Source organism: Ahaetulla prasina, chromosome 1, assembly GCF_028640845.1.
Source record: "Ahaetulla prasina isolate Xishuangbanna chromosome 1, ASM2864084v1, whole genome shotgun sequence".
Classification (NCBI taxonomy): domain Eukaryota; kingdom Metazoa; phylum Chordata; class Lepidosauria; order Squamata; family Colubridae; genus Ahaetulla; species Ahaetulla prasina.
This window is the reverse complement of record NC_080539.1, coordinates 117,585,210-117,729,388: the sequence shown is the minus strand read 5'-3', so window position 1 is coordinate 117,729,388 and position 144,179 is coordinate 117,585,210. Positions and strand designations below refer to the sequence as shown.

The 144,179-nt window shown below is 38.8% G+C and overlaps 2 protein-coding genes and 1 long non-coding RNA gene across 4 annotated transcripts; 1 reads left to right on the top strand and 2 right to left on the bottom strand.

Annotated features, from left to right (window-relative positions):
• Positions 1-29,462: 29,462 nt before the first annotated feature.
• On the bottom strand, positions 29,463-81,564 carry WASF1 (WASP family member 1). Of its 2 annotated transcripts, none has more exons than XM_058174067.1 (9): positions 80,741-81,564; positions 53,903-54,061; positions 48,575-48,709; positions 42,055-42,208; positions 40,450-40,567; positions 37,934-38,103; positions 37,154-37,333; positions 32,549-33,144; positions 29,463-30,356 (listed from the first exon to the last, which is right to left on the bottom strand). In XM_058174067.1, the coding sequence occupies exons 2-9, from the start codon at positions 54,033-54,035 to the stop codon at positions 30,199-30,201; spliced, it is 1,644 nt and encodes a 547-aa protein (XP_058030050.1). In that variant the 5' UTR covers positions 54,036-54,061; positions 80,741-81,564; the 3' UTR covers positions 29,463-30,198. The 2 variants fall into 2 exon arrangements, with proteins under 2 accessions (XP_058030050.1, XP_058030042.1); XM_058174059.1 differs by having other exon boundaries at positions 37,934-38,106; positions 80,741-81,563.
• A 1,430-nt stretch (positions 81,565-82,994) lies between these two features.
• CDC40 (cell division cycle 40) lies at positions 82,995-123,873 on the top strand. The gene is made up of 15 exons (XM_058174079.1): positions 82,995-83,307; positions 95,817-95,903; positions 100,302-100,431; positions 105,387-105,470; positions 106,117-106,256; positions 107,411-107,507; positions 109,566-109,705; positions 110,940-111,014; positions 112,714-112,759; positions 113,898-113,999; positions 115,048-115,163; positions 115,410-115,543; positions 118,736-118,812; positions 119,791-119,935; positions 121,841-123,873. Exons 1-15 carry the CDS (start codon positions 83,107-83,109, stop codon positions 122,016-122,018), a joined length of 1,752 nt encoding a protein of 583 aa, XP_058030062.1. The 5' UTR covers positions 82,995-83,106; the 3' UTR covers positions 122,019-123,873.
• Positions 118,823-137,091, bottom strand: LOC131193652 (uncharacterized). Its single transcript, XR_009153975.1, has 4 exons — positions 136,933-137,091; positions 135,311-135,423; positions 125,068-125,217; positions 118,823-119,267 (listed from the first exon to the last, which is right to left on the bottom strand). It is a non-coding gene; the product is annotated as an uncharacterized LOC131193652 (long non-coding RNA).
• Positions 137,092-144,179: the final 7,088 nt, after the last annotated feature.

The following is a 144,179-nucleotide window of genomic DNA, read 5'->3' as shown; positions in this document are numbered from 1 at the left end:
CTATATTAACTGAAAAGGAGACTTCCACAGGACTTGGCTATTTTCCAAATTGTCTGCTGAATGAAGGAATCTCCATTTCTTTTTAGAGTTCTGATCCACTTGTTTTCTTTCCTTTCCCCCCCTTTTTTTAAATGCTTGAGACAGTCTGGTAATGTAAGGAGGTGCCTGGCTGTGTATGAGATGCTGTGGAGCATTACATATGCCAGCACACATGACAATTGAAAATAATGTCCTACTGCACCAGTTGCCAAGTAAGACAATTTGTATGGTTGCTATTTCTCCTAGCTCTGTTTACTTTCTTCAGAAGATGGCTTAGCCATAAGGACATTTTGAATCATTTGCCTACCAATAACATTATTGATGTTGTACTCCCAATTTAGTGTTCCAATGAAAGTGCCTAAGGAAGCGAGATGTGGTTCAATCCTTTGGTGTTTATTAAAAAAGAAAGAAAGAATGCCTTGATCATGCCAAAATATGATGCAATCACATAGTCACATTGACAAACAACTGCCCAGAGAATAATTGAGTATAAAATTAAATCAACTTTAATGTGGCAAAAAAAGAAAAAAGAAAAAAAGAAAAATGGCTGGGATGGGATGGGATGGAGAGTTCTGTGGAGCAAACAGCTTTAGTTACTCACATTTCATCTACATAGCAGTGTTATTATTTTAACTGAAAGTTTTGAACTCACTCACCCTGCCAGCTACACTGATCTGTATTGACTGCCTTACCTTGTTTGACCTGGAGTCACCTCCACTCACGTTGCCACACTGCACAAACAGCAGATATTTTAGCCAGTCGCTTTAAGAGAGCCTTTGCTACTTGAGAACAACTTCATTTTGTTCTCAAGTAGCAGGGTTCATACAATTCATTCAGCCAAACCCTTTGCTCAATGTTAGAACAAAGGTAGGTTGGTAGGTAGGTAGGTAGGTAGGTAGGTAGGTAGATAGATAGATAGATAGATAGATAGATAGATAGATAGATAGATGATAGATAGATAGATAGATAGATAGATAGATAGATAGATAGATAGATAGATAGATGCAATCACACATTGCTCCCAGAAGCACGAAGCTAAAGCCTGAAGATGACGAATGAGACTTCGTCAAAACGTCGCCAAGACACTTCCAATTTTACGCGGGAGAAAACCCGAATAACCAAAGACCTACATAGATAGATAGATAGATAGATAGATAGGAGAGAGGGGGGAGGGAGACGAAGGGAGGGAGAGAGAGCACGAGAAGATGCCACAGATACACCTTTCCAGGATGGTCTGTACCCAAATTGGCCCATCATGAATCCCAATGGGTAAATTTATCACTATTGTAACTGAGTCCATCCACCTTCCTGCTGGTTGACCTTTCCCCTCTTTCCATCCATTATTTCCAACATTATGAACTTCATAAGGGAAGTGGATTTTCACATAATGTGCCAATTTGTGTCCAGTCATTTGTGCCTCAGATGAAAACTCTGGATTGATCTGTACTTTGGTCCATGTGTACTTGTTATCTTGATTCTCTGTCGCGTTTCTAAGATTGTCTCCACCACCGAAGGGCAGAAGTGTCGATCCTCTTTCTACCCTGCTTTTTCAAAGTCCAACATTCACTCCTATAGACTATATTATATGCAAACCCACTGCCTGCATGATTTTGGTTTGACTGTATATGTTTGTGACCTGCAGTCTGAGCCTCAAGTTCTTCAGTTAAGTCGATGATAGAAATGGATAGCTAGTTGCGGGGCAGGGGGGCGGGGGGGGGCGGGTGTCATTCTAGATGATTGTCACTGTTTCCTTCAGTCTAGAATCCATGAGGACAAGCCAAGGAGACTATTAGCAAAGACAAACATTTTGAAATATATGGTGGGCCAGAAATTTGACTATTGATACCTAGACTATTGATTAATAGACTATAGACTATTGTAATTTAACTAAATTGACTCATTTGACTATTGATAAGGGATGAGATATGGAAGAAGAGCTTTTTGGTGTTTTTTTAAATTGAAATACCAGAGGAGGTGTCAAGTCAGCCAAATTGTTTATACTTGTCTGGTGGGTGGAGGGAGTCATCTCTGACATATCTTTTTCTTTTCTCTTTTCTGCTCTTTTTTCTTGCTCTTTTCTTTACTTTTCATTTTTTTCTCATTTTCATTTTATCTTTGTATTTGTAAGGCTTGATAAAATTATTTTTAAAAAGGGGGGGGGGAGAAAGATCACCATTATGCAGAAACTCTTTCCCTTTCTTATGCAGATTTACCTATCTTGCGTGTGCATGTGCACACACACACACATACAGAGAAAGGGAGGGAGCCAGGGGGAGGGAGGGAGAGGGAGAGGGAGAGGGAGAGGGAGAGAGAGAGAAGGAGGGTCCAAAGGAGGGGTGTGAGGGGTTCGTTCCAGGCGTAGAGGTTGGTTCCATCTGTACGGTGAGTGGGAGGGGCAGATATGGCGGAAGCAAGGGGCCGTATCATTTTCTGGGAGCACGGGCTTGCTGTTTAAAAGCGATCACGTGCTCCGGCCCCTCAATCCTTACCCGTTCCCCGGAAGGTCAGGATCCCCAGGGCCCGGGCCTCCGGTTGATGTTGTGTAATGCCCGGTCCGTGGTTAATAAGGCCCCCCTGATCTGTGATCTTATTCAGGGGGAGTCCGCGGACTTTATGGGCATTACGGAGACCTGGTTGGGCACAGAAGGGGGTGTGCCCCTGGTTGAAATGTGCCCTCCGGGTTTCCGAGCATTCCATCAATCGAGGGCCCAGGGTAGGGGTGGAGGGGTGGCGGTTGTGATGAGAGAAGGTCTAGAGTTGAGAGAGTCCACTGTGCCTCAGATAGCCGGTTGCGAATCCCTTCTTGTGAAGTGGGGCCATAAGAATCAGATGGGTCTGTTGATCGCGTACCTGGCTCCTTGCTGCATGACTACAGCCCTGCCTGAGCTGCTTGAGGTGCTTGCCGGGGTGGCGGTTGAGATCCCCAGACTTTTGGTCATGGGGGACTTCAACCTGCCATCGGCCGGCTTGTCATCGACAGTGGTTCAGGAGTTCCAGGCTTCCATGACGGCCTTGGACCTGATTCAAGTAACTGATGGCCCTACACACACGGGGGGGTCCACACTGGACTTGATTTATATCTCTGGACAGTGGGTTAATGATCTGGTATTAGGGGATTTAGTGACGATACCGGTGTCATGGTCAGATCATTTTCTCCTCCGCCTAGACTTTCAGACCGCCACTCACCACCGCAGGGAGACGGAACCAATGCGCTGGTTCCGTCCCAGGCGCCTGATGGACCCCGAAAGGTTCCTGACGGAGCTTGGGCCGTTTCCTGAGGATCTTGCCCACGGCATGACCGAAGAACTAGTTGCGGCCTGGGAACAGGCCGCGGCTGGGGCTTTGGACCGTGTCGTGCCTTTGTGGCCTCTGACCCGGCGCAGATCTCAATTGGCTCCTTGGTTCTCTGAGGAGCTGAGAGAGATGAAACGCCGGAGAAGACGCCTAGAGAGTACCTGGAGGTCCAGCTGTTCCGAGGCTGATCGGACACTAGTTAGGTCTTTTTCGAAGACCTACCTAGTGGCACTGAGGGTGGCGAAACGTTCCTATGTTTCCACCCTCATTGCGTCAGCAGATAACCGCCCGGCCACCCTGTTTCAGGTGACCCGATCCCTCCTACACCGGGGGGGGGGGCGGGATGACCCCTTGCAGGGACGTCCTGAGGAGTTTAGTGGTTATCTATATGATAAAATCGCTCAGCTCCGGGATAGTTTGGACCAAGATTGCGATGATCTGGGTGAGATGACTGAGACGCGTCTTGTTGATGTTGTTTGGGATGAGTTTGATTCTGTGGCTCCCGAGGACGTGGACAGGCTACTGGGGAGGTTACATGCCACTACATGTTTACTGGACCCGTGTCCCTCCTGGCTGGTGCTGGCCACTCAGGAGGTGACACGAGGCTGGCTCCGGGGAATTATAAATGCTTCTTTGTTGGAAGGGGTCTTTCCCGCCGCCTTGAAAGAGGCGATGGTGAGACCCCTCCTCAAGAAGCCTTCCCTGGACCCAGCTATTTTGGGTAATTACCGTCCAGTCTCCAACCTTCGCTTTGTGGCGAAGGTTGTAGAGAGTGTGGTGGCGTGGCAGCTCCCCTAGTACCTGGATGAAGTTGTCTGTCTAGACCCGTTCCAGTCTGGCTTCCGGTCCGGGTATAGCACAGAGACAGCTTTGGTCGCGTTGGTGGATGACCTCTGGAGGGCCAGGGATAGGGGTTGTTCCTCTGCCCTGGTCCTGTTAGATCTCTCATCGGCTTTCGATACCATCGACCATGGTATCCTGCTGCACCGGTTGGGGAGTTTGGGAGTGGGAGGCACCGTTTACCGGTGGTTCTCCTCCTATCTCTCCGACCGGTCACAGACGGTGTTGACAGGGGGGCAGAGATCGACCGCGAGGCGCCTTACTTGTGGGGTGCCTCAGGGGTCGATTCTCTCGCCTCTCCTGTTCAACATCTATATGAAGCCATTGTGCGAGGTCATCAGTGGCTTCGGGGTAAGTTACCAGCTGTACGCTGATGACACTCAGCTGTACTTTTCCACCCCGGGCCACCCCAACGAAGCTGTCGAAGTGTTGTCCCATTGCCTGGAGGCCGTACGGGTCTGGATGGGGAGAAACAGACTCAGACTCAATCCATCCAAGATGGAGTGGTTGTGGATGCTGGCACCCCAGTACAGTCAGCTGCAACCACGGCTGACTGTTGGGGGCGAGTCACTGGCCCCAACTGAAAGGGTACGCAACTTGGGTGTTCTCTTGGATGGACGGCTGTCATTTGAAGACCATCTGGTGGCCGTCTCCAGGAGAGCCTTCTACCAGGTTTGCCTGGTTCGCCAGTTGCGCCCCTTTCTTGACTGGGATGCCTTATGCACGGTCACTCATGCTCTTGTCACTTCTCGCCTGGATTATTGCAATGCTCTCTACATGGGGCTACCCCTGAAGTGCACTCGGAGACTCCAGTTAGTCCAGAATGCAGCTGTGTGGGTGATTGAGGGAGCTTCACGTTGCTCCCGGGTAACATCACTCCTACGTAGTCTGCACTGGCTACCTGTGGACTTTCGGGTGCGCTTCAAGGTGCTGGTTACCACCTTTAAAGCGCTCCATGGCTTAGGGCCCGGGTACTTACGGGACCGCCTGCTGTTACCTCATGCCTCCCACCGACCCATACGCTCTCACAGAGAGGGTCTTCTCAGGGTGCCGTCCGCCAAGCAATGTCGGCTGGCGGCCCCCAGGGGAAGGGCCTTCTCTGTTGGAGCACCTACCCTCTGGAATGAACTTCCCCCCGGTTTGCGCCAACTACCTGACCTTCGGACCTTTCACCGTGAATTGAAAACTTATCTATTTATCCAAGCGGGACTGGCCTGATTTTTAAATTTTCAAATTTTGAATTTTTAATAATTTTATATGGGGTATTTTAGTCTGGATCAATTTGACGGTTTTAATTCGGCCATTTATTGAATATGTATTTTAATTGCTATTTTAATTTTGTATATTTAAATTGTTTTAATCTTGGCTGTACACCACCCTGAGTCCTTCGGGAGAAGGGCGGTATAAAAATTTAAATAATAAATAAATAAATAAATAAGAATAACCACTCAGTTTCTTTGGAGCATTTTTTCTGTTTGGTCTTTTTGTGCAGGGGCATTTTGCAAAGCAAAGGGCTTCTTTTAATTATTGAAATTATAATCCCACCATTTTACCTTATATAAGCACTCAAGATAACTGGCAAAAATAATATGAAAGGCAAGGTACAAAAATGACAGTAACATTAGTACAACAAAAGTGAGAATTAATATCAGTATCATTCAAATCAATTTACAGTTAAAGGCTTGGGAGAAGAGAGGTATTTTTTTTTGCTGTTTTCCTCAAACCTGTGAAAGTGGAGGATGTTCACATTTTCTTAAAAAGACTCTTCCATAGCTGGGAGTAAGAAGGCCTTGTTCTCTGAACCAGCTAACTTCTAGTACTAGAGACATCTTTAAAAGGACATCTCCTGGTGGTTGAACCAACTGGCCAGATTCCTTGTGGTGCAGGGGTAAAGATATACAGTGGGGAGAGAGACCCAGGTCTGGCCATTCTCAGCCACAGAAACACTCTGGATCTGTGGCATTCACTCAAGCCAACCTACCTCATAAAGCTATGGTTTGTGGAGAAAAATGGGAGGAGATTAGGAAGAAATGCTGTGCATTTCACTTTGAGCTTCTGAATGAAAGTGGGAAATTGATCTAATAAACAAAGAGAGGAGGTGGGTTCCTCTGAGAGCCAGGACCTAAACCATTTCTGATTTTAAAGTTCAACTGTGATCATTAGACCAGTAGCATCCAGTGTCAATCTTTCAATTGATCCCTCTATCTTGCACCAACTTGGCTAAGATAGTTTACACCCATTTCAGTTTCCAGACTCCATTCAAATATTGGTAACTCTTCTCCAACTGGACTAGTTTAGGGTGACCAGGCTTGTGCCTGGTGAGGGGTGGTGACACTGGTAGGCAGGAGATAATTATAAGATAGTTTCAGTTGCAAGTATTATAGTTTGAATAGAATAGAATAGAATAGAATAGAATAGAATAGAATAGAATAGAATAGAATAGAATAGAATTCTTTATTGGCTAAGTGTGATTGGGCAAACAAGGAATTTGTCTTGGTGCATACGCTCTCAGTGTACCTAAAAGAAAATATACATTCATCAAGAATCATAAGGTACACACTTAATAATAGTCATAGGGAATAAATAAGCAATCAAATTATATTAGGAAACAGTCAATATCAATTGTAAGGATACCAGCAACAAGGTTACAGTCATACAGTCATAAGTGGGAGGAGATGGGTGATAGGAACGATGAGAAGATTATTAGTAATGGAGACTTGATAACTAGTTTGACAGTGTTAAGGGGATTATTTGTTTAGTAGAGTGATGACGTTCAGGGAAAAACTGTTCTTCTGCCTAGTTGTTCTGGTGTACAGTGCTCTATAGAGACGTTTTGAGGGTAGGAGTTGAAACAGTTTATGTCCAGGATGTGAGGGGTCTGGGACAGCAATAGCACTCAGGGATAGCAATAGCACTTGGATTTATATATCACTTCACAGTGCTTTTACAGAGTCAGCATATTGCCCCCAACAATCTGGGTCCTCATTTTATTCACCTCAGAAAGATGGAAGACTGAGTCAACCTTGAGCCTGGTGAGATTCGATCTGCCAAATTGCAAGCAGCCAGCAGTCAGCAGAAGTAGCTTGCAGTACTGCACTCTAACCACTGTGCCACTGCTTCTGCTCTGGGAACAGGAAATTTTATCAAAAGTTCAAGGAAAACATTGCTTTTGAGAGGGACTTCAAAGAAAAGATCACAAGTGGTAGTGCTTATTCCAACTAGTCCTGAAAGATAAGCAATATACAATTACTGGACTTACAAACATAAACAAATTTCCATGACAGGGACTTCTATGAGGGTGCAAGGAAGATATATAGGGAAAATACAAGCCCACCAGAGGATGGTTAGGCTGACAATGAGATTCTGCAAGGATTAAAGTAACTAAAAATTATATTTGCATACCTGCTAGCACTGTGAACTGGGACAAAGTAGGTGACATATTTATGTAACTGTTATATGTGTGTGTGTGTGCCTTTGACTCAGTATTGACTCCTGGTAACTGCCTGGACTAGTCCCTGCAGCTTTTTTGGGTGCAAGATTTCAGAAGTGGTTTGCCATTACCTCCTTCCTAGGGCTGAGAGAGTGACTGGCCCAAGATCAGCCAGATGGCTTCATGCCATGGCTTCATGAGCCGTGGTGGAACAGTGATTAGAGAGCAGTACTGCAGACTACTTCTGCTGATGCCTGGCTGCCTGCAATTTGGCAGATCGAATCTCACCAGGCTCAAGGTTGATTCAGCCTTCCATCCTTCCGAGGTGGCTAAAATGAGGACCCAGATTGTTGTGGGCAATAGGCTGATTCTGTAAACCACTTAGAGAGGGCTGTAAAGCACTGTAAAGCCTAAGCCTATAGCCTATAAGTCTAAGTGCTATTGCTATTGCTAAAGTGGGACTAGAATTCAGAGTGTCCCAGTTTCTAACCCAGTGCTTTAACAACCTGAATATTACAGAGGAGTTGCCATATTGTTCCAAAGCGTCGCCGGTAATATTACACTACTAACCAGCGCATACAAAACATTTGTTAGACCAATTCTTGAATACAGCTCATCTGTCTGAAATCCACACTGCATATCGGACATTAATACAATTGAGCGCTGTTATGTCCTCGGAGTTACGACCCGAGGAAAAGTATGCCTGTTGCTAGCCGACTGTGATTTGTTTAGACGCGGCTAGCCAAAGAGCGGGAAACCTGCTCCCTTTCTGATTGGCCCATCAGGCTCGGCAGCTAGTTTTTAAGGAGCTGTCAAGCTAGAGGCAGAGTTGTTGTTCTTACTAGATTCGTTCTGGTTGTTCCTGTTCCTAATCTGTGCTAATAAAAGAGTTGTTAATGACCAAGCCTCGGACCCTCCTTAATTGTTCTGAGTATTGAACACTGGCGATGAAGGTGGGATTCCCTTTCTGAGGCAACGGTCAGCTTAATTGCCGGACAACCCCCTCACGCTGCGATGGCAACACCACTGCCAACATTCTTGCCATTTGAGCCGGCTAACGAACCTTGGGAGGAGTATTTAGAGCGTTTCGACTGTTTCCTGCAGGCAAATGATCTCTCTGATCTCTCAAGCGCCAGAAAGCGGGGCTATTTTCTGAGCTCCTGTGGTAGGGTAGTTTTTGCCACGGCTAGAGCTCTTACTGCCCCACAACCAGTATCGTCTGTTCCATGGGAGACTCTACTGGAGAAGCTAAAGGGCCATTACTCTCCAGCACCTTCTCGCATCGCAAGGCAACACGCCTTCAGACAAAGGTATCAGAAGGAGGGGGAATCGATTAACGAGTATATGGCTTCCCTGCGTGTCGCCGCACTGCAGTGCGAGTTTCTCGATTTAGACGAGATGCTGTTAGATCAATTGGTCACCGGAGTTCGAGACCTGCGATTACAGCACCGATTGCTAGCCCGCACTGATGTGACGCTGCAAGTGGCCATGGACGAGGCGCGAGCCTCTGAGATGTCGGAGAGATCGGCACTGGAAATCCAGCGGTTCCACACAGGGACCGCTGCCGAGGGCAAAACGCAGACAGTCCACCACGAAGAGGAGGATGAAGATGTGCCGTCCAACAAAGACGACGAGGTGAGCCGCCTCAAAATGACCCAAAAAAAGAGGTGGGACAATGATTCAAAGAGCCCTCAAGGGAATTGTCTCGGATCGGTGGAAATCACCACCGTTCAGACTGCCGTTTTAAAACAGCCATTTGCCGCCGCTGCGGCTGGAAGGGCCACCTCTCGAGGGTCTGCCGGGCATCCCTCCCTGCCTACCAAGGAAACCAGGACCAAGTCAAGCCCAAGGTGGGTGCCAAGAAATTGCCACGCCGTCGCGATGAGTGCCATGCCGTCGACCGGGAGGAGAGCGTTGCAACTGTCACCGTCAGCCACGCATTCACTGGAGTTCCCGCCAACAAGATTTACCTCAGAGTAAAACTCGAAGGTGTCCCTCTCAAAATGGAGGTGGACACCGGCTCTTCTAAGTCACTCATTGCTTGGCCTACCCTGCAACGCCTCTGCCTAGATTCACCAAGCGTCGCCTCCAGCCCTGCCCTATCAATTTGAGAGATTATCAGGGTAACCCAATTCCAATCGTGGGTTGCACCTCCATTCATGTCACGTATGGGTCCCTTACGGGTCGTCTGCCCATCGTGGTTGTCAGGGACAACCTTCCGAGTCTCCTGGGTTTGGACTGGTTTGCTGCCCTGCACCTTGATGTATTGGGGGTCCATACTACCGAGCACGATGTTCCAGCCCACCTCTTCTCCGAATTTGCTGATGTTTTTGACAGCCGTCTAGGCAAATATACAGGTCGACCAATTAATTTCAATTTGGATCCCCAGGTATCCCCAATTCGCCTTAAGCCGCGGAGGGTGCCGCTAGCGCTCCGTCCCAAAGTGGATAAGGAGCTTGATAAACTCACTGCCCAGGGAGTCCTTGAACCGATTGAGTATTCAAATTGGGAAACCCCCCATCGTGATCCCCATGAAACCGGACGGATCCATTAGGATCTGTGCCGATTACAAATGCACTATCAATAAAGCCCTGCAGGCAAACCCGTACCCCGTTCCAGTAGTACAACATCTCCTTCACTCGTTAGGGAGGGGCAGGGTGTTTGCTAAGCTGGATCTAGCCCAGGCGTATCAGCAGCTCCCGGTGGATGACTCGACTGCCATGGCGCAGGCGATCGTCACCCACTGGGGCGCTTTTAAGTGCAACCACCTGCAGTTTGGGGTCAGTATAGCCCCTGGGCTTTTCCAGGGCCTGATGGAGCAGTTGCTCCAGGGCCTCCCGGGAGTTGTGCCCTATTTCAATGACGTTCTGATCTCAGCCATTGACCGATCAGAACTCGTCGAACGTCTGCGGGCCGTTCTTGGCCGGTTCCGGGCTGCCGGATTAAAACTAAAGAAGGACAAATGCCACATAGGGGTGCCACGGGTAGAGTTTTTAGGATTTTTGGTGGATTCCCAAGGAATCCACCCGTCCCCATCTAAAGTTGAGGCTATCAGGAACGCTCTGCCGCCAACTAACAAGGCGGAATTACAAGCGTTCCTGGGGCCTCTTAATTTTTATTCCGTATTCCTGCCCCATAAAGCCTCCTTAGCTGAGCCCCTCCACCGGCTTTTGGCATCCAAAACCCCGTGGCATTGGGACTATGCAGCCGCCGCTTCATTCCAGGCTGTCAAAGACACCCTTTCATCTGCGGCTGTGCTGGTACAGTACGACCCATGTTTGCCGCTGTCCTTGACATGCGACGCATCTCCCTATGGCGTGGGCACCGTTTTAAGCCACCTCCTTCCTGATGGTTCAGAAGCCCCTATTGCTTTTTACTCTCGCACCGAGCGAAATTACAGCCAGCTCGATCGTGAAGCCCTAGAGATTCCACGACTACCTTTATGGTCGGTTTTTTACTCTTATCACCGACCATAAGCCATTATTGGGGTTGCTGGCCGGGGACCGACAGACCCCCCAAATCTTATCCCTGCACATGTCTCGCTGGGTGGAGTTCCTAGCTGCCTACTCCTACCAACTATTGTACAAGCCTGGAAAGTTTATAGGGCACGCTGACGCGCTCAGCCGCTGCCCCCTTCCTATCGCTGAATCTGACCCGGCCCCGTCATCCACTGTCCTTCTTATTGAGGACTGGGATGTTCCCATCTCTGCACCCGATATAGCAGTCCTTTCTGCAAAAGATCCAGTCCTCTCTTCAGTCCTGGACTGGGTGCACAGGGGGTGGCCACGGGGCCCTGTGGGCCCCGAATTCCAGCCATTTATCCACCGGCAGCATGAATTGTCCGTTCTCAGGGGTTGCCTTTTATGGGGGAATCGAGTGGTAGTTCCCCCCGATCTTAGACACCGCATTCTGACTTGCCTGCATGATGCCCACCCCGGCATTGTGCGAATGAAGGCCCTGGGGCATAGTTATGTCTGGTGGCCGGGCATGGATCAGGAGATCGAGGCCTGGGTTGCAAAGTGCCCCCAATGCCAGACTTCCAGATCCGCACCGGCCGCCGCACCCGTTAGGGAGTGGGAGATGCCCAGGAACCCTTGGGCTCGAGTCCATGTGGACTTCGCGGGGCCCTTCTTAGACCAGACTTTCTTAATTCTGGTTGATGCGTACTCCAAGTGGGTGGACATCGCTTTAACGCCCTCCCCCACGGCGGGGGCCGTCATCCGTATTTTGGATAGCCTGTTCGCTACCCATGGGCTACCTGACATCATCGTTACCGATAACGGAGCCCAGTTCACCTCGTCACCTTTCCAGCGGTTTTTGGCACGACTTGGCATCCGCCACGCCCCCATGGCTCCTTTCCATCCGGCCAGGAACGGCCGGGCGGAAAGGGCCGTCAGGTCCGCCAAAGAAGTTTTGAGCTGCCTGGGTTCCTCAAATTGGCACCAAAAGGTATGTCAATACCTATTGACGCAGCATACCACCCCTTGCCCAGTGACCAACCGCAGCCCAGCCGAGATGTTAATGGGTCGGCGCTTGCGGACCACCCTAGATCGCCTACACCCAAATTATGCACCCGAGACGCCCAGAACTATAGATCCTCGCCACAGAACCTTTCAGGTAGGGGATCCAATCTATGCAGAGAATTTCGGAACCGACAACAGGTGGCTTCCAGGGTATATCACACATCTAACAGGACCCTATTCTTATAGGGTCCACTGGAAGACGGTCGTCACTGGCGCCGCCATGTGAATCAGCTGCGCCGAAGAGTCGTTGGGGTGGCCAATCCAACCCCTGGCCGAAATGTGTCAAGTTCAACAAATGGCAGGGTGGCCCATCCAACCCCTGACCGAGATTCCGCCACTTCAACAGATGGCGCCCTTTCCGGAGGCTCGAGGGCCCAGCCGGGGCACACAAAAACTTCTACACCCGAAGCGATCTCGTCGGCTACCTTACCTGCAGTCATGAGCACTCCAGCGATGTTCCGGCTTCCTTCGAGTCCACTTGCGCAGTCCCCTGCGGCACACATGGAGGACGGCCCTGCTCCTCCTACTCCTATGGTGTCCGCCCCTGAACTGAGAAGATTGGGGTGGAGTCGGCGGCGTCCGGCGTATTTGGCCGACTACACTTGCGCTGTCTGGGGGGTGAAGGGTGTTATGTCCTCAGAGTTACGACCCGAGGAAAAGTATGCCTGTTGCTAGCCGACTGTGATTGGTTTAGACGTGGCTAGCCAAAGAGCGGGAAACCTGCTCCCTTTCTAATTGGCCCACCAGGCTCAGCAGCTAGTTTTTAAGGAGCTGTCAAGCTAGGGGCAGAGTTGTTGTTCTTACTAGACTCGTTCTGGTTGTTCCTGTTCCTAATCTGTGCTAATAAAAGTGTTGTTAATGACCAAGCCTCGGACCCTCCTTAATTGTTCTGAGTATTGAACAAGCGCATCCAGAAATATTTCACAAGGAGGGTCCTCCACTCCTCTGCTTGCAACAAAATACCTTATGCCACCAGGCTTGAAATTTTGGGTTTAGAAAATTTAGAACTACGCCGCCTTTGGTATGACCTGAGCATAGTTCATAAAATTATCTGCCACAATGTCCTACCTGTCAATGACTACCGTACTTCAGCTTCAACCACAACAATACACGAGAACACAGTAGATACAAACTTAAAATGAACTGCTCCAAACTCGATTGCAGAAAATATGACTTCAGTAACAGAGTTGTTAATGCCTGGAATGCACTACCTGACTCTGTGGTCTCATCCCAAAACCCCCAAAACTTTAACCTAAGACTGTCTACTGTTGACCTCATCCAGGGGTGATATCTACATTTTTTGCTATTGGATCTGTGGGCGTGGCTTGGGGGGGTCATGTGACTGGGTGGGCGTGGCTATGTGACTGGGGGATCAAAAGACAGAAACTCACTAACAATGTCCTGCTGGAGCAGGGTTGGACTAGATCAAAGGTCTCCAACCTTGGCCACTTTAAGACTTGCGGACTTCAATTTTGGAAATTGAAGTCCACAAGTCTTAAAGTGACCAAGGTTGGAGACCCCTGGACTAGATAACCTCCAGGACCCTTCCAGCCCTGGATTATCTTCTGAAGTTGCAACTAGTCCTTCCTTCCTTCCTTCCTTCCTTCCTTCCTTCCTTCCTTCCTTCCTTCCTTCCTTCCTTCCTTCCTTCCTCCCTCCTTTCTTTCTCTCTCTCTCTGACCCCCCACAAACCCCATTTTCTCTCTCTCTCTGACCCCCCACAAACCCCATTTTTCTTCCCAGCCTATATGAAGCCTGCTAGCCACACCCAAAAATGGGGGGGGGAGTCTGTTTTTCCTCCCAGCAGGCTTCAGGTTTCAGGGAGCCTGCTTGGAGGAAAAACAGACTCCCATTCCCATTTTTTGGCTAGCACCCAGCTGAGCCGCACTATCATCAGAGGTGGGGTTTTTTTACTTTTAAAAGCTTTTTTTGGCACAACAAAAATACTTTTAAAAGTAAAAAAAAACCCTCACGCTGCTCAGCTGGGGCGGGGGGGAGGGATTTTTGCTACCGGTTCTCCGAACCACCCGCCGCCATTGCTACCGGATCAGGTGATCCGGTGCAAACTGGGAGCATTTCATCCCTGACCTCATCCCTTTCCTAAGAGGCCTGTAAGGGACATGCATAAGTGCACCAGCGTGCCTACCGTCCCTGTCATAATGTTCCCTTTAATTGTATTTATTTTATGTATTCAATTTATGCTTAAATGAGGCAGAACAATCAGAATCTGCAAAAACTAATGCAAGGCGATATTTCAAAATTAATTCCAACTGGCATTGCTTTCTCTCTCGGCTCAAGCATGTATTTTATGACAGATACAAGTGTAAATATAATTAAAAATACATGAAAAGGATACAAATTAAAGAAAACATTAGGACAGGGATGGTAGGCACGCTGGTGCGCTTATGCACGCCCTTTACAGACCTCTTAGGAATAGGGTGAGGTCTACAGTAGACAGTCTAAGGTTAAAGTTTTGGGGATTCGGGGAAGAAACCACAGAGTCAGGTAGTGCATTCCAGGCATTGACAACTCTGTTACTGAAGTCGTATTTTTTGCAGCCTAGTTTGGATCAGTTTACCATGAGTTTGTATCTATTGTGCTCTTGTATTGTTTTGGTTGAAGCTGAAGTATTCATTGGCTGTGAGGACATTGTAGCAGATGATTTTATGTACTATGCTTAGGTCAGACAGAAGACAGCAAAGTTCTGAGTTGTCTAAGCCCAAAATTTCTCTCAATGATTGTCTCAGCAGAGAGCAGCATCTAGCTGAGTTTCTTGGGACTAGGAAACAAAGCAGTATGCAATAAACATTCAGCTGGAAGACCACAAAGAATGACCAGAGAAGGCAAAAACAGAGCTCTCTTATCATTTTGAATGTTTAGAGCATATGTGCAACCATAGAAATTTAAAGAGACAGGCTTCCCTACAAAGGTGGTGATGAGGTTCAGAGATAAATAGAAAAGAGAAGAGACATTTCTGTTTTGAAACTGTCTTTCAAAGGAGGTTTATGATTCCCTGTTTGTTTGTTTTTAAAAGCACGTCTTACATGCATTGTGAACACTTTCAGGTAAGGCTTTTGTGCACCGTCATCCTGCTTCATTCACAGAGGTAGTGTCATATGATCCTTGCCTATAGCTGCAGATGCTTACAGAGATCTTATAAAACAATCCTTCTTAAAATAATCTGAGATTCTTCAACAGGTCGATTGTGAAAAGCGTGGAAATGCTGCCCCCTCTTGGTAGACATTTTCAACTTTCAAAACCTCTAAATTCTGCTGTATTGGATTTTATCAAGCTACTAAATTCCTCAGTCAATTAGATTTATTAAACTTCAGTTGTATATTACAGCAAGGAGATTCAGCTGCTGTAGAAGGCAATTGCAATTGAAGCAGCTTCAGTCTGGAAAAGACATGATGCAAAAGGAGGAAGAAAATATTCCTGTGTGCTTATGTTTTATGCATCCAAGGTAAACTGGCGTTGCCTGACTTTCCATTTCCCAAATATTATAGGTAGAGTCACCCTACTACTGTATGCTTAAATCTGCTCACAAAGTATACCAAATCCAATGCTATGAAATCTGTATCTGAGCATGCAATAAGGATATAGGAAGGTGTCTAATATTGAGTCAAACCATTGAAAATTATTGGCTGTGGCTGGCCAGGATTTAATTAAACTTCCATCTAAACCAGCGGTTCTCAACCTGTGGGTCACGACCCCGTTGGGGATTGAATGACGATTTGCCAGGGGTCGCCTAAGACCATCGGAAATATGGGAAGTATACTTGTGAGTCAAAGAATCGCACTCCAATGGTTGACTCCACAAGCCAGCTGCAGGCTCTTCAAATCGCTAGCCGAATTCGGCTTCAGGCGCAATGAATTAAATAAAAGAGAAATCTTTGCTCTGATATCTCCCTCTCAAGCCAACTGCAATCACTCCCAATCGCTAGCCTAATCTGGCTTCAGGCACGATAAACTTAATAGGGAAGGAGTCTCCACTTTAATGCCTCTGTCGTCAAGGCAATCACAAGTAGTTCAGATTGCTAGCCAATACGGCTTCAGGTGCGATAAATTAAAATGAAAATAATTTACGGTTGGGGTCACCACATCGTGGGGAATTGTATTAAAGGGGTCGCAGCACTATAAAGGTTGAGAACCACTGATCTAAACTATGCCAGGCTAAAATGCTTCTAGAACAATCACAGAGGAAACATGACATGTGAACAAACCGAGCAAACTTTTCTCTTGCACACATGAATAGCTGTTCTTACTAATTTCTGTCCCCCTACAGCAGTGGTGAAATCTGAACTGGTTTACTACCAGTTTGCTGGTTGCACTGCATGCCAAATGCATGCTGTGCACGTGCATGTGCAGTGCGCACTAAGAGGAGGCTTGGGAAGGTAAGTAGAACAGTGTGGAGGGTGATCAGCTGTGGCACACGATTGTGGGAACCTTTTAAAAAACTTTTAAAAAGCATTTTTTACTACCGGGACGGGTGAATAGGTAGTAAAAAAATGCTTTAAAAAAGTAAAAAAAAAAAGCTCTGACGATCACAGCTGTGCCGCGTGATCATCAGAGCCTTTTTTTAACCTTTTAAAAGCATTTTTTTTACTATCGACTCAGGAAAATAGGTAGTTAAAAAATACTTTTAAAAATTAAAATAAAAAGGCTCCGATGATCGCATGGCATAGCTGTGATCATTAGAGCCTTTTTTTACTTTTTTAAAGCATTTTTTACTACCTACTCACCCGAACCGGTAGTAAAAAAATGCCTAAAATGTAAAAAAAAAAAAGTTCTGACAATCAGCTGAGCGACGCGCGATCGTCGTAGCTTTTTTTTTTTTTTTTTACTTTTTAAAGCATTTTTAACTACCGGTTCCTGAGTAAAAAAAATGCTAAAAAGGTTAAAAAAAAAAAGTTCCAGCAATCACGCATCACTTAGCTGATCGTTGGAACTTTTTTTTTTTTTACATTTTTTACTACCAGTTCAGTGAACCAGTAGCATTTTTTACTACCGGTTTGAGCGAACCGACCTGAACCAGTAGCATTTCACCCCTGCCCTGCAGCAACTGAAACTCAAAATCTCAGCTGTTTCCTTAAGCTTTCATGATACAAGCGTGTCCCTGAGATTCTCATTATATTCTGCCATTTTCATTCTGCTGAATAAAACGGACCATGGGAGACAGAAGCCCTTTCAGCATGAGAAGCAGATCTGTCTGTTTTTCCTGCTGAGTGAGACAGCTTAGAGGGAAGGGCTGCATTGCATTAACACTTCCAACACAAAGGCTTCTGTTTCTGGATTAGCCAAAGCATAACAGAACTGTTCGGGAGGCTTTGCATGCTGGGAACATGAGCAGTTTTTTCTCTGGGCAGAGCAAATGTGCAACATCAGATGTCCTCCAAAGTTATAACATGGCTTTTCCTATTTTGTTGTGGATGCAGACATTGTGGCTTATTCAACCAACTATGGCTAAGGTATAGGGATGACTTAGTGCAATGGGTAAACTTAATAGGTTTCCCAGAAAGGTGGACATCCTCATACCCAGATAAAGTTTTCCCAAACACCTTTTTTATCTTTGAAAAGCTGGAGGTATAATAAACACCAGAGGGCTCCAATTCCTTTCTAAAGCCACGTAGGATGCATTTCAGTGCAAAGCTTAGTTAACCACCCTATTAGAAATAAATGCCATTATATGTTCCTATCACTGAGTTTTGAGAAGGATTAAGGAACCATTTTGCCTTTAAACCCAAAACCTTATTCTGTAATGTTTAGCCATGCTGAAAGTTGAGATTTCACATTCATTTCAAAGGATAGCAGATGATGGAAGTTAACGTTCATATGGAACCCACACCTCATTTCTGACATAAATACAATTGAGTGTGTCCAGAAATATTTTACAAGAGTTCTCCACTCCTCTGAATACAACAAAATACCTTATGACTTGAAAACCTGGGCTTAGAAAATTTAGAACTCCGCCGCCTTTGACATGACTTGAGTTTAACTCATAGAATCATCTGTTACAATGTCCTTCCTGTTGAAGACTATTTCAGCTTCAATCGCAACAATACACGAGCACACAATAGATTTAAGCTTAATGTGAACCGCTCCAATCTTGATTGCAGAAAATATGATTTCAGTAACAGAGTTGTTAATATCTGGAATGCACTACCAGACTCTGTGGTCTCTTCCCAAAAGCTTTAACCAAAGCTTTAACCAAAGACTATCTACTATTGACCTCACCCCATTCTTAAGAGGTCTGTAAGGGGCGTGCATAAGAGCACCAACATGCCTACTGTTCCTGTCCTAATGTTCCCTTTGATTGTATCCTAATGTACCCTTTGATTGTACCTTGATGAACGTATCTTTTCTTTTATGTACACTGAGAGCATATGCACCAAGACAAATTCCTTGTGTGTCCAATTACACTTGGCCAATAAAATTCTAATCTAATCTATCCAATTTCATATAGTTATTACATACTTATGCTTATATATATATGCTTATATATCGTATAGTTATTTCATGCTTATGCTTATGCTTATATATACTGTTGTGACAAATAAATAAGTAAGTAAGTAAGTAAGTAAGTAAGTAAGTAAGTAAGTAAGTAAATAAATAAATAAATAAATAAATAAATAAATAAATAAATAAATAAATATTATAAGAAGAGACAAACATGCCCTCCCTTCCTCAAATGGCATAAAAGGATCTGCATAGATGGAGCGAAAGGATCCCTGAATGATCTGCTTTCACAAAGCAGCGTGCTTGTGCAAGTAACTTGACTTTTACGTATGTGGGTAGTTTTAAATCCCTGTTTGTGAAAGATAAAGGAAGACATATAATTCCTATTATAAATGTACAATGTGGGACCAAAGCAGCCGATTAGAATTATCTCTAGGAATTATAAAATTGCTGATTGAGGAAGGTAAACCCTTCTGGATCTTGGATTTTAGACTAATACTGCAATAGGGCACGGTTTCCCCTTAAATGAACCTTTTCTGTGCAATGTCAATTTATCCCTTATGACTCTTTGACTAGAGGTGTCTTTCCAGATCCCCCAGTCATTCTCAGCTTTGCTCCTTAAAGTACTTTTGCTTGACAGTGGCAGGGACCAGGGGTTGGTTCTACTTACCTTTACTACCAGTTTGCAATGGGAGCGCGCATGCTTCTGCCCATGCGCAGATCGTCCATTATGACATCCGGGCGGGTGGGCGGAGCCTCCCGCCACTTTTACTACCGGTTCACAAGAACCAGACAGAACCGGGAGTAACCCACCACTGGCAGGGACTGTATGTATAGCTTCCTGGATGCTGAGGCTCAGCTGTAACCCTTGCCCATATAGGTAGTCCTCGAGTTATAAATGTAATGGAGGTCTTTGGATGGCCAAACGGGGCTTCTGAGGGGTGGATTTGCTCAGAAGCTCCATTTCATCGGCCAGCGTGCAGGACAAATGTTCCAGAGCCTCTGCAATTGTTCATAAGGGTGAACAACTGCCATAGTGCTTCAAGATTCTTAGTTTTGGGCCTTGTTCGGAAACACTAGGGGGTGCTGATCGTGTAACTTCGAATGATCGCTAAGGGAACGCTCGTAACCTGCGGATTACCTGTATAAGCCTACATATGTGCATCAAAAGGATAAGAAAAATATCCTTCTAATACCAGATAACCCTCTTTTCATTACATATAATCCACTAATTCCAGTTCCAAGTATATATTAATAACTGTGTAGTATTGATTCTATTTTATCTACTGAAATATTATCGTTCTTCAGTATATATTAAGGGTTGGTATTTTGAGCCTAATCATAAATGGTTTCTGATGTACGCACATCAACAATTATATTTAGTGGGAGGTGTATTAGCATTAGATATATTTAAGGCCTTTGATTGTGTGGAATGGCCTACACTGAAGATATTAATAGAGAAGTTAGGTTTTGGGGGAAAAATTAGAAAAATGATAAATCAACTATATTCAGAGAATAAAGCAAGAATAGTTATAAATGATGGTGTTACAGAGACAATAACCTTAAGCTGGGGAATGAGACAGGGTTGCCCTTTATCCCCAGTTTTATTTGCATTATTAATGAAGGTTTTGGCAAATGCAATTAGGGAAGATTCATTGATTGAAGGAATTGGTGTATAAAATAAATTTATTTGCAGATGATACATTATTAACATTTCAAAATCCCATAGTTATTATAGAGAAAATATATTTACACCTGAATGAATTTGGAAAATATAGTGGATTACAAATAAACTGGAAAAATCAGAAATGATGTTATATAACCATAGTAAAGAAAAAGTAAAGAAAGGAAAATATAAATTAAAAATAGTAGATAATATTAAATATTTAGATATTGACATCCCCAAAAATATTCAAGAGTTAAAGAAAATAAATTATGAAAAGTTAATGGAAAATATAAAAGATAAAATAGATAAATATGAAAAACTAAAATTATCATGGTTTGGAAGAATTGCAATGTTAAAAATGAAAGTTTTACCAAAAATTAATGTTTTGTTTTGAATGATCCCAATTAAATTTTCGGTCAAGAATTAAAGCAAATACAGAGGTTACTGGAGGTGTATTGTAATGGAGGTAAGAGAGCAAGAATAATTAAAGTATTATGGTATGAACCATTTAAAAAGGGTGGGCTGGGTCTTCCAAATGTTAAAAATTATTGAGTAGCTAATCAATTAAAGGTGGTCCCAGATTCTATTGCATTAACTAGAGATTTCATATGGAGGGATATAGAGTTGAAAGAATTAAGGGAAATAGGTTATCATATAGAAACATATTTATTTTTATTTTATTTATTTATTTTGTCACAACAATATATATAGGTATCATACAAAAGATTATATAGTATATAAACATATATATTTACATATATAAGTAAATATTAGGAGGTATAAGCATATATATATATAAGAAGAAGAAAAAGAAAAAGAAAAAACAATAGGACAGGAACAATAGGCACGTTTGTGCTCTTATGCACGCCCCTTAAGGTCCTCTTAGGAATGGGGTGAGGTCAATATTAGAAAGTTTTTGGTTAAAGCTTTTGGGATTATGGGAAGAGACCACAGAGTCAGGTAAAGTGTTCCAAGCACTGATGATTCTGTTACAGAAGTCATATTTTCTGCAATCTAGATTAAAACGGTTAACATTAAGTTTAAATCTATTGGTTGCTCTTGTATTATTGCAATTAAAGCTGAAGTAGTCTTTAACAGGAAGGACATTACAATAGATGATTCTATGAGTTAAACTTAAGTCTTGTCAAAGGCGACGGAGTTCCAAGTTTTCTAAGCCTAGGATTTCAAATCTGGTGGGATAAGGTATTTTGTTGTTTTCAGAGGAATGGAGAACTCTTCTTGTAAAATATGTTCAATTGTATTGATGTCAGAAATGTGGTGAGGGTTTCAGCCAGGCGAGCTGTATTCTAGAATTGGTCTAGCAAATGTTTTATATGCTCTGGTTAGTAGTGTAGTGTTTTTGGAAAAGAAGCTACGCAAGATTAGGTTTACAACTCTTAGAGCCTTTTTTGCTATGTAGTTGCAGTGGGCTTTGGCACTTAGATCATTTGATATGAAAACTCCAAGGTCTGTAACAGGGTGGGTTATTGGTTTTATATATATTGGTTTAAAAAATATATTTAAAAAATTGGTAAGAGGATTAAAAATCCCTTTTTAAAAAATTTGATAGAACTGTGGAATAAATGGAGATACCAGTTAATGCCAGGAATTTCTCCTCTAACACTGGTGTTGGAAATGGAGAAATTCCCTAAGACTGAATAGAAAGAATGGATTAGTACACTAAAAGAAAATCAGTTATATAAATGGGAAGACTGGAAGAACAAGATAAAGAATATAACACAATTAAAGAACGTTTCATCCGATATTAAATTAAATTGGTTGAATTTAATACAATTAGAGAAATGGATAAAAGTAGAAGAAAGATTTGAGGAGAAAGATAGACAGTTAACAAAATTTGAAAGGATTATAAAAGAATGTGAGGTGACTGAAGAATGTATAAGTAAAGGAAGAATTGGGAAAATATATAGAATATTAACTGAATTAGTAGAGCAGGCAAAAGGTTTAAAATTAATTTGGGTATCAGATTTAGGAGAAATAAATGATAATGATTGGAAAAATATTTGGAATAGAAGAGCATATAAGAATATGTCAGTATAAACATATGTGGTAGGATTGTGATAGTGCACAAAAATATGGGACATGGTGTTTAGAGAAATTAGAGTACTTTTGAATCTAAATTTAGATGTGTCATTGAGGATTGCTTTACTGTTGCTGGTGGAAAAACAGGATATAAATGAAACAAAAAAGGAATTGATTGTAAATTTGATAATGGCAGCTAAATTAGTGATGGCTAAATATTGGAGATGAAATTGGGATATTCAAAGAAATGAGTGGTATAATGAAATTTGGAGTACGGCAACAACATACAGAATGTTCACGGGTAGGCAAAAAAGCAGTGGGAATGGGAACAACCGAGTTTCTTTATGGGAAGCTGGCAGACAGCATCAGAACCCCCCCCCTCTTCCTTCCCTCCCTCCCTCCCCTCAGTGGGGAAGTTGCAACAGGAAATTACAATCCAAGCCCAGCGCTGGGTAGGAGAGGAAATGCGGGTGGGTACGCGGTGAGGAATGGCAAATGGGTATATAAGATGTGCCATGTGGGTTAAGAAGACTATCTGGATGTACTGACTTCCCTTCTCTTTCCAGCAGGCAAGGTAAGTGGCTGCTGCTGGGTGGGGAAGGGAGTAAAGGATTGCGAGACTGGCTGGGAAACTGTCATAGAACATTGAACATGAAGATTATTGACTACAGCAGCAGCCAGTAGCACTGAAGCAGCCACAACTTTTTCAAATTTGTCTCAGGAGTCATGGATCCCAGATTTTGGGCACTTTCTATAAATTAGTCCATTTGAGTTACCTTGGTTCAAGATTTCAACTTCCCAGAGGCTGGTGGGAGGAGCTGCTGGTTGTGAGTAGGGAAGACTGAGAGGGAGTGCAGAGGACAAAGGTAGTGGCCAGCGCACATAACAGCGCATGAATTACATATTGCGAACATATTTTATTTCAGGATGACTGGCTTAGTTCAGTGCAATACTTGTCTTGCAGCTGTCTTTCGCAGTACTCTTTTCAAACTTGGATACTGTCCTATTTGTAAACAATTACAAGTCTACATGGACAGATTACCCATCTAATCTCTAATCTCTGTTCTCCAAGCAGAAATAAGGCATCCAATTCAGCCATTCTACTCTACAGAGCTGCTGCGCTTACAGCTCGCTCTACCACAAAGATCCTGCAGGAGAAGGGCAGTAGGGACAATCGTGGGATCTGGCAGGGTGAGAGGTGTGAACCATAAACCCAAAGCTTTTGCTGTGTCCTAGCATAACAGATATAGTGCCCTTGCTGACCGTAATAGGGACACTAGTGACAGGTCAAGGTTGTCGTGTTGATGATAAGTCAAATAAGAAGGGATCGTCGTCCAAGTTGAAGAACTTGCTTTGGATAGGGGAAAGTGTGAATCAGGTATTACACATCAATCATGCAAGAAGAACATGGTATCCAAAAAGAGAAGCCACCTTCTGGTTGGTGATTCAATTGTAAGGGATGTAAATTTAGGAAATGATACAGAAGTTTTGAAAGAGGTCAGGTGTCTGCCAGGTGTTACTGCCAGCAGAGACAAGAGGTGTATTCTTAAGATAGTCAAGAATGCCAATAAGAACTGTGATGTTGATGCTATTATACATCTTGGCACAAATGATCTGTCCCAAAAGGATGTACTTTCTGTGCAGAATGATTTCCAGAGCTTGGGGTATGAACTTAGTAGTATAGGCTGTAGGCTTACCTTTTCAGAGGTTTTACCAGTATATAAGGAACAAAAAGGAAAAGGCCAGGGTATAGCAGAGTTTAATGTATGGCTAAAGGAGTGGTGTAAAAGGGAAGGCTTTGATTATATTAGTCATGCTATCTGCCCCTGGTCCAATGAAAAAACGTACAAAAGAGATAGTTTGCATCCATCAAAGAAAGGAACTGTGTTACTTGGCATTAAATTCACAGATTTTCTAGATAAACATTTAAACTGAAAAGCGGGGACAGAGAATTAATTAATACAGAACATTTCTGTCCCCAGCAATCTAAAATTAATAGGGTTATCAGTGCATGTAACATAGATGTTAAGGCGGGTAAAATATCAACCTTGCTGTCAAGCAAAAACAAGCATTTAATAGTGAGTGCCATACCATGTGCAAGGCAGTAGTGGACAACATAGGTTATATAGAAAGAAAACAAAGGGTCAATCAAAATGGACTCAAATGTCTATACACCAATGCACAGAGTATGAGGAATAAACAGGGTGAATTAGAAATTCAAGTAAATGAGGGCAGATATGATATTGCTGCCATTACGGAAACTTGGTGGGATGAAACCCACAAATGGAACGTACAGCTAGAGAGATTTAAATTATTTAAAAGAAATAGACCAAATAAAAGAGGAGGTGGCGTTGCACTATATATAAGAAATAGCTACATCTCTACAGAAATAGAGCACAACAATGATGAAAACTGCCTGAAATGTATTTGGGTCAATATAAAAGGGGGAAAAATGACATTGCCATAGGTGTATACTATAGGCCACCCAAACAAACAGAGGAAATAGATTAACTTTTTGCTAATCAGTTAACTCAGATATGTACGAAGCATACCACAATAGTAATGGGGGATTTTAACTACCCTGACATCAACTGGGAGACAAACTCTGCACCAAGCGGAAGATCAAACAGGTTCCTGACAAACCTAGCAGACAACTTTTTTCCCAAAAGTAGAGAAAGGAAAAGGGGATCAGCCATATTGGACTTAATTCTCACTAACAGAGATGAAATGTTAGAAGGTGTTGAAGCTACAGGAACTTGGGGGCAAGTGATCATGCAATATTGGAATTCAACATTATGCAAGCACAAGCAATAGAACAAAGTCAAACTAGAGTCTTGGACTTTAAGAGAGCTAATATCAATAAACTTAGAGAGAGTTTGGGAAGTATTCCATGGATGAGAATCCTCAAGGGGGAAAACAACTCAAGAAGCTTGGGCAAGTTTGAAATGTGAGATTATAAAAGCCCAATCTAGCACAATACCAATGAAGAAGAAAAATAACAGCTCTCAAAAGAAACCAGCATGGCTGTATTAAGAATTCTCTGACAAATTGAAAGACAAAAAGGACAAGTATAAAAAATGGAAAGAGGGGCACATAATGAAGGCAGAATATCAGCAAATAGCCCGAGCCTGCAAAGATGAAGTGAGGAAAACTAAGGCTAACAACGAAAAAAGGCTTGCGACAAAAGTAAAAAATAACAAAAAAATCTTCTTCCAATATGTTAAAAACAAGAAAAAAGTCAAGGAAACAATTGGTCCATTGCTGGGAGAAAGTGGCAAGAAGATGACAAACAACAGGGAGAAAGCAGAACTACTTAACCCATTTTTTGCATTTGTCTTTACACAAAGTCCAACTTATCAAAAACAGCACCACAAAAACCAGATTAGGAACACAAGTTAAAATAGGGAAGAAAATGGTAGGTGAGCACCTGTCTAACCCTAGACGAGTTCAAATCACCAGGACCAGATGGATTACACCCCAAGGTTCTGAAGGAACTGGAGAAAAGATCTCAGAACCACTGAACTATATCTTTCAAAGATCCTAGAACACAGGGGAACTGCCAGAGGACTAGAAAAGAGCTGATGTAATTCCCTTCTTCAAAAAAGGGGGGAAAAATAGATACAGGAAACTACAGCTTTATCAGCCTGACCTCAATACCAGGGAAGATTCTGGAAAAGATAATCAAGCAACGAATCAGCAAACACCTAGAAGCAAACAAAGTAATAACCAAAAGCCAACATGGGTTAGTCAAAAACAGATCATGCAAGACTAATCTTATTGGATCTTTGACAAAGTGACAAAATTAGTGGACCAGAGGAATGCTGTCAATATAATTTACTTGGACTTCAGTAAAGCATTTGATAAAGTAGACTATAACCTACTACTAGATAAAGTAGAAAAATGTGGGTTAGACAGCATCAATACCAGATGGATTCGTAATTGGCTGACTAACCAAACTCAATGTGTAGTCCTCAATGGAACTGCATCTACATGGAGGGAGGTATGCAGTGGGGTACCCCAGGGCTCTGTTTTAGGCCCAGTACTCTTCAACATATTCATCAATGATTTCAACGAGGGGATAGATGGGGAACCCATCAAATTTGTAGATGACACCAAGCTAGCAGGAATAGCCAATACTCCAAAAGATAGGCTTAAGATACAGAAGAATTTTGACAGACTTGAACATTGGGCACTATTTAACAAAATGAAATTCAATGGTGAAAAAAGTAAGGTTCTACATTTAGGCAAGAAAAACAAAATGCACAGGTACAGTATATGTGGTACCTTGCTCAATAGTGGTGACTGTGAGAGGGATCTTGATGTCCTAGTGGACAATCACTTAAATATGAGCCAGCAGTATGCCGTAGCTGCCAAAAAAGTCAACACAGTTCTAGGTTCATAAACAGTGGGATAAAATCAAGATCATGTTTATTAAAGTGTTAATACCACTTTATAATGCCTTGGTAAGGCCACACTTGGAATATTGTATCCAATTTTGGTTGCCACGATGTAAAAAAGATGTTGAGACTCTAGAAAGAGTGCAGAGAAGAGCAACAAAGATGATTAGGGGACTGGAGGCTAAAACACATGAAGAACGGTTGCAAGAACTGGGTATGTCTAGTTTAATGAAAAGAAGGACATGGGGAGACATGATAGCAGTGTTCCAATATCTCAGGAGTTGCCACAAAGAAGAGGGAGTCAAACTATTTTCCAAAGCACCTGAGGATAGAATAAGAAGCAATGGGTGGAAACTAATCAAGGAGAGAAGCAACTTAGAACTAACTGTTGCCCTGTCATGCACTGTTTTGCCCAGGTAAGTCATGATAATGTGAGTGGTATATAGATTGGTTCTATCAAGCAATAATCTTCTATTAAAATGTCTACAGCTTCTGAGCCATTTTCAACAGCAAGCATTGTGCAACATATTTCAATAATCTAACAGTGGATAACTAATTATAGCATACCAGCATCTAAGTAGCATCTAGCTTAGCAGTTTCAGGTTAAGACTAGTAAAAGATACCCCCTGCCAAACTAAAATATGTTCTATGTTTTCTAGTGAAAAAAATGAATCAGAAAGTACTCTGACTATGCTATGTTCTCTTAGAACAGATGGAAAAACTTATTTCATGTCAAGATTCACATTCCCTTCAGCAATAATCTGCTAGAGACCACATAATGAATGAGACTGAAGCAATCAGTGGATAGAGAAGCAAAACATAAGGTCGGTGAAAACATCAATTTTCTCTCTAAAGAAACAATCTACCTCTGAGGAATCTTTTCCAGTAACCCTTGCAGACTGCAGGGAAGGGTCAGATAGTTCTTACAATGGATCTACAGGATCTCTTGAGCAGGAACTTTGAAATTAGCCTGACAATCACATTCTGGATTTAGGAATACAAGTTTCCTATGCTTGATTTAAATTTATCTGCCACTGATTTTTTAAAAATGGAGACTAAAATGGAGTCCCTTGATGTCATAATGTGTAAATATCAAAGGACCAAGAAACTTTCTGAAATCAGTCAATTGCAAGAGAGCAAAACCAATTAAAAACATCTCCCTGAATGTTTTTTTAGTAACAGAAATATATACTTATATAATACATATTTGTTAACTTACTAGTATTATCTTACTGTATTCAAAACTAGTACAGCTCCACTGCAAGCCAAAATAACAGTAAAGGCAGATACGTTGGCTTTTCAGGGGCATTATTTATGTTTACACTAATATTAAACTGAACACGTACACACATATATGAATTTAAAACATGAACTAAAACGTTTTCACTATGAAATGTCTGGAATCTTGAAGAACAGCTTAACACTAATATTACTTGCTGCAAGAAGGGTGTAGGCTTCTACTGAGGTATCAGATATATTGCATATCCTAAGGTTGATATATTGTAGCTTTCATTGGTTGTGATGTTTGGGACAGATGGTAAGCAGTATTTTGAGTGCAACAGCAGCTATAAGGTCACAGATTTCCCACCCCTTTTTCATCTATAGTCACCATGGGGAATTCTGGGAGTTGAAGTCCACGTTTTGTTGCTGAGGTTGAGAATCACTGGTATATAACAGAAATTTGCAACTTGTGGTTTGTGGATTGCAGGAGACTCTGAAGGACTTCTCTGTAGCTTTGAACATTGTTTCCCATGTCTCTTTAATGGTCACTGCCTTAATTATGCTGGGGAATAGGCTGTGCAAGGAGACCTTCACCACACTTCAATCAGACACTTCACAGTCCAGCAAGCAGCTACTTGGTGGGCTGTCAAGAATTCAGTTGTGTTGAAGATGGAATGCAAGAAAGTCATCTCAAAACAATCTTTATCAATGTGGGATAAATTTTACCATCCCCTTGATGGTGTGGGGAGAATGAAATGCAGTAAGAAATTCTGTCCCTTTCACTTAATAATTCTGATCGTTTCCTAGATGTCTGTTATAAACTCTGGTGACAAAGAATGATGGACTTATGCATTGTGATAGTGTAACATAAAAACTGGTCTTTGCATTTGTATTTGTATCTGGATGTGGTATGCAACATCAGATATATCACAGAGCTTTAAGTTTTGAAAACAATTAAAGTTTTTTTGTTCCTTTGTGTCAGCACAGACTCCTTGTAACTGCCTGAACAAGTCCCTGCAGTTTCTTGGTATGATTTTTCTGAAGTGGGTTGCTTTTGTTTGCTTCTGAGGGTGGAAAGAGAATGACTGCTCAGTTATCCAATGGGCTTTATGTCTAAGGCAAGAATAGAACTCATGATATCCGGGTTTCTAGCCTGTGACATTGACTAGTACACCAAACTGGCTCTCTGCCTATGAAAATAGTAATAGAGGAAAAAATCAGGTTCAGCTACCTATAGAATAGAAGAAGCCATTTTAATTTTGCTTCTCCAGTGTACTCTATGCAGAAGAGGGACAGTGTCTGCATCCCAAACATCACCAACTGCATATGTATTTTAAGGTCAAAAATGTTCCTGCTCCGATGTATCCTAGATGGCCAAGAAAAATATGTGACCTGTTAGAATTCTTCAAAGAGTTAAAATGCTTTCTACACATATAAAATCACTGAAAAGTTTAGACATTATTATTTAACATTCAATAAAGTCTTGAGTCTTCAGAGTTATTCTATGCCAAAAAGCAACAACCAGGAACATTTAAAACAAACCATTTATTTTAAACTGAACGGTTATTTTTAACAGTTACATAAATTACACAGAATGACTAAGTCCGATGGTTTCACGAGAAAAATTAAAATTTTAAGCAGGGAAAATATCACAACAGGTAAAAAGAAAGAAAATCGCCAAAGCATTCAAATAAGGCCATAATTCTTTAATTTAAAAAAACCAATAAAATTCCCCCAAGATCCGTATTCCCTTTTCTTTCAGTATTCCAGTGCTGCTAAAACTACATGTCCTGTACAGATGTAATCAAGGCAGTGGTTACACGGGTGTAAATCCTTCAAGTTCATCTCATATTCCAGGTCCATCGAAATGTTAGGATTGCAGTGCCGGATGGATGAACACCCTTTTTTTCCAAGTTTTTCAGCATTAGCAATGTAATATAATAAAGCTTATTAGTACATGCAGTTGCCCTTGAAACTTCAGACTTAATTGCCTTCATAACTTAAAATTCACAAAGTGCACAGTTAAATGCCAGAAAATGTAGTCTGCTACTCTATCAACAGCTGCCCATGCTTAATACTTAATGGTCTACTGGAGCAAAATGATGCTCTTTTAAAAGAACTGTCTCACTGTAAAACATTTAGTTCCAAAGATGTGCCAACGTTTTTTGAAATAAAAAGTAGAAAAACATAGATTATATAAAGAAAATACAAAAACACTAGAAATGACCAAACATTTTCAAAGAACAAGCACCACAATGGACACTAGCATTCAGTTTTGTAGCATATAATCGTTTTACTCCAACCAGTCAACTTCATCAAATTCTGAATCATCTTCTGAATCACTGTATTCCACAGCAATGCGGCGAGACAAAATGGTGGCAACGTCATTTTCAACACGCTCGTGTTTAGCTTCTTGTTCACGTTGTTCTTCAACCTTACGCAACTGAATACCTAGAATATCACCAAAAAATTATAAATAACTAACATGTATTTTGCAAGCCATCTATATTAGGCATAGCAACATGGATTAATTTGCTTTCCATAAGGATCTTTAATTAACAGCATGCACTTTTATTGCTTACTTAGGAGTATTTAATTTTTCGGGTCCAGGTAGTACAACTCAGAAGTCTGAGAAGACATCATAGGCACTTTCAACAAATGGCTACCAATGAGATAATCTCAGGCATAAAACATATGTTTACTAGAAGGCAAACTTTTAAAAACTGATCCTGTCATTTCCTCTAGTTTATCAAGATGCAGTCTATTACTTCACCTTAGCTCTCTCTCTTTTTTTTACAACAACAACAAAAGACAAAAATGGCAACTTTCGAACAACTGAGCCATTCATACAGTCGTTTTCTACAAATGCCTCTGGACAGTACAGTCTTCAAAAGCATTCTTGGAAATAGGTATTTTTTTTAGGCTTTCAAATAATTTTACATATTATCCAGTCTCTTGAGGGTGACCAAAACCATCTGTTATCTAAGGGATCCCCAACTTTTCAGCCTGTGTCAGCAGGCTTATGTGTAATTTTGACATCATATTGTAAGTCCTCTAAAAAACATGCCTGTCAGGGTTGGTATGGATGATCACAAAGCATTTTTTAGAAGAAAATTGGGTATGATTGTTCTCTATTATCCTTTTAGCTTTTTAGGATGTTTTCTAAACACTTCAACTATTCCTGTTTTTCTGAGTTGCTGGGCACATTCCCAAAGAAAATACTGAGTTTCAGCCCCTCAATATTTTATTTTCTGAGTCTGCCTCAAAGGTGCAACAGAGGTACTGTTCATAGTGCAGAAGTGCCTGAGGCTGGTGCTGTGCTTTGCAACATGCTAGCTTCCAAAATCTATTTCTTTATTTTAAATGGAAAGAATAAAAATAATCAGATCCAACTGCGTGAAGCATCGAGCTGGAGAGGGAACCAGCCTCAGGAGCTATGTTGTGTACCTTGTACCATTAGGCATCTTGTTTGGGACATACAAGCTAGTTTAATAAAGAAGGAAAGGGAAATTAAGAAAGGAAATTCTTCAGTTATTCTTTAACTAAGGACAGAATCACCAATTGATTATTAATGTAAACTGTTGATATACAAAGGACTAGCTGCTGCTGATTTAAAACTGAATTCATTAAAAGTGAATTCACAGTAGTATGGGAAGCAAATTATAGCGAACTGGTTAGATAAAGTAAGATAATGGATATAGATTCTTTTTATAGAAATTTAATAAGAAAAGATATTTCAGTAGCTTCTTTAATAAATAGTCATTTCTTTGCTGTAAAATTTACTGAAACAATGCTATATAAATTATAACCTTAGAACAGACTCAAACTTTCTGGTTCTTTCAAAACCAAAAATATACCATATTTATGAGAATAAACCAATGCTGACCAAGGCTCCTGAATTTCAAATAGTCTAAAACAGAAATCAGAATATACTTTTATCTAGTTGTCCAGTCTTTATCTCCCAATTATTTAGGTTAATAAAAATTAAGCTATTCTGTTACTTGTGCTAATAATTTCAACCGCATAGCAAAGCACAGTAATATAACTGGCTTTAATTTTTTTTAAAAAAAACTTGTGAACAACAGAATGAAAAATTGGAGAGCAGCTGTTTGGTATGTTAGAAAATGCATCAATTAGATACTGATTTTTGTTGTTGTTATAACAGAATACTATAAAATACACTTGTGGGACACTTTCACAGACTATGTTCTCAACACTATACTGTGTGGAAACCATTTTAGCTGCCATTTATGTAGACCTGTTATAAACTCCATCCAAGGATAAATGACTATCTAGCATCAAGTGAAGGTGTTGTTGTTTTAAAAAAATCCATATAGCAATTTGCTTAAGATGACATGCTTTCTCTATGCTAAGTATGCAATACTTTTAAAAAAAAACATTAAATCTGCAAAAAGAATATTTGCTTCATCAAGCGTGCAGCCCTGCTAATGGATTCACAGCAGTGGTGGGTTGCTCCCGTTTCTGTCCGGTTCTTGCGAACCGGTAGTAAAAGCTGCGGGCGCCCACCCACCTGGATGTCATAATGGACGATCTGCGAATGCGCAGAAGCGCTCCCGCCCTCCCGTTGCAAACCGGTAGTAAAGGTAAGTAGAACCCACCCCTGATCCACAGATAGCTAGTACCTTTTCGTATTGCTTCAAGGAGGACACTTCTGGCATCACTGATGACGGGTAGTGTTGATGGGTGCCGTTTGGGTTCAGGAACAGGACTGACTTGGGATGGTGGGGATGGAGGCATTATGGGAAGGTGAGGGCCTGGGACAGTAGAGCTGGGCGGGTGAGAAAGAGTCGAAACTGGTGATGAGGGACGAACACCAGGAGGGGGCAGTGGAGGAGGTGGAGGAGGTGGAGGGAGCCCTTGAATTTCACTTGGCGGAACTGGAACGGGTTCGCAGACTTGGGCAATTCTAGTGATGGGAGGAGAGGGTTGCGCTAAGGGAGGTGCTATAGGGGGTGGAGCTGGATGAAGAACTCCTGGAGCAATCTGTAGTGGTGCAGGGGGTGGAGGGACAGCTGGAGGTTGTAAAGCAGTGGTGGGAGGAGGGGGAGGGGGTGGCACTGGAGGGGGAGGTGTGGAAGTCATTGCAGATCTTAATGAAGAAGTAGATAGAGCAGACGGAAGAGGGGGAGGAGGCGGGGGAGGAGTGGGACTCACAAAGACTTGAGTTCTGCCAGCAGCAGGTGACTGAGGGCGATTTTCTGTTAAAGCTGCAGTAGAGCTGGGATAAAAGAAAATACTGAAAATGAGTACAACTAGAAGAACGGAAATTAGTTGTAGTCACATTCTAAGTATCAATAATAATTTCAGAACATACAAATATTTTGAATGTGTAATCAGTCATACTTGAGCCAGTTCCTAGCATTTCCATATCTAACACACATTACCATTTTATTTCTGAAATTGCATTACAAATAGTTAACTGCTCATTTGAAAATAAATGACAGAATAGAATAGAATAGAATAGAATAGAATAGAATAGAATAGAATAGAATAGAATAGAATAACAGAGTTGGAAGGGACCTTGGAGGTCTTCTAGTCCAACCTCCTGCTTAGGCAGGAAACCCTACACCACTTCAGACAAATGGTTATCCAACATCTTCTTAAAAATTTCCAGTGTTGGAGCATACACAACTTCTGCAGGCAAGTTGTTCCACTGATTAATTGTTATAATAGTCAGGAAATTTCTCCTTAGTTCTAAGTTGCTTCTCTTCTTGATTACTTTCCACCCATTGCTTCTTGTTCTACCCTCAGGTGCTCTGGAGAATAGTTTTGACTCCCTCTTCTTTGTTGCAACCCCTGAGATATTGGAACACTGCTATCATGTCTCCCCATGTCCTTCTTTTCATTAAACTATCAAATGCTTTACTGAAGTCCAAGTAAATTATATCGACAGTATTCCTCTGGTCCACTAATTTTGTCACTTTGTCAAAGAATGCAATAAGATTAGTCTGGCATGATCTGTTTTTGATCCATGTTGACTTTTGGTTATTACTTTGTTTGCATCTAGGTGTTCGGTGATTCCAGAATCTTCCCTGGTATTGAGGTCAGGCTGATAGGTCTGTAGTTTCCTGGATCTGTTTTTTTCTCTCCTTTTTTGAAGATGGGAACTACATCAGCTCTTTTCCAGTCCTCTGGCAGTTCCTCTGTGCGCCAGGATCCTTGAAAGATATAGTTCAATGGTTCTGAGATCTCGTCTGCCAGTTCCTTCAGAACCTTGGGGTGTAATCCATCCAGTCCTGGTGATTTGAACTCGTCTAGGGTAGTCAAGTGTTCACTTACCATTTTCTTCCCTATTTTAACTTGTGTTTCTAATCTGTTTTTTGTGGTGCTGTTTTTGACAGGTTGGACTGTTTTTTTCCTTTTGTGTAAAGGACAACATATTTAGTTATATTTTTTTCCTGAGTTATCACATAATTACAGTTTGGTTGGCAATATGGAATTTAATAAAGAAAAACAAGTGAAAATGAAAGTAAAGTTCAATCAGAATAACTATTATAACATAGCACTAAAAAGACAAATCTGTCAAAGTAGAGAACATTTTGTTACAATAATTAAATAACTGACAATGCATTCCTTAACATGATGATAAAATGTACTAAAACGTTTAAGAGCCTGGATGATGAATGTCCAGTATTAAGAATACATTAGTACTAGGGAGGTAAGCTTCTCTTTTGCGAGTACTCCACAAAAGTAGTGTCCTTTTTCTTTATGGTAACACACTCTGCACTTCAGAGTGAAGTAGAATTCTGTAGATTTTACAGCATGTATAAAAAATGGCTGCCCAACATTATTTTTGCAGGTCTTACGAGCTTCCTCCCAGAGATGGGGCCAAAAACATTGGCCCTTATTCTTGCATTTTTTTTAGAATTATACAGGGCTTGAAGTGTTCCTAGAGACATCATTACCACTGGAGATTAAACAATCTTTTTCATTTGTTTATTGCTAGCTTTATAGAATAACATCTTTCCTCCAGGAACTGAAGAAAATGTACATGGTACCCTTTCCTCTATATTTTCCCAAAAGCTGAAAGATAGTAATGGCTCAAAGTCAGCCAGTGAATTTCATGACTGAGAATAGTGTTGAATCTAGATCGTCTCTATCTTACTTTGATGCTTTGACTATGTCTAACACTGGTTACCAGTTGGTAACAATCTATAGTCAGTTGGTATGCCATCAGGGCTCTCTAACGCAACTTAGGCGTAACTGCGCAACTTAGGCGTTCTCCTGGACGATCGGCTGTCCTTAGAAGAACATTTGACAGCCGTCGCCAGGGGAGCTTTTTATCAGGTTCACCTGATCCGCCAGTTGCACCCCTTCCTTGACCGGGACGCCTTACGCACGGTCACTCACGCCCTCGTCACTTCCCGCCTGGACTATTGCAATGCTCTCTACATGGGGCTCCCCTTGAAGAGCACCCGGAGGCTCCAGTTAGTCCAGAATGCGGCCGCGCGGGTAATAGAGGGAGCACCGCGTTGCTCCCATATAACACCTATCCTGCGCGGCCTACACTGGCTGCTGGTAGTCTTCCGGGTGCAATTCAAGGTTTTGGTTACCATCTTTAAAGCGCTCCATGGCTTAGGACCGGGATACCTTCGAGACCGCCTTCTGCCGCCGATTGCCTCCCAACGACCTGTGCGCTCCCACAGAGTGGGCCTCCTCAGGGTGCCGTCGACCAAACAATGCAGGTTGGCGACCCCCAGGGGGAGGGCCTTCTCTGTGGCGGCACCAGCCCTGTGGAACGAGCTTCCTCCGGGATTACGACAACTCCCCGACCTCCGGACCTTCAGACGGGAACTGAAGACTTTATTATTCCAGCGTGCGGGACTAGCCTAAGAATAAAATGTTTTAGTTAAATTTTAATGGGGGTTTTATTGGTTTTTATTGTTTTAGTGATCAGGCCAGGATAATATTTAGTTTTAACTGGGTTTTAATGGTTATTTATTATATTGTTTTAATATGCCTGTGAACCGCCCTGAGTCCTACGGGAGATGGTGCGGTATATAAGTTTGATAAATAAATAAATAAATAAAATAAATAACAATTTAGATTCGAAAAATAAAAGGACACATGGATATTTCACTCCTCAGCAATTGTTTAAAAGGCTGCCATTTTTCTTTAGCTTGGGCAACAACTGAGCAATCCCAGGAAAAGGTGAATCTAATTTAAGGAGATGCTGACAATTGAAGTCTGCTACCTATGCATGGACCAAACCACTTTTACCTTTAGAATCTGGATCACTGCACAATTCTAGTAGGTATGTCTTTTTTAGGATAACCTAATTAAAGGGATTACATAATGGTAGCAAATTGTTCCAATTTCTATGATATGCTCTGTAGGTAATCCTTGTTTAGTGACAATAGGAACTGGCAATTTGCTGTGATATGAAGTGGTCCTTAAATGAAATTGTGACTGTGCTTACAATCTTGATTCAGCTTTCCTTTGCCCACAGACCTGCAAAGGACATAAATGCAAAGATTGGTTGCAAAGTTACTTCTTCATCACCACTGTAATTGCTAACAGTTCCTATATGAGACAATAAACTGTAGCTAAACAAGGACTACATGCATGTGAATTTCAGTTTTTCCCTTTCTTCTTAGTTTTAAGCTGAATATGTCACTTTGTAGAATTTTATATTATTTTAGTACTTCCATTTTGATGGATATAAGTGTTGAACTGGTTCATAAATAATGGCAATTCATCTATTTATTGAATAAATGCATAGGAAAACCTCTAAGAACAAAGCATATTAAAGAGCATCAAAGTACTCAGACTTATCAAGGAGAGAACAGGTATTTCATGGATTTTTGTTTCTGTACAGTTTTCTTTACTTTACAGCTCAGTGGTTCAAATCCCTAGTGCTACTGTGTAATGGGGTGAGCTCCCGTTACTTGTCCCAGCTTCTGCCAACCTAGCAGTTTCGAAAGCACGTAAAAAATGCAAGTAGAAAAAATAGGGACCACATTTGGTGGGAAGGTAACAGCGTTTCATGCGCCTTTGGCGTTGAGTCATGCCGGCCACATGACTACAGAGAGGTCTTCGGACAGTGCTGGCTCTTCGGCTTTGAAACGGAGATGAGCACCACCCCCTAGAGTCGGCAACGACTAGCATGTATGTGCAAGGGGAAGATTTACCTTTAAAGTTTTCTTACTTATTTATTTTGTACCTACAGTCTGTCAGTGTCGACTATTGCCAAGGCTCTCTGAACTTTCATTTTAAGTGCTTCTTACCTCACGCAGGGTGGAATGGGTTTCACATCTCCTCCTCCATGCATTGGTGGGGGCGGGGGAGGTTCATGTGGTCTTACTAAAACACGCTCTTCTGCCCTGTTAAGAAGTTCGTTCATTTGGCTGTATGGTAATGCAGAAAGAGAATAGGGTCCATCCATGTGTTCCACATACGCCTGCGGTCTAAACAGAAAAAAAATCCCATGCACATATGTTAAATTCATTTTAGTCTCTGATTTCACGGCCATTGGAAGAAAAAAATATTTCTCTCAAAAGGAAAATTAACCCACTATTTCAATTCTTATGGAGGAAGACGGCATCTAACAGTTAGTGATAGATGGCCAACTTAACACATGACAACAAAATATACACACCTAATACCTTGTTTTGTAACTGTCACAAACTGTGAACACTGAAGATGTGCACTGAGTGCAGGAACAGAAATTATAAATTCAGTTTTGCTAACGCCAAAGCAAATAGCAAATCATTATCATCACTGCTATTATACACATATCCACAGATAAGAACAGGAGGGGGCTGTCTGGAGAGTAAGGTATTCAAAAGCCCTCCCTGGAGAATATGGGAAGGAAAACTGCAAGTTCAATCATGAATATAAGGTGGCATGACAGACAGCAATGATCTATTACTGCAATATCAAATTATGGACCCTTCTAGAAAATTACCCCTAATTATAGAACGTACAGATGACAGCTAGCTTGAAATTCATAGAAACAATATAAATGGGCTAGGATCAAACTCTGAGTTTAAAAAAGAAAAACGAACCTGGTCTCAAAATGGGAGGCAGGGCCATTAGCAATTTCAATATGCTTATGTAAAAGGCTGGCATCATCATCCGCAAGTTCTGGTCCCTGGGCTAATTTCTGCCATTCTCTGCGCCTGTCATGAGGAGCCCGTGGCACTTTTTCTGGTTCATGAGGACGATCAAGATTCTTCTGCTATTAAAAAAACATAAAAAACCTGACACTGAAAGAGTTCTGCTCAGCACATAACAGAATGCGCCAGAAACATCCATTTTCTTTTAACTATAACAAGGATATAACATTTAAACTAGACTGTCAGTGATCATTCCTTCACATTTTCATCATTCATTCAGCAGTAGAAGATGTAAGTAATAAATAACATAAATCTGTAGTCACTGAGTTATTGTATGTAATACAGAGACAATTTCTCATATCTATTATATTTACTATAAAATACCTATAAGGCTAAACTGACTATAAATATATAGTGACTATAACTAAAAATTATGAACTAATGAGTTTAAGATCTATGAGTTGCTATAAGGTTTATGCCTTATTAAATGCTTACGAGAATAAAATATAAAAAGCTAGAAACTATAAATTTATAAACTTAGATGACCTAATGAGATAAAAACCTAATCCAATTAAAATATGCATTTCTACAAAAACTGAATCTTTATTAACAAGCAACTAAGATGAAAATACAGTGCGTTCAGAAAGTATTCAGACCCCCTTCACTTTTGTCAATTTTATTAACCTGCAGCCTGATTCTACAGTTACTGAAATTCATTTTTTTCTCATTAATTTATACTCAGTATCACCCATAAGGATAAAGTGAAAACAGAATTTAAAAAAAAAATCTATTCTATTCTATTTAAAAAGAAAAAACTGAAAACTCACATTGGCATAAGTATCAGAACCTTCACGCAGTACTTTTTTGAAGCACCTTTGGCAGCAATTACAGCCTTGAGTCTTTTGGGGTATGATGCGACAAACTTTGCACACCTGGATTGGGGGATTTTCTGCCATTTTTCCTTACAAATCCTCTCAAGCTCCGTCAGGTTGGATGGTGAACGTCAGTGGACAGTTATTTTCAGGTCCCTTCAGAGATGTTCAATAGGGTTCAAGTCAGGACTCTGGCTGGGCCATTCTAGGACATTCACAGTGTTGTCCCTAAGCCACTCCTGTGTTGACTGTGTGCTTAGGATCATTGTCATGTTGGAAAGTGAATCTTTGGCCCAGTTTGAGTTCCTGAGCACTGTGAAACAGGTTTTCATTGAGGATATCCCTGAACTTTGCTCCATTCATGGAGGCACCTGAGCTAAATTTCAAATGTTGTTGCAAAAGGCCTAAATACTTATGCCATAGTGATATTTCAAGTTTTATTTTATATAAATTTACAGACATTTCTAAAATTCTGTTTTTACTTTGTCATTATGGGGTACTGAGTATAGATTAATGAGAAAAAAATGATTTTCAATAACTATAGAATCAGGCTGCAGCATAACAAAATCGACAAAAGTGAAGGCGCTCTGAATACTTTCTGAATGCACTGTATATATATTAGATATTTTTATCAATTAACATCTCCTGGCTAAGGGGCCTGCCATATTTTATATGCTGTCACATAGAATTTATACTTTGAAAGCAATAATAGCTGTTTTCTGGAAGCAATAAATGGATGTAAAATTGATCTGAACAGGCTGGTAGTCATAAAAGTAATGGGTACATAAATGTAGTACAAATGTCTCGGCAATAATTACAGTACAAGATAATGTGTTCAATAGTTTTGACTTGGCCATCATCACAATGACACAAATATTCCATTAAGGAGATCTTCCTATGCTTTCCCTGTAATACAGCCAGATGAAGGATAGGGATAGGAGTTTAAGTGAAAACCCTTTTGTGTTTATGAATTTCTAACTACATAAAACATAAAAAAGCAATATCTTTTGCTTTTTACCATCTATTTCCATTATAAATTGACTTATAAGCAATCTAGACTTGGATATGCCACTTGAGAATAAATAGAAAGAGATAACCTAAAGCTAAGGAAGATAATTTATTCTTGTCCAAAAGAGTCGGTATCTCTACATACAAGCATTCATGAGCTATCAATATTTATTTTTACTACTTTGCAGAAAGACTTTTCTCATGATTATAAAAATATATTTTAAGCAACAGGGAAAATCCAAGCCAAAATCAGCAAGGATATAAGAAGTTTAATCCATTCTATTTCCAATTATAGAATTTATCATACAGGAAACAAACTTCTACCTGAGAGTTGAGAGAGAAGAAAATGTATCATAGGCCTGAACTGATGGAATGAAGATTCTTTTTTTTAATCTATTGTGCATATCTTCCTTTTTTTATATGAAACTTTTATTTTTCAGAAGGCATTTCTACTACTTTTGCCAGTTCTTAAGTTATTATTCAAATAGGTTTTATTATGTTTAGGAAACTACATGATTTTAATGGCTGCCTTAATGGGGCTACTTTTGTTTCATTGTGTCGTTGGTCAAAAGCAGTATCTTTTACCTTCTGTTTTCTCTTTTCCTTTCTTTTATCTTCTGTATCTTGTAACATCTTTTCTTTCCATAGATCAAAGAAATATGAAGGATTCGTGTAAAATTTTAAACCCTCTTTTCCATCATCTCTAAAGACAAAGCAACATCGTAAAATGTTATTAAATACAGATTGAATGATAACATCTGAGATTATAACACTCTCATCTCCAAATGAAAAATACATTTCTAGCAGGATGAAATCTTAAACAGAATATACCTACGTACACACACAGGGGAAAAGGTGACACTGAGCTATAGTTCTATAAAGCACACATTGAAGGAATATCAGAAATTAGAATTAGATGATGTTAATTCAATAGATAACCATATCTGGGGGCATAACAAGTGGAGCCAATTTTAAATTATTGAATACAAAAATCATGGCAAATGTTTCATCATATGTCTAAATATTTAAAGGCCCTGTAAAATTCATTATGTAATGCCCGTTTAAATTCTATTATTTCTTTCGTGGATTTTGAAAAGAGCTTGCGTGCTAAGCTCATTACAGAATTTTATGCACTGACTTAACAATCAGTTAATATATAAAATCATATATGAAAAATATAAGGAAAAGGTGAACTTAATAGAAATTAATGATCTAAATAATTTGAACGGTTATTTTGGTTGCAAAGTTCTAATCAGATGGGTTGAAAAAAGTTAGCACTTGAGAATGGAACCACATGCTTCATAATGAGGAAAATGCACTCAGCAGATGCTCGGGGGCAAATTAATCAAATATTTTTTGTCTTCTAATGCCAGAAACAGGTTCCTCTTCTTCAGCACATCACGAACAAAACACTTTAACAATAGTCTGGGCTAGACATGACTATAAGATTCTTTAGTTGATGAAAATAACATTCTGTGTACATAACAAGACAGTTTGGCCTATAGGTTAAGTGCTTTCCTAGAAAACAGGAGATGGTGAGTTCTAGTCTCGCCTCAGGCATGAAAATTGGCTGGGTAACTTTGGGCCAGTCACTTTCTCTGCCCAGCCCACCTCACAGAATTGTTGTTGTTAGGAAAATAGGAGGACAAAGTATTTGGTATGTTTGCTGCCTTGAGTTATTTATAAAGCAATAAAGGCAGGATAAAAATCAATCAAATACTTTGATTCAATCTCTAGTACAAGTTTAAGTATGACAAGGTGTTGTACATTACAGCTTGCTGTACATGCTTTCCTTGTAGAAAGTACCAAATTAAATCCTTAGCATTTCAAGACACGAAGAACTGGGGTGGGGTGGAGAAAGTTCCCTAAACATTGGCAGTATAGGATTAGCTAGGCCAGGAATAGATATAAATCATTTGCTTATGTATTATAAAAGAATATAATCATGGTGAACAACCAAATACAAGGCAGGTAATCTAGACAGTCAATTATGTAATCTTAGAATTATCAGTCGCTCTAATAATTTGTGAAATTTAAGTTGCATATAATCAGTTGTGTGACTTTTGATGAAAAAGGATTGGGATCTCAAATGAAACCCTTCAATTCAGTTACAGATTTTTGAAAATTATTATCTGAGTAAATAATAAATGCATAATATAAACATAGGGTATAGATTTTTGAAATGATAACCTGTAAGGGGTGAGGATGTTGAGTGGTGGGGGCTGTTCACATGTATCATAAGTCTCCTGCAAAGGGACTGGAAGACTCCTGCGGTCAAAGAGCTGTTGATCTTGAGTGGTGGAACTTCGGAAAGCTTTTCTCATTGTTATATCTTGCAGTGAAACTGAAGAGAAGATAATTATTTACATAGTTAGTGTGTTATTAATCTCTAGTATTCAGAGACGGTTATAATAAAGTTTGCACTTCATAAGAAAACAGGAATAGGAATTATTAGGAACTGCTCATTCAAAATGAAGGTTGTGGGAAAAAGGGGGGAAAATGTTTTTGCTTGTTAAAACTTTTTCAATAAAAAAAAAAGAAGGTTGTGGGAAAACTTCCCTCCTAAAAGTATTAAAGTGGCCACATACTTTGGAAGCTAACTATGCATATGCCAAAGGCTTTACCTAATTGCTATTATATGTTTCTCCATTTCCAATTGCTTCATTACATTGCAACTTTAACAGAAGTCTTGTGTGCATGTGTAGATATCTGGGAAAGCCTTCAAAGCAGTTATGCCAAGCCTTTTAGAATAGAATAGAATAGAATAGAATAGAATAGAATAGAATAGAATGGAATGGAATGGAATGGAATGGAATGGAATGGAATGGAATGGAATGGAATGGAATTTTTTATTGGCCAAGTGAGATTGGACACACAAAGAATTTGTCTTGGTGCATATGCTCTCAGTGTACATAAAAGAAAAGATACGTTATCAGAATCATAAGGCTCAACACTTAATTATAGTCATAGGGTACAAATAAGCAATCAGGAAACAAGCAATATAAATATAATTTGTAAGGATACAAGCAACAAAGTTACAGTCATACAGTCATAAATGGAAGGAGATGGCTGATGGGAATGATGAGAAGATTAACAGTAGTGCAGATTTAGTAACTAGTTTGACAGTGTTGAGGGAATTATTTGTTTAGCAGAGTGACGGCGTTCAGGAAAAATCTGTTCTTGTGTCTAGTTGTTCTGGTGTGCAGTGCTCTATAGCGTCATTTTGAGGGTCGGAGTTGAAACAGTTTATGTCCAGGATGTGAGGGGTCTGTAAATATTTTCACAGCCCTCTTTTTGACTCATGCTATACACAGGTCCTCAATGGAAGGCAGGTTAGTAGCAATTGCTTTTGTTTTTAGGAAGAAGTCTTCTTTAATGCTTGAAGGAGAAGATGTTAAACTCACAACAATAAGCTTTTCGGAGCAATGCTTTGAATGCTTCTACATAGTCAACTACAATGACAATTACGATTCTGTAAAGTGGAAGAAAAGAGCCAATTTGGTGTTGTGACTAAGTCATTGTGTTAGAAATCAGTATAAAACTATTTGGGTGACCTTGGGCCAGTCACTGTCTCTCAGCCCTAGGAAGGAGGCAACGGCAAACCACTTCTGAAAAACGTTGCCAAGAAAACTGTAAAAACTTGTCCAGGCTCTCTCTGAGAATCAGACATGATTGAACAAAAGAAAAAAAAGTGGAGGATTGTGTGCTCAATACACTAGACTAGTGGAAATGAGGCAATGATCATTCTGAAATTAGAACTAAAATTACTATGACAAGAAAATGTGAGCAATTGAAATTGGAAATTAACAGCTTAACAATGGTAGAATAAGCTGCTACAGATTCTTTGAATGTGGTTCTGAATTGGCTGAGTAGCTGTCACTACTTTTATTTTTATGCAACATGTTGTTAAAATTTAACATATGTTAGACTACTGGCATCAATGATTTTTCCCAAATTGTTTCCTCAAAGCTGATCAGAATTGATTCTTTATAATGGCGCACATTTTGCTAATGGAAGAAATCTTCCAAATGAATAATTAACTACAAGCAACAAAAGAATAATATAATGGAAAAATATGTTACAAGGTAACTTATCAATCATGCTCTTGTTTCTTGGATGTGGCTTGCATCTAATATTGACTATAAATTCAAGTAGTTAACAAAACTGAACATACATTTCTGTTGCCTATAATTTATTTAATTGAAATTAATTGGTAATGTGTGCATTAATCTATAACTGCATGTTTCATGAAACTGAATTAACTGATTAATTTCTGTGAAAGCAATTTTGTGCTGGGCACTTAGGTTTATCTGATGGGAACTAATAAACTGGAGTTCTTTAAACTGGTGTCCCCTAAGCAGACCATGTAGGTATGACAGAAGTTATAGTTCAACACATCCCAAAGAATATCATAGTGGAAATGCTATGATAGCTGGTAATGCTTTCCATCTCTGAATTTATTGATTCTAAAACTCTTAACTGAGTAAACCCATACATTCTAAGAGAGAAGATAAATTAAAACAGTCCTGGATTTGAATGAGGTTATGTAAGTTTGGTATTGAAAATCTTGGCACATTAATACTGCAAAATACTGTAAATGTTTTTTTTAGTAATTAAAATGATTGCAATTGTAATTCAAATGATAGAGTAATCATGCTAATTTGTTTCTTTTTTTTCAACCTTCTTTCCATGTTCAGGATGGATAAAATTTATAAAATTCAGGGGAAAATTTCCTTAAATTCTTTCTTTTTTATGGAATAGCTGAGATTTCACTAGTACGCTTCACTAGTCCCAACCGGCTCCTTGGTTCTCCGAGGAGCTGAGAGGGATGAAGCGCCGGAGAAGACGCCTAGAGAGTTCCTGGAGGTCTAGCCGTTCGGAAGCTGATCGGACACTAGTGAAGTCCTATAATAGGGCTTACCTAGTGGCATTGAAGGAAGCGAGGTGTAGCTACGCCTCCTCCCTCATTGCATCGGCAGATAACCGCCCAGCCGCCCTGTTTCGGGTGACTCGTTCCCTCCTTCACCAGGGGGAGCGGGATGACCCGCTGCAGGGACGTGCTGAGGAGTTTAACGGTTATCTATACGATAAAATCGTTCAGCTTCGGGATGGTCTGGACCAAAATTGCGGTGACTCGGGTGAGACGGCTGAGGGTGGTCTTGGTGACATTTTATGGGATGAATTTGACCCTGTGGCTCCCGAGGACATGGACAGGCTGTTGGGTAGGCTGAATGCCACCACGTGTTTACTGGACCCGTGCCCCTCCTGGTTGGTGCTGGCCACTCAGGAGGTGACACGAGGCTGGCTCCAGGCAATTACGAGCGCTTCCTTGGTGGAGGGAGTCTTCCCGGCCGCCTTGAAAGAGGCGGTGGTGAGACCCCTCGTCAAGAAGCCTTCCCTGGACCCGGCTGTTTTAGGTAATTATCGTCCGATCTCCAACCTTCGCTTGGCGAAGGTTGTAGAAATATGGTGGCATATCAGTTTCCCTTACACCTGGATGAAACTGTCTATCTAGACCCGTTCCAGTCCGATTTCCGGCCCGGTTACAGCACTGAGACGGCTTTGGTCGCGTTGGTGGATGATCTCTGGAGGGCCAGGGATAGGGGTTGTTCCTCTGCCCTGGTCCTATTAGACCTCTCAGCGGCTTTCGATACCATCGACCATGGTATCCTGCTGCGCCGGTTGGGGGGATTGGGAGTGGGAGGCACCGTTTTTCGGTAGTTCTCCTCCTATCTCTCCGATCGGTCGCAGACGGTGTTGACAGGGGGGCAGAGGTCGGCTCTGAGGCGCCTCACTTGTGGGGTGCCGCAGGGGTCGATCCTCTCGCCCCTTCTGTTCAACATCTATATGAAGCCGCTGGGTGAGATCATCAGTGGCTTCGGTGTGAGGTACCAGCTGTACGCTGTACGCTGTACGCTGATGATACCCAGCTGTACTTTTCCACACCGGGCCACCCCAACGAAGCTATCGAAGTGCTGTCCCGGTGCTTGGAAGCCGTACGGGTCTGGATGGGGAGAAACAGGCTCAAGCTCAATCCCTCCAAGACAGAGTGGCTGTGGAGTCCACGGCTGACTGTTGGGGGCGAGTCATTGGCCCCGATGGAGAGGGTGCGCAACTTGGGCGTCCTCCTGGATGAACGGCTGTCTTTTGAAGATCATTTGACGGCCGTTTCCAGGAGAGCTTTTTACCAGGTTCGCCTGGTGCGCCAGTTGCGCCCCTTTCTAGACCGGGATGCCCTATGCACGGTCACTCACGCCCTCGTGACGTCTCGCCTGGATTACTGCAATGCTCTCTACATGGGGCTCCCCTTGAAGGGCATTCGGAGACTGCAGTTAGTTCAGAATGCGGCTGCGCGGGTTATAGAGGGAGCCCCTCGTGGCTCCCGTATGACACCTATCCTGCGCAGTCTGCACTGGCTACCTGTGGCCTTCCGGGTGCGCTTCAAGGTTTTGGTGACCACCTTTAAAGCGCTCCATGGCATAGGGCCGGGTTACTTACGGGACCGCCTACTGCTACCGAATGCCTCTCACCGACCCGTGCGCTCTCACAGAGGGTGCCGTCAGCTAGGCAGTGCCGTCTGGCGGCGCCCAGGGGAAGGGCCTTCTCTGTGGGGGCTCCCACCCTCTGGAACGAACTCCCCCCAGGACTTCGTCAACTTCCGGACCTCCGAACCTTCCGTCGCGAGCTTAAAACACATTTATTCATCTGTGCAGGACTGGACTAGATTTTAAATTTATAGGGGTTTTAAACTGGTTTTAATATTTATATTATTTTTAATAATTTGGCTTTTAGAATAAGTTTTTTAATGGTTATCTTAATTTGTACATAAATGTTTTTTATTTGCCTGTGAACCGCCCTGAGTCCTTCGGGAGATAGGGCGGTATACAAATACGAATAAATAAATAAATAAATAAATAAATACGCTTTTGAGTAACCAGATCACAACGATATCTGGATAAGATTTCAGCTAAACCAAAGCAATATGTTTGAAAACACATTTGCAGAAACTATTTGCAGATATTTAGCACTGATTAACTTTCAATTTCAAGTTCCCATAGTTTCCTGCTGCAATTATGCCAATAGCCTAGTCTATTGTGTCCCACACTTTTTTGAAAAATATTTGGATAATATAATTTTTAAAACATTATTGTTTTAAAATATATAAAATATAACATAAAATTATTTTATACTTTAATAACATGTCTTTCCTCTGCAATCTCCAAATAACATGCATGGGCATCTATCTCCAGATTTTCTCTGCACAGTAACACTTTAAAGCGGCTATTTTGTGCTCCCCCTTCTTTTGCTGTGCAAACCTAGTCTCATACGGTTCAGGAGCATGGCACAAAGAGATGTTTGCCATGCTGTGGCTCCTTTAAGCTGCTTTGTGCATTTTTTTTAATTTTTGCCACTCAAAGCCAGCCCCATACAGCCCAGCAACCAGACCGAGTAAACTTCAGCAGCAGGAGCAAGAATATGGTAGCAAAGGTGAAATGGGATAGCAGAGCACAGAGTGGCAGGGGTCTCAAGGTACAGGGTGGTAAAGGCAATTGGGACTGGGCTGGGATAAGATGGCACTCTTACTTAGGCTTAAACCTGGGAGAGACAGACCTCAAAATGGTTTGAACTTGGGTGAGTATTCACTTAATGACCTGTGATTCTCAATTAATGAACACAATGAGAGTGCCAGGTTTTCCATTTTAAGTCAGTGCAGTTGTGTGATTTTTGCTTTATGACAGTACCAATTTCTGGTAGCAATCCCAATCCCAATTGTAAGGTGATTTCCTATATCCATATCCAAACAACTCCTACACTACTACTACTGCTGCTGCTATTACTACTACTACTACTTTTTCTTCTTCTCCTTCTCCTCCTCTGCCTATTATTTCAACAAGACTACATCCTTTCAAAATGTTACACATTTTTTCATAAACGTCATCACTGGTTCTTCATTATCATCATTCACTAGTATATTACTCACTAATATCATTGACTTACGATTTTCTATTGCACTACAATTACTGCTATCTTTATATTGTGCTTCTTGAAGGAGCCCAGAGCAGTATACAGAGGATCTAACTATCTTTCAATTGATAAGCTTCAAAATGTAGCAAAACTGTCTTTTCCAGGAATAGGCACACAGTGGCTACCAAGTCAAAGATGATCATAGGGCTTCCTAAATACCACTACCAGTTCAAGGATTATATCCAAGTCATGAACAGAATTTTATGGAAGAAATATATTCATATTCAACTCGTTTTGTGATCATGAAACAAAGAATCACCACTTATATTTTTGGATCATCTAACCAATTAACAACCTGAGGAGTTTTTACAAATCAATTATATCAGTATTTGTTAGCCTTGTGCAGGACTCTCAGCCTTGGCATGCATCAGCACGGCAATTACTTTATGGCAAATTTCTCCTGAAATCTGCTCTCAAACAGTCCTAACTGAAATTTGATCTCTCAGAACGCAGATTATTCAGTGGGATATTGAAAACAGCTTTTATGTGTTCTCAATCATGTATTTTATGTTCTCAATGGCATATTTTAAAGGCTGTTTATACTGATTTGCTTCAGATTTATAGTGCAACATCTGCTAACTGGAAATAATAGATAGAAATGTCTTCAGTACCAATATTTACAAATGATAACCACATCTGGTACAAGCCATAAAGTAATGCATCTATTATTTTTATAAAAACTCACGCTCTTCTTCTTTTGGATCAAGTTGTGTAACACTGACAGATAAACGATCCACACGTTCTTGTAAGGAATTCACTCGGAAAGAAAAACTATGTGCCTCATTGAAAAGTTCTCCAAAGATATCTTCTGCATATTTACCTGCAAAAGTAAGTTTTTAAAAATAAGGCTAAGAATATGAACATGCTCCAGAGGACTTGGATTGTTGTATCATACTTCCATTTTAAACATACATCATATAATATGGTTTTAATTTTAAACATACATCATATAATCCGGAGGCTTATATTTTAAACATACATCATATAATCCGGAGGCTTCAGTTAGTCCAGAATGCGGCTGCGCGGGTGATAGAGGGAGCCCCTCGTGGCTCCCGTATGACACCTATCCTGCGCAGACTGCACTGGCTACCTGTGGCTTTCCGGGTGCGCTTCAAGGTTCTGGTGAACGTCTTCAAAGCGCTCCATGGCATAGGGCCGGGCTATTTACGGGACCGCCTACTGCTACCGAATACCTCTCACCGACCCGTGCGCTCTCACAGAGAGGGACTCCTCAGGGTGCCGTCAGCGAGACAGTGTCGTCTGGCGACACCCAAAGGAAGGGCCTTCTCTGTGGGGGCTCCCGCCCTCTGGAACGAACTCCCCCCAGGACTTCGTCAACTCCCGGACCTCCGAACCTTCCGTCGCGAGCTTAAAACACACTTATTTATCTGCGCAGGACTGGATTAGTTTTTAAATTTGTGGGTTTTTTAATGGGTTTTTTATCATTTATTCTAAATTTTAATTTCGGCCAATTGAATAAGTTTTTTAATTGTATTTTAATGGTATTTATATTGTAATATTATTGTCTATTTTATCTGGCTGTGAACCGCCCTGAGTCCTTCGGGAGAAGGGCGGTATACAAATTTAAATAATAAATAAATAAATAAATAATAAAAATGAAAGCTTAAAAAAGTAAAGCCATTAATGATGCCTATATTGGTCCACTGCATTGAAAGCAACACTTTTGTGGCACTTAGACTAACACCCAGGAGAAACTTCAATAAGTATTTTTATTGGAGTCCTGTATATAGTCACACATGAAATGCCCATTAATACCAGCTTTCTCCAGTCCTTATGCTTTGTTTCGTGATCCAAGAAATACTCCATTTTTCTCAATAATTATCCCAGGTGTTTTTTCAGGTGTAACAGTTAAGCATCTGCTGTTTCTTTTCCCCATTGCTCAGAGTTCTAGATGTTTAGAATCTGAAAACTGCGTAACTGCTATGCATTATTAATGAAAGTCTGCAGAAATGTTATAAATGAAATAAATCGGATTCCAAAACTATTTTAATCAAGAAAAAGAATGAAATGTTCACGGTAAGATTAATGCAACTAGAAGTATAAGAATGTTACCAAAGTAATAAAATGACACTGAAGTATAGTGGTTACTTATTCATAATTTCATATACATATGTAAAAAAAAAACCCACAAATACCGAACATCTAGCTGCTTTAAATAAATTATTTTGACTAATCAGTTAAGTATTTTACTGAAGATAAAAAAGAATTGTGAATATTTGAAAACCTATTATAGTTTCTTCTATTTGGCATGCATAAATATTATTATTTTTTAATTATTGGCCCTTATATTTGGTTCTTTGTGTTTAACCCTTTCCTGGTAGAATCACTTTGTCGATAGAAAGTCATTTAATGATTTAGTTGGAAAGAAAGGAAAGATGCAAGAGAATATTTTATCAAAATTAAAATCTTAATTTTAAGAGGCATTTTTATTTATTTACCTGAAAAATGTCTTTTAACTATTGCAGATTTAACATATGCATATTAATGTGCATGCATGAATGCACACACACACACTCACACACACACACACACATATGCACACACACACGCGCGCACACACACACACAGATTTTTAAAGCCACTATCTCTGGGTTAAAACCCTGTAACTCTAGTCTACTCTCAAATTCTCAATAATCAATATTTTATAATAGATACATATATGGTACTTATCACTAGTATCCTCATAATACTGTTTCAAGAAATATTCACACTTTTCACTTTAAGAGTGCCCAGAGAGGCAAAATGGCCTACAGATAGAATAAATAATAGATAGAATAACTCATGAGGCAACTGTAGTTTCTGGACCATGTATGGGACAATCCACTTAAGGGCAGTTGACTCCAGAATTTGATATCTTCTCAGGATACTTGAAACGTCAAGAAATAATGTAGTCATGAGACTCAAGATGATTATGTTAAAAATTCAATGAATAATCCATGTGGTGATATATTTGTTTCACACATGCTGGTCCTTGTTTTAGTTTCTGCAGAGAAAGACTTGGATTAAATGTACAAATGTTGCTTAGAATCATACTTAGTGACATTTAGAAGCCCACACAAATTGGCAGAAAATGTCCAAAAATATTAATTCAACAGCAAAAGTGAAGAATGTTCAAGCTTTGCGTAAGACCATGCCCATTGATCTTAACAGCAGCAACAACAAAAACCCGCTAACTATATGCTTAAATTAGTGTAGGTCTCTTCACTAAAAGACAGCCCACCCAGCAGTATTTTCCAAAGTGCTATCAGGCTATAAGATTTTGCCTGCAGAGTCCAGCATCACTGTATATCTAACCATACAGATATTATGCATGTATAAAGTGTTCTAAGCTCAGAATATCAATTTCAGGTGTTTTGGGCTCAGAATAAAACACATTTTCTGCCTAAACCTCAATAGATTCCCTGGCACAAAACTGGAAATGCAAAAACAAATGAAATAGAAAGCTTACCCAAGCTAATAATAAATGTAATATCCACAGAACACTAACTTTGTTTAAGGACAACCGTGGGATCCTTTTTATTTCTCCTTTTCTCCTTCATTTACAAATTATTTTACCATTGACTTGATGAACAAAATCATGGCTCAGTATCAGATTATCATGAAGACCAGTTAACAAAGTGGGGGTGGGAGGGGTGGGGAAAGAGACAGAGAGAGAAGCTAGAGGAGCCTGAATTTTTTTTCGGGGGGGGGGAGGCTACTATTTTCTCTAATTTGGGAAACGGCTGCTGCAGTGCATCAAGCCATCAATGATCTGATCGATCTTAAATAACTTGCAATGTAAATTATTTAAAGCGCATGCAAGATAAGATAATCAACAGAAAAAATACAAGCTAACTAAAAGATGGAGAAAATTTTAAAAAATGCACTTAATCCTAAAATTAATCATTAAGGCAAGTACCAGGAAAACAGTCTTTGAAAATTAAACAGCCAAAATACAAAATTTTCAGTAAAAGAATTATATTATATCTTACATAGTAAGAGAGCCTTAGAAAGGTATTACCGTAATAACGATGCAATAGAGGGAGGATACTTTACTTTGGAAGAGCTTTACAGATTATAACCAACATCTTGAATTTAGCTCAGGAGGCCATCTGATACAGGTTTTTTTATATAGTACAACTAGACAACCCATGATCCAATGGGTCATCCTTTCAATGATATTCCCTTACCAATACAGAGAAACTTTTTTGGCACCAAACGATATTATTTGGAAGATGCACTTGAACAGACTTATGTTCTTCCTGAACTTGCTTGCAATAGATTCATCAATGCTATCTAAATTTGGCTGTTTATTAGATAGAGGTTGCAAACTGCCTATCCTGATCTTTCCCTTCATTCATCACTGGCATATAAATTTAGAAGTTTATTAGGTAGGGATTGCAAACTGCTTATCCTGATCTTTCCCTTCATATAGCAGAAATTGGCAGTTTCTCCAAGAACAGGTATGCATGACAGAGAGGGCAGATTTTGGCCATGGCATCGACATTAGCAGTAATATTACATTGTGCAAGGCAATGTGCCTCACTCTTTCTCTGTTGAGCAAAGATAAGCTATAGATATATGTCAGTGGTGAAATCCATTTTTTTTACCACCAGTTCTGTGGGCGTGGCAGGGGAAGGATACTGCAAAATCTCAATTCCCTACCTACTCCAGGGGAAGGATATTGCAAATCTCCATTCCCACCCCACTCTGGGGCCAGCCAGAGGTGGTATATGCCGGTTCTCTGAACTACACAAAATTTCCGCTACCGGTTCTCTGAACTGCTCAAAATTTCCGTTACCAGTTCCCCAGAACCTGCCAGAACCTGCTGGATTTCACCCCTGATATATGTGCATATTTGTGTGCCACAAGGGGGATATTAAAGCAATACAAACATGTTCTTTGCTGGGACTCTGTGTGTTTCCTAACTGTTTTAAAAGAAACGGATGAAATCATATCTGAATAAACTTACATTGACTAAAGATTATAATTGTAATTATTAGTCAGTTGCTAAGAATCTCTTCCTAGAAGAGAAGTTGTCTAAGCATGCATTATTTCCATTTTGAATTAACATTTAGAATAGAATAGAATAGAATAGAATAGAATAGAATAGAATAGAATAGAATAGAATAGAATAGAACAGAACCACTGAATTCTCCTAGAATATTTCCTCCATCATATTCCACCCATCAGAAAATCTAAGTAGTTTTAATTTTAAATCTAAATGAAGGAGACTATAATAAGTGTAGTAAATTAATCTGCAACTTAGAACTAAGGAGAAATTTCCTGACCATTAGAACAATTAATCAGTGGAACAACTTGCCTCCAGAAGTTGTGAATGCTCCAACACTGGAAGTTTTTAAGAAGATGTTGGATAATCATTTCTCTGAAGTGGTGTAGGATTTCCTGCCTAAGCAGAGGGTTGGACTAGAAGACCTCCAAGGTCCCTTCATTTCCGGCCTTAGTCAGTGCTGGGAGCCGGTGCAGGCCTTGCCCGGAAGTAACTCGCCCAGTTCCGCATGGCTGCACAGCTGATCGTCAGACATCCCAGTTGCACAGCTGATTGTCGGGCATCAAAGTTGCCTTGCGTTGGCCGCCTCCCAGGCACACAGTTGATTGGCGCTCAAATGGAGGTTTGCACTGGCTGCCTCCTTGTCATAGCTGATTGGTTCTCCAGCAGGGTTTCTCCAGTGCGTGGCTGCAGCTGCTGAAACTTCCCACCACCACCAGGACCTTCCCTCCCCACCAGTAAGGCAAACCCCTAGGTTTGCCATATGTATATGTATACACATATGTATATGTATACTTGGATTATGTGTATTCTCATACATAATATACATAAAGCAAACTATACATTGAACATTTTGTTAAATACACAGGGATGAGGGAATAATATTTTTAAAAAAATTAAAAATGAACATGATAAAAGAGGATTCAGGGTAAAGCCATGCAGACTCGGCCATATGAAATTTACCTTTAAAATAAAGTAATTCTTAATAAATAAAATACTTACTCAGACTGCTTAATTGTCTTATTATATTTGCCAAAGAAATATTAGTAACACATTCCAGTTCATTCTTGATGCCTCGTGGCAGAGCTGTATGGCAAAGGTATCTAGGGTCTATGTTTCTTTTTACCAGAGGCATTCTGAAATATCAGGCAGCTACCAGTCCTGTGAAGAAACAGAAGAGCAAACAAATTAAAATATAATTCAGTGTTGCTTATTTCCAAATAAGATGTACAAAGGATGACAAACATTTGAAAATACAATTAAGGCACCTGTGAAAAACAGGGTTATCAGATGGAAAATAGACAGAGCTCTTGCATTTTTCATACTTATTTGGAAATTTTGGTTAGTGCTTATATGATAATTTCCTCATAGAACTATTGAAACTATAGAAACTATAGAAATCTTGTACTGTTTTGCACTGAGCCTCTTTACTATTCATTCACTGTTTGTAAAGCTGTGAGTGCTTATATTTTACAGTTCTACCAATTGTGCCAGATGGTATAAACCAATTTTTCCAAATTTGGATTTCTCTAACTGCCTGCATTATGGCATCTTAACTAATCATATGGGATGACAGAAGATGTAGTCCAAAATTTCTTGGATGATCTAAGCTGAGAAATGTAAATGTATTCTACAAACGTGTTAAAAATGATGGAGAAAGTGAGTACTTGATTTTAAGGGAATATAAAACAGGATGTAGCAAATATATAGTTATCTGAAAAATAAAGTACACCTCTTTGATTTCTATGGTTTTTACTTGTCAGGATATAATAAAAACCATCTGGTCCTTAGCAGTTACTAAAAGTAGATACAATCTCACATGAACAACACCACATTGCCTATTATAACCATGTCAACATTTATTTTACAAAAAAAAAAAAAAAAGCCAAAATGGAGAAACCATGCGTGAAACCAGTATATCAGCTGTTCCATGAAGTTAGGACAATGCTAATAGATTACAAAGAAATTGTATATAATTCGTATTTTGTTCCAGTTTTTCCAAGCACAAGGTACATCAGTCAGTTGTGAAAGGGCAGGAGGGAAACTTAAGTTTGGGAACACACTGGTTCCCAATTCCAAAATTTATGCTACCATATATGCAGAATGAATGGCTATGTTCAAAATAAACAACTAAAGGAGGGAAAATAAGACCTCACAGCTCATGGCACTAGCCTATTTTGGCATTTAAATGGAAAACTAGAAGCTAATGAAATAAGAAGCTGCATACTTAAAATAGAATGAATGATATCATGAAGGTATTATACATTTTCTGATTATTCCAAGAATGATTCATAATTAATGCTATTTCAGACTTATTTAATAAATCAATATAAAATGGTGTAATTTACTATATTAAAGCTTTTCAGCCAATTTTTCCATTTCTTATTTATACAAAGTCAGAAGTGGTTAATCTCTTATTATATGACAAGAAAGCAGCTGCTCTGAAATTAGAATTATACTTCTTTATTCCTGCTTCCCCACTAGTTAATTTAATAAGCCAAATATTTTTAAATCTGACAACTAGCACATTTTTATGTAATGTGAATTATAAAATATTGATATAGTTATGTGTACCATCATCTTGTGACCATTTTTCAATGAAAGGTTATATGGCTTTAAAAAGCATTAAATGGCTTCATATGGCATGTTAGTACAAAAAAATTAGGAAATGTTTAGATGTCCTTGTTTTAGTTGTAGTATTGTGGTAAAGGTAGCTAATATGCAGAATAATTGATAGCCATTTTGCTTGTCATCACAAGCAAATATGTGCCTGCATATTTTCCAAGAAAAAACATCTGAAGATGATTTTATGCACCCAAATAAACAAAGAATAGTGATGTAGTTGACATTTTTAATTTAAACAAAATCAAGAGTGACATAATTGCTGTTTTTACAATTCTGTCATCTATTACTTTATTTCATGGAGAAACTGTAAAAATTTGTTATACTAGTAAATGAATAAAGGGATGGATATTGTATTATTCCTCAGCAAATTGGGAGTATTTGAGATGAATCCACCCATATATCCATCTTGGTGAAAACTGGGTATTCTTAAGTAAGCAAAGAATGTCAAGGACAGGCAGATTTTTTTTAAAAAAACTGCTCATTCATTTTGATGTGTAACTTTTGTTTATAATATTAACACTATTATCATAATAATAGATAAGAAACAGCATCAAGGCATTTTTTTCCAAAGTAATCCAAAATATGTTAAAACACTTAAGGTCTCAGTTGTAATCTCATACACATTTAAAGGGAAATGAGAATTATTGAACTCAGCATAGAGAAGCACACATTTGCAAAGAAAAATATTTTAACTGTATCTAATATGTAAAATGAAAACTAATTTTATTTCAACATGTTATAATGGCCATATCTATTAATCAATAGGCAAACTATTGTATAAATTAGAAATATAAACAGGTTTCACCGAATTAAATGCCTTGATTTAAATCAGCATATTCTTTTGTGTATTTTTGAAACAAAGCTACAATAACCTTATAGTTTTCTATTATTATTTTCAAAATCTGTGCCAGACTTTTTTTCCATAGTGGTTCCTTCCAGATGGATTGAATGGAAAGTTGACTTAAACTTCTACTTGGGACTCTGAATACATTTATAAACCAAAATGAAATTAGAGACTTCATGCTCTCTATAGAACTCAGTAAGGGATGGGAGAGAAGGGAAAAAAAACCCTTCACAATTTGAGAATATAAAGATTTTTATTTATTTATTTATTTAATATTTATTTATTTATTTTATTTCTATTTATGCACTGTGGGTTTTTGGGGGGTGGGTGGGATGGTTTTAAAATCCTAGGAAACCCTTCCTATGATTTTAAAATTACTTCAAGCTTACAGTATTGACCGTATAACATGACTGCAATTCAACAGCTCTACATTCAATAGCATCTCTTCAGTGATAACTGTTTCAGCACTCCTACATAGCAAATTGCATTTGGAGAGTCAATGATCACCATGTGCCTAGTGCCTATTTGTTGAAATAACAAGTATTTGGATTTCTTGGAATACAGGCAGCCAGTTTTGTTATACATACTAGTAGTTGGGTTCTATGGACTTCGGGGGATCAATACCGAGTTATTCTGCAGATGTTTCACTTATGCTTTTATAGTATATACTAGCTGAATACCCATGCTCCGCTACGAAACTATGTGATTGGGCTTGATAAATCGACACTTACAGCTTGAAAATGAATGAGAAGTTACGATCGGCCTCTCCTCTCTCCTTCTCTCCTTTAACCTTGCCCCACAGAAGCCTTCCCTATCCTATCCCCTTCTCTCCCTCAGCCTTGCCCCACAGAAAGGTCTCCTATCCTATCCCCTTCTCTCTCTTAGGGTTTCTAGCCCCTTTTCTCCCTCAGGCTTGCCCCACAGAAGCCTCTCCTATGCTCCCATTCTCTCCAGAGTTATTTTCAAGTTGGGAAGAGGAGTACATCTAATTAATTAGCATCAGAGCGTGTTAATAATAATATAAGAAATACTAATTATCTGATAGTCATTTCAAAAAATCCTTTCTTAACGAGCACCTAGAAGCCAAGAGGAACATACGGGTCAAATTTCAAGTATGTAGGCTTTACGGTTCTGGAGATTTCATGATTCTGAGTGAGTGTTTTTCACATTTATATATATATAGATTAACTTTCTTATGATATAAACTACTGGGAGTCACTTACATCAAGAAGAAAAAGAACAAACAAAACCACAGCAATGGCTAAGTCACATCTGTACTATCCAACTAAGCTAGTGCTTGTTTATTTATCAGTAGCGGCTGGTGAAAAATATCAAAGTTGGGTCTCTAATGAAAAATGTTCAACACAACTGCCTCAATGATCTAAGCAGAATATTCTAAAGCCACCACAGCTTTACCAGAAAATCTTAGTGTCTTTTCAGAATCGATATTCAGGATAGATCTCAATTTTTGATTAATAAAGTATTTAATTAATAATGAATACTTAAAGTTCAAAACAGCAATTACATAGTAATTAAAATGCAACAATATGTATTATCAAACAACAAAATGCACTAATACCTCAATTCGATCTTTAGCTATTCATCAAAAGCCAATCCCCAAATGTGTTATTTGGATGCATAGTTGAAATAAAGTTTTTTTTAAAATCTAAATTTTATGTTAACAGGAAGAAACCTTTAACAATAAAGGATTATGTGCTTTCCAAGCAAACTCTAGAATTATAAAACTACACACATCACTCCAAAACTACATCTACTTCTTAGAGAATTAGAGACATCAAAAGCACATCTATGCTTTGCAAAAGGGGAGTAATTTTTTCACAGATATGTATCAACTGTTATTACTTTTCAACAAAGTATTTATGAAAGGCTTCCCACTTTAAATAGATTTTATTTTTCAAATTTAATTTTTATTTAAATTAATTTCATTTTATTTTCAAACTATTTCATTTTCTTGGATTAGGAAACATTGGAGATAGGTAATTTGACATATTTAATTTACTGTTAACTTATGAGAAAGAAACATATTTTGATTAAATAAAGAAATAAACAAAGAACAAATGAGAGGTTTTTTAAAAAAATCAATATATTGCGAGAAATTCTAGAAATGTTCTAAAATTGCACAATACATGGCAAGAATGTCCTGTGTTAAATACAGATTACATAATAAATCTGTTCACTTGTGTAAAAACTGGATTACTAAATTAATCTAAGATCGCTACATACCAAATTAAACTAAAACAACAGCAGAGTTTTGTGACATAGATCAAAAGATTTAAACTTTTTTTTATGTGTGTGTAAAATAAATCTGGGCCATGAAATGTAAGCTCCTGCTGAAAGATGGTCCTGCGTTTCCAAAGAACAGATAAAAAAAAGCAAAAAACTCAAAATCCATTGCAGAAAATTCATGATGCAGTGGAGTTGAGTTCCAGCATAGATATATGCTATGAGATGCTGCTTTGTGTTCATAGTATACCTGATTGTTTGTATAATGTGATTATTTTTTAGAATGTGACAAGTATATTTTAGAAAATATAAAAGTATATTTAAACTATTTCCCTCCTGTAATTAAATTTCCCTGTAGTAATACTGCAGCCTAAGAAATCAAGAATGCATGTTTTGATTTTTTTTTACAATTAAAGCATTTAAATTAGATGGCGTTAGCTCTCGTGATTTCATCAACCCTAACCCTTTCATCATCATTCAATTATAATTTCTAAATACTGTAAACTTTTCAATATATGTATCAATTATATTCCACAATGCAATTTATGAAAATACTAGAGAAGATCCACAATAAAATGGTGCAGTGATACATCCTAACAGAATTTTTCTTGTTCAGGGCTTTAGACAGTCAGAAACAAGGATCTTGTAGTATTATTTGAGGCTTGCAAAAAAATTGGAATGAAAGAAGAAAGTAATACTTTTCTCTTCTATACTATCTTGAAATCTCTTGGCTAACTTTTATCTTTAAATTTTTAGAGTAGAACAGGAACAGAACAGAGTAGAACAGGCTACAAAATGAAGAAAGACGTTTGCCACTTTTAGTTTTTTTTCTCACCTGAAACTTTCCTTTACATACTGTACTTTTCAAAAAAAACGTAATACAGATGCACCTAACTTCTCATGTCACATTCTTTTTTCTTTTTTAAACCTTTCTTAACATTTAAAATTCTAAAATATAAGTTAAAATACATCTATAACAAAAATACATCCGTAATAATTATACAATGCAACGACATTCTGACAATACATAATTCTTAACTTTGTACATCTATTCCCACATATTCCTACTTAATTGACATATTTAAACACATTTTGTATCTTATTTTATTCTATACATTCCTTATTTTTAATTTCTATCCAATTTCTATCCAATTTTCCCAAGTTAAATAATATTCCGAATCTTCCTTATTATTTAATTTTAAAGTAAGTTTGTCCATTTCTGCACATTTGAAAATTTTCTGGATTATTGCAGTGTCTGTTGGTATAGTGGACATTTTCCAGGCTTGTGTGAATATGTTTCTTGCTGCTGTGGTTATATGAATAATCAAATATTCTATGTATGATGGCTTTGCCCAGAAGTCAAAAAATTTTGGATTAAAATACAAAAATGGCTAAAAGAAATCACACACTGTAATATAGAATTGAAACCTGAACTGTTTCTTCTGGGGATTATTAAAAGAAATTACCCTAAAAGGATCTCATGTCACATTCTTATGCAGATTAAAATGTTCCTCAATAGCAAGCCATCAGCACCTTCCTCCTGCTTTTTCAAACATCTTATGCTAACATAAATGGATGGTCTGGGGCCATCAAAGAGAACCTTGTGTTGGAGCCAAAGCTCTGGCTGCTATTACTGGTATGAATATTGGAACGACTCAGTCACTTCTGTTCCGGGTTCAGTCTGGACTCACCTCCTTGCTCTGGGCACATGAACATACCCTTATTATGGACAGTGCTTTCATCTGTCTTTGGATCATGCGAGCCAACAAGCATAAAACTTTGCTTGGTACCTGAAAACTTCAGTTAATATAGGACTTGCAATGTGGAGGTAGGCTGCCAAGGTCCAATCACCAGAGTTTGTTTTTTTTCCCTGGAATTCACTCAGGGCTGGAATTCACCTGGAATCAAGCGTAGAACTTGGCTCAATGTAACGTAACTCAATATAACTCAATAATATTTTATTCTGTCATGAACACCAACCCTTGAATTATATACAAAATGTTTTGCAGTCAAGCCATTCTGCATTCCCCTAAACAAGGCCCATAACTAGATGTAGGAAGGGCTATTTCACTATTTAAAATATTGCCTTCCACAAATTAATGACAGACTGAGATCTCTCTACTAAAGAGAAGACAAAATTCAGCAGTCACTCCAATCCAGGTTTTTAGATTCGGTTTTGGTATGTTCGGGTCTTTTCCCGTGTAAGATTGGAAGTATTTAGGCAACGTTTCGATGAGATCTGACTCATCATCTTCAGGTTTTGGCTCACATAAGAACAAAGCCAAAGCCTGAAGATGATGAGTGAGATCTCATCGAAACGTTGCCTAAATACTTCCAATCTTACAGGGGAAAAGACCCGAACATACCAAAACCTGCATACATATACCCATGAAAACCTACGAGAATATATATGTATGTATGTATGTATGTATGTATGTATGTATGTATGTATGTATGTATGTATGTATGTAGGTCTTTGGTTATTTGAGTTTTCTCCCGCGTAAAATTGGAAGTGTCTTGGCGACGTTTCCAATTTTACGCGGGAGAAAACCCGAATAACCAAAGACCTACATACAAACACCTGCGAAAACCTCAGAATATATATATATATATATATATATATATATATATATATATATATATATATATATATATATATATATATATATATATATATATATATATATATCTGTCTGTCTGCCTGCCTTGGCATTTTCGGGTCTTTTCCCATGTAAGGTTGAGAGTATCTTGGCGACGTTTCGACGAGGTCTCACTCATCATCTTCAGGCTGGTGTCTTCGGCTTTGTGCTTCTCGAGTTCTCTGTAATATTTTGTACAAAGAATCTGTAGCCTTTTTCTAATATTAATGGATGTCATAATTATGAGTATGTGAAAAGCAGCTGAAATTAATTACACAGTTGTCAAGTGCAGTTGTCAAGTGCATTTCTTGCAATATATTAGCTATATTCATAAATTTATTTTTCACAGATATGCAACAAAAATTCATATCACCATAGACCGTACAGTAAATAATTAATTGTAGATTAATTGATAAAGCTCCAGAAGTAAGTGCTGTGTCAAAGGTCTGTATATAATGCCTTTTTCCCATGTAAATGATATGAAAATCATGTATTTGATTTGATCCATAGAAGAGAGAAGTTCCAGATAAAATAGAATAATTCACGAGCAATATAGCTTCAAGCTTAAATCCTAAGAGCCACAATTACACACTCTTGCATCAAGAGTATAAATGAAAATGAAAAATGTATAAAACACTGCTAAAACCTTGTATGCGTATCTGTGCCTCCGTATACTGTTTATTGAAAGAAAACTTATTTGAAAATTAAAGTATTATATACTGTAACATGGAGAAACAAGCAAGTAAGTTATAAAGAAGTCAAAAGCAAAACCAAAATATAGGTAAGGATGACATGTAGGATGTTATTTGACATACAGAGATTATTAAAGCACTATCATTAGCTGATGACTTGTTGGTTTTGGAGGAACCTTTACAGGGACTTGAAGCATTAATGAGAAAAAATTAAAAGAATTTGACACATTAGCAGATTTTAAGATTAACAAACAGAATATGATGTCAAGAGTAAATATCAAAATAGTGGATCAAACAGAATTGATAAAAATGGGATTTAAGACTGAAGAAAAAAGTCAAATATATGGGTATAATGATGACAAATGTGAATTGGATATTGTTTCAAAATAATTAGTTTGAGACACAGAAGGAAGTTAAAAAAAGAAAATAATTACAATCGCTATTATTGGGAGAATTTCTGTGATAAAAATGAATGCTTTGCCTAGAATAATTTTTTCAGACTACAACGCTTTTACAACTGATGCGCCCTTTAAAAAATGTCAGAAGGATGTATCTATGTTTGTAGGGAAGGAAAACACCACACGTTAAAATTCAAGGGAATAAAATACAAGAGAAGGAATGGCTTTTCCCAACTTGAAACTGTATTGCTGTTTAGTTAGTTTGGATGAAAGAGTGGGTGTTGCTGGGAAATAGAAGACTTTTGGAGTTAGAAGGATATGACCCAAGATTCCAATGACATGGATAATTGTTGCACAATAAAGTCAAGGTTAATGCAAGTATTAAATGTAATTATGTTACACATACCATTTGAGAATATGGAATACGTACAGAAATAATAAGAAATACCAATAGCTAACTTATCATGAAATACTAGAATTCTGTCAAAGGGAATACAAACCAACATCAAGAGAACAACTGATGGCAGAGGGACATAGTTAGTATTTTTCCTATTTACAGGTTTAAGAAAGATTCAAAGTAGATAAAAGTATTTATGATGCTGAATATTGTAAAATTGACTTTGAAACAGAATTGTATACAAATGATGTACATATGATTGCTAAAATGTATAAACTTTATTGAAATCTGAAACAAGAATAAGTAAAATTGCATGATAAAGTGGGTTAAAATTTTTCATTACGCTATACAGCTGGAACAATGGGAAGTTACATGGTTAAAAGGATACGTACGTTAAAAAAATATTCATACAACTTTTACTTTACATACTTGTATCTGACACTTAGGACAATAAACAGAGATGTTACTAACCAGATGCCACCTATTTTTTTAAACTTTTTTTTTAATGACACCATTTAACTACTATATTAAGCTTAACCATCCGGTTATCAATGACTGTTTCCCTGATGTTATTAAGTCCTTCTTCTACTGCATATGGAATATTTGCTCTTCGGTACATTACACAGATGACAATTCAATCTGTAAACATGAAGATGTCATAATTATGGGCCAGCAATAGTTTTTTTTGTGTAGCATACCTGTGCGCTAAAGACGTAAAGAGCTAATGTGGCAGCTCGATGTAGTTGTCACTTTGTAACCCAGACATTATTTCAATTATGTCCTTATATTATATAGTCCATACAGATAGATAGGTAGATGCACACACACAAATGATGTACCTACCATCAAACATATGATTCTCAAATATAAAAACAGCATGTTAAAAAAGTATACCATCATTTAAAATACAGTGCTTTTTAATTAATAGCTTCAATAACAACTAAAAGATCCAACAAATAGTAGCATTACAACAAACATGTAGAGAACTTACTCTACTGCCACTCCTAAAAAAATTTCTTTGAAGCCATTGTCAGCCGTCCTCCCAACAGGTAGATTTCCAGATTGAGAATCAACTCAAAAGGAAGACTAGTAGTACTTGCACTGAGAGTTGCCATAATAATGAAACCCACAAGTCTGATTGTGAAGGACGGGTATCTCTTCCCCTTCTTATACCCATGTGAATTCAGGAGGTCTATGTCTAAGCCGTTGCTACGGTACTTTCTGCCTCGTTTGGACTTAAGCTATGCTTTCCAACAGATCTGGCCTATCTTCATCAAGGTCATCTTCACTTGTACTCTAAAAATATTCTCCTTTTACAGAAATTTCTTTCCCAAGTAAAGCATCTCCCTACAGGAGCACAATAAAGCATCCATCCTTTTGTAGTATGATAATACATTTATACTGCTCATAATTCTTCTGAATATTAAATTAGGTAAAGATTTTCCAGTGACAGAGATTATGAGTGCAAGGGAGCAAGAAGATATTCCTAAATTATTATGCTCTGAATTTAATACAATTATGCGTTCAGGTTTCATAAGATGTATAGTATTATAATAAAATTATTTTCAAATGTGAATATTTTTGAAGCATGTATAAGCATCTCCACACCTTTTATTTTGCAATAGTATTAAAAAAAAGTTTCAAAGAATATAAATTAATTCTGTTAAGCCGTTATTTAACATGAAAATACAAGATGAAGTGAAATCACTTTGCTATCATAATGTTCAATCTATTTTATTTTCAATTTGCATAATTTGCTTTGGCTGCTAAGCAACAAATCAAATATATCTTGATATATTTCATATTTAAATGCATTACTGTTTTTCCTACAGTCCCCTTTTGCAGAAAATACAGTTGCAGAACAGCTGCTTTTGGAGTAGTAAAGGCTTTATATTGGCTACAGTATACGAAAATCCAGAGGAGATTTTTGCTTTCAAAAACAACTTCCCAATCAATCTGTCAACAACTCTTCATCATGCACCACAGATGCATACTTGATTGTTATCCAGATCAATAATTGAAGTATAAGTTCAAGATGAACATGACTAACTTGGGAAGACCATTTAAATCACACTAGATGTGTTCTAGAATCTCTCTTTTAGAAAAATATGGAAGTAGGTTTTGAATGGACTCCTAAGCCTAAACCTGCAATTTGATCTTGTTAAGAAACATGTTGATGCCTTTAGTAGAAGCATGCTAGGCAGGGGTGAAATGTAAAATTTGTTACTACCGGTTCTGTGGGCATTGCTTGGGGGTGGTGGTAATGTGACTGGGTGGGCATGGCCAACTTTTTTTTTTTACTTTTAAAAGCATTTTTTCTACAACCTCTTAGGCCGAAGAGCTTGTAGAAAAAATGCTTTGAAAGGGTTCTGACAATCCGAGCTGAGCCGTGCACTCATCAGAGGCTTTTTTTTTTACTTTTAAAAGCATTTTTTCAGCCAAAGAAAAAATGCTTTTAAAAGTAAAAAAAACTTCTGATGATCGCTCAGCTCAGCTGGGCATGCGGGGGGAAGGGGGGCAGGGATTTTTGCTACCGGTTCTCCGAACCACCCACCGCCATCGTTACCGGATCGGGCGATCCAATCTGAACCGGGAGCATTTCACCCCTGATTCTAGGCCAGTGATGGCAAACCTTTTTGCTGTCGCGTGCCAAAAGTGGGGGGGGAGTGTGGCGGGGCAGTGCACATGTGTGCCCACACCCATAATGCAATGTCCCCTGTGTGCCCCGCCCCTGTGCATGTGTGCGTGACCCCCCCTGTGCTGCCCTGGTCCCTGCGCAAGTGCTCACACACCCCTGCACATGCGCACATGACCTCCCCCGTGCCTTGTTTTGGGCCTAGCAGGCCTCCCTAAAGCCTCTGGAGCCCGGAAATGGCCTGTTTCCAGACTTCCGTTAGGCCCGGTTTTTGCCCTCTCAGAGCCTCCACGTGAGCCTTGTACTTACCTGACATCCAAAACAGGATGTGTGGAGACTCCTGGGAGGGGCAAGAGGGCATGGGCGTGCACACCTGTCTCCCACATGCACGGCAGAGACCCGAAAATTAGTTGTCCAGCAGGAGGTGCACGGGCATGCACAGGTGAGTTGATCTATGGCAATGGCTCATATGCCCGCAGAAATGGCTCTGTGTGCCACCTGTGGCACACATGCCATAGGTTCGCCATCATGGTGCTAGGCAATCAGAAATAAATTTCTGTGAGTTCAGTTAGACTTATTTTAAAACTGAATCTTAAAATAAACACATCATTCTTCTTTTCACAATATAAAAGCCAAAAGGTATTCATATATTTTTTTCTTAATCAAGCACATGACATTACATAATTGTCCAGTTTTTTTATTTTAATCTAAGAAGTTTAAATCTATATTACATTTAGTTTATATCAAAATGGATCTCAAGATAGCAAACATCCATTTTCAAAAATTCAAAAAGTGTGAAACTTAATCAAGATAACTTTAACAGTTATCAGAATGCAGGCACAGAGAAATAGTGAGTCTTTGTATTCTGAACTAAAATATCTTAAGTAGTCAGCTTTAAACAGTATGAATAATATACCATATTATTTTTTTAACCAGATTCCCTTAGCCAGTCAATGATGCCAGGACAATCATATGACCTTTACAGTTAAGTTTCTTTGTGGAAATAATTATGATCTGCTGAAGCATCAGAAACAGACTAGGATAACAGAATGCTTGCTTGTGCATTGATCCTTATCTCCCTGAATTCACAGTAGATTTGATACCATTTTTTTCCAGCTGGTATCATTAGCCTTGATAGATGACATGCATTTGAAGTCCTGGGTGAACTGCTGGGACAGCTAAAATTTTGCTTATTATTTCTAGACTAAGTACATTCTATCAGAAATGGGGGCAGAAAGGATTCAGAAATAAAAAATGTAGGAGAAAGAAACAAAGACACTGACAAAAACCTGCAGAGATGATAACAGGAATAGAATGTCACTATGGACTGCAGGGAAAAATGGGCATCATCTCAAAAGAGGATTTTGTCTTTCAACCTAAATGCATCCAATAGGGACTTCAATAAGATGTTTACAAGTAGAGAAACATGAAAGAGAGAGGAAAGAGATGGGAGTATAAAGAAAGACATACATTTTTAATGGAGTACTAGCAATGTAGTTCACAGGGCAGTTTAATCACACTGTGATTAAACCTGGATGGAATCACTAGGAATGAGGAAAAACAAAACTATCACAAAATGCAAGTCTCTAATTAAATGCAATAAGGTCCTTCTGTTTTATATTAAATCCATAATCCAGAATAAAATAATTTTCTATTTGTAACTTCAGTTCTACTAATAATACTGTAAATTATGTTTATGTTCAACAATTTTATGCTTTTAGCTTTGGAATAGGAAATGAAAATAAACTTTCTATAAATGAAAGGAATATACAAAGCAATGCAAAGGGTGGTTTGCAAAACTGTAATGTGATTGTGGTAAACAGAATTAGTATAAATACTATTTTTCTTTTTATCTCACATTTAATCTCTGTGGCTGATTATTTCTTACTCCCTTTCTATGCTTACTATAACACTGCTTACCCTGAAACGAAATTGCGTGATGGTAGTAAATTAAGGGTTCAGTGCAAGGAAAATAAAATACATTTTATTAAGCAATTTTTCAAAGTCTCTAAAATCATAATTCTCAACAGTGGTAACTTCAGTGAAATAAAGATACTGGGAAAAAAGGGAATTGATCTCCATTTAATGCCCAGGAAACAAATCAATGGTAAGTCAATATTAAAAGTAGTGGAAAAATGTATCTTGCTCTTTTGATAATATAAGATATGGCAGCTTCACTCTACAAGTAGATTGAGTCTATTTGATTATGATCGTTTGAAGCTAGTTCAGGACTTAGTTGTATTTAAAGAGTGAATCTACTGGAATCAATGAGGCTTAATTCAGTCTTAGGTTCTATTATATCAATAGATATATTCTACATAGGCTGACTTCAAAGCTAATTTAATATTTAAGCTAAATAAAATGTAGTTGATCAGGTTTGCACACAATCTGATCTCTATACTATGGTATGAGCCACAATGGCTCAATTCACTCAACATTCTGAGGACTGCTCCTCATGATCACATTAAAACACATGCACATGCATGTGCACACACATACAAATATTACATCTCTAGTACTTGAGTTGACAGAATTTTTGTCACCATAAAGAATGATGTCTTGATCACCAAACTGTATTCTGCCCTAGTAATGGAGCTTCTGACTGGTACTGTCCTTACTGCTTTAATGAAGGATATTCTAAGGGTTGACCCTAAGTGTTTCCCTCCCAGAGCATTCCCAGCAAATGGAAGAATCCGCCAATTGCTCTCCTGAAGGTAACCTAGTGCCAAGCTATGGAAGATTTTATAGTGAAAAACAGCCACTTTAAAGTATACTTGGAAGCTTCTTTTTTGTGACCCAGGCCCAAGTAGATAGTAGGAAACTCAGTCTGTGAAAAAAAAACTTTATTTGAACAGCTAGAATTACTTCATTCCCAGCGTAGTTCAACTAAATTAAAACGAATTCCTCCCAACACAAATTCCTCAGTCCTATCGCAAACCTTGGTTCAATTAAGCAAACTGCCAAAGGCCTTTCTTGGCAAACGTTCAGAAGTCACAAAAATAAATGCAAGACATAGACGAAGCAGAAGACGAAGCTACCAACATTGTTTTCCAGCAAAGCCTAAATGCCGTTGCTGGTCTGTTTAAGTCTTATGGGAGGAGCCAATCATTTCTTGGCCCTACTCCCGAGTTGTCCTTTTTGCTAGAGCTGCTCTTGCCTCCTGGCAGCTCTTCTCATGCGTGCATTAGGAACAGGCTCCTCCTGTTTGTCTGCCTCACTACTATCAGTCTCTGGAGGCTCTGGAGTTCGCACCGCACTCCCCGATGGCCCTGGCCTCACCTCAGCCTCATCGCTGTCCGACTCCGTTACCAACTCCACAGGTTGCTGGCGGACCACAACATTCTTAGCCACTGTAGGTCTCCAGCATAAATACAATGTGTTTCCAATGCTGGGGGTAAATGAGCACACTGGCCACTGTGTTCTGAACCATTTGGATAGCTCAGGCTGGTAAAGCCTGTTATTAAGAACACAAAGCCTGCAATTACTGCAGGTTCAAGCCCAGCCCGAGGTTGACTCAGCCTTCCATCCTTTATAAGGTAGGTAAAATGAGGACCCAGATTGTTGGGGGGGCAATAAGTTGACTTTGTAAAAATATACAAATAGAATGAGACTATTGCCTTATACACTGTAAGCCGCCCTGAGTCTTCGGAGAAGGGCGGGGTATAAATGTAAAAAAAAATTAAAAAAAAAATTTGCAGCTTCTGGCTCATGGTTTTTAGAGGCAGTCCCAAGTAGAGCATATTACAGTAGAGGTAGTTCTTGACTTATGACTGGTCACTTAACAACCATTTGAAGTTATGACAGACTTTAAAAAAGCTACTTCGTGAATGAAAGCAAATATATATGTCCCAGGATAATGTTACAGGATCGAACTTGGGTTGGTCACTGGGACTAGAGGTTTAGTCTAAGAGCTTTCAGACTTGTGCTGGAGCCCATTCTGAGAACTTCTCTCTACCAGAATATATCTGGTAGACACATTCCGGTAGATAAAAGTTCTCTGAGGATGGGCTACAGGTTTCGGGCTTCTGAAAGCTCAGGAAACTAAATCTCTGGTCCCGGTGACTATCCAGATTGGATCCTGTAAAGCTATTTCAACCCATTCTCAAAGTTACAATCGCAGCACGCAGATGCATGCATACAAACCTGTGGGCATGTGATTGCATTTGGGGCATTTGGCAACCAGCTCAATTTACAATCAGTTGCAGGGTCCCATAGTCATGTGACCACAATCTGCAGTGTTGTTTGCTGTTTTCAAGCAGAAAATGGCAAAAAAATCCATTGGATATGTTTAATGACCATGTACTTAGATTGAAAATCCCATGATTCACTTAACAATCATGTGATTCACTTCAGACTGCAGTGAGTTGATTTATGACTATCAAAAAAGCATTTGTAAAGTTGAGTTCAGTCACATGGTGCCTTAACTTATGACTCCAATGACTTATGACCAAAATTCTGGGCTCCACTGTGGTTTTATGTCAAGGATTAGGTATATATGCATAGTCACAGGAGACCGGACTACTGTAGGAAGGTACTCCCACCCTAGATGGGCTAAAAATGTTATTTTCTGTTATTTTCATCAACAACTGGCTAAAAATTACCATGCCTAGCTTGAAGCAAAAGAACTTAAGATTAAAATCTAACCATTTTTACTAGCTTTGAAAAAAAATCAGTGAGAATCAATAGCATGCTCCAATAATTTGCAAAAGAAAAATTTAGGTGACAACTATAAGGATGGACAGTGATTGGTGTTCTCTGAGTTTTATTGCTCACAGACATTTCTTTCTTTTTTTAAAATAATATTTATTAAATTTTCTAACATTAAAATATAGCAAAAAAGAAAAGAGCAAAAAATAGAAAACTATAGCACACAACAAAAACAAACAAAAACAAACACATCGAAACTTAAACACTAGTAACAGCTATTTTACATCAGTACCTCTGTAACTGTCTGGTTCGGTTCTGCAACCCAACAAGAAAAACACAGACTTCAGAAGATAATTAGAACTGCAGAAAAAATAATTGCTACCAACCTGCCTTCCATTGAGGACCTGTATACTGCACGAATCAAGAAGAGGGCCGTGAAAATATTTACAGACCCCTCGCATCCTGGACATAAACTGTTTCAACTCCTACCCTCAAAACGACGCTATAGAGCACTGCACACCAGAACAACTAGACACAAGAACAGTTTTTTCCCGAAGGCCATCACTCTGCTAAACAAATAATTCCACCAACACTAACTATTTACTGAATCTGCACTACTATTAATCTTCTCATAGTTCCCATCACCAATCTCTTTCCATTTATGACTGTATGACTATAACTTGTTGCTGGCAATCCTTATGATTTATATTGATATATTGACCATCAATTGTGTTTTAAATGTTGTACCTTGATGAACGTATCTTTTCTTTTATGTACACTGAGAGCATATGCACCAAGACAAGTTCCTTGTGTGTCCAATCACACTTGGCCAATGAAAATTCTATTCTATTCTATTCTATTCTATTCTATCCTAATTAACTTCCATACACAAACTCCACTTCTATCTTTCACTATCTTAACTTACATTCTTATCTAAGTTATAATAACTTCTGTTCACACTTCAGTTTCATAACAAAATATCATCTACGTTTTAAATTTACTCTCAAGCCAGGAATACCATCTATTCCAAATTAAATAGTACTCGGTGTCTTCCCTTTCCTTAATTTCCATAGATAATATATCCATTTCTGTGCATTCATATATTATAATTTGGTCTGGGGGCGATATCCGGTTGTTTCCAATTTTGTGCTTGTAGACATTTCATTATCCAACTACATAACATTGTTAGTGCTACTGAGTGTGGTGTTTCCTTCCTGTAGCTTATTCTGCTAGGGTTATCGAAGTGTGGTTTTATCCGTGGTAGTTCCTTTATTAGGATGATCTGTTTCCTGTAGGGTGCTGTAGGGTGTTTGTACTCATCTGAATAATGATCTTACCCAAATTCTCTTTTGGGAGATTGGGTTGTTACTTTGGTAATGGAGTGCTTAATTAGTGTGGATTGTTTTTTGATAGATTGTGTTTCTTCTGCTGATGAGAGTATCCAGGATGGGTAGTGTGTGTGTGTGTGTGTGTGTGTGTGTGTGTATTTTTAATCCCTTGTGAATATTTGCTCCCTCCTGTTAGATGTCAAGTCTTTTTTATAAGTTCTTTATACATTTTAAATAATTTTTCCCTTTTATATTTTACTTTTACATTGTTATAAAGATCTTTTTCTGTTTATAAAGTTCTTTTTATAAAGTTTTTGTGAGTTCTTTATAAAGATAAGCAGAATGAAGCAAGGAAGAAAAAAAATACCAATAAATTAAGAAGCTAGTAACAAGAACTGCTGATTTTTCTATGATTTGCTTTTTTATGTTTTTATTTTAATTTTTAAGCTGTCCATTTATTTTTGAAGGCTGATGTTTTATTCTCATGAGAAGCATGAATCTAGAAAGCATGTATTGTATAATAAACAATATAAAAACAATAATGTTAGAAGCAGATGTCAAAAGAAAATCTGGAAACCAATTTACGACTGAAAGTAGGTTTCAAAATCAGCTGCTCTTCCACTTAAAGAAAGAACTGCTACAGGTCCAAAAAAGAAGATTCCAGATCATTCTTCTTTCAAAATAAAAGGCAGGTGGAAATCACCATCATGTTCAAATAGAGTAGGTTTGAATCAGGATTGGTCTATCCAGCAATCTCTGGAATTGTTTCATAATGATTTCATTAAATTTGTTACAGTAAATATACTTAACAGAACTTTACAGTCCTTGGAAATCTACTCTTATAACTTCTTGTCTGGATAGCTAAGAGAAATCTGATGACATTGATGAAGCTAGAGACACTCAATGCCCCAAGAGACAATAGTGAAGCATAAATATTAATACATTTCAGGTTGAAGACAGCTAATTAAATATTGAAACTGTAAGAAATATAATTTATTTAGAATGCACTAACTTCTTTTTGAACATAAAGCTTTAACTAACATAGTAATCAGTATTTCTTTATCAAAGATAAGTAAATAGAAAAGAACTTATTTCCAGGGATAAATTAAATTAAACAAAATCTAGATCAGCGTCTAATGTGTTTGACTTATGAAAAAATTATTTGCATTAATATATTCTAAAACTACTGTAAAGTGGCCCTAATTAAATTTTTAATTACTTAATGTAGCTTTAGATAGAGTAGTAATTTTTTCTCATGTATTTTGAAAGTAGCAACCATAAATACTTAATTCTCTAAATTTAACAAAGTGTTTTATGATAAAGCAACTAAACTTTTTAATTTGAGAATTTATATATTTAGTTCCATGTATTAACTCCATAAATAGCTTTTAAAGATTGCTGAATATGATATTAAGGATGTTAAAGATGACCCAGATGATTATTAGCCACCTGAAATATTTTAAGTGTTTATAAAAGGGTCTTAAATGAACCATTGAGTTATTTTTTTCAGAACCATTATCACTTTGTATAGTTGCTGAACGAATGGATAAGTGAGGTCTATTTCTACTTTCATTTGCTTCCCATATTGTTCCCATTTACCTATGTGCAATCCTTAGAAACAGACTTACCTTGCCTCTTTCTTTGAACATTGACTCTAAGACTAAAGCTAAATGGGACAACTAGCTACTTCCTGATTATACAACTCAGTTGGTAAGTAGCAAATCCAACTTATCTTGAAGGGTATATCTACAAATTGGAAGAAACATTCTTGTACACAAAAAAGTAGTGATTCCAGAGGATTGTCTGTAGATCTTTATACATATGCTGGAGAGTTTTCTAGTGCAAACCTGGACGTTTTTTGGCCTCTGGGTCACATCCGGCCCTTTGGCTGTCCTTGTCCAGCCCACACGGTCAAATGGAAGTTAGAAAATAATATATATATACAAATATGCAGGGAAGCCAAATGTGCTCTTTTAGTTAGCTGGTGAAAGAACAGAAGAGCAGAAGTCGGGCTGGGGGGAGGTTCCACGTTTTCTCTTTCTCAACACAAGGGCATTGGTGGCAGAATTAAGTTCAGTCTAGCGGTTGGTCCTTCCACAACAACCCCAGTTTCTGATTGCCCCCTGGGAAAGTAATTGCCCGCCCCTGCTCTAGTGGTTTCTACTATTTAATAGTCTGAACCTGCTAATCTAGTTTTCATTTCAGGAGGAAGGAATGGTCGACTGGTTAAGGTGCTGGGCTTGCTGCATGGAAGGTTGGCAATTCGAGACCCAAATACTGTGATATGAGGTGCCCTGATATTCTTGCCCCAGCTCCTGCCAAACTAACAATTTAAAAGCATGAACATCAAGTAGATAAATAGATCTTAGATGGGAAGGTAACAGTATTCCATGCACCTCAACATATAGTCATGCCGACCACATGAGCAAGGAAGGATCTTTGCATAAAGCTGGCTCCCTTGGCTAAGAAACGGAGATGCGCACCACTCCTTAGAGTTGGTCATGAGCAGATAGGGGAAAATATTTATCTTTTTTCTTAGTTTTCATTTCTAAAAATATTTCAGTTACAGAAACATTGATGTGAAGTCTTAACATCACTGTCCAAGTAGCTGCAGCACAACGAGATTATAATATATTCTAACCTGTAAATAATTACATTTACTTGATTTGTGTTTTGTGGTTGGAGAAAACTAGGAAAGTAATCTTTTCTCATTATTCAACAGAAACAACAATGTGGCAGTTAAGGTCTACAGCAAAAATGTTTAAAACATTTCACATCTATAATGGACTGTCTGGATTTGAAATGGAATATTTTGACCTTTCTGGACATCTTTCAAAATGAAAACACTTCTAATTTATATCTACTTCCATATCCAGAATTTTGTAGTAACAGATAACCCTGAGATAAGAAAAATAAGCTCCAAATACTCATTAATGGTAGAAAATTATTGGATTCATTCAACATGCTAAAGATATCACATTACAGCATAGTTGATGTGAATCAATTGTTTGGGCTGTAAAAAATGGATTATCATTTAGTTTGCTATACCCTCACCATACTTAAACAGAATGTATCTTGAAGCATGCAAAAACTACAGAGGTTATTTGTAGCCTTCAGCATCCAGTTTATGGCTCTAAGAGTGGGAGGGATCAACATTTTTTCTGAAGTGGTGTAGGGTTTCCTGCCTAAGCAGGAGGTTGGACTAGAAGACCTCCAAGGTCCCTTCCAACTATTCTATTCTATTCTATTCTATTCTATTCTATTCTATTCTATTCTATTCTATTCTATTCACATTTTAGTCCCTTTTGATCTTTTCAAGTTTGGGGAGAATGAAGGGGCAAAATATATAAGTTAATTATTGCAGAATCTCAGAACCAACCTAAAATGGATCTTATCTGCCTATTTTTAGAGAAGGGTCTTCCAAATGCCATGTAAACTTAATCTGAAGCCAACAGAAATTATGCATTTCCTGCTGCATGTGATTTGTGAACCAGCCTAAAGCTTGATTCAGACGTGTCCAGAACTGTGTGTAGGCACCAACGTAGTTGCAAAAGGGGTTGATGGGTTAAGTGAAGGTTGTAAATGGTTACAGACAGACCAACATGCACACCTTCCAAATTTCAACTACATGTTGTGCAGAAATACATGTCCTGCATGCTGATTGGTTGATAAGACTTTGTCTTGATGCTTTGTTGTTTGAGCACTCCCTAGCCAGAACATTAACATTCACAAATATAAAGACAACAGGTATGCAACTGTCTCCAAATGACAGATACAATACATATCTGCAATGACACAGAAATATAATATAGCTTTAAATCGTATTTCAGGGATTTGCTGTCTATTCAATGACAACATAATTGACTTTTGATGTAATTGAAGAATGGAACTTCTATTGAGCACCACTACAGATAATTTTTTATTATAATTTAGTATAAAAAGAAATCTAAATAGGTCAAACTTTTCTTCCCTAGGTAGTGTTGAATCATATACAATGCCATGACTAGTAATGTCAAACGTACTTCAGAGGTCACAGAAAATGACAGTGTTAAAACAACTACAATGCCATGACTAGCAATGTCAAAAGTTGTTAAGAGATCACAGAGAATCAACAGAAACTATTTTTGACCAGAGAATGCATCAGCTGAGGCTCCAAACAAAACAAAAGTATAATACACCCCCCCACAGTACTATTACAATAACAAGGAAACAAGGCAACTGAAATACATTTAAAAAAATTTTGACAGAATTTCTGGAACTATCCAGCCACTACTTTTTAAAAGATTTTAGAGAAAAACTCATAAGTTTTTAACTTTTTAAAGGAAATGATACACCACAATCACTCTTAAACCTCTTATTCTCCCTCAAGAGGGAGAATATCTATCACAACCGCCTTCATAGAACTCTAGGACCTGAGAGACAAAAGGGAGGCATGGAAGTATATGCTCTAGTTCCAAAGGTGCTTTTCAAGAGGTAACTGGACTTTCTGGCTTTTCTTTGAAGACGTTTCGCTTTTCATCCAAGAAGCTTCTTGAGCTGAAGAAGCTTTCTTGGATGAGAAGCAAAACGTCTTCAAAGAAAAACCAGAAAGTCCAGTTGCCTCTTGAAAAAGCACCTTTGGGACAACTATGACCTGGATGACTGAGAATCTCCATAGAAATGTACGCTCTAGTATTTTACCTCATTCTTTCAAAATTTATGCCATTTGTACTATAGCTATTGTTTTTTCCATATTTACCAAAATTACAAAGGACCAGTCCCCATACCACTAGATAAAGAGCCAAATACCGGTACTTTCATAGTTTCACAGAAAGCTACTTAAACAGAAAGCAAAGGCCAATTAATCAATTTCCACTGGAGCTGCAGATATTTTTTACAAAATAAATAGATTTTGATCTGATTCACCAAGGCACTTAAGTGAAAGTGCATAAGAGTACTGCTACTTCTAAATATATTTTATTTATGGCTTGGCTATTAAGTCTTGTGTATTAAACAAAAACATTCTGGGTGGTCAAATTCTCCTGCTGACAGAATGAACCCAAGAACTGTAATTTTCTATCTCCCTAAAGTCTCCAAAATCTTCTCAAATACTCTAGAGGCAATCTAGAGGTAAAGATGCAAAAATGTACTTTTTTTAAATACAAGCCCCCAACTAGTGTGCCTTTGGATTCCAGCAGCACTAGTCCCAGAGTTTTTATTTTTTTAAAAAAGAAAAAACTGAACTGAACTCAATTAATAATTATTTCCATGACCATCTGTCAAATTTTGATTTAAATAAAAAAGATCTGATGGGCCAGTAACTGCATTTGAGAAAATACAATGAATTTTTATGATTGATGGCAGTCAGTCAGATGTTTAGGCTGGATCTGGCATTTTTATTCACACATCGAGTGCTTTCCAAGGACCCATATTATTATTATTATTATCTGTTCACAACAATGTGAAATCACAACTGCCAGTTCTTTAGTTGTTGGCCTTCATACACATTGAGTTTTTCCCAACTATCTAGGATATGGTAATGTATTGGCATTGTATATATACAAATCCACACAGCATGGCCTTTTGCAACTGACAGATGGAAATGTTGTCAATGCACAAATTTTCTAAGTGCCCTCCACAATTTTTGGTGTGGCACCCAGTGTGCCACAAACCACTGAGAGCACCAAAGCCAGTTTATAATCTTTTAACTTCTATTTTCAGATCTTGAGACTTTGTAATCTTCAGTTCCTTGTCTTCTATTCTACTATCCCCTAGTATTGCTGTATCAATTATCCACACTTTATTCTTATATCTGATGTTTTGTAACCCAAACTTTATTTCTGTTATTCGGTCCAAATTGTCCAGTTTAGTTTGTGTACAGTTAATAATTTTAGCAGTGTACCATATCACAGGTATGGCTCAGATATTGATAGCTTTGATAATGTTTCCATTCAATTGCGTCTTTATCATTCTGTCAGCTATTAGCATAAGTAATATATATAGTAAAATAATACTTTAGAACGAAGTAGCATAGTTTCAATTTCCTTGTGTAATGATAACTAAGGGAACCAAAGAAGGGCTTAGCTTAAGACAGTGGAATCATATATTTTAAGTTCAGTATACCAAGAAAAATAATATACTATAGGCTATCAACTGTTTAAGTTATCTTTTATATGAAATCTAAGTTACATTAATAAATAAAGGTCAGCAGGATATATGTTATGTACAATGTTAATAAAAGATGATTTAGGAGAATGACATATATTATTCATTATTCCTATTTCATGTTTGTTGCAAACAAAAACAAAATTAGTGGAATATCTGTGCATACATTCCCCCATTGCATTCTACTAATTTTTCATTAACTTGTCCATTCTTCTAGATGCTATTAATGGTAAGTGCATACCAATATAAAAAGTATGTCCTCAAATTAAATTCAAATCTTGGAAAGTGCAAGGGGGGGGAGATCTTGCAGCATTTTTTATAACTGAACTGCAACTGCTTTCTTCCAAGATTCCCCCCCCCCAATTTTCAGTGTACCCAGTAGTTTCTAGATAGTGCTATATCCAAATATCAACCAGAACCATTTCTGCTAGCTTCCAAGATCAACCAAGTTCTACTAGGTGCCGCCACCTGCTGAGAACAAATCATAAGGCAATGTCCATTCTACACAGAGAAAGTGCATCTTATAATTATAAAAATTCTGCTCCTAATGTATAAGAAAGGGAGCATGAGTATCACCTATTTTAATAATAACTAAGCAGGCAATGGTATTTCACATCTGAAAAACCTTGCCAAGAAAACTGCAAGGACTTGTCCAGGCAGTTTCCAATAATTGATCACGGCTGAATAGAAGAAAAGTAAAACATTTTAATACCGATACCTTATTGATTAAATAAAAATGAGTCATATAAAATCCACTAAACACATCACTTACAACAAAAAACAAGAAAATATGTGATAACCCAATTTATATACTACTATATATTCTTTATTTTTTAGAACCATTGACTTATTGGAACCTCTGAAATATTTAAGATTAACATATTTCAAATTATTAGCATCTTTTAAAATTCCAAATATTTCTTTTTCTGAAAAAGTTAATATAGGTATGAATGGGAACAAGAATAGCTTTTATATCTGATTAATGGATAATGTGCTTATTGAACTTTCTATTCCTATTAGACATAAATATCAGCACGGTTAATCTATTTCAGTTTCATAGAAATATTGCACCATCATCAAACAAGATACACACATATTGATAATAAAAGTAACAACTTATTCAGGAAACTCTTTCTAGTCAATGTTATTGCAGAACATTGCATATTGAGTTTACACAAACCACATAGACAAAATATCTCAATCCTGCTGCCAGTTCATTAAAGCAATAACAATTAAGACTAAACAGCTTCATGAAAATGAAAACAAAAAGCTATAAGCTGTCTAAGAACTGTACTCCATTTTTACTAGTGTTCAAAAGGTTCTGTTATGATATTGCTGTACAAATTATTATATACTAAGATACAATATTTCAGCAAATTGACGGTGTCCAAGATCAGTTTATCACATTGTTTTTATTGTGAAATGTATTACCTTTGATTTTGATTTAAGTTTTTACTTTTAGAATGGAATTGAATTGAAAAACAACCCAACCAAAATGACAGACATATTTTAACAATATTTTATCGTTTTCTCTGTAGCGTGCAACATTGTCTTCCAAGTAAAATCTCAAAAGTTAGAATATGCTTTACTAGAAGTATTGCAATTCAAATAAACAATTCAAGATCTAATACTCAAAGATCATTGAGTCAAAACAAAAGTATAGGTATACTACCTCAGATTCTATAAACCCAAGCATAAACACAGTAGTAAGGCTTTTTTTCAAGTATATATTATGTGATACGTGAATACATATAAAATATTTTATTTTAATACATTATCAGGTAGTTTTTTTTCATTTTTTAAAAAAAAGGAATGTTAATGTAAAAAGCAATCTTAAAAGCACTCAAAACCAATGTTAAATCTTCATACCCCGTGACTATAAAAGCATAAAGTACAATCTGGAAGAGCTGTAGTAAGTTGAAAGCAGTTAAGTCTGTTACGACACAATTATTTCAGCCACAAGTAAAATTCCAGGAGAAAAGGTTTGGATCTTACAATTTCTGTATAATAAATGTACAGGGCTGGATAACTCATTCACTGCCACGTGACAACCACCTCTCAAGATAGCTTCAGGCTTTAAAGAGAAATTAGCTTAATCCAAAAATAGTTATATTTCATAGCCTATTGAAACACAATTATTTATGCTTAAAGGCAAATGGCCAGTTGTGTCCCTCCTTACCGCTATGTTTGAGACAAGAGCTCTATAATCCTGAACCTGTTCCACACACTGCTTTACATAGCCTCATACAAATCAAGGATATATAAAAGTCCTCCATATCTTTATTCTATTCAGTGGTATTCTGGCCCATACCCAGCATATCACTCTCTCTCTCTCTCTCTCTCTCTTACACACACATACACACACACACAATGTCTCTTCATGTTTCCACTAATGCGGTAAGTGGAAAACACACACAGGTACACCGATTCTGCTCCAGTTACCCTGAAACAAATAGTCCGACCTCTTTTCGTATCATTTAAAGTACATTCATCGGATTGATCTTTTTCCACGCCATTCTGAAGTCCGCCCCGATAAAAGGGGATCGGGAAAGAAAAGGCTCCCAATGCTTTTCAAACCACCCACCCCATCCATCCATCCGATGGGGAAGAGGTGAGAGTTAAGTTCGCATCGAGCCATCTGAGCATGCGATAAGAAACGAATCCCGGATTAACGGGGTCGATCAGACACGAAATAAGGCTACATACCCAGCTTTAAATAAAGATTGCCGCGTACTGGCAGAAGACTCAAGCAGAGACGCAGCGAGCAACTACCACCCCTTCCCAAAAAACAGTATTTCAGGTACATCTGAGAAGGGGACCCTTGACCGCAGCCTCGCCTTTTTTTTCCATCTTGGGGGGAGGGGGGGCAGCGGAGAAAAATCGCCAACCGGAAGCGCCCGCATGCCCCAAATTGAGGCCGCAGGACCGAGGGGGAAGGAGAAGGGGAGGGGGTGCAGCTACTAACACTGACTCTTTCCCCCCTCCCTCGTCTTCCCGTTCTCATTAACCCAGCACCGGAGATGGTTGGTTGGTTGGTTGGTTGGTTAGCTGGCCGGCTGGCCCGCCGGCCCGCCAGCAGCAGACAAGGTGGGAGGCGTGACCCCTCTCCGCGTGGAATGACCGAGTGGGAATATCTCGCCTCGGCGATCGGGGAAGCGGCGGGCAAGTGGAAAAAGGGGGCGGCGGCAGGGAGGGAGAAGAGGAAGCACTGCAGAGAATACAGGACCGCAGCAGGCAGCAAACTCACCGCGTCTTCTTGCTGAGGGAATCCCGGCTCCTTGATCGCGCCTCGGCTTTAACCACCAGCACCTCCACTCTTTCCCCCCACCTTTTTTTTCCCTTTACATCTTCCCACAGCCGATCCCCCCCCGCCCCCAGTCGGCTCCTTTCCCTTTGAGTCGGGGGGGAAGCTCGCGCCCAGAGGATCGGTTGGGTTTGGAAGTTCGATCGCGCGCCCCGCGAGGGAGCCCCCACCCTTGGCGGACGGTTGTCTGCGAAAGTCCGGATGGGGGTGTGTGTGTGTGTGCGCTGAGACGGAGCAGCCGGAGAAGAAGGAGGGGGGGGGTAGATCGAAAGAAGGGAAGGAGAAAGCGCGGATCTTCCTCGGCACAAAGCTTCACAATAGATACGGCGCGAGAGAGCGGCGCGCGCGTGTATGTGTATGTGTGTGTGTGTCGGCGCGAGTGTGCCGAAGGCGGGGCCTTCTTGGCCGGCTCCCGCACTCTCTCCCGGAACGGGGGTGGCGCGACCACTGAAAGGGAGAGGCCGGCGAAGGTGTTGTTTGCGCAGCCACCTGACCCGGCAAGCCTCTCACCGCGCGGCCCTTCGGATTCGGGAGGAATAGAGGCGGACGTTTGGAATTTCTTTTCTGATGCCAATCACGCGTGCCCGCGCGCACCCCCGCGCACACGGTCGGGTGGTACAGGCTAGCTTTATTCTCCTTAAGGGGTTGAGAGCGAGGGGAGGCGGCGGCAGGGTTTTATTGCGGCTTTCCCTGAACCGGCTTCTCGCAGCCAATTAGAAGAAAGAGGAGGAGGAGCTCAGCTGGCGTTAGATCCAAAGGCAGTCGGACCCGAGAAGACTTTGCAAGAGGGAGAACGGCGGTCCGGGAGAGCTACGTTAAGATACAGGTCGGCCCAGGCTAAGCGTTCGTGAGCCTTACCTATGCTTGGGAGTCTTGCTCCATTTTTTCCATTGGAGCAAAATGTTTGGTTAGAAAAGAAAAGCGTTCAAACGCTGTAGTTTGAATGCTGCAGTCATTCCGTCATTATACAATTGTGCTAGGAATATACAATACAGTGTCCAATTGCCGATCAAACAGCACTGAACTCGGTAGAATTTGTATCTCAGTAATGGGTAAGCTTGTACTGTGAAACTTCACAGGACTCCACCAATTGCGGAAGGAAGTCTGCAGTAATCCCCCTAGCCTCGATTCACTTTCTAATATAGTCGGACAACCTGGCTTGCTGAGCATTCTGACTCCGCTTTTAATAATTGAGTAGTATTGAATTTCTAGTAAGGCTACAAATAATCTCAACACTTGCCTATGTTTATTGAAATAAATGGTGTCGGACCGAAAACCAGCTGCATTTATAAGTAAAGATACTTATATGTCCCGCTGATTTATCCTGTAATTAATAATTATATATTCCGTTATAATTCTGGAACCAACTGAGCCTAACAATGCTTAAGCTTTATGCTCTGAATTTTGACATGTCCGTTTATTTCTATGCAAAATGTGAAGCTTTTGAAACTCATTCGTGCTTTCTGAATGATCACAAGAATGAACCGATGAATTCCTACAGTCATTGGATGCCATTCTTTCTACCAGATTTCAAACTGCACCCTAATGCAGTTATGTTAGGTCTGTTGCCAAAACGGAACCGACATTTTCAGTACGTTAACTTGCAATTAACATTGCAAGAAGTATTTGGTGGCATTTGGAAACATGGGAATTGAAGGCGAGAGGACATTGACTCCTATTTTACATTGCTGCATTTCAGAACTGGGACCATTTAATAAAAAGACGCACTTTGTTTACAAGTGAGGAATATCGATACGTTCTTGCCCTCTTATTTTGAAATAAAAGGGAAGGAGTCCATTATTGTTTTGGGATAAAAAGAGCGAGATTCCGTTAGTTCTAAACATGCTACAAATCTTCCCCCCCCTTCATCCAGTGTATTAGTAGTCGTGGTGCTTAGTCTCTCCTGTTACGTGTAGTTGAAGTAATCCCGAGAAGATTAATGCAAGGCAATGTGCATTAAAATTACGGTTTCCCACCGAGAACTATTCAGAAGCAACAGTCTCAAATTTCGCTATACTCCTCCCTCCGCAACAATCGAAGGTATGCTGGGATTTGTGTACTGGTTGAAAGTCCTAATGCGCTGAACCTTAAAAAGCGTGACGCTTCATGACTCCCGTCACAATTATATTTGGACAAAAGGCTAAAAATAGGTACAATTTTTTTTTGGCGCTCCTAGATATGTTCAGTTCAGCCCAAACTGGGGAGACTCCGGAGAGAAAGAGAATTGTTTTACGCATCTGCCAGGACCCTACAGGCTTCTCCCGCGCCCCGCCCCCCTGGCCGAGGAGGGCGACTTCCGTTCGGGTAAGATGTCGGCCGCCATCGCTGCCCTCGCGTCATACGGGGGCTCGGATTCCGAGTCCGACTCGGGCTCGGATGCTGAAGGAAGGCCCGGCCTTTCCGCTCAGGTCGCCGGGGCCGACGCTGTGCTTCACTTGGCATCGCCGCCGCCCTCTGCGCAACAGGTGCTGCTGCCGGTAGTGGACTCGGCCCCAGCTGTGTCGGTCAAGGTAAGAGCTGGCCGGCGACGGCCGACATCCCCCCCTAAAAGATCGGAGCCGTTCGGCTACCAGCCCCGCCGACTCGAGTAGAAAAGGCCAACCTTTTCCTGACTTTGATGGGAGGCTTGCCGTTCCCAGCGGCTACTGGTTTTCTTTGGTTGTGCCCCGGGGGAAACGATGCCGTGGGTGTTCTCGTGTGCAAGCTTCTTCCAGAAAGCGTGAGTGTAAATGTTATAGCGGAGAGTCCGTAAGGAAAGCTTTTTCATCACTTTTTTGAGACTTTGCTGGTCGTGGGAAAGGGGGGGCGGCCAGCCTTGCAAGCTCAGAAATATGTGGATGTTTAAAAACATACCGGTAGTCCTCGACTCACAACAGTCCACTTGGTGACGGTTCGAAGTTACAACAGCACTGAAAAAAAGTGACTTATGACCATTTTTCACTCTTACAACTGTTGCAGCATCCCCACGGTCATGTGATTTACATTTGGATGCTTGACTCACATTTATGACAGTTGCAGCGTGGGGGGTGTCATGTGATCGCCTTCCGCAACCTTCTGACAAGCAAAGCCAATGGGGAAACCAGATTCACTTAATAACCATGTTTCTAATTAACAACTGCAGGGATTCACTTAACAAATGTGGCAAGAAAAGTTGTAAAATGGGACAAAACTCACTCAACAAATTTCTCACGTAGCAACATAAAACAATTGGGCTCAATTGTGGTTGTAACTTGAGGACTACCTTTAGTTTTAGCTTCAGCAATCACTGGGGAGGGAGGGAGGGTAAATTTAACATTACAGACCAGCACTGATTTTCGCAATCTGTTTCTTTCATGTCTTTGTGTCTGAGGCATAGCATTGCAAATGAAATCAAAGAGTTCTTTTGAGTTATGGAACAAGATTTGTTTTTCTGTGTTCTCCAAAGCAGCATCGTCTCTCTTTTCACGTGATGTTATTTTGTTGATAACTAGGACTGAAGGCTATTGGAAAATCTTACCTTTATAGAGTCACAATAACTTACTGTACTTTGTACAGTAAAGATCAGTTGTGAAGACATTGACAAAAGAGTGTGCATGCTAAGTATTAAACAGATCGGTAACTTTTTGTGTCAGTTGTATTTACGGCATGAAGCTGTCCACATAATTTATATATCAGTAAAACATTTGTGTCTGTTTGATTTTTTTGTAACATTCAGTTGGGAAAAATGAATGCGATAATAAAGCAATAGTTTTTGAACCAATGTACATCAAATAGGGCTAATTTAAAGAATGCATCAAAATTCCACGACCCATGGCTCCTGTGAGATTGGAATTTGGCAAAGTTGTGTCCGCTTCATTGCTCCCCTGTTATTGTAGTCAGCTTTAGTCCCCTGATCATCATTTCTAACCTTCCGTGACAGTTTCCTACAAGGAAAGTCTATGGGGAAATTAGAAAGAAGTTAGAAGTCACTCTCACTCCCGCGGCTTTTTTGCCTAACTTTGGCCATTCTGTTTCTCAGTTTAGGTAAGGAAATATTTCTGAAATGACCCAACATGTCACAGGTTGTCTGCTGTTCATGAATTTAAGACAACAATCTTCTGTCCTCATACTTATCCATGCATTTTCTGTTTACCTGCTTTGCTTTGGAAGATGGTTAGAACTGTTTTTACACCATAAGTGTAGGTTAATTGAAGTATCAGTACCCCCTGGTTCATGGTTTTTACTTCAGTAATTTCTTGGGGGTCTTTTCTAGTTCAGCCATCTGCATGCTTAAATGTTTAATTTACATTCTTAATATGTAAATGTAAAAATCAGTGAATATCCTATTTGCAATTGAATTTTCAGGTCTTTCTCAGAATATTGCATGGACCAGTTTCAGAATTTTCTTTTTTCTTAAATTTGGAAGTGAAGACTATGACTCATCTTACTTAGATAGATTTAGTTATTGGGGAAGTTGAAATATACTAATTAGCATTTGATGCTAATACGTATTAGTTGGCATATGTTGCCATTAGTCTGCATCATTAATAATGATGTATTATATGCTAAACACCGAAGGTGAATTACAGAAATCTACTGAAGGACATCGTTATTTATGTAGTAATGTTACTTGAAAATCCATTGGTAAAGGTCATAAATGGTTCTTGCTGTCCAGAGTTGATTCTGTTTAGGGTAAGCTATAAATAAGTAAAAAACAAACAAACATGGCTTCACTAATAGATTTATTTTTTTAAAAAAGTTTCTAGTAGTTCAGATGTGCTATTAGAAATTAACATATGGCTTGCATTAGTACTGTAACTTGCTCTTTTTGAATTTGGTGTGTGTGTTGAGTCATCTTAAAATAAAATAAAGGTTGGTGTAGTGATGTATGAATCCAGTGGTATTTTTAAATTACGATGTATAGTTTAGTCTGCTATGTAAGGCAGCCAGCTGTAGCTAATTCAGTAGTACATTCAAATATTGTTTAATGTGGAAGCTTATTGGAAGACAGTACAGCAACCAGTACAATTGTTCCTGTAAAACAGATGTATATTTCACATTTTTATTAGCTGCAACTTTTGAGTTGCCTTCTAGGTTAGCTCTATATAAAGTGCATTTTAGTAATTGAAATTATGTTCTGCTATTCTATTTAATGTAGTTAGGTTGTACACCTGATCATTGACTCTGAAAAAAAGTCTTTATTAATTGAATGGATTCAAATAAATATCATCATATTTTAGAAACTAATGCTCTATAATGTTAGTGTAATTATTAGAGAAATGGAAACTGAAAATAAGTTGATTATGTCAGTCAGCAATCTAAAACATACCTCAAAATCACCCATGAAATGCTTTCAGAAAAGAAAGAAATGACTTTGAAATGGACTTCATAATCTCCAGATTTTAATATTATAAAACTGGAGAGAGATCTCGAAGATACATGCATGCATGGAATCCTAAGAATATTTCTGAGCTAGAAGAGTTCTACAAAAAAGAATATTCTGAAACGAAGAATGGAAAGATTCTTAGCTAGCTATGGGAAATGTCTGCAAGTTATTTCTGCCAAAGGAAAGATTACAGAGTACTAATTGAAAAGATATTCAAACTTCTGCATCTGTCATATTCACTGCTTTTTAAATTTGAATCTGTAAGTAACTGCACAAAAATAATATACATTCTAATTTGCAAAAAAAAAATCTTGCTTTACTATATATCATGTAAAAGTGTCAGCTTTTATTCACAATTGTGTAAATGTTTATATATGATGTACATATTCTGTATATATCATCCTTAACATGCTATATTAGTGAGACACGCTCATTATGTTCATTTGCTAATCCCAGATTAGTTGATGTTTTATGGAAAGGAGCTTACTGAATTGCTGATAAGTTCTGTCCTTTATAATCCTTTTATTAAAGAATCAAAAGAGGACACTCATTTGAACTTCCAACTTTTTTCTTTTAATGCACAAGGAGTAAATTAAGGATTATAATTTTCATTATTATGAATCATCCCCTGCATAAATTGTTTTTACGTACAAATGCTTTTCTACTTTTGTTGTTTTAAATACCAGACAAGGTTTTTATTGGAAAAAAAAAGATATTTGTCAGGACTTTATGTCATATTTTTAACCAGACAATTTTGAATGCTTCCTGTTTCAAATTTAATTTTAAAGAAAGAATGCACTATATAATCCTTAAAGAGTAATGTTTTTCTCTATATTAACAGAATTCTGCACAAAAATACCTACATCTTAAGTAACCAGAGCACTCGTCTTAATGGACAGTGCTGAGTTTTATAAGCAAATGCAGCTAGTGCAGTATAGTTATTATAGAATATTAGACAAATTGGAACTCTGGTTTATTCTGAGTGGAACAAGCCTGGTTAAAACATGGTCGTCTTGGGTTTCTTTCTCTGGTTTATTCCAAGAGTAGGAAAAAGGAGTCTTTAATCCGTAGGCTTAAACCAGTTGCAAGTTTGTTTACTATAGCTTGATGATGAATCTGTACAACGTATCATTAAAGCTTTTTTCTCCAGCTTTCTATATAAAGATAATAAAACAGACATTTCTGAACATTATGACTATTTGGAACAGAATTAATTATCTCTTTGCACATTTGGCTCTGTAACCAGAATGAAAACATTGCATGTGATTATAATTTCCTATTATGTGCATGGTGACAGTAACATCAATTACTGATTAAATTCTTCAGGAACAACATAGTAGTTAATTCACAAGCTGTATTCTAGGGGGTGCTTTAAAATTATTCAAGAGCTTTTATATGGACAACAGTTTGCCACTTTCAAAACTTTGTATATGTTTCTTTCTAAGCCCTTTTTAAAAAAACGATTCAAATTTCAGAACCTGTTTGTTATGCAATATGCAGAAATCCTCGGTTGCTCCATAGTACTGCACGTGGAAGTAGTCATGCATTTCTATGGATTATGAGGAAGATGTGGTAGGGATAAAAATGGAAATGCAGCTTAAAGACTGTGTCTAAGGGCATCTTTAGTTTCTGCTTTTTTAGCACAGGCACATGACAAGCTGCTGGCTTTTCCAAGGTAGTTCAGGATAAAATTAAAGGAGTTGGCTACTTACAAAAGTCAAAATCCCATTTGAGTGAGTTAAGCTCTTGTGCCAATTTAATCTTATATCCTAGCTATGATTATAATGCATTATGTTCCCCAAACCAAGGAGTGCCAACCAGTGTTATGCAAGTGGATTGCACTAATACAACAGGACTTCACTTTGCTATCTTATCTTTAGCTTTCTGCAATACTGCAGAGATTTGGAGATATGCAGAGGGGGAGGATTCTATTGTTATTGGCCATCCCACCAGCAATAAGTACTCGCTCCAATAGCTGCTTTATGCTGACAATTTGTAAGACATTTAATAAAGAAGATGATAGTTGTTGAGGGTAGGTTTTCCATTAATTGCAGAAGGTAGCATTTCTTTTCAATGGCAGCCCCTTGGCCATAATGCATTTTTGGTTCAGAGGGTGTAGGAAGTTATCACTCAAGGAAAGAAGCTAAAGAATCTCCATTTATTAATGGAAACATTTGTGATGCACTTGCATCCAATGGTTTCAAACCACAAGATTGTGTAATGTTGATCCTCAAGAAAATTTTAACACTGACAAAAATAATGCAGTAGCTAAATAAGCTGCCTCAGGTGGTTGTGGAATTTATTTTCTCTGATGTGGAAAATATTTTCATTAAACATTGATGTAAAGAGATTGTTTTGTCTATAATTTTAATAATTCGAGTCAAATTATAGAACTATTCCAATACTAGAAACAGGCATGTAGAGAAATTATTTTTATTGTTTCATTATCTTGAAAGTAAGTACTCAGTTTGGGGATGGGGAGAAAAGGGTAAAGTAGGCCACTCAGATAGATCATTTTGACCACCCTGCACTCTACCGTCCCCAGCTGACTGATAGCTGACCTTCGTTGTCTTCTTCCTTTCATTGCTGACAACACACACCCAGCTGAGGCAACTGCTGATCTTTTCCAAGGTCTCTCTATGCTGAATGATGGCCTTGCAAGGGTCTCTCACAGCATCATGGATGTCTAACTAAAGTCTAAACTTCGATTAGGTAGGACCTCATCACAGCAGGAGAAAGAAGACAACAAAGGTCAGTAGGGGGAGGCAACAGCAGACAGCCAAAAGGACAAAGATGGGGGGAAGATAAGAGAGTAGGAGAAGGTGAAGTGAAGGTGAGCATGGCAGGACTAAGGAAACATGAAATGCTCCTCAAAAAAACAGCACCATCCTTGCTTAATAACTGCAATGAGGGCTACCAAAACTACTGTCTGTAAATAATGTGGTCATGTGATGTTTCACCGAATGACTGCTTCACTTAGTGATGGAAATTCTAATCCCAGTCAGGGTTGTTAAGTGAGGATCACCTGTATCTCCACTTTTACTCTTTTGATATTCATTCTTTACAATAGAGCCTCATACTACCCTACTGCTTTTTTGCTAGCATTTCCACCTCTTAATGTTTTTCTATCCATTTTCCCATCTTTTCACACATTTTTCAGTGTGTGTTTGTATCTTCCAATCATCCATTCAATTTTCTTGTCCACTATAAAGCCAAGTAGGGGAGATAGAACATTTCTGAAAAATAATGCTTTAGGTAAATATTCCCCTTCTGGGAAAGGTATATAACTTATAGCTTTCTTTTGTTAGTTGAATACCGAATTGAATCTGACAGATGCTTTTTATCCTTACTCAGCTTCCTAAATTCATTTATGTTGAATGGGATGAATTGAATGGAATGAATTGTTTCATAATATTATATTCTGTGTCTAATTTTATTGATGTACAAATGGATTTCATTGTAAAATAACCTGGTGAAGCTGAATAACCTTTATAAAATTCTTTATGAACTAATGAGTTCATAAAGCCATTCTGTTCTGATGTACTAAATTATCTCTAGTTCAGTTATTCTCAAAATAGTAAGTCTAGATGCAGAAAGCACTTAGTAAACAGTTTCTGAGATGTTGCTGCTTCTCCAAACTCTAAAGAAAGATATAGAATTTGACATTGTTTGCTAGGTCAATATCTGAACAATATCAACTTCCTATATTACTGTTTTTTAAAACCCACAGGTTATGAACTTGTAGCATGGGAGGGATGCTATTAAGACCTGAAAGGAACTCTGTGGATTTCTTAGTGATGGGTGTTAATGCTTGGTTTCCTTATAGTTGTATAAACTGAAATAATATAATGTATAATGTTATTCATTTATTTTGTATGCCACCTTTATAATTTTTTATAAACAACTCAAGGCAGCAAACTTCCTCCTTCCTCCTATTTTTCTTACAACAACCACCATATGAGATCAGTTGGGTAGAGAGAGAGTGACTGACCCAAGATCACCCAGCCAGCATTCATGGCTAAAGTAGGTTTAGAACTCAGATGTCCCAGTTTCTACTCTGGTGCCTTAACTACTAGACAGTACAGATAAAATAAATGTTATTAGTGTCTGTAACTAAATCCATTTATTGCTTTATGTTACATTTTGATTATATATTTGTTATTTTATTTTGTCTTATGAGCTGTCCATGTGAAAAATTGAAAAAAAATAAATTTCTATTAGACCTTGGTTAGTAAACGTTGAATGCAGCTGAGAAATTTTGTCCATAATCTGTAAACTTCTTTGCATACATATAATCTGATTCAGAATTAAAGGGTAATTTTGCTTTAAAACACATTTTTATTAAATTCCTTAAATCAAGAGTTTGCCATAAAACATAAATTGATTGCATAATTCTGCTTTCCTTGGTACTGAATCTCTGGGTTAGCATTAGATAAAGGCAGCCCTGAGTTGAACTGGCCTTTTTTACTAAGGTTAAATTTTCATCACAAAAATAGGAACTGTTTGTTAGTTTTTGGAGAAGTTAACTGATGTTTGAGACAAATAGTAAATGTTTTTTATAATAAGGTCCAAGTCTTTTTTTTTCTTAAAGATACGACATAACATACATGAATTTATTAACATGTCACCTAAAATTTTAAAAAAACCACAGTAAAATATGAATATTAAAAGGATCTGTATTCAGATACCAATGTCTAGGCTATTAACCACTGAACGCGGCATCTTTCATCTGAAAAATGTCAAATACTGGACCAGTATATGTTTTCAGTTAGCAACCGGTCAGTGTGATCTACAATTTTGATGTGGGACCCCATAGTTGCTCTGAGGGGAGGATTCTATACCCCATTTATACAGTAAAACCTGGCAGATGCCATGTGAAGTGTGATTTTTTTTTTTGTTTGTTTACATTTATATCCCACCCTTCTCCGAAGACTCAGGGCGGCTTACAGTGTATAAGGCAATAGTCTCATTCTATTTGTATATTTTTTTTACAAAGTCAACTTATTGCCCCCCCAACAATCTGGGTCCTCATTTTACCTACCTTATAAAGGATGGAAGGCTGAGTCAACCTTGGGCCGGGCTTGAAGCTGCAGTAATTGCAGGCTCTGTGTTCTAATAACAGGCTTCTTAACAGCCTGAGCTATCACGGCCCTGTGAATACATGATCTAATTCAGGGGGGTGCCGCGGATATTATAGGCGTTACGGAGACCTGGTTGGGCAATGAAGGGGGTGTACCCCTGGTTGAGATGTGCCCACCGGGTTTCCGTGCATTCCATCAGCCGAGGGCCCAGGGTAGGGGTGGAGGGGTGGCGGTTGTGATTAAAGAGAGTTTAGAGTCGAGGGAGACCACTGTACCTCAGATATCCGGGTGTGAATCCCTCTTTGTGAGGTGGGGTCATAGATGTCAGATGGGCTTGCTGGTCACGTACCTGGCTCCTTGCTGCGTGACAGCGGCCCTGCCCGAGCTCCTAGAGGTGCTTGCCGGGGTGGCGGTGGAGACCCCCAGACTTTTAGTCATGGGGGACTTTAACCTGCCATCTGCCGGCTCGTCATCGACGGTAGCTCGGGAGTTCTTGGCCTCCATGACGGCCTTGGACCTGACTCAAGTAGTGGATGGCCCCACTCACATCGGGGGTGGCACACTGGACCTGATTTTTGTCTCTGGTCAGTGGTTGAGAGATCTGGACTTAAAGGAAATAGTCATTGAACCTTTGTCATGGTCAGATCACTCTCTTCTTCGCCTGGACTTTCTGACCGCTACCCAACACCGCAGGGAGGCGGAACGATTACGTTGGTACCGTCCCAGGCGCCTGATGGACCCAGAGAGGTTCGGACGGAGCTTGGGCCACTTCCTGAGGTCTGGCTCACGGCACGGCAGAGGAACTGGCTGCAGCCTGGGAGCGGGCTGCGGCCGGGGCTTTAGACCGTGTCGTGCCTTTGCGGCCTCTGACCCGGCGTAGGTCCCAACCGGCTCCTTGGTTCTCCGAGGAGCTGAGGGGATGAAACGCGGAGAAGGCGCCTAGAGAGTTCCTGGAGGTCCAGCCGTTCAGAGGCTGATCGGACACTAGTTAGATCCTATACTAGGACCTACCTAGTGGCACTGAGGGATGCGGCGTTGCTCGCCTCCTCCCTCATTGCGTCGGCAGATAACCGCCCAGCTGCCCTGTTCCGGTGACCCGCTCCCTCCTTCACCAGGGGCGGGATGACCCGATACAGGGGCGTGCTGAGAGTTTAACGGTTATCTATACGATAAAATCGTTCAGCTGAAGGACGGTCTGGACCAAGATTGCAGCGATTCGGACGGGGCGTCTGAGGCGGTCTTGGTGATGTTGTATGGGATGAGTTTGACCCTGTGACTCCCGAGGACATGGACAGGTTGCTGGGTAGATTGAATGCCACCACATGTTTACTGGACCCGTGCCCCTCCTGGCTGGTGCTGGCCACTCAGGAGGTGACACGAGGCTGGCTCCAGAGGATTACGAGTGCTTCCTTGTTGGAGGAGTCTTTCCGGCCGCCTTGAAAGAGGCGGTGGTGAAACCCCTCCTCAAGAAGCCTTCCTGGACCCGGCTGTTTTAGGTAATTATCGTCCAGTCTCCAACCTTCGCGGCGAAGGTTGTAGAAATATGGTGGCATATCAGTTCCCCTTCACCTGGAGGAAACTGTCTATCTGGACCCGTTCAGTCCGGCTTCGGCCGGTTACAGCACTGAGTCGGCTTTGGTCGCGTTGGTGGATGATCTCTGGAGGGCCAGGGATAGGGGTTATTCCTCTGCCCTGGTCCTATTAGACCTCTCAGCGGCTTTTGATACCATCGACCATGGTATCCTGCTGCGCCGGTTGGGGGGATTGGGAGTGGGAGGCACCGTTTATCGGTGGTTCTCCTCCTATCTCTCCGACCGGTCGCAGACGGTGTTGACGGGGGGGCAGAGGTCGACCCCGCGGCGCCTCACTTGTGGGGTGCCGCAGGGGTCGATTCTCTCGCCCCTTCTGTTCAACATCTATATGAAGCCGCTGGGTGAGATCATCAGTGGCTTCGGTGTGAGGTACCAGCTGTACGCTGATGACACCCAGCTGTACTTTTCCACACCGGGCCACCCCAATGAAGCCGTCGAAGTGCTGTCCCGGTGTCTGGAGGCCGTACGGGTCTGGATGGGGAGGAACAGGCTCAAGCTCAATCCCTCCAAGACGGAGTGGCTGTGGATGCCGGCATCCCGGTACAGCCAGCTGAGTCCGCGGCTGACTGTCGGGAGCGAGTCATTGGCCCCGATGGAGAGGGTGCGCAATTTGGGCGTTCTCCTGGATGAACGGCTGTCTTTTGAAGACCATTTGACGGCCGTCTCCAGGAGAGCTTTCCACCAGGTTCGCCTGGTGCGCCAATTGCGCCCCTTTCTAGACCGGGATGCCTTGTGCACAGTCACTCACGCCCTTGTGACGTCTCGTCTGGACTACTGCAATGCTCTCTACATGGGGCTCCCCTTGAGGGGCATCCGGAGGCTACAGTTAGTCAGAATGCAGCTGCGGGTGATTGAGGAGCCTCGTGGCTCCCGGTGACACCTATCCTGCGCCCGGCTGCACTGGCTACCTGTGGCCTTCGGGTGCGCTTCAAGGTGTTGGTGAATGTCTTTAAAGCGCTCCATGGCATAGGGCGGGATACTTACGGGACCGCCTGCTGCTACGAATACCTCTCACCGACCCGTGCGCTCTCACAGAGGGCTCCTCAGGGTGCCATCGGTAGCGACAGTGTCGTCTGGCGACACCCAGGAAGGGCCTTCTCTGTGGGGCTCCGCCTCTGGAACGAACTCCCCAGGACTTCGTCAACTTCCGGACCTCCGAACCTTTCGCCGCGAGCTTAAAACCTATTTATTCATCTGCGCTGGACTGGGGTAGTGTTTTAATGGGTTTTAATGGGTTTTAATGGGTTTTTAGTTCCAAATTTTAATTCTGGCCAATTTTAATAAGTTTTTTAATTGTATTTTTTAATCTGTATTTATAGTATTGTATTTTTATTTGGCTGTGAACCGCCCTGAGTCCTTCGGGAGAAGGGCGGTATACAAATGTAAATAATAAATAATAAATAAAATAAATAAATAAAATTCTGTTCAGAGGCATCCATTGCTGATGAGATAGTTCAAAACCTAGCACCTTTTGCATGGGATCATCGGTATGTCTTTCTGTGTCTGGGCATTCAGTAACCCATTTGGCTTTCCATTGGGAATCAACGTTGAAGTTGTTAAGCAGATGTTGTGTAAGTGCCAGTGGGGGCTTCTTAGATTTGTGCCTTCCAACTGATCAATGGGGAAGGTCGGTGTGTACTAGTAGGAGTAAATTGTGCATAATTTTTCTGTATTTTCTCACTAGTGCATCTTCTCTTCATAGAGCTGGCAGTGCTATGTGGCCTTAACTAATATTTCTTTGGTCTTTGATACTGATATTTGCTTTAATTCTAACACATTGAAGTTCCCTGCTTGGGCCTTCTGGATTGGTTTAATTGGTTTATATATGGAACAGCCTCCTGTTGGATTTAAGAGAACTATGTTTGCCAATCACACTGTGGAGTCGCTGGTTCTCTGAGCTTGGTTTTATGGTTGAAGATGTTTTGTTATCCAACTAGATTATATTTTCAATATTAGAAGGGAGTGATATTTGCTTTCTGTTTCTATACAGTAGTTTACCCTGTCTATATTGGTGGGGGCATTGTTTTCTCCTTGGTAATTCTTTGATGAGGCAGTTTACTGCTTGATTATTTGTTTGGTGTTAATCTGGGTGTTAATCCCTGCTTATCTGGGTGTTAATTGCTGGTGAGGAGATGTTCTGGTCAGCCTGTTTATTTTTAGCTTTTTACTGTCTCTTTTGAAGGGATGTCTATGGAGATTCTCAGTCATTCAGGTCATGGTTATCTCAAAGGTGCCTTTTTCAAGAGGCAATTGGACTTTCTGATTTTTCTTTAAAGACATTTCGCTTCTCATCCAAAAAGCTTCTTGGATGAGAATCAAAATGTCCTCTTTTGAATGGAGTTAAATATTGTTTCAATGTGTACCTGTTGATAGGAGCCCTAAGGCTTCAAAAACACCCAAGCATTTTGGGATTTAATTTGGTCTCAGATGCTCACAATTCTCCCAATGGACTGCGGAATGGGCCAGGAATGGGTTGATACAGTGGATCTGCCTGGAGACTGAGTCATAATTTTGATGGCCATGCCTCCTTAGGGCTCCATTGACTCCAGTTTTTCGACTCAGTCGATCTGTCAAGATATATCAGCAGATTCTCTGCATCAATCCATTCCTGGATATCTGGATTCACCTATTAAGGTTTTAGTTAAGTTAGTTATAAAGTATGATATAGTTATGGTATGGTTTAGTTAATTATAGTAAGTTTAGAGAGCAGCACTAAAGACTCCACAATTCAACCTTGTGAATTGTGCAAATATATTCAATTGTCAGGTAGACTATGGTGAATAAGCTGTTATCTTAGCCTAGGAAAGTCCTACTGCAAAAAAAGAAGATTTTTTTCAGATGCCAGTTTTATAGGAAGTTTATATAAAAGTTGCTCTGATGATGTCATATCCCAAAGTAACATAAGATCTTAGGGAACTTGAAATAGAATTTTCTAATCAAGCTAATATAGAAAATGTACTGTTTGGGAAGTATGTCCATTACAACTATGTTTAATTTTCCAGGAAGATGTGGAAACAGGAGTTCATCTTGATCCAACCACCAAGGAAGTTCAATATAATCCAAAGTATGACACCATGTTTGCACCAGAGGTAAGTAAATTAATTTTATAATGTTAATTGCTTTCAATTTATCATAAAATCATAGATGTAAAGGTTAGAAGAGGGTCTGGAGATCATTTAGTCCAATCCTGCCCAGTGAAGGAATTTGCTGTCGTATTATTCAGTCCACCATCTTCAGAGTATTTCATTGTTTAAAGGCTCTGACCATTAGCATTTCGGGGGTGGGGGGGTATCTAACCAAAATCCACTTCTGTGTAGTTTAAATTCATTGATCCTGTCCTGGTTTCTAAAGCTACTCTGAACAATTCTGCTCCATCTTCTACATGACAGTTGTTCAGATAATTAAAGACATTGTCATGTCTCTCCCCTCCCCCCACCACTTCTCTTCTCCATACTCATAGCTCCAACTGTTCTTCTAAGTTTTCTTTCCAGCTCCTTATCACCTGTCCATTGGGCATGCTACAGTTTGTCTGTGGCTTTTTTAAAAATGCAGTGGACAGAATTAGAAACAATATTTTAGCTGCAATCTCAGAAACACACTGTAGAGATGAACTATGACTTCTTAAGCTTGATACTATTAGCTAATATTGTTCAATAAGATATGGAAAAATACTGTTAATTATTAAATAATGTATATACAGTTTTGCAACATCACCTATTGTATTTAAGTATGATTGATTCCTTCTTTAACCAGAAGGTAGTTGAAGAACCTATAATTTTAAAATTGAGGCTGGAAATTAGGATTTTGTTTTATAACCGTTCAGTACGCTAAATGCTACACCGAAATGAATAATAAAAATAATTTCAGTATTTAATAAAGAGCTTGAACTATGAAACTGGACAATCTTAATCCTAAAATAATTTTTCTAACTAAAAATTTAGATTTCAGATAATCAGAATAGGAAAACATTTCATAAAAGCATATAGTTGAAAGGTACCTGAGAAATCATCCAGTCCCAATCCCTGATCGGTGTAAGATTCTTAAGTACTTTGGACAGCAATCCAGCCTCTGGTTGAAAATCTCCAGTGAAAGAGAACAAGCCACATATACAGGCATCTTATTCTGCTGTGTGACAGCCTTACTATCAGGAAATTTCTCCCAATACCTAGCTTCTCTGCAGTTTCAGCCCATTGGTATTGGTACTACCCTTTTTGGAGCAACAGAGAACAAGTGTATTCCTCCTATGTATAGCAGACTTTTGAATATCTAAAGATTGCTACCATACCTCCCCTGAGAACGTTCTTCTGCAGATTTTATTTGTTTCTTGTTTTGTACAATACAGTTCCTTAAAACTGGAAATAATAAAGCTAAATAATGGAGTTCGTGTATATAAAATGCATCTGGTCTGTTTATAATACTGTAGTTATTTCACTTTTGCCTTGGAAATAGTAGGCAAGATGTGGGGAAAAGAATGATCTTATTCATAGCTTTGTAATCTCATAGCCAAATGTTACTTTTACTTCTTTCTCTTGCATTTATGAAATTACACAGTAAGTGGAATATCGGGGACTCTCTTTTTTATCTTTTATCTTTTTATCGATTAAATGCTAGATCTGTACTCTTGAAGAATGCTAATTTTATCAAAAGACGAGAAAGCAGTGTTAATTCTCAAGGAGTTTTGGCATGATCAATTAGGAATTGCACTGAACTGATGCATTGAAGATATGTTTAATAAATGTCCATATTTAATGTGTTTTTGTGAGTTTACCATAATTTTGTAATAATAATATTCTGGCAATATATATATATATATATACTGCCAAAAAACAGCAGTATTCCTTATATTTGCAATCCTTTTTCTTCTTAAATCCTAAAAAAAATAAACTGGCATTTTTTTTAGTTACATTAAAAGTATGGGAAGAAAATTTGAATAGAAATTTCTACTTTGTAAAAGCTCTCAAATATCCAGATTATTTTTTTTTAAATCATACAATTGAATATTCCTCAGAAAAATATTTCCTCCAGGAAAAAGCAGCTAATATGCTACTATAAGTGTAGATAATCCTTGATTTATAACCAGTCGCTTAGTGATGGTTTGAAATTATGGTGGACCCCAAAAAGGTGGACCCCAAAAAGGTACTTATGAACAGGGTTTAGGTGCAGTCACATGATTGCATTTTATGGCCATTTGCAGTATCCTGCAATCAAATGAATGTGATTTGTGACATTTTTTGCCAGAAACCATTGTTTACTTATGGACAATGGGTTTTCTTAACAAACTCTGAATTTGCTTAATGATTGCCACATAAAAGATCATAAAATTAAACAGTCACATGATGATTCACTTAATCACGAGCAAAACCTTAATTCTGGACAAGTTATGGCTGTAAGTTAGGACTATCTATATACTGTTTCATTTGTCTCAATGTAAACGGCTATCGGTTGTTGAAAACATGGCTATCAAAATTCAAAATGTTATTTTTGATACACTGCTTTTTTTGTGACATTGGTGATCTGTATTCTCAGGAGTATGAAAAATTGTACATTAATTGTAAAATGTACAAAAATTTGCTATGATTTTTGCTGGTTAAGAATATCTGTTACTTGATTAGTTTGATCTTAGATTTAAATATGAGGGAGCAGGGGAATGATTCAAGATGCAAAACATGTCTGATGTCTCCAGAGGATGAGGAAATAATACATGAAATGAATCTCATTAAGTATTGCAGTTTTGACTTTTTTGTCAGATGGCTTAAGATTCATATAGTGGGCATCTCTGTAGAATAACAGCCTTATATATCAGCTGTAGTTAATTTATGAGGAATATATACCTTTCATCTGATCAGTGCTTTAGCACTCTATTATTTCTGGCTTTTCTCTCCGAATTCCTCCTTCGAAACAGTGCACAGCTTTAGTAGAATGGAATATATTACAACCAGATTCTTATCTGTAGACATATATGCCTGTCTCTGGTGGATAAAGGGCTTTCCAGAACTGATTTAGATGCACACAATAGGGGCAGGATAGTATGAAGAAGATTGCCATTGCAAAAACAGAAAGTAACACTGAATATAGTACCTTAGCTCTGACATGAAGATAATTTCCAATCTAAACATTACAATGCAATCAATTAAATATTGACGGCTGATAGGGTTGGATTCATAATGGTGAAGAGTGGAAATCTAAATTGCTCTCACTCACAGACGAAGGGAATGTGGTGACTTGCAGATTCTGCTTCTCTCTTCCAGTGATCTATCACCAACAGGGTTGGAGGTATTGTAAAATGTGTTATGTCTCAGCATGGTTCATAGGGGGGGGAAATCAGTTGAAGCTTTCAGCAGAATTTTTAACTTAGCCACTGTGGAAAAAAAATCATTGTGAAGTACAGAAAGCAAGCACAGCCATCTTGATTCAGACCATCCTATTGAGGCAAAAATAGGAAACACACAGAGAATAAAACTCCAAGATAGCCCATAGATAACATATAATGAATTCCTCCCTGGCTCTATAGCAATTATATTCAGCTATAAAGTACTCCAATTTGTAGGTGTTGGAACATTGTTAGAGAATGTGAGATGTACTAGGAATAATATTTAACAACTCTAATGCTACAGAGTGGTTAAGAATAAATTGGAGGGGAAATTTCTGGTTTTATATGCTTTCAATCCTTTTAACTTGATTTGAGCAAATGGAATATTTTACATCTATCTGAAGCTTAATTTTCTTGATGCTGCTATTTTGGATAAAAATTCTCAAAATGAGGGGAAAATCTTATTGAACTATGGCTTTTAATGTAATTTTATCATCTACAATTTGCATATTGTACTGTAAAAATTCTGAAACTGAGATTATTGACTCCATTTCCACTTTCATGGTTGATTATTTAGCAGTCATCATTACTGGTATAAAACATACCAGTACAATCACATGAATATAAATATGTAACAACTTTGCTTATATGGGGTGGCAGATTTCTATATATAAATTTGGAAACCATTGCAAAGATTTGATTTTGATCCTTACATTAATAGATACCCAAATAGATGTGTGTCTTTTCCATACTAAACCTTAGCAGGATAGGCAATGGTGACCCTCCTGATAACAGACTAAATGTCACATCTTCTATGACCAATGGACAGATCTGCTGAATTTGCAGGTTATTTGAGTTCATTAATGCCTGGAAACTGCTAACCCATTGTCTACAAAACTAATTTCAGATTGTGGTAGTATGTTACATTTCAATTGTTCAATCTGAGGTTCAGATGCCCACTTGTGAAGGTTCGGTAATGATCTTAGGCAATCATTCTTTCTTCTGACCTAACCATATAATTGTTGTGAGGATAGACTCATGTATGCTGCGCTGAGTTCTTTGAGTGAAAGATAAAACACTAACATAATAAATATTTCAACATGGATATATTTGTAAATAAAATGCCATATATGGAGCAAAACTTACTAAACAATTTATTGTACTATTTTTAACACAGTTTGGGCCAGTCAATCCATTTAGGACTCAACAGATGGCCGCTCCCAGGAACATGCTTTCTGGATATACGGAACCAGCACATATTAACGATTTCATGTTTGAACAACAGAGAAGAACATTTGCAACTTATGGTAATATATATGTATGTTTGTTTATACGCGAGCTGATTAAAAATTGTTATACTTATTTTAATGCCATGTTCTAATATACCTCCAAACTTCTCAGAACCTCCAAAGCTTTAAAAATAAATTGTGTCCATCTGCCATTGGTTTTTCTGGCAAGTAGTAAGTGACCAAAGACTTTGTTTTTAATTAGAAAATGTTCAGAAAACATCTAGGTTTGAATTGTTTATTTAATTGAATTTCCTATTCACCCTTTTTATTAAAGCCTTTATAATATTAATTTTTTTTTATTTATTTACATTTATATCCCGCCCTTCTCCGAAGACTCAGGGCGGCTTACAGTGTATAAGGCATAATACCGTGTTTCCCCGAAAATAAGATTTTGTCTTATATTTTTTGAACCCTAAAATAAGCGCTTGGCCTTATTTTTGGGGAGGTCTTATTATTTTGGGGCACATGGAAGAAACCAGAAGAAATGGCAGGGATTGGCTGTGCATACATTTAAATATTTTCGGGGAGGGCTTATTTTCGGGGTGGCTTATTTTAGCAGATGGGCTCAAAAGGCCAATTGGGCTTATTATCAGGAGATATCTTATTTTTGGGGAAACCGGGTATTAGTTATACAATTCCTGAATGAGTAAAATAGTTAATCAGTATTGAAATACTTCTGGCAATATATACAGTTCTGCAACATATTTGCAATAATCTTCATTGTATAGAAAAGATTATGATGAACGTAACATTTCTGGTTGGATGTAAATGTTCACTTTTGTACCACATTGAACAAACTATTGTATTACAGTGCATCATTTCCATCCACCTTTCAGCATAACTTGAAAGTAACCAGGATCATAGTACTGTAGTAGGGATGTATATGGGGACACGGTGGCTCAGTGGCTAAGACACTGAGCTTGTCGATCAGAAAGGTTGGCAGTTTGGCGGTTCAAATTCCTAGTGTCACGTAACGGGTTGAGCTCTCGTTACTTGCCCCAGCTTCTGCCAACCTAGCAGTTCGAAAGCATGTAAAAATGCAAGTAGAAAAATAGGGACCACCTTGGTGGGAAGGTAACAGCGTTCCATGCATCTTTGGCATTTAGTCATGCCGGCCACATGACCATGGAGACGTCTTCGGACAGCGCTGGCTCTTTGGCTTAGAGATGGAGATGAGCATCGCCCCCTAGAGTCGGGAACCCCTAATACATATTGTTGTGGTCCGTCAGCAGCCTATGGAGCTGGCAACGGAGTCAGACAGCGATGAGGCTGAGGTGAGGCCAGGGCCATTGGGAAGTGAGGTGCGGACTGCAGAGCCTCCAGAGATTGATAGTAGTGAGGCAAAGGAACAGGAGGAGCCTGTTCCTAATGCACGCATGAGAAGAGCTGCCAGAAGGCAAGAGCAGCTCAAGCAGAGAGGACAACTCAGGAGTAGGGCCAAGAGATGATTGGCCCCTCCCATAAGGCTTAAAACAGACCAGCACCAGTGTTTCAGCTTTGCCGGGAAAAAAAGTTGTAGCTGCGTCTTCTGCTTCGTCTTCTGCTTCATATACGTCTTTGTTTTTGTGGCTTCTGGACATTTGCCAGGAAGGGCCTTTGGCAGTTTGCCTAATTGGACTAAGGTTTGTGAGATAACTGAGGAATTCGTATTGGGAGGCATTTGTTTTACTTTGACTTGAACAACGCTGGGAATGAAGTAATTTCCAACTGTTCGAATAAAGTTTGTTTTTCCACGGACTAAGTTTATTACTACCTACTTGGGCCTGGGTCACAACACATATGTGCGAGGGGAACCTTTACTTTTACCTTAGGGATGTATATAGTTAGTACATCCCTACCTTAATAATAAATTCAATAATGAACCTCCTATCAATCAGGTCAAAACTAAAACCTCTGATTCTGGGAGTGGGAAATGCCTGCTCTTGTTCTGTTATCAAGAAATCTTACTAATGGAATCTCCTCAACAAATATTACATTCCTGTCTTTGGAATAGCAAATAAAGCAATTTTATTTTCTATCCTGTATCTTCTTTCAGTGGCTTAGAATAATTTCTGTCTGAATGCATAATTGTCATATTAACAATAAAGCAACATAATAATTTATACCAACTGCACTTAAACTTTGTTTAAACGTAGTATTGAAAAGCCAGTCTTTCAGAAAACTAATTTCCTCCATTCCACAGGGAGTATATTCCAGAGCTTAAGATCAGGTATAGAGAAAGTTTGACTCCCATTCATTTTGAGGGAATCTATTTTTAAAAACTTTGCAAATTGGATGTTTCCATAGTGATATATATGAGTCCCTGCTCTGAAAAGTTCTTTGTTCTGTGGTGGGGGGCAGTATTTATAGTTATTCCATGAGACTAATGTCTGTCTGATCATTTTTATGGAATAGTTAATAAATACAATTTTAAAAAAGTACCATAAGGAATGAAAAATTCTATACCACAAATGAAAAGAATCCCTCTTTATTTTGGAAAATATCTTGTAGAATTTATGGCCTGCATTCTAGGTCCAGGGTCAATCCATAGCCTTGCCTGGAGGTAGTGAAAAAGGCCCATTCTCTGAAACGTATGAGATCAATTGAGAAAATATATAAGGAACCTCAAATAAATATTTATTGAAAATAAAGATGCCTAATTCATTTTGGAGAATTTCTTTTCCTCCTTCCGGTCAGTTTTACTATTCTGTATAATAAAGTCAATAAATCAACACAAGCTGATCATCTGTGAAGTTTGAAATATTTTAGTATGCATTTTAATGAGATGTTTGTAAATGAAAGAGAAAGAACAGCAGGTAGTGTAGAATGTGTGTGTTCAATCTGTATATTTTTAAATCTTTCTCAAATATATATTGACATACTGCTTACATTAACATTTATATTTTCTGGAGGTAAACGGTTGAATATTACTCTGGAAAAAAACTAAGCAATAGTCTAGCAATTTGTTTTCTCAGTTTTCAGCAGTAGCAAAGAATGTCTCCATGTACACTGACGATAAAAGAATTTGCCAAATGCTAGGCGTTAGAGAAGGCATCTCCTCTGTCTCCGAGAATCCAAGCTTCTCTGCACAGGAATGTGCTCCTGCCTAAATGTTGCAAGAATTGGACAAAGGCATCATTGTTCAGTTACATCAAGCTAATAAAATAAACTAGAATGTTGGCAGCAAGAAACAGCAGGAACTAATACATTTGATTCACCCAAATCCTGGGCTGTCTTCCAGGCCTATCTTTGTGGAGCACTATTGATTGTAAAATGAAATATTGTAGATTGTAGACAGAGAAGGAAAAGAGATCTGAGCTTCAATTTTCCCCTGTTTTTGGCACTTTGCACTTTGTGAGTATGTTAATTTATCTCAGAGAGCATCAGAGCATGCTTTGACAATTATGTATTCAGACAGAAGTTATTCTAAGCCACCGAAAGTAGATACTAGATAGCAAATAAAATTGCTTGTATTTGTTATTCCAAAGACAGGAAGGTGATATTTGTTGAGGAGATTCAGTTAGTAAGATTTCAGTTGACAAACGATGATAGAGCAAGAGCAGACCTTTTTTTCCCCCTCAGACTTAGAGGTTTCAGTTTTGGCCTGATTGATAGGAGATTCATTATTGAAGTCACTAATAAGGTAAGGATGTCAGAAGAAGAAGCAAGGCTGCATTTTAGCCCATCGTTAATTGTGGGTGAATTAAGGAGGATATAAGAATGAGAAACCTCTAAGAAGCAAACCATTCAAATCTCTATCCTTAAAATCCTGAAATCAAGTTACCAACATGACCAGATTTCACTGGAGGCCATTTGAGGAGATGCAAATTGGAGTAGTTTGCAATCATCTTTTTTCAATTATCCCACGTGCATGTATCTCATGATTAGTAAGTCAATTAATGTAGAATGGATATAATGACAGTTAAATGGATAGTTAGCTTGAAAATCATTCAAAAAGTGCTCATCCAACTGTATAAGGGGTATGAAGTGGAATGCCAAAAGATTCAGTCTTGATTTTATGTTAACCATGATTCATACTCTGAAGCAATACCTAATCACTGATAATGGTATTTCTTTTTAAATGTGTGCTGACAGGAGGGGGAAGGTACATCAATCTGGTGGCATGATCCTTTCTTTTTGATTAATGTCACAATTCACACTTTGCAGTGTGAATAGATGATTGTGATTGGAATCCTGCCAATAACAAACATTTTTTTATTATTTGTAAGCATTTTTAAGACAGATATTTTGTTCAATCATGCAATATCAGTAATATTGCTTCCATTTTTTTCTTTCAATCATTCAATCACCATGGAAATATCCTTACTTTTGGAACATTTGAAGTGCAAGAGATAGCACAGAATCCTAGGGACATATCTGTCATCTATCATCTTAAATATATAAGTCTCTAGAATATTATAGATTCTTAACAGCAAAAGATTACAAGGCTTATCATAAATAGCATTTTTAAGCATAGTTATTATGTCTGCTTTTGTTAGTTACAAACTCTAATTTAACCTTGGAGTAAAGCTTATAGTTGGGGTTAAATCACTAAAAATAAAAAAGAATTACATATATTGTAGCATATATAATTAAATATACGTTGTCAATAATGGCTGAAATGCTATTTCTTAAAATACAATCAGTGGTTTTATAGGTTTTTTGAATTCTCTAGATTGATCTTAAGCTTTCTGTTTCAGTGGCCATATGATGTAAAAGACTGAATATATAGCATACTCAGATATCAATAGAAAGGCAGTTATATGTGGTTCTGCATTTATGCATTCCATATGCAAAGTCATTATAATTGTCTGTTTATAGCTTTATAGCAACAAAAGCTTTGAAAATTCTTAAGATCTGTTGATAATTTATAATGATCTTTGTTAAAAATGTGAGCCAAGGACAAACATTTTTGTGAGCTTGATAATATAAATTAAAAATGTGACAATAAAAATACTTATGAAGAATAACTTTAAAATGATTTGATCCCGCAGGATATGCATTAGATCCTTCCATAGACAATTATGAAGTATCTACTAAATATATTGGATCTGTAGAAGAAGCGGAAAAAAATCAAGGTAAAGAAACACCAAATATGATTTTCATTCTTGATTTCATTATTATCTTTTGTTCTGTATTCTTGCATTCACAAACTAAAATAATTAAGTGATGTATGAACCATCACTGTTTGATGGATGAGAAAACATGTTCATGATGGGGTTGTGACTTGAATGGTTCAGATACGTTTTAAAATTTTGAAGAACATCATGGGTGCCTTCAAAAAGTTTTTTGGGATGGAGATTAACTGTGACTTCTAGCACCTCTTAGCTTATCTTTGTTTTCTGAGCAAGTGATAACATTTCTAAAATAAGTATTGAGTTGCAGGTAGTTATCACTTTTTCTAAGAATCTTTATTCAGCTATCTCTTAATGTGATAAATGTGCTACAAGGAGAAAACTAATATGGAACTTAATCATAGCAGAGCTTAGCAGTAGAAGTAGCGTGTTTTAAACATCAGTCACAAACCCTGGCAAAACTATTTGAAGTTTTATTGGCTATGTATGGGCATGAAACAGGGATTATTGTGAACATGCTGTCCACAGATCAAACTTGATTCTGTATGAAAGCATCAATTGGTATTTCAGGAAGCAGAAGACAATTTTGTCATCCTTAAAGTAAGAATTGCATTCAAATCTGGACATAATCGTTTGTTGTTGTCCATAGGTTTAACAGTGTTTGAAACAGGACAAAAGAAAATAGAGAAAAGGAAAAAATTCAAAGAGAATGATGCATCTAATATAGATGGCTTCTTGGGACCTTGGGCAAAATATGTTGATGAAAAGGAGGTTGCAAAACCTTCTGAAGTGAGTATTCTTCATTTTTTTTATTTTCAACCAAAAAGAATGGGATGAGCAAATCCCACATTCTGTTTATGACACTTGTTTATATATGCAGTTTTACTCCTGTTCTTATGTTTTAAATGGGAGAGGAGCTATAATTCTGGATAGCACCTTGGTGCTGTGCAACTGTTTTGAATTATAGGTCTCACAATTCAGTTGCTTGCCATTGGCCAGCAGATGGAAGTTTAAAGTCTAAAATATGTGAATAGTATTAGGTTTTCTAATCACTGATTTTTTTTAAAGTGTTTATTCATTACTGACTATGCTACTCTGGTATCCTGGAATCAGGGGGAAAAAAACAGCTTACATGGTATAAATCATGCAGATGGTTTTTGAAAAGCAATTTCTTAAATTACAGAGCACCAAAATGTCACAGAAACAGACAGCTCCACTCAGACTACTGACACTACCTTAAACCATAGTTGTTAGTTTGACATTGATATACAAAGTCTCCGTATATCTGTATTGTAATTGAAATCTTGAGCTATATATCTAGGTCACAAGTAGCAAAACATAGAAAATATATCATCAAATAAATTTCTAAATCTTCCAAATTTTTGCCGAAAATGAAACAAAGAAATGTTGCCTGCTATAACATTACATGAAAGACGACTCACATAGTCAGCCACGCAAATGTATTTGATGCTGTTCTTCAGAACATTTTAATGTCCTTTCCAGTTTTCTCAAAGCATAAAGCATTATTATACACTCTCTGTAGTGCAACTACTATAAAAGACCCAAATTAAGGAGGAAAGAAGCATATGTGTGAGAGCATAACTAACGGCATTTTCTTTATAGTTCCTGTGCATTATACAAGGGGGTAAAAACAAGCATATTTACCAGGGAAAGTGGGTTTATCTCAAAGTAATCAGCAGAAAGTAGCATATCTAAAGTCTCTCAGGTCTGGACATTAATCAATAAGACATCAAGAACAGATCTTGTCAAAAATGACATGAGGGCTAAGCTAGATCTTCCAATGGGGGGAGACAATTTGCAAGGAATCTGAATCTGATTACAGAGAGAAAGAGGGAGGGGGGTGAAATGGGGGGAGAGCACAACTATAATCCTAGTTTGCAAGAGAAGTAAGGATTGTAATTCTTAATTTTTTGGCAATTTAGGAAGAACAGAGGGAACTGGATGAAATAACTGCAAAAAGGCAGAAGAAGGGCAAACATGAAGATGATAAACCTGGAGAAGAAAAGACAGTTTTGCATGGTAAATGATACTATTAGCAATTCATCTGCATTTCTGTCATAACTTTCCACTGTATCACTGTTACACATAATCTCATACCTGTATTTCATTGAACATCATAGCTAGAAGTCAGCACAGGATGGTTGCTTGTGTATATGTGTAATCAATAAGAAAAAAAGCTTAAAAATTGCTTTTTGTTTGTGGTAACGCAGGAAAAAAATCAACTTGCAGTTAAACTTAAGACATGGGCAGATTGAACTATTGGGAACACTTGGAAATGTCATTTGCTTGGATACTCCTATCAAATGTCAGCTTTTTGGTTTTTAATTTGCAAACTCCTTTTGATGTAGTTTCTATAGGCACCTGGATCTTTATATTTGTGAGGGGTTTTTTTAATCTATGTATTTTTATTTATTTAATTTAAAATGAGCCGCGGTTGCGCAGTGGTTAGAATGCAGTGCTGCAGTCTATTTCTGCTATGCCTGGCTGCCAGCAGTTTGGCAGATCGAATCTCACCAGGCTCAAGGTTGACTCAGCCTTCCATCCTTCCGAGGTCGGTAAAATGAGCCAGATTATTGGGGCAATATGCTGACTCTGTAAACCACTTAGAGAGGGCTGTAAAGCACTATGAAGTGGTATATAAGTCTAAGAGCTATTGCTAATTTCTGTAGTCACCCATTTCGGACAAGTGATTCTGGGTGGCAAATAATAAAACAATTAAGAAAAATTAAAATATAAAACAAAAATAAATATATTTTCTGAGAAAAAATAATTTATTGATGAACTACCTTAAGTGAGTACAGTCCACAATTTGCACTTCTCTCCAATGTATGCCAGATTCAGTAGAGAGATGCCCTTAATGCAGGAGAGGAAGAAAATATTTTAACATCATTTAATCTTACTACTCTGCCATAGAAATAATATAATTAAAACTCATAGCTTTTGCTATTGAAGTTTAAAGTTGCAGTCATAAAGTTTCGATGTTGATGTGAAAAAACTATAGTAATGTGGAGAAAAGCTTTGCTCTTTTCTCTCCTACCTTACATCACAATCTTTCCAGACATAATGCTTCCTTTTCTTTCTGCAACCAATTCTATTAATCATCATCCTATGATTCATGCATGTCATCAGTATTTTGTTTTTCTTATGACTTTTCCACTCAATCGAACACTATTTTCCATATTACAAATCAGCTTGAATGATGAAATTAAGCATTTAGGATATTTTTTCATATATATCTATATATTTTCATTCAGTTGATTTCCTTCCTTCCTTCCTTCCTTCCTTCCTTCCTTCCTTCCTTCCTTCCTTCCTTCCTTCCTTCCTTCGGAATGCCCTCCAAGACAAGAGAGGTGCCACATAAACATATATCACAAAGATTATTTTTAAATAACAGCATTTTTTTAAAAAATGTGCATGCTTATCTTGCCATAAATCTAAACTTTTTGTCAAATCAAGTTAGTGATCTACTATTTCTTAAGGTCTCAATGAACTTATTTATTTATTCATTTTGCTTCTGTCTCACCTTCTCAGAATGACTCAAAGCAGCTAACAGCACTAACATAAAAGACGACCCAAAATTTCAAGTATAAATACCAAATGATTAAATCAAGTAAGATTTTAAAACTGAAGAGAGAAGTAAAAGAGAGCCCACCTTCAGTTACCACTTGCTCTTTCTCTGATCTGAGGCAGAACAGGTTGATTTTCAACAATCATCAAGCCCAAGAGAGAAAAAACTGACTTGATTTCTGCTAGGAAGGGGTTCCAAAGAGGGGTCTGGATAATGAGAATGCCTGCTTCCCAATCAGAGGGACAGGACTTGAAGATACTTGGCCTCACTGGGTGGACAAATGAATAAAAATATGCACATACAGCTGAAGGATATAAACAAACTGCATTTGAGCTAAATATTTATCAGTATTAAAAGAAGCTACGCAAAGAAATTAAATTTAAGGCCATTGTTAGGGATGCACTTCATTTTAATCACAGGCACTTTAATCTTGAATTAGTCTATTATTTCTCTGATAGTGTGCATTTTCTATTTTCTATTCATTCATACATACATTTTTTTTCTTTCAGTCAAAGAAATGTATGACTATCAAGGGAGGTCTTACCTTCATGTTCCTCAGGATGTTGGTGTTAACCTACGTTCAACAGTACCTCCTGAAAAATGTTACCTTCCTAAGAAACAAATCCATGTATGGTCAGGTCATACAAAGGTAAGGAACACCTGAAATATTATATTTTCCTCTTTTGTGTCTTTGCAGTCCTTTCATTGATTATAATTAGATTAACCCATTCCAAATTTACCAGAATTTCAAAATGTTACGAAAAAATTGCACAGGATATTACTAGACAAATTTTATTTCTGTATATCAATTTTATTCCCAATTTCTAGCCTATTTCTGCTAGTTATCACTACTTTTCCATATAAGTTGCTTTTAAAATATAGATATTATTTTACATTTAAAATAAGTTGTTTCAACCATTCTGGAAGTAATTTGAGCTTGAAACAGTTGCGTTTCAAATTGGAAGCAGATGTTTTAATCTCAAAACACTTCCAGAATAATCAAAACAAGCTATTTTTAACTCAAAGCAGCTGTTTCAGACTCAAAAACAAACCACTTCAGAATCAAAGTATTTTTCACATCTATATTTTAAAACCATTGGCCTTAGAGATCTAATCTTGAATGGCTGCTCATTCATGGAAACCAATGGTACCCGTTAATAAGATGAAGACTTGGGGAAAATGCCAGGCATTAGAGCAGTGGGTTATAAAGTCTTTTGTGTGCTTATAGGAGAATTTTGATGAGTTCACAGCAAGTTTCAAGGTATACATTCCAAACCTAACTTATCCCAGTATTTTCTGTGGCTCAAAAATCTTCCATTTTTGCTTGAAGCACCTCCCATTTTTATATGGCCACGTTTATAGGAAGTATTGAAGTTTCAAAATAATGTAATAATTATTACATTGTTGTTGTTGTTGTTGTTATTTGGTAAGCCAGCCATTTGATAGACCAGCAAACCTCTTTCCTTAGCTGAAGGAAAGACATCTCTTCATGGAGACATAGCTGTTTTGAATTACAGTATCTCAAAGCTCATCTTAAGTATTAGCATATTTCACTGCACATTAATATTAGTTTGGTGTGGGAAATACTATATTCAGATTGTGGATATTAAATTGTCTAAGTAGACTGTCAAGCTTTTTCCATGAAATGTGACCATATGCCTATCTGGCATTAATTCTTCTTTTTGTAGAATTAAAAGTATTGTTGTGATTTGAATTGATGCACATTTTGTGTTATAATAGGAGCTATTATTTTGTTAACCTTGAGTAACTACAGTTTCCCAGCATGGTAGAAAAGGAGCTTATCCAAAACGGCCCAATACATATGAAATACATATTTTGAAAAGGAAAATGCATACATATTCATAGTTATGTTCTTATTTAAGGGAGTCAGTGCCGTCAGGCTGTTTCCTCTGTCCGGCCATCTGCTCTTATCTTGTTCCATGGACTGCAAAATTAAGGTAAATGGATTCAAAGCATATACTGTCTTTAATTTTGTTGTGACTACATTTACTCTAATGCTTTCATTAATGTAAACTCAGTAGCAATTGTCATGCTTTTGCCAGGGCCATCCAGGATTATAACTTTTAAGGGCTGTTAAGTGCTTATTTAGTAAGAAACACATTCATTTAAAACAGTATGCCCATAGTTGTGGAGATTTGCTGAATTGCAATTCCCAATGTCCTTCATAGTTGGCCATGCTAATTTAGGATTCTTGAAAGTAGCCTATAATTCAATATGTGGAGAGTCAGGGTTTTTCTACATATTTTGGACAGATCTTGTAACTGGTAAAGCAAAGCCATTACAGCCAATGTTAAAAGATGAGAATGTTGATTAGGATCTTGTGGCATAAAAATGATTGTATTGATCCTCTGCACTAATCCACAATGCCCGTATTTCTGAAAAATAGTTTGGATTTTTAAAATGCTAATCATTACTTCCTTTGGAATATTTTTGCAGCTATCTTTTTCTCTCTATGCCCATTATATAATATTTTGCTCTCATCAGTTTTTGTGGCAATCATTCATAATCTTTTTAATTCGCAGCCCCTCTCATTTTATTCTGCCAAGTATTCTTTTTCATGCTTCCCAGTAGATTAACATGGCACATTTTTTATGGTTCTTTGTAACATAATTTCATCCCATTCGAAATAGTTTCTGCCTATAATCTTTCCTTATGCCCATTTTTATTCATTTTGTTGTGAGACACATGCTTTTCCTGCATTCATTCTATTTTCACTCTAATTCCCTTTGCTTTCTTCCATGTCCATTTTCCCCCAGTTCTACTTACAATTTTACACACACACACACACACACACACACACACACACACACACACACACACACACAAAACTGTGTCAGGACCTGTCATCGGTCTTACCTCCTTCACTAATTCTTTTAGTTGTTCATCATAAGCAATCGATGCAATAATCGCTTTCACCGACTCCCCAAGAGACTAGACAGAAGATACCCAAATTCCTAGAGTCCAAGAATGGTCTCGAGGGGGTGAGAGACCACCTCTGCCAAGGCTGGTGGAATCATTCCTTCCCACAAAGAGACATTAGTCACTACTTGGATCACCACATGCCACCTCCCAGGAACTCTTATTTAACCTGGAAGAACATGGATGCAGACCATAGGTGGCCGAACTCGCAGTAGTAAAGATTCTCAGATTGACCAACTCAAACCTCCCTCATAATCAAGTTAGGACGTGCCTTGATCACTTTTCCTGTATGAGAACTCGTGACTCCAGGCATGGGTATCACTCTGTCTTCTGGCTCTATGGAGTCACTCCTTCTCATCAGAAAAGGGGTGTATCAGGTAAGACCAACACCCATTCCCCTATACTTTTTTATTTATATATATGTACACACAAAGTATACATCTGCGGTATGCAGTATATACTGTACTACTAGTGGTGAGAGAGCCTTCTGTGTTTAACAAAGCAAACACCATGTGTAAGACTCCAGTTTCTCCTTTTCTTTATCTGAGCTGCAAAGATTTCACTAAGGGGATTGATGCTTTTAATTTACCTATGCTTGAATATACAAACTGTACAATAGTTTATATTTGAAGATGGATTGGTTTTAAAATGAAGTCTTTGCATATATAACAGCTATGTGTGATTCTATTTAAATTTGTATTTTCTTCCACCCCAAAGCTCTGGGAAGTATACGGTGAACGAAGATGCTTGAGAACATTCATTGGTAATATTATTATTTTTTTAATGACGGTACATGTGCATGACTGAAATGTATATGCTTTATGTAAGCCAAAGTTTCCCAAAATTTGGAGGTTGGTGGGCATAATCATGAGCAAACAAGATTTGAGTGTGAAAGCACAAATTTACTCTTTCTGAACCTGGCATCTGTTGCTTCAATGTATCATGTTGACCAAGAAACAATAAAACACGAGATAGGTGTAAATCAAAGCCTTGACATTTGGATGATTTTCAGATAAGATATTTCAGTTTTGTAATGCTGATTTTGGCTTTAAATGGATATTGTTATTTTAAAAGTGGTTTTAATTATTTATTATCAGCCACGCTTGTTAATACCAACAGTATAAAAAAACAGTATAAAAAAAAACAGTATAAAAATTATTTTACATCAGTGAATATTGTTAGGGCTAGAGCTAATCATTAAATAACTAGTCTTCATCTTAACAAGAGTTATGAAAAGATTTCTTCATAAAACACTTATTTAAAAAGAGCACCCATGTTTTTCTCCACATACTTTTAGAGAAAGTTGTGAGATATTTTTAAATATGGGAAATACTTTGCTCTCCTTGCTATGTGCTCCAAATGGGAATGCTTCAAAAGGAAATGGAAACCATGTCAACTTTATAGACTGTATACAGAAGTATCCTCTCACTTCATCCTCTGCCCTCTGTTTCTGGACACAGAGAACCTACAGAACAGATTAACTACTGATTGAGACAGACCTCCTGCTTCATTTCTGTGCAATTATATTTTGAGAAGTCAAGATTCATGACAAGAAGTCTAATAGATTCCCTAATTTATTGAGGGCTATGGAAAAGTGGATGCTTGCCTTCATATTTACTGCTGATCTGAGAACTGTATTTGTGCAAACTGGCATATGTACAGTTACCAGTTTGTAGTTCTTTGTAGTTCTTTGTAGTTCTTTGTAGTGCTAGTCTCTACATTACGCTAGCCAGAGTCTCTAATCTACAAATAAGAGCAAGGAGGAATAAATAAAGCCGTAGCCTGAATCCAGCCTCAAAGTTCTTTGGAGGCTGTGTTGCATTATATATCATGCTATGTTCTGTTTAGAGGTTTAAATTCTGGTCCCCTTCAATTCTAATGGTATGATTTCCATCTTGTAGGACACAGTAAAGCTGTTAGGGATATATGCTTTAACAATGCTGGGAACCAATTCCTCAGTGCTGCATATGACCGCTATCTCAAACTGTGGGACACTGAAACAGGTATTTGTATGCATGTAAAGATTGCTTATGTGAAGTGCATTTTTCAAAGGATAAACTTCAAGCAGGATACATCATTGCCCTCTTAATGATGCAATGTACTTCTAGGATACATTAAAAGGTGGTTCCATAACATTAAAACATGTCAGTCATATATGCATGTGCTGAGATGGAAAAGGCAGACTTACAGCTCAGTAAAAGAGCAGATACTGCATTTTGTGTGTTCCTTGTTTAGTATGTTCAAAAAAGGCTAGGAATGATTACTTCACAAACTCTGCAGAGTCCGTTGCTAATTGTTGCAGGCTAGACTGACTAATGATTTGTCTAAATATATAAGCTTCCTTCCTGTATATTCCTACTGACTGGTTTGCTAATTTTTGTCCTCTGTCTTAATTTTTTATTAACACGCATAAGCATGAGCACTGGTGATGTTATCTAGTTTAGGTAATGAAACATCTGTAGGAAAGCAACCAGGTTCAGAGAGCACCGAGGACCCCTCATTTCAACCCTGAGTTTCAAATATTCATCTTCATTAGTAACACATAAGCCGTGGTGGATCAATGGTTAGAATGCAGTACTGCAGTTTGGCAGTTTGATTCTTACCGGCTCAAGGTTGACTCAGCCTTCCATACTTCCGGGTTCAGTAAAATGAGGACCCAGATTGTTGTTGGGGGCAATTTGTTGACACTGTAAATCGCCTAGAGAGGTCTGTAAAGTTCTGTGAAGTGGCATATAAGTCTAAGTGCTATTGCTATTCAGGGCAAAAATATTTCTCTGTGAACCTCTGTCAGTTCTTAGAATAGGTTAGTCCAACATTGCCAAATGATTTATAAATTACTACTCTGTATACAGTTACAATGCCCTGAAACGTTGCCTTCTTCTCTAAACACTGTAATTGTCCCCACAAATTGTCTCCTTTTACTTACCCCTTTCCCTTTCCTGGTTTTCAGGAAGTCTTTAGATCAGCAGGCCCCTCCAGTCAGCTATTTTAAAACCAAACTTTGAAAGCTAAAATTGTGAACATCTTCCTGTTCAACTGTTTTCACTCTAGGACAGTGTATTTCAAGATTCACCAACAGGAAAGTTCCTTACTGTGTCAAATTCAATCCTGATGAAGACAAGCAGAATCTTTTTGTAGCAGGAATGTCGGATAAGAAAATAGTACAGGTAACCCAAAAGCTTCATAATTTATTTAAAGCAATATAGTTTCAACTCAGCTTGCAAATCTTCATTCGAACGGCTTCCTTGCGGTTGCAAATAGGCTATTTCTCTTTAAAGTTTTTTTTAAAGTTGAGTTAGATTTTCTAACATATAGATATTTTAGAATATTTCCATAAAATTTTGCAAATGCTATGTATCATTATTCCCTTCAAATTTTTGAAAAAAAGAATTCATGCTTGTCTTCCCCTGCAGTGGGATAGTCGAAGTGGAGAAATTGTTCAGGAATACGATCGACATTTGGGGGCTGTCAACACCATTGTTTTTGTGGATGAGAACCGAAGATTTGTGAGTACATCGGATGACAAGAGTTTAAGAGTCTGGGAATGGTAAGTTGAAGTTTGATTGCATTTGACAGTAACAGGACAAACCCAAAAAATAATTGCAGCAATGAAATGCATTGTTTTCTCTATGCGTTTCTATTAGTCTATTCACAATATTTACCCTCCTGCTCAAAAGCTTGGGAACCGTTTCGAATTGTCAATATTTCTGCATAAATATGACATATCTGTTCCCCCTGTAAGTCCTAAAACTAGAGAAGGAGAACGAGAACCCAAGTAAACAAATGAGTCAAAAGCATCATACTTGCTCATTTATTTCTTGAGGAAAAATCATAGAATTGTAAGGCTGGAAGGGACCTTGAGCATTTTCTAGTCCAACTCCCTGCCCAAAGCAGGAATCCTTATGCCATTCTGGGCAAAGGGTTGTTCAGTCTTTTCTATGAAAACCTTCAATGATGGAGCACCCACAACTCCAGAAAGCAAGCAGTGATCCAGTGAGCTTCCAAGGTTGGATTGCAGTCTTTCTTCTCTGACCGATAGTTGAAGAGAGAGATTAACTGAGCCCTTATCAGGTTTCAAAGTCCGATTCTTAATTTTTATTTTTATTTTGGTAATCTGGTATGCCTTCATTGGTGTAAAATAAAACTAGTGAGATTGCTGTTCACTAAAAATGGAAAAAATGAAAATGCAAAAGAAAGTTGTGGAAAGTGACTGCAAAGAAGATATTTTCTAATGTAATATTAAATCTGAGATTTCAAAATGGTGGTTCAGTCCATAAATTTTTTTAACTTCAAATGAAAAGAAGAATCATGTGAATCAAGGCAAATATTTGGTGACTGGATTTTCTTTGAGGGAGGGGGAGTTTTAGACCCATTGTAGAACAATAATTGATTTGATCCTTAATTGGCTATTGACTTTAATGAAAGAGCACCACCTGCTGGTTCTTCAGAACCACTTAATGATACTCAGAGCCCCCCCCCCCCACGCCAGCCCTTTTAAGCTGTTTCAGTAATACATGAAGTGTATAAAGAATGAATGTGTTGTAGTGGCAGGTAAGTTTTTATTAGATAGTCACCACCTGAAGCTCCTGAGTAACAGGCCAGATATAAATGAAAGAATAGCAAAATGCTGGGTGCTCAACCGGTCTAACCAAGTGCATAGTGAATGCAGATTATCTGGTAAAAGAAAATAATATCTGCTTTTTCTAACACGGGTTTGATTAGTTTAAAGGTATGTGGTATATAAAAGCCGGCAGTCAAATCAAACTTCTTAATTTTATTTTTTGGCCATAATAAAAAGAAAATATTTTTCTATTACATATCATCCTTTTCAAAAGTGCAAGTGTTTTTTTGATTGTACTGTAGGCCACAGCATTTGGTTTTACTTTATATGGTTCTGTGACAAAATTACCAACGATTAACCTTTCTGAGATCATGTACATGCCAAATAATTTGTCGTTAATGTGCTGCATGAAAATATTATGAAGGTTAATATACCTGTATAATGAATATTTTCTGCATTTGCTAATCTTCATTGTGAGATCTCTGTTGGCTATAGCAAATTCTCTACAGAGCTTCCAGAGGACATTTAGTTAATGAAAATAAAACAGCCTTAGATACCACAAGAAGATTCACAAAATGAAATTTACTAGAGTCTAATAAGAAATATCTTATTCCTTTAATATACACATCGATGGCAGAAGGGTTGTAAACCATCCTTTGAAGGAAGGTTAATCCACATTTAAGATTTTTAAGATAACCACAACATAATATAAAACATAGATAGCTCAGACATATGTGTTTCAGGGTGTGTTTATGTGTATATGTGTGTGTGTAAGCCGGTTTATATGTGTGCATCTGTATATAATGTGTGCGTGATTTAATTGGTTACAATTTGTTAAATGCTTTTAAGAGATAGTCTCATCTCTATATGCAACATCTTAATAGCAATAGCACTTAGACTTATATATGACACTCTCTAAGTGGTTTACAGAGTCAACATATCAAAATAAGGGTATGTAAACAAAAATTCTTCCTTACTCTGGGTGTTTAATCTGTATCCAAAGTAACAAAGATCTAGATACTCTTAATTTTTGAAACGCCTATTGATTCAAACATTATCTTTTCATTAGCATGGTAAAAAAAATAGTAGCAAGAATTCATGGGCTCCATATACCCAATGCAGAAATACAACTTTAGGGCTTAATGTCATCTCTCATGACTAATATCAGACCCAGAGTTAAGGGGAACTATATTTTTTTCTCTCCAAATCATTCTGTGGAGCCACAGTGGTTAGAATGCAGTGCTGCAGTCTATTTCTGCTGATCACCGGCTGCCAGCAGTTTGGCAGATCGAATCTCACCAGGCTCAAGGTTGACTCAGCCTTCCATCCTTCTGAGGTCGGTAAAATGAGGACCCAGATTGTTGGGGCAATATGCTGACTCTGTAAACCGCTTAGAGAGGGCTGTAAAGCACAATGAAGTCTATATATAAATCTAAGTGCTAATGCTTGCTAGTGCTGCCCTGTTTCCCCAAAAATAAGCTCTCCCTGAAAATAAGCCCTCCCCCAAAATATTTAAACGTATGCACAGCTGGTCCCTGCCGTTTCCTCTAGTTGGGGTTAGGGAGACAGAGCTGGAAATCAGGTAAGACGGCAAGAGGAACCCATCTTGCTCCACGCGCCCCAAAATAATAAGACCTCCCCAAAAATAAGACCAAGTGCTTATTTTGGGGTTCAAACAAATATAAGGCAGGGTCTTATTTTCGGGGAAACACGGTAGTGTAACATGGCAGATTTTCCAAATTTGCCCTGATAGGATATTATATATTTCTGAAGGTTTAAGGTAGCCAATTAGTATTTTGGGTTTTTTAACAGAAACCCTTTTCTGCATCCTATCAGTCCTGGAAAATGCTGAGTATCAAGGATTAAACATTTCATTATTTTAATTCATACAAGCCTTTAACATTCATGAGAAATCATTCAGCTATTGTTTAGATTTATTTTAAGATGATCCCTGTTTTGTTTTGTATCTGATAGGCACTAAATAATACAACTGTAACATTAGACATAAAAATATTTGTAGATTGCATGGAAAACAGTAATGCTAATAGTGATGACAGATGTAAGTAAAACTGTACTTTAGAATTATAGGTTCATACTGGAATCCTGTAACCTACATCTCTCCTTTCATATAAGAACATTATTTGCAGGAGCCTTCATCCATATATTTTACTTTTGTAGGGACATTCCGGTAGATTTTAAGTACATAGCAGAGCCAAGTATGCACTCAATGCCAGCAGTGACTTTATCTCCAAATGGTAAGCTTATATTTCTATCTTATGTAGGATATTTTAATTTTAAAAGGTGTAATGATATTTAGCATTTTTCATTTATCATCCAAGATTTCAGAAATAGATTATCTGGGTTTTGGAGTGTGTAAATGTTGCAGTTGATAATAACAGAAATAACAGAATTGGAAGGGACCTTGTTGGTGATCTAGTGCAACCCCCTGCTCAAACAGGAGACCCTACACCATTTCTGACAGATGGCAGTCCAGTCTCTTCTTGAAAGCTTCCAGTGATGAAGCTCCCACAGCCTCTGAAGGCAAGCAGTTCCATTGGTTGATTGTTCTCACTCCTTATTTCTAAGTTGAATCTCTCCTTGTTCAGTTTCCATCCATTATTCCTTGTCTGGCCTTCAGGTGCTTTGGAAAATAGATTGAACCCCTCCTCTCTGTGACAGCCCCTCAAGTATTTGAACACTTCTATAACATCTGACAAAAGCAAAAAAAAATACATTTTAAAGCAGAATAGAATCTCGCTTTCTTGATTTTTTTACTTTAAATGCTGGTTATCCTGCACTCATTATCAGACTTATTTCCATATTTCCCTTGTATGTTTTTTGCTCTGACAGCTATTTTTCTCATCTCAGTGTTGATTTTTTCCTTGTATTTCAAGTTATTCACCTTTGCTATAAGGTGCATATCTTCTTTGAATGTCAATTTGCAAGTTGAATTCTTGACATTGCACTGTATGTTAAACCAGCAATGCCAAAAATCCTAGTAAATTTAATGTTGGGATCTAGTTGGTAAAATTGAGATTTTTTGTCCTTGGCAATCAATTTCTTAGATATCTGTAGCTGATGTTTTTATATGTTATAAGAATGTTTGATTCTTGAGGTTTTTTTATTTTATGTTTAAAAATAAATAAAAATTTTCCAAAAAAATTAATAATGTTTGATTCTTAAAATCCATGAGGTAAGAGATTCACGTGTGCATTAATATTTTACCTCAACAGGAAAATGGCTTGCCTGTCAATCAATGGACAATCAGATTTTGATTTTTGGAGCTCAAAACAGATTCAGGCTAAACAAAAAGAAAATCTTCAAAGGTCATATGGTGGCAGGTTATGCTTGCCAAGTAGATTTTTCACCTGATATGAGGTATATATTCTACTGTTTCTATATACATAATATGGATTACGTATCACTTTTGTTTTTATTTTCAAGTTTAGCTCCACAGATAGAAAGAGATATTTATATAAACCAGCCATATAATTGCCAAATGTTTTCTGTATGTAGAAGTCCTTAAGACAATTGTTGATCAGAATATAATACATATTATTGGGCTACTACATATACCCTCATTAGTGGATTTGAGATTTGGTCTTTGGGCTATAGCAGCTTATCAAATCCTGTATTATATGGATATTCTGCAGAATTTGGACAGCCTTTTTTGACCCATGGGCTAATTTCAGACATTCCTATGATGGCCAAAGTATCCATCGAATTTACTATGAGAAATACAGGGGGAAAGAAGGAGGCATTTATTTATTAAATTTATACAGCCATCCATCTTAGCAAATAACTTTAAGCAGCTAGCAAAACATCCTGGCCACAGCCGCTGAGGAAAAAGTTTAATGTTCATAGCTCTCCAGAAAGCCAGCAAGGTTGGGGCATCCAGATCTTAGGATGGAGCTGTTCCGTAGAACAGGGAAGGTATGATTCCTAGCCTGAACAAGATGGCACTGCCTGATAGACAGAATCCGGAGCATAATCAGCCTGTCAACATACTACAGTGTATCCAATGCATGCATTGCAGTATTCAGAATTGTAACTGTAGTTTCTAGATGCTTTTCATGGGTAGCCCCATATAGGTCTTATTGCAGTAATCCAATAAGGGGCATGCATAAGAGGTGCATAAGAGCACAATAGTGCCTACCGTTCCTGTCCTATTGTTTTTCTTCATTATATCAAATTAATATTATTGATGCATATTTTTTACTTATATATTTTCTTCAATACATGTTGTTTTATCTATCACAATTGTTTGTGTATACTGTTGTGACAAAAAAAAAAGTGGGAAATAACCAAAACATGAGTGACTGAGGGGCAGAGACTCTTGATTCAGGAATGGGCACAGTTGGCACACAGGATGGATTTGTGTAGAAGACTTTTGACCATGGCAGCTACCTTCTCCTTGAGTGTATCAATTCTGTCGGGGGTGGGAGGGGATAATACTATCCCATCCCATTAAAGATGGAAATTCAGGATAGTCTAAAACCACATCTACGCAACCTTATTGGGTTGAGTCAAAGCCTGATTTTTTTCCCTATACAGTCCTTAGGAAAGACTTTAAAGATATCACTTGGAACAGTTGGGGGCGGAGATGTATAATGGAGTATCATCAGCATATGATCTACGCAGACCCATAATGACAAATGACCTCATTTATATTAAATAGGAATCGGAAGAGAGTTGAGCCTTAAGGCACAGAGCTGTTGGCGTTATTCCAATCCAAGAAGGCCTTTCAAGCAGTAATTGAAAATCCATATCAGACAAAATCCCACCAGTGTGCATTTACTCGGAGGTGGTATCAGAAACAGTTAAAAATACAAGCGTCCCATTTTTATTTTTATTTTTGCTTAGAAACAAAATTGAGCATCACAAAATCATTGTGTATGATTTTGCATTCCACAATCATCATTACCCCTGGTTTTCAGTATAAGTTTAAACCATACAGAGCTGAATAGACTGCTTTGTGTTGTGTAAATTTTTGCCAGAACAGATCGTCTGACATTACAGATTAGGTGACTATCCTGCCTTTCTGCTCATTTGAGAAGACTTCTGATTAAGTGTCCTACATTTTTGAAGCAGCTACATTGTCATGTTTTTCCATCTTAACAAATACATTGGGACATCAAAGCAGTTAAGAAAATCTACAGACTATAAAACTATAGGAAAAATGTTCTTCGTTAAAATGTATGCTAATGTTACGAATTGATTATGTTTAAAAATTAGTTTGTAAATGACCTCCGTGTATAATTTTTTCTCTTCTTTTTGAAACAGCTATGTGACCTCAGGTGATGCAGATGGAAAGTTAAATATCTGGGACTGGAAGACAACAAAACTCTACAGTAGATTAAAAGCCCATGACAAAGTCTGCATTGGGGCAGTGTGGCACCCACATGAAACATCCAAAGTGATCACTTGTGGATGGGATGGTCTCATTAAACTGTGGGACTGAAGGCTGAATGATAGACGTTTTACTCTCTAATCAGACAATTAACATACGATACTTCAGGATCCATATGCTACAACAAATAAGGTCTGAAATAAGGACATTGATATGGCTGATTCAAGTACTTCAGTACCCAGCACATTGAAAAATCAGACATTTGAAATGTTGTCATATTGCAAATCACTGCACAAATTGACTAAATATGCTAGTCTTTCTAGCTATTAAAAGAATTAAAATGGAGAGATGTTCCTACAACTTTTTTTTTTAATGAAACTGAAGCCAAAGCCTCACAAGCTTCACTCTGCTTTCCAAATGCACAATTTGGAAGAAAAAATGTTTTCATGTTACCATAATATTAATGTATTCAGAAGGTTTTTCTTAACCTGTTGGGAATCTTAACATAGTTGCTAAATACAATAGGATATTGTTTCCATGTATATTTTATAGAAATTGCTACCCATAATTTTTGGCGGGGAGGACGGGACGGGGGTTAATAAAAAGTGTTAGTCATATGGAAATATCTAAAGGTGTAAATAAATTGCAGCCCCAGTCTGATTTCTCCAGTCTTTCAGCATAGATATAGAACCCACCCAGATGCGGAGCATCTGTCTTATGGTATCTGAGGAACCCCTTTTCATAATGCTATAGAAAAAACTGTTGTGTTTGCTGATGAATTAGTTTCAAATATATGCTCATTTTATCTATATTGATCATTACTGCTTTTTGTTTTGTTTTGGTTTGTTTTGTATCGTTTAATCCTGATAGCAAGTCAGACTATCATTCTTATTCAAGGTTTTAAATTTTATAATACAGAAATTCAAAGAACACAGTATAGGTATATAAAATGTTTAAGAAGTATTTTACCAAATGTTATTTTAGGCATTTTATCAGAAACCCAGTCAGCCAATGGAATTAGTACAATGGCAGCCATTAGTGACAGATTTATGATCATATTTCAATTACAGTCTTGTAAATAGGCCTTTTAATATGTTTATTGTTTTTGTTTGTTTATTTTACAAAACATGTTTCTTTTGTGCTCAACTACTGTACAGATATCTCAATTCTTATTTTTACAGACTTATTTTTAATAAATGCTTTATATAAAAATGCAGATTTTAACTTAGCACACCATCTGAAGTATTGTGCATTTTAAAATGTTTATTTGGTATAGATATAATTGAGGCATGAATTGGTTTTACCTGAACTATGGTATTGGAAGCTTATGAAAGAACAACTTTTTGTCGTGCACATCTTTGGTGTCAAAAGTAGAGTGTATGGCAGGATATGTTGTTTCACATTAGACTTGTGTGCTGTACTGCCATTCAGTTGGCAGAATGCATCTATGTAAACAATGAACTCTTCACAACTTGTCTACACATATTCTGTGTGTATACTTTCCCAAATATCATATCTCCAAATTTGTTTTGGAGAGAAAGGATTCTTTCATTGCTTCACGTTGTGTATGCAGAGAAAATAGAGCAAGGGGCATAAACTGGTGTGTATGAACTATGAAAGTATCCTGATCACCGCATGTGCATTTATCTGAAAGCCACTATGTACGAATTTCTCAAATACCATCAAATAGCATCAGGCCTACTACAGAATGATGGGTGTGGCAATAGAGTGGCTTGGGAAACAGTATTCGCTTTCTCATGAATTTCACTTTGTATTCAAAAAACACTATGAACTCTCTTGTATTTTTACATATTTATAGAAATCAAGGAGTTAATGGATTGTATTTCTTGTATAATTGATGTATCATTATTCTTTTGTCCGCAAGTCAAGTTTGTATGTAAGGGAAAATATATTTAATAGTGAAAAGGGCAGAAAATGGCAAAAATTAAACTTTTACTGCAATCTGGCTCACATATAAAAATTGTTCTTAACTTGTGTCTGCTTATGCTATAAGCTACATAATTTACACCAGCTGGAAATGAAATTTATATAAGCATGCTGTTTCAAACTTACAGGCTTAGGTAGATGATTGGGTGCTGTCTTTAATAAAAGTTCAGTTAATTCCACCCTTCACTACAGTTGAATTAATTTCTCTTAATTGGGCTCTGAGTTTCATCCCCAAGTACATCCCTCAATAAATTGGGGTGTTGTTTTTTTTTGTTTTTTTGTTTTTTGTGGAAGCAAAATGTGACTGGGATTATCCCAGTTGAAGAGTAAGAGCATGGTAATAAATGTGGGTTGCAAGTGTATGTTGAGCGTAAGTACCATGGGTCACTTTTTCAGAATTGCTCGACTAAGTTGTCATGGAACTTGCAGGCTAAAGATAGGATCAAAGGAGGCAAAGGTGTACTGTTAGTAGGTTGGACTCCTAATCAGCTATATTCAGAGCCTGCCCGATCAGTTTGTCAACAAGGACAGGAGGGCAGGAAAGAGCTCTCAGTTGTAACTGTGCCACATTGGCATAAAGAGGATCATTATGACACTTCTGGTACTACTGCTTGTTTTATTTCTGTAGGGATATTTGAAAAATGCAGTACTTTAACATTTTTTTTCAACCAAAAGATTTATTACTCACCTTCCATGCATCCATGCATATGTATCTAACTCAAAGTCTGTCGAGCCAAGTTAGAGTTCCAGAAGAACCTTATTCTGTTGGAAACTCTAGAACGCTATAGTTCCTGTCCATTTTTATTCATGGCTAGGCTTGGCTAGTTATAGTTTGCTACCTCTCTCACACTTCCAGGTGTTTTTAAATTGGCATGCTATCTTAAACCAGATCGTACAGGAATCATCTTATTCTGAGTATCGCTTTGTGTTTTGAGAGTCGTTTCTTGTATCTTAGAAATTTTTATCCTGGTACTTTTCCATTTGCTCCCCAAGCTGAAATTCTTCATAAGAAAATCATCCTGTTGGCCTGCTTTGAGCAGATCTCATTCACTCCTGCCTCATTTCTATCAACGCATGAGTGCACAGCACTAGATAGGCATATGTGCATTTTTAATATAAGTACTAAGCTACAAATCAATATGCATAATAAGTGATAAATGATGTTTTAAAAGTAGGGGATAAGTATATTTTAAAGGGAATGATAGTGACTAACCTAAATGTTGCTAAATCATGATTTCAGCAGAGTTTTCCACAGGCCACGCTGGCTGAAGCTGTTGGAAGCAAAAGTTCACAACCTCTAGTATTTCACAAGTTGCCAACCAATAGGTGATCACATCATTCTATTGAATGCAGCTAACTCTTTCTGTAAAAAAAAAAAAAAAACAGAAGAAAAACATGTCAGGATGAATAATTTATTAAGGTTTTTCTTTGGCCAAACCCGGCAACAAAATAAGACAATGGCAGAATTGTGGTGCTTGGTGTTAAGGTTCTTGGAGTTTTTTTAAATTAAATGACAGTGAACACAGCTACCGGATCAGAAAGGTTTTGTATTATACTTGTTTATCCATGAAAATGGTTTCCCTACAACTCTGCCATTTAGTATTTATTTCTTTAACTTGTATGGCTGCCCTTCTCAGCAAGTAGCCATAGGTTGCAAATGATGTTTATGAGCTTAAAAACAAATGCTTTTTGGAGGTACAAAAATTTAAATACAAAAAAATACTAGAATTAATGGTATTTAACAACTATCGGAGGCAAGGCCCTTAAAGCCCTCAGTGCCGCAGCCCTTCAGTGCCTTGTGAAAGGCTAACAGGGTATTTGGTACTCTATGGAGGGAGAATGTTCTATAGAATGAGTGCTATTACAGAAAAATCATGTCTCTTTAGGCTCCACTAGCTGGCATTCCCTGATCAACAGGACCTGGAACATGCCCAGCTTGCCTGACCAGTTTGGATGAGTAGAAACAGGAGAAATAATCCTTCAGATCAGGGTCACCAACCTTTCAGACTTCGGGGACCATCAAATTCATAATTTTAAATCCCGCGGACCACTAATATGATTTTTTAAAAAAGATAAATAGTATTTAGTGCAGTATAAAAAATGCAAATAATCTTTCTGTGGACCACCACAATTTTCTTGTGGACCATCAGTGATCCACGGACCACCAGTTGGTGACCGCTTCTTCAGATAACCAGGCTTCAAGCAATGAAGGACTTTAAAGATGACAACCGGCACCTTGAATTCCACCTGGAAGCACACTGGTATTCAGTGCAACTCATGTAGCGGCATTGGTAACAGACACCATTTTCTACCTATGCTGCTGCATTTTGCGTCCAAATTCTCTTCAAGTGAAGCCCATGTAGAGCGATTGCAGTAGTTCAGATAGGGGGGGGTGTCATGAATGATGGTGACCAGGGACCATATGATGAGGTAAATTGATCAGGTGTAGACTGAGCCTGTAATAGAATGTGAGGATGACCTGCGAGTTTGAGAAGAGAAACTGCCTAGGGAAGAATCAGATAAAGGGGAAGGGAGTCTACAACTGAGTAATGAGCAGAGAAAAAAACCTTTAGCTGCCCTAATTTATCAGGCGGTAAAAAGAGACAGCATGTAATTTCAGACATGCAAGATTCTGTGAAGGTACCCTTAAAGTACCGGTAGTTCATTTTGTGTTTTCTACTTGAGAGGCTGACAGAATCAGAATAACATTTATAGGTAAAGAAAATATACTGGGGTTTTTTAAGGGGCAGACAATGCTGAATGGTGTTTTTTTTCTATTCAGTACGATTTCTATTAATGTCTCTCAAATGATCAAATAGAACATAAAAGGACATGTTTCAGACTTCCATTTTGTGTCTCATGCTTTGTATTTGCCCAGTGCAGAATGAACTAATTTCCAACAGAAGATTTTTCTTTTCAAACAGATCTGTGGGATGGTGGTGGTTGTTTTTTAAAAGTGTGAAAAGCCTGAAGTCCTTCTGTTTGTTCTTCGAGGAGACTATTACTACCAGAATCAGATTTCCAAGATTCTTCACTGTACAGTTTCCTAATCTGCTTTGAGACTACCAAGCCAAAATATTAAAAAAGTAATTAAATTTGACACAATGTGTTCCAAAAATATTTCTTTAAACTGGTCAAGCAAATGTAGTTGTACACATCAGAAGTCATGGTTGACTAAATGGACCATAAGAACAACAACTCAGTAGGAGAATTAGCCATGCATTTTAAGAATTTCCACATCAGTATATTCAGTTTGAACAAAGTCCTTGATGGGAGAAAGTGGGAATTCTCAGTAAAAGCCACAAGGGAGTAGCAATGAAATGGTGCTTTAGGATAGTGACTTTGATAATTCAATGGCAAGAATATAAGATTTTAGAGAAAGAATTTCAAAAAGATAATCAAAACAATAAAGTTAAGAAGAAAATGGAATTGAAAAAACATGAAATAAACAAACAAGAATTTCTAGCAAACAAATTTAGAGCATCCAGACAGAACTTTTTTGAAAATGCAAACAAACCAGGAAGATGGCTAGCATATAAAATGAAAAAAGAGAAGAAGAAAATAATAAAACATTCACAAAACAAGATAATTCAGTGGCTGAATCAGCTATGTTAAACGAACTACTCCATTTTGCTATATTTTCATACTGAAACCATGCAAGCAGGGGTGAAATGCTCCCTGATCAGACCGGATCGCGCGATCCCGTAGCGATCGTGGCCAGTAGTTCGGCGATCCAGTAGCAATGGCAGAGCAAACCTCTGCCCACCCACCCGGGTGTCATTACTTCCTGATTTTAACCAGGAAGTAGTGTGTTTTTACCTTCTGCACATACACAGAAGGTTTTGCGCATGCGCAGAAGGTTTGTGCGTGCATGTGATAAGGAAGGTAAGTAGATTTCACCCCTGCATGCAAGGGTTTTTTTTAAAGACTAATACGATTTTAGAGGGCTTTGACAAGTAATACTGTACTAGAACAGTACTGTCAAGCAGCTGCAAGCCATTCATCTGTTCTAAGAAAGAAATACAAGCCAGGCTTGCAAAGGAGTCAAGAGATGTGATGTCTGCTGAAATGAATTATTGTGAGATAATTGTTGCAGATACCAGCATTGGACAAGCACCCATCAGAAATTTTCTGGCTACATTTTGCTAGGGGACGTTTTATAGCCATTTTCTTGCAAGAGCGCAAAGCAGCATGTAGAGATCTCATTTGCATTCATGCTGGACGTTGCAGTCTTCACACATTTCCACAGCTGTCAGTTTATCCCTGCCAAAGGGGAAGTAAAAAGCTCATCTAGGATGTTATAGAAAGCATGCCTGATATGGATGGCACGGCTCTGTATATGCTATCACAATTCTGTTCTATACGTGTGAGATTGTCTGTCTACAAGAGAGGATGTCTATGGATTAGTGCATTTCCGTGAGCTTGAACAGGTACTTAATGTTCACCCTTTCCTTCAATTTGAAGTTACAAGGGCACTGAACAAGGAGGGCATATGATGGGTCCTCATAATTGTGGCCATCACGGTGTTCCTAAGCTCACATGATTGCAGTTCAGGTATTGAGCAATTAGCTCACCTTTATGCTGTTTCAGCATCCTGCAGTCATGTGATCACTATTTGTGACCTTCGCTGCCGCTTCTGACAAGCAAAGTCAATGGGAAAGCTGACAGGAGGTCGCAAATAGCAATCATATGACTGTGGGACTCTATAACAGTGCAGGATTCACCTAGGACAGCAGCTGCAATTGCTATTGTTGTTATCACCTGACATTGCTTAGCGACGAAGTTTCTGATCCAAATGGTAAGTTGGTAAGCCGGTATCAGTTCCTGCTACACCGGGGTGTCAAACTGGCAGCCTTTGCACAGGCCACACCCACCCAGCTCCGCGAAGGGGGAAAACATTGTAATACATCACGTGATGGCAACGTGACACCGCGAGTTTGACACCTGAGTGCTACACTTTAGCAAAAATTCTGGTGCACAAAAAGAATTTGATAAACCTTTCTGGATAATAAACTACTGTAGTTCTGTGCAGAGACTTCTATTATTACTTATTGTTGTTGTTAGTTGCTCAGTCAGTTAGATATAGGTTGGATTTGGCATTTAGGGGATTTGAGATAGGCAGACATTGTTTGATAGTGTTAAAGGTATCATCACAGGATGTACGCTATTCCAAGGAAAGCTGACTTTGGCAGTTGACTGATGGTGATTTTGTCAATGCGATGGTGTTCAAATGGTGCTATTTTTGCTTCTTTCTTTTTTCTTTCTTTTTCTCTTTCTTTTCTTTCTTTCTTTTTTCTTTCTTTTTCTCTCTCTTTTTTTCCTCTCTTTCTTTCTTGTCTAGAAGATGTCACAAGTCCCTAGTTAATTGGTTGCTAAAAAAACATTCCAAGGGATGCTGCCTCCAATAGAAGCTCAGAGACTGTTGTGAAAAGAATTAAGTCTTTCTCAGTCCAGATTGGGTTGCCTTATAGAGCAAACCTTGTACAGTAAACAGAAATAAAGCAGAAAATAGAAAAGGATAAATAGAAAAAACTATCAAGAAAAAAAACCAATCAAACTCAACAGTACAACTACCATGACATTGATTTAGATTACTTTAGATAAAAAAAATGACTTGTTTTAAGCAGTGAATTAATCTCTGACCTTATGGAATCATTGTCCTATCTTTCCTTTGCATCGATCAATATCCACTTCAAAGGCTCAGCTATCTGGGGCGCAGGTGTCTCTCTAGGGACACATAACGATCTTATTGGTAATAGTCCAACCAACATACTGTAGTAAGTTCAAGTTTCTTCATAGAGAAAAGCCACATTTTTGGAATATAATTTAGCAACGTATCGATATATTTCACATTATCCTTCATCTTTATAAAAAAATGATTGGAATGGAGCAAACATGAAAGCCAGTGTCTTGAAGAGCAGTAGGAGGATGAGTATAGAAGACATGACTTCTATCATCAGGATGCAGATTTGCAGTTTGTGTAAAAACCTAAAATTATGACTAGAATTCCAAGAGAAACGTTACAGGTTTAGCTCACTGGAACTAAACATCTGCATCTGATGCCAACAGCTGCTAGCTGATAGGGCAGATTCAAAAGAAACAAGATTATCAGAACTTTTTGCAAAGTGCTTACAATGAATTTGCAATGCATGTGGATGAAGGAGATGCCCTTGAATCATTTTTGCAGCTGCTGTGTTTGTGCACCGACACTACCCAGCAGGTTGAACTGTTTCCATGACAAGCAAAAGGGAAAAATAAATTATGTAAAACAATCACAGTGGAGTCCTGTGACATTTATTCATTTTGCACAAAGCGTCGGCATCCTTGGCATTAGTTACATTCATAAAATTAAGCAAAGGGGAAGTTTTTCCTGCATCCCGGTGTTCATTCCATCTCTTGTGGGAGAACAGCCTCCTCCTATCTCTCAGGAGCCACCTGGGATGTCCCTCAACATAACAGTGAGGCCACCTGCACACAGGCAATACCTTTTCTAGAGGTGAGAGGTAGAAGAAGCTTTCAAAATGGACAAGAGGCAGACAAGAGGGCAGAATGTTACTTCAAGAAAGCTTTTGAGGGCCATGCTCTTATCTTAGGAGCTCCTTTTAAAAATAACAAGATGGAGCAAGCTTGTAGGCATACTGTTCATGCTATACAAACCAGCAGGCCTCAATTCTCTTCCATTAAAGGTGGGTAGGAGCGAAATTCTTCAAGGAGATAATTCTATAATATGAGCTGGTGAACTAAAGGCTTAAAGATGAAAAAGTCACAATATCCATTAATAAGGGTGTGAAGACTGTAGCCTGGAGGCCACACACAACCAACCAGCAGCTCTTTGTGGTCTCAAGCCCAAACAAGGGAAGCCCAAAATGGTGGAATTGGATGTTTTCTTTAATTCTGCATTTTCATTGGAATGTGCGGGAGTTGTCAGGATTTAGGGCATTTATTCCACCCCTAAAAACGCTCTTTTTTTAAGATCAGGTATGGTTAAATAGATGCTATCATCTGCGTTGTAGTAAAAGGATTTAATGTGTGTTCCCACTGCTGCCAACAGAATTTAGAAAATGTTGCGAGAAGAAGGGGAGGGATAGAACTGTCTCCCAACTGTTTCCAAATGAAACAGATTGCTCTAGCTCAGTCCTTCTCAAACTTGGCAACTTTAACAAGTGTGGACTTCAACTCCCAGAATTGTCCAGCCAGCCACATTAAAGTTGCCAAATTTAAGAAACACTACTCTAGCTGAACTGATTGGGAGACTAGCCTCAGAAAACTGCTAAACCAATCCGAAGTCAAACATTAGTTTTTGAATTATAGGCATGAGATGAGCCTTGATCTTCATTTCCAGCAATGTGCTAACTACCTTTGTAAATTATTGGAGAGAAATAAGTTCTACAGATGTGAAGATTAATTCTCCTCTTTAAAAACACGAGTAAAAGTGCAACATTCCCTAAAAGAACATCTCCAACTTGGTGAGGTCTGTCTGTGGGAACATTCTTGTGACAGAGGCGGAGGAAGAACCAGATTGCAACAGTTAAATGAGAGACATCTCAGGCCACAGAAGGAATTGGATCATGGAAAGCATCTCAGAAGGGACTCTCTTCAGTTCCTTAGAAAGTTAAGACAGGAGGTTGGGGGTGGGGGGGAGAGAGAGAGAGAGAGAGAGAGAGATGCTTTCAGACTTGCAAGAGTCTGTTACTTAACTTTACAATAAAGGTAGTATTTGTGGTTTGGGTTTCTTGTTTGCACTACCTCAAAGGGTTGACAGTTTGGGATGGTCTGTAAAAACCAACAGACAAGGTCTCTGTCCTGCAGATAATCAGGCTACTGTATATGCACATCTGCAATTCTGGCACACTGCCCTCGGATATTTAGGAAAAAGAGAAGGCTGCTTTCAAAATGCCTCTCGTACTACAAATTTCATGGAGTTCACTTTGATTTATGCTGAGACAAACCTGAACGGAAAACTATAATCATGACTCCAAACTTCACCTGCAAACCATGTGCTACCAATAAACTTCTTGGAAGAAGAAAAAAAACCCTTCAGACCAATGGAAGATTTCAAAAGCCTAGCTGCAAAATGGGGATGTTGTGGGTAGACAAAGCAGCTACATGGACTGCACAGTCTCCAAGCTGATACTTTCACATCTATGTGTTAGAAAAGTCAAAATGTTGCACAACCTCTCTCTTGTTTCTTTTCTTCTGCCACACAAATCTCTTACTGCACAGCTGCCCATAAAAATGTAGAAGTGATCCAAAAACACCACCATCTATTTAATATCCTCCAAGTCTTTTCTATAATTTCTTTTTTAAAGGGTTTGTTTCCAAGGTCATTGCTGGAGCACCAAAATGGGTTAACCTACCCTAGTCAGCTAAATCCCAGGCCATTAAATTTAATTTAAAACAGAATCTGTCCCACAGAATTAAATTAATTCAACTCATGAATTGGAACAACCTAACCCCATAAGCCAGGTTTCAGATTTCAGCTTCCAAAATTCTCTGGAATTTTCTGGAATTCCAAGTCTGCCTCTCTGAAACAATCCTATATTAGGCAAGGCTGAACTTAATAAATTGAGTTTTCAAACCACAAACGTTTGCTGGGTCATACACAATTCTGTTTCCCCTTTTAATTTAAGACTGTGGCATCATGGCTGATACCTTTCCAGGTCTTCCTAAGCAAATGCAACAATCAAGTCAACATGGGCCTCTGGTGGCTCAACAGACTAATGCAGTCTGTTATTAACAGCAGCTGCAGGTTCAAGTCCCACCAGGCCCAAGGTTGACTCAGCCTTCCATCCTTTATAAGGTAGGTAAAATGAGGACCCAGATTGTTGGGGGCAATAAGTTGACTTTGTATATAATATACAAATGGATGAAGACTATTGCTTGACATAGTGTAAGCCGCCCTGAGTCTTCGGAGAAGGGTGGGATATAAATGCAAATAAAAAAAAACATCTGGAGTCATGTAGATATGCTCAGCAGGCATTATGTGAATGATATACAGCATCTGCAGAACTGATCTTGAGGGTGGCTCACCTATTATGACTAATCTCTTCAAGATAGATGGAGCTGCCAAAAAGGAGAAAGAGAGTCTGTTTCCTCTCCAGCATGATGAGGCAACTCACTATTATAGACCTCGTAGCAGAAGTACAGGAATCTTCAACTATGCCCTACATCAATGGTGATGGCTAGGCTAATTTTTTTTTTAAGTTTGCAGAAATGCAAACCTGATAAATTAAAACCTGAATTACCATCCATCTCTTAACATAATCTTACTTTCCAAATATAAACATTTGGCGCCAGTGAATCTCATCTATCGTAGACAGAAAGAGAAATTGACTAAAAATCAACAGAATAGAAAGAAAACTTCAGCCTACCCCCAGTCTCCAACATACTTCATCCATTAAGAGTCTTCCATGAAATAAAGATACCCCACCCCACTAGGGCCTGTTTCTTACACTCAAAGCAGAGAGAATACTAAGCTTATCAGCAGGGCACTCAATCTTCAGTATCTGAAATACATTGCAGATATTATTGCTGCAATTGGCCCAGGGGAGACAGGGAAAAAATGCCACATTCTGCTTCTTACATAATCAGTTTTTCTTAGTGCTGTATGTATGTCAGTTTTTCACGCACTGGTGTCAAGAACAGCAGATTAGCACAAAATCAACACAAAATGATGTTTCCCTGCAGCCAGATAATTGGCAGGATCTGCCCTTTGCCTCACCCTGTGCTTACTTGCTACAAACATGAGGGAGAAATATCACAGCTAACTCGCATCAGAGTCTTGAATTGGTAGCAATCACCCAGCTCCAATTTCCTTCATGTAAAAAAAAGGTGTATTCCCTGAGTTCATTCACAGATGGGAAGACAGAAGCGCAGCCTGCCAACTGGGCTTATAGGTAGACAAATATGCATCTAATATCAGCTGCGGTAAGGTTAATGAGATTTCTTGGATATGTGTGATGGTGGCCTGTGAGTCATTTAAAGCTCCCCACAGAGACCAATCTGTTGTGAGAAAGTACCTGAAAGAAGCCATTTGTCAGTGTTATTCCAGTACTTACGCAACAGTGTGTGATAAAGCTATCACGGAAGGGGGGAAAAAGCCCAAAACAAATTGCAACTCATCACACTCCATTCTGTTTCCTTGTATCTCTGCGTGTAAGAAAAGGTGAACTCTCCAGCCCTGCAGGTTAAAGAAATTTGGGTGTCTAAGTTAGGATTTCAAAATTCTTTTTTCTTTTATCTTTCCTGGGGTAGAGAGAGTGGAGAAGAAAAGGAGGTTAAGCATGTTTTGGGAAAGTGACAAACTTTTACTTTTAATTAGGTGAAAACCGTGGGAATGTTCAGAGTCTGTTTTCACCAGCCTGTGCCAATATAACATGTCAAATAAACTTATTCTTTAAGGAATCTACAGTACCTGCCTCAGAGTTTTGTTTGCTATGGGTATATCACTTGGAACCCTGATGCCGACATTAGGAAGCCAGTGCAGGACCCAGAGCATCAGCATCATGGGCTCATGTTGTCCTATACTGAGCCCCTGCATTTTAACTAACTAAATCTTCCTGGTGGTTTTCAAAGGCCGCCCCATGTAGAGTGGCCAAAATGAGTGGCCATGAGGCTGTGTGTTATCACTATGAGATCCTCATGTTGCATACAGAGATCTCTTTGCCTAGATTCACTCTGTGATTGGGATGGCATACAAGTTGATAAACAAACACATCTGACGCACACGCGGAAGCTTGGTAAAGGCCTTCTAGCCATGGCCTTCACTTGCTGGTCAGGCAACAGCTTTGAGTCCAGTGGGACTCCCATATTGACAAATATGGTCCTTCTGGGGCAGTGCTACTCCAGACAACCCCAGAGATGACAATGAGATGACAAACCCTAGAGATGACCCTGGTGACGACAAATCTAGTTAGTTGGATACTAGTTGTCCAATAAGGGACACCATGGTGGCTCAGTGGTTAAGACACTGAGCTTGTTGATCAAAAGGTCGGCAGTTCAACAGTTTGAATCCCTAGTGCCGTGTAATGGGGTGAGCGCCCGTTACTTGTCCCAGCTTCTGCCAACCTAGCAGTTCAAAAGCACGTAAAAAAATGCAAGTAGAAAAATAGGGACCACCTTTGGTGGGAAGGTAACAGCATTCTGTGTACCTTTGATGTTTAGTCATGCCGGCCACATGACCACGGAGACATCTTCAGACAGCACTGGCTCTTCGGCTTTGAAACGAAGATGAGCACCGCCCGCTACAGTTGGGAACGACTAGTACATATGTGCAAGGGGAACCTTTATCTTTACCTTTAGTTGTTCAACAGATCCTAAATAACTCAGTTTTGCTTGAATTCAATATTAGCTTGTTGCATTTCTTTCCAATTTCAACAGCCTCCAGAATTTGTGTGAAAATATTGATGCCATCTCCTGTGTGGTCAAATTAACAATGTACAGTGCAATATCCTTACCTTACTGATTATTTTTTCTTCTTCTTCCACTCAGTTGTGTCCAATTCTCAAGTCTCTGCAGTTTTCTTGGCAAGATTTTTCAAAAGTGATTTGCTACGGCCTTCTTCCTAAGGCTGAGAGAAAGTGACAAGTCACAGGACTTGGCTACTTGTGGGTTCTGTGTGTGTTTATTTAAAAGAGAGATGTATTGAAATCAACAACTCTTACTCTTGATAAGTGTAGAAAAGACTGATACTTTAAAGTGCTTAATTTTATCCAGATCCAGTACCTTTAAAAGTGATCCCAAGTTCCTCTTAATTCAAAGCAAACAAAATAATTGCTCCAAGTTTTTCTAGATTGTAGTTCCCAGTCCTACGCATTCCTTGGTCTAGCTGCACAATATTCAGCTGTGGTTGTATTAAGTTCTTCCTTCTAGATCAGTAGCATAATGGTTTCCATATGGTCTCTTTATAAAGAGACAGATGTTCTGCAGTTTACTATGCATTCTACTATAAGGATTATATGTCATCAAGTGCTCGGAGTCTGTTGAAACCATGATGCTACAAAGTAAGTAAATAAATACTGTAAGTAGTCTGCAAAAATTCTGGATAGATAGCAATGGATATTAATTTCTATATTTCTTTACTGCCATCCAGTGGCCATCTGGATTTTCACAACTCAGGTAAGTTAGTTGTAATGAGACATACAAGATCAAGTTGTCAGCACCTGTTTTCTTATTTTATTCACCTATTGATACTGATGGGCTATTATCAGAACTGTGCAATTCTCAAATGCACCTTCAAAATGTAATGAAAACAAGACTATAGTGAAACACAAATAAAATCCAAAATGCTGAACTTCAGTAACATTACTTAAAAGGTCGGAGTCATTGAAAAAGTATTTAGCTATTTCCAGAAAGTCCATAATGATGGTAACAGGTAGTCATCCACTCTATCATTTAGACCAAGAACTGAAATACAGCTTGGAGAAAGATCTTAAGGTTTTAATAGATAAATATTGATCGTTTGGATTTAAGCTATGTACAGCGTTAAAAGTTAAAACCAGAAATGGTTAAGGGTCAAAACTATTATTAGATGAGCTTGAAGCACACGGGAATCAAGAGAGGTGACAAAACATTAACCCAGCATGGTCAAATCTTAATCTGTGCTAGTGGCAGTAGCCATTTTAAATAAACAAATTGATAGCAAACTAGGAAAAATCCTTGGATGATGGAAGGGAAGAAAATATAACTAATCCCCAGAGGTATGCATGTGGCAGAGGAGATTTCCTAAAACACAAGACTCTTTGCTGGCTGAGGAATTTTGGGAATTGAAGCCCCCACATCTGAAAATTACCAAGGATGAGAAACACCCATCTAAAGCAACCTTTTCCAATCTGTGGCTTCGAAATCTATTGCATTTCAGAGCCCATAACTCTCAGACAGAAACTGCCTTGCTGGCTTCTAGTTCTTCAAATTGGAGGGCATCCAGTTGCAGGAAATCGTTCCAGAGCCAAAAATCTGTGATAGAGAAGTGTAATTTAAATTAATGAATATTTCATTGTCTGACCGCTGAAATAGATAAATACAACTTATTCTCTCTGTTCTCTTGATGCAATGTACAAGATAGGACTGGATCACTTACCTTCCCAGATGCTTACATCAACAAACCCATAATTTTCATTATCCCTCTTTCTTGAAGAATAAATATTTGCCACCTGTTTATGTTGTTCTGTTTTTAAGCAAAGAGGTACTTCTGTAATCTATAACCACTTTAAGTAATAGACTACATCTCCTTCTCTCTGTGTATGTCTCTCTTGCTTTCACTTTTATTTGAACAAAGAGAAGTTTCAGGATTTGTTTTCAAGAACAGGAAGAATGCTAAGCATTTGTGTTGTTTCTCTGCTTGTTTACAACTGAAAAAATTATCACAGCAAGAAGAAATTGGAAGGATGTACTGGGATTGTCACAGTAACTCATGACCCTAATTGTGCACTCTGCTTCTTCAAAACTCTTTTGCCAGCCAAGTTAGCCAACTCAAACATTTTTTTAAAAAAATTCCTATTGACCATATATTTTAAAACTCCAGCCATCTATATTAACATCTGAAGAGTGACCATCCTTACTATAATTTTTATACACCATGGAGTTTCATTGCAGGCTGTAGAAATTAGAGTTAGTCATGGCTTTCTTTCTTCTGGACTGCCTGGCCAAGATGTGATTTAGAGGAGCTGTTTTACATTGGTCCTGGTTCATTCTGGAATGCAGATTCAGCAGGCAATAGGAGATTTAACTGATTTCATGCCAACACTCTCCCATAGAATTCCATCTTCTCCAATGTTACAGAATATGCATTACACATGCAAATTTTGGGGAATATGTAAATGACACGTTACTAATATCTGAACAATCGTTCCTTTCCATCTTATTTTAGCCTGGCTCCTATAGAAATACAACTTCAGTCTGTAGGAGTTTTGTCTCCCTAGCCAAGAAGTGTTATCTATAGCTGACATAGATATTTAAGGTTTGATAAGTCTTGAAGTGCACAAAGAACTTTGGAAATGTGTTATAGCAATAATGAGGAACAGGAGAAAGAAGAATATTATCTACATCCCACTGTACTTTTTCAACCTCTTTCTGGGTGGTCTTAACGTTAACTTATTAGGACGAGTCATGTGAAGACAGAAGGGCATTTTGTGACAAGGCATTTATGGTCCAATCAGACTACAGTAGAATCTCTGGTCACAAACACTTCTGACCAGGACCAAATCGGGTTTCGACCAAAAAATTCACAAAAGTTTTGAATCTGGTTCCAAACACATAACTCGGGTGGTGATCAAATGCGGCCGATTTCCCCTTCTGCGCCAATTTCCTCTTCCGCACCATTTATTTATTTTTTTGGTAGCGCATGCTCAGACAGTCTCGCTTCGGTCATGACCAAATCGAGTTGCGATTTGGAGCGAAGTTATGGAACAATTACAGTCGTGACCAGAGGTTCTACTGTACCTCATTCATAGATTTTGAAAGTGGTCCAGACAATGATATCTTCGATGCCAGGGTTTTCCAAGTGTTTCTTCTATCCCTTTTTCAACACAATTTTAAAAAATTCCTATTGACCATATATTTTAAAACTCCAGCCATCTATATTAACATCTGAAGAGTGACCATCCTTACTATAATTTTTATACACCATGGAGTTTCATTGCAGGCTGTAGAAATTAGAGTTAGTCATGGCTTTCTTTCTTCTGGACTGCCTGGCCAAGATGTGATTTAGAGGAGCTGTTTTACATTGGTCCTGGTTCATTCTGGAATGCAGATTCAGCAGGCAATAGGAGATTTAACTGATTTCATGCCAACACTCTCCCATAGAATTCCATCTTCTCCAATGTTACAGAATATGCATTACACATGCAAATTTTGGGGAATATGTAAATGACACGTTACTAATATCTGAACAATCGTTCCTTTCCATCTTATTTTAGCCTGGCTCCTATAGAAATACAACTTCAGTCTGTAGGAGTTTTGTCTCCCTAGCCAAGAAGTGTTATCTATAGCTGACATAGATATTTAAGGTTTGATAAGTCTTGAAGTGCACAAAGAACTTTGGAAATGTGTTATAGCAATAATGAGGAACAGGAGAAAGAAGAATATTATCTACATCCCACTGTACTTTTTCAACCTCTTTCTGGGTGGTCTTAACGTTAACTTATTAGGACGAGTCATGTGAAGACAGAAGGGCATTTTGTGACAAGGCATTTATGGTCCAATCAGACTACAGTAGAATCTCTGGTCACAAACACTTCTGACCAGGACCAAATCGGGTTTCGACCAAAAAATTCACAAAAGTTTTGAATCTGGTTCCAAACACATAACTCGGGTGGTGATCAAATGCGGCCGATTTCCCCTTCTGCGCCAATTTCCTCTTCCGCACCATTTATTTATTTTTTTGGTAAGCGCATGCTCAGACAGTCTCGCTTCCGGTCATGACCAAATCGAGTTGCGATTTGGAACGAAGTTATGGAACGAATTACAGTCGTGACCAGAGGTTCTACTGTACCTCATTCATAGATTTTGAAAGTGGTCCAGACAATGATATCTTTCGATGCCAGGGTTTTCCAAGTGTTTCTTCTATCCCTTTTTTCAACACAATTTTTAAAAAAGCTGAAAAGATGGAAAAACTGCATAATACCTTTTGGATAATAGCACATCAGAAGAAATGGTAAAAGTCAGAATATTAACTTACGGGCTTGAGGACAAAAACATTTCTTCCCTAGACCTAACACTAACAGCTAAAAATTCCTGTATTCTTTTCTGCTCGATTTAATCTCTTTCTCAGCAAACAGCTCCCTGCTAAAGTTCCCAACTGGGCTATCTGAAGAGTTATAGCTTCTCACTTTCTGCAACTCTTCACTTTTTCCCCTTCAGCAGTTTGCATGAATAAAAACAAGTTCCTAACAAGCCACATTTGAATACAAAACCTATTTTGCAAGACATGCTTACACAATTTGTTTGATCTTTCAGCTCAATAAAGAAAAAGGAGATGGAAGAAAAACATTAGATTTTAAAGAACTATTTTTCTATCTCATATTAATAATGTGTGAGTAATACATTTCAGACTAATAATAATAATAATAATAACAACAACAACAATAACAGAGTTGGAAGGGACCTTGGAGGCAAGTTTTTCCACTTAATGATTCTTCTAACTGTCAGGAAATTTCTCCTTAGTTCTAAGTTGCTTCTCTCCTTGATTAGTTTCCACCCATTGCTTCTTGTCCTGCCCTCAGGAGCTTTGGAGAATAGCTTGACTCCCTCTTCTTTGTGGCAATCCCTGAGATATTGGAACACGGCTATCATGTCTCCCCTAGTCCTTCTTTTCATTAAACAAGACATACCCAGTTCCTGCAACCGTTCTTCATATGTTTTAGCCTCCAGTCCCCTTGTCGTGTCCCACTCCTCCGCTGACGGCTAGGTCAGGGAAATCCGAATCAGGCTTGCCTCTGCAGCTCTGCCCAAAGTGCTAGCAAAGTCCTCAGAGCAGGCAGGAGACCAGTAAGTGACTTCAGCAAGATAAGTTCGACTTTTGCCTGACTCAGAGACTGCCAGAAAGTAGATCCTTTATATAGGCCATGGGGTGTGGCTCCATGACTCAGCACTCATTAAGGCCTGCCCCTCCCTTCCTTCTGTTGCCTCCGCCTCTCCAATCTTCTGATGCGAGGGTCACTCCAATCAGCTGTTGTTGGGAGTAAACCCTCCTCAGGCTCACCTGCTGTGGAGGAGGGGGAGGGGTCTAGCTGCTCCGTTTGCCTGGGCATGGAGTCAGGGCTGGGGGAGGGAGATGCTCCTTCTTCTGCAGTTTGTGTGGGCATGGAGCCAGGACTTGGGCCGGGAGGCATACATTCCTCAGTGTTCGGGAGCAGGTAAGAAGGCCCTGGCTGCTCTGAGGGCGGGCAAGACACAACACCCCTAATCATCTTTGTTGCTCTTCTCTGCACTCTTTCGAGAGTCTCAACATCTTTTTTACATTGTGGCAACCAAAAACTGAATGCAGTATTCCAAGTGTGGCCTTACCAAGGCATTATAAAGTGGTATTAACACTTCACGTGATCTTGATTCTATCCCTCTGTTTATGCAACCTAGAACTGTGTTGGCTTTTTTGGCAGCTGCTGCACACTGCTGGCTCATACCTAAATGATTGTCCACTAGGACTCCAAGATCCCTCTCACAGTTACTACTGTTGAGCAACGTACCACATATACGGTACCTGTGCATTTTGGGTTTTTTTGCCTAAATGTAGAACCTTACTTTTTTCACTGTTGAATTTCATTTTGTTAGATAGCGCCCAATGTTCAAGTCTGTCAAGATCCTTCTGTATCTTGAGCCTATCTTCTAGAGTGTTGGCTATTCCTGCCAGCTTGGTGTCATTTGCAAATTTGATGAGTTCCCCATCTATCCCCTTGTCCAAGTCATTGATGAAGATGTTGAAGAGTACTGGGCCTAAAACAGAGTACTCCACTGCATACTTCCCTCCATGTAGATGCAGTTCCATTGAGGACTACACGTTGAGTGCAGTTGGTCAGCCAGTTACGAATCCATCTGGTGGTGATGCTGTCTAACCCACATTTTTCTATTTTATCTAGTAGTAGGTTATGGTCTACTTTATCAAATGCTTTACAGAAGTCCAAGTAAATTATATCGACAGCATTCTTCTGGTCCACTAATTTTGTCACTTTGTCAAAGAATGCAATAAGAGTAGTCTGGCATGATATGTTTTTGACAAACCCATGTTGGCTTTTGGTTATTACTTTGTTTGCTTCTAGGTGTTCAATGATTCGTTGCTTGATTATCTTTTCCAGAATCTTCCCTGGTATTGAGGTCAGGCTGATAGGTCTATAGTTTCCAGATCTGTTTTTTTCCCTTTTTTGAAGGTGGGAACTACATCAGCTCTTTTCCAGTCCTCTGGCAGCTCCCCTGTGCTCCAGGATTGTTGAAAGATGTAGTTCAGTGGTTCTGAGATCTCGCCTGCCAGTTCCTTCAGAACCTTGGGGTATAATCCATCCAGTCCTGGTGATTTGAACTCGTCTAGGGTAGACAGGTGTTCACTTACCATTTTCTTCCCTATTTTAACTTGTGTTCTTAATCTGTTTTTTGTGGTGCTGTTTTTGATAGGTTGGATTATTTTTTCCTTTTGTGTAAATACAGATGCAATAAATGAGTTAAGTAGTTCTGATTTCTCCCTGTTGCTTGTCACCTTCTTGCCACTCTCTCCCAGCAATGGACCAATTGTTTCCGTGACTTTTTTCTTGTTTTTAACATGTTGGAAGAAGCCTTTTTTGTTGTATTTTACTTTTGTTGCAAGCCTTTGTTCATTGTGACCCTTAGCTTTCCTCACTTCATCTTTACAGGCTCAGACTTTGTTGATATTCTGCCTTAGTTATTTGCACCTCTTTCCCTTTATATCTTTAAATATAATTTGTGAAAACTTCTAGGTTTTTTTCGTTGCTTTGGTTTGATCATACATTTTAACAAATACAGACAGACAGACAGACAGACAGACAGACACACACACACACACACACACACACACACACACACAGAACTATCATGAATAGACTGAGGGAAGAAAACCAGAGGGGGAACAACTTATGGGAGAAGGAAAATATGAGGTGTCAGATTGTGTTCTTGTACTCGTGACACCTAGAGGTGGAGTTGATTATGAGTAAGAAGAACAGTTAGTTAGTTCCTTCTTAGTTAGTGGAGAAACCAGTGGGAGGGAATATTTGAAATGAAAACAAGGGCTTCTTCCAGGACTCTAACTGATAAGAGACATAACAATCTGATCAAGTGATAGTAGAAAGATTAGTGACAGGAGAGCTGGAAAGTGGAGGCTGCAGCATGCCATTCTTTAAGTTTGTTAGATAGTGTAAAATTCAATCCTTTAAACCCAGTGGTGGGTTTCAAATTTTTTTACTACCGATTCTGTGGGTGTGGCTTGGTGGGTGTGGCATGGCTTGGTGGGTGTGGCATGGCCTGGTGGGCGTGGCAGGGGAAGGATACTGTAAAATCTCCATTCCCACCCCACTCCAGGGAAAGATTACTGCAAAATCCCCATTTCTTCCCAATCAGCTGGGAATTACAGGCGGGTGTGGATGGGGAGAAACAGGCTCAAGCTTAATCCCTCCAAGACAGAGTGGCTGTGGATGCCGGCACCCCGATTCAGTCAGCTGCAGCCGCAGCTGACTGTTGGAGGCGAGTTATTGGCCCCAAAGGATAGGGTGCGCAACTTAGGTGTTCTCCTGGATGAATGGCTGTCGTTTGAAGATCATTTGATGGCCGTCTCCAGGAGGGCCTTCCACCAGGTTCGCCTGGTTCGGCAGTTGCGCCCCTTCCTTGATCGGGATGCCTTGTGCACAGTCACTCATGCGCTCGTTACCTCTCGCTTGGATTATTGTAATGCTCTCTACATGGGGCTCCCCTTGAGGTGCACCCGGAGACTGCAGTTGGTCCAGAATGCAGCTGCGCGGGTGATAGAGGGAGCTCCGCGTAGCTCCCGTGTAACACCGCTCCTGTGCAGACTGCACTGGCTGCCTGTGGCCTTTCGGGTGCACTTTAAGGTTTTGGTTACAACCTTTAAAGCGCTCCATGGCTTAGGGCCTGGGTACTTACGGGACTGCCTGCTGTTACCTTATGCCTCCCACCGACCCGTGCGCTCTCACAGAGAGGGACTTCTCAGGGTGCCGTCCGCCAAGCAATGTCGGCTGGCGGCCCCCAGGAGAAGATCTTTCTCTGTGGGGGCTCCCACCCTCTGGAACGAACTTCCCCCGGGTTTACGCCAAATACCTGACCTTCGGACTTTCTGCCGCGAATTGAAAACTCATCTATTTATTCGCGCGGGGCTGGCCTAAATTTTATCTAAATTTTATTTTTATTGGTTTTAAATTTATTATTAATTTTAATGGGGTTTTTAGTTAGATATGGCCATTTTTATAATAAGTTTTTTAATTAGTATTTTAAATTGTATATTTTGTACTGTTTGTTTTTATCTTGGCTGTACACCGCCCTGAGTCCTTCGGGAGAAGGGCGGTATAAAAATTGAATAAATAAATAAATAAAAATTAGGAGGCAGAGAAAAGATGGGGGTGAGGCCAACCAGAATTTTTACTACCGGTTCTCTGAACTACTCAAAATTTCCGCTACCGATTCTCCAGAATTGGTCAGAACCTGCTGAAACCCACCTCTATTTAAACCACATATTTTCGCATTGTTCCATCATTATGTTGTAACCAAAATATTTAGCCCACTTCATCATACATACACGCTTTCACTTGTTCTTTTATTTCAAATTTCAATAGAAGTTTATACATTTTAGAAATTATACGTTCATCATATGTA

Bases quoted from the DNA above. Each gene is read 5' to 3' on its own strand.
- WASF1 (XM_058174059.1), bottom strand. From the start codon at position 54,035: ATGCCTCTGGTAAAAAGAAACATAGACCCTAGATACCTTTGCCATACA. The intron at 48,710-53,902 runs GTAAGTATTTTA...TTACTTTTGCAG, and splicing joins AAGACAATTAAGCAGTCTGA to GTAAATATGCAGAAGATATC. The intron at 33,145-37,153 runs GTAAGAAGCACT...CTTTTATCCCAG, and splicing joins CCCATTCCACCCTGCGTGAG to CTCTACTGCAGCTTTAACAG.
- CDC40 (XM_058174079.1), top strand. From the start codon at position 83,107: ATGTCGGCCGCCATCGCTGCCCTCGCGTCATACGGGGGCTCGGATTCC. The intron at 83,308-95,816 runs GTAAGAGCTGGC...TTAATTTTCCAG, and splicing joins CCCCAGCTGTGTCGGTCAAG to GAAGATGTGGAAACAGGAGT. The intron at 105,471-106,116 runs GTAAAGAAACAC...TGTTGTCCATAG, and splicing joins AGAAGCGGAAAAAAATCAAG to GTTTAACAGTGTTTGAAACA.